General features: G+C 41.0%; 2 protein-coding genes and 1 long non-coding RNA gene across 10 annotated transcripts; 1 reads left to right on the top strand and 2 right to left on the bottom strand.

Moving 5' to 3' along the window:
- Nucleotides 1–37,134: 37,134 nt before the first annotated feature.
- LOC146544448 (uncharacterized) lies at nucleotides 37,135–58,934 on the bottom strand. Its single transcript, XR_014882777.1, has 4 exons — nucleotides 58,849–58,934; nucleotides 43,061–43,245; nucleotides 40,777–41,095; nucleotides 37,135–37,321 (listed from the first exon to the last, which is right to left on the bottom strand). It is a non-coding gene; the product is annotated as an uncharacterized LOC146544448 (long non-coding RNA).
- A 16,068-nt stretch (nucleotides 58,935–75,002) lies between these two features.
- PAQR3 (progestin and adipoQ receptor family member 3) lies at nucleotides 75,003–82,020 on the top strand. Of its 6 annotated transcripts, XR_014882928.1 has the most exons (8): nucleotides 75,003–75,319; nucleotides 75,388–75,550; nucleotides 76,866–77,021; nucleotides 77,649–77,846; nucleotides 78,606–78,684; nucleotides 79,150–79,240; nucleotides 79,551–79,695; nucleotides 80,145–82,020. XR_014882928.1 is itself a non-coding variant. In XM_010709738.4 (7 exons), exons 1-6 carry the CDS (start codon nucleotides 75,135–75,137, stop codon nucleotides 79,691–79,693), a joined length of 873 nt encoding a protein of 290 aa, XP_010708040.1. In that variant the 5' UTR covers nucleotides 75,003–75,134; the 3' UTR covers nucleotides 79,694–79,695; nucleotides 80,145–82,020. The 6 variants fall into 6 exon arrangements, 2 of the variants coding, with proteins under 2 accessions (XP_010708040.1, XP_003205602.2); XM_010709738.4 differs by lacking the exon at nucleotides 78,606–78,684 and having other exon boundaries at nucleotides 77,712–77,846; XM_003205554.5 differs by lacking the exon at nucleotides 78,606–78,684.
- A 625-nt stretch (nucleotides 82,021–82,645) lies between these two features.
- BMP2K (BMP2 inducible kinase) lies at nucleotides 82,646–139,727 on the bottom strand. Of its 3 annotated transcripts, XM_085222502.1 has the most exons (17): nucleotides 139,360–139,727; nucleotides 117,754–117,872; nucleotides 116,445–116,550; nucleotides 115,129–115,271; nucleotides 114,764–114,885; nucleotides 113,601–113,682; nucleotides 112,807–112,939; nucleotides 112,274–112,377; nucleotides 110,466–110,545; nucleotides 109,095–109,255; nucleotides 108,120–108,298; nucleotides 107,571–107,666; nucleotides 106,281–106,468; nucleotides 104,517–104,674; nucleotides 99,535–99,648; nucleotides 96,860–96,967; nucleotides 82,646–87,909 (listed from the first exon to the last, which is right to left on the bottom strand). In XM_085222502.1, exons 1-17 carry the CDS (start codon nucleotides 139,511–139,513, stop codon nucleotides 86,480–86,482), a joined length of 3,477 nt encoding a protein of 1,158 aa, XP_085078628.1. In that variant the 5' UTR covers nucleotides 139,514–139,727; the 3' UTR covers nucleotides 82,646–86,479. The 3 variants fall into 3 exon arrangements, with proteins under 3 accessions (XP_085078628.1, XP_085078629.1, XP_085078630.1); XM_085222503.1 differs by lacking the exon at nucleotides 96,860–96,967 and having other exon boundaries at nucleotides 139,360–139,725; XM_085222504.1 differs by lacking the exons at nucleotides 96,860–96,967; nucleotides 99,535–99,648 and having other exon boundaries at nucleotides 139,360–139,726.
- Between the last annotated feature and the right edge of the window lie 4,452 nt (nucleotides 139,728–144,179).

Here is a 144,179-nt window from a genome sequence, read left to right as displayed (position 1 = left end):
TTCCCATAGCGTGGTGTAGCTAACCAGCAGCACACACTGCTCCTTTCTCTCCCTCACCCCCATGCAAGTTTTCTGTTCAACAAGACTTGATTGCTACGTGCAGCCAAAACAGCTTCCAAAAAAGATTTCCGTGCAAACACAGCACAAACTGTAGCTCTGTTGTCCTTTCATTATTTATTTTTTAAAGAAACAAAGGAACACATTCAGACAGAAGAATTTTACTCTAAGAGACCTCCCTCACTAGTGCTACAGGCCAGCAACTAACTTACCAGCAGCTTGGCCTTGAGCAAGCTGCCCATCAGAACTCAAACAGTCCTTACCTCTCTCCTCATGAATTATCTGGTCCTGGACCTGGCTAGAGACAATTCACAGGGCCACAGGTGACCACTCTGAAAAAAAGAAACAGAGCTGGCATTGGGGTCATTTCAGGTTTTAAAAGGAGTCTGTCTTTCCTTTATAAAGATAACAGCTTTGTAAGGTAATGGCTTTAGGCTGTGCCATGGGATGTTCAGGTTGGATATTAGGAAAAAATTAGTCTTAGAAAAAGTGGTGATGCATTGCCACAGGCCAGAGAGGTGTGGGAGTCACTGTCCCTGAAGATGTTCAAGAACCAAGGAGATGTGGCACACAGGGACACAGTCAGCGAGCATGGTGAGGATGAGTTGGTGGTTAGACTAGACGATCTTAGAGGTCTTTTCCAACCTTCATGGTTCCATGGTAACAAATTCATGCCTGTTAATTATGCTATTCCTCAACCCAATATCAATGACATCTAGTTTCAGCCCAAGCAGAAAACATCACCTTCAGTTTCTGAGCTGGAAAAAATGCTACTGAGGTGTTCCTGTGAATTCTTAATTGTGGCTGTTTGGCAGCTTTTCTGCACGCTTTTCAACTTCGAGGTAACCTAAAAGAGACAAGCCCTGGTGCGCTCTCCAAGCAGAGACTGAAATCCATCCACTTCCCAGTACCTACCATTCTTTGTTCCCAGCTCTACAAAAATGCAGCCCAACTAATGGGAGCACAATATGCAAGATGCCAGAGCATCGCTGTGATTTACAGTATGTCTAATGAGCAAATCCAATGAAGAGGTTTGTTGTCTACCATAAAACCAGATGGATGTAAGCAGTGATTAGAAGCAATTAACTCCATGCAGCACTAAATAACTTTCCATTATTAACGTGGTGTTTTTTTCCCCATCCCATTAGAGGTACACAAGAAAATATATAATGTAAGGCAGGCTCCATAGGAACTTCATACATTCATATGCGCAGGTATGAGGATAAGAGGGAGTGGAAGAAAAAAAACCAGACAGAATGAGTTCATAATGAAGAAATATAAACATAACTGAAACAGCTGGGCCCTCCAAAAGCATCTCTGCCACATGTAACAGCCTTCATCTGAGACAAGCTTTTCTTTTACTCATCCTGATGTCACAACTGCCACCAACACTGCAGAAAGAAGCCACTGCTTGCAGTAACCTTTGACATATCACATAGTCATCACAAAGAGAGCTGGAAGGCCTTAAAATCAGTAGCGGAATAGTTGACTAGATCCAGTTAAATTAACACAAGGATATAGCCTTAGGCATTTGAGTTCTAAGTGCTACAAAAAAAAAAAAAAAAAGTCAGTTTATGAGAACACAGGTGCTTTCCAACTACAGTACAGCTTTCAGCCCTGTAATACCACAGTGTGATGGAAAACACAGCAATAATGGCAGGGCAGTAAAGTCCTAAGCTGCAGCAAATGAGAACGATCCCAAATGCAGCAGCTATGGAAACAGAAAACAAAGCAAGAAAATTTGCTTACCTTTGGAAAGCCTCAGGTAGGCAGAGACCTCCAGTAAGACACCCTTGCCTCCACTGCCAGACCTTAAATGATGTCTGGGAAGGGGTGGATCCTGGCTCCATCCCTTCCAGTCACTCTAGTGGATTGCACACACCTGAGCTCCCCTGGGTTGGCCCTGCCTTCCCACCAGGTGCTCAATCACTTGTTCAAGCTGTGACTCAGCATTTCCACTATAAGCCCTTATTTTAAGGTCTGCAATCTATGTGCATGCCAGCCTCTTTTTCACTATACATAGAAAAGCAGTGAGACCCCTTTCTGTGTGGCACTGCAGATGACATAAGTTTGTTTAAAAAGCAATTGGCCACTTACGTGGCAATTCAGGATAGCTAGAGCTATTAACAAGGACCATTACCCTCAACTAGGGAAGCCCCCACGTTGCAAGTGGCCACAACTGGGGTTAAATATACTTGAAGGACCAGTCACTATTTCCATTTCTTCCACTTTAACAAGGACATGAATTCTCACTGGACACATCTGTGCTCTTACTCCTGCTGCAATCAATTGCGCCATGCTGACTTGTGTAAGAAAACTAGAGAGGAAAGCAGTTAATCAGGTAGTGTTGCTAGTCAGTTTTGTTCCAGGGCTAGAATTCTTCTGCAAAAATTCAGCTTACAAGGTCATTACTTTTTTCCCCTCCCCCCAAAGTCATCATCATTGGAACTACTGACTGCATCAGCCCTGGGCTTCGGCAGAGATGAGGCTGACATCAATGACCACTATCAAACTGTTACTCAAGTCTCCTTACATGGATAAGCACTTCAGGGAATTATCTGCAAAAACTGCTGAAATGGCCTATAGAAAACACTGATACGTGTGGCTCAGGGCATTGGTCTCTAAACAGACTTTCTAAAAGCATTCTGCACCGATATATGCCTGTCTTCTGTTCAAGTCAGCAAACACTAACCCAACAGAAATACCTTCAGCTATGTGAACTGTGAGAAAATATCCCATCCCACATCAATCCCACATCCTGGGCTCGTTAGTCAGCATTTCCAATGGCGAGGACAAGAACTAAGAACCTTCTTCCTTTCCACTGCTTTGACATAAGAAGAGTTTTCAGAGACTGCAGCAGCTTCCTTATTGAGAACCTAAAGTCTGCTTGAACAGCACTACATAAAAATCAGACACTGTACAATATCCATGTTCCACTTGGATAGAACAAAACCTCTTCAAAAAGAGCTGCTCACAAAAAAAAAATTGGACAGTCATATGACTTGGACCTGATCATTAAGACTACACATGCAATGACATTCTCTACTCAGAGCACTATATCCAGCATTACCACCCCACCATACGCTTAGAGTTTCCTGCAAACGAAGGATGGTTTGATCAGACTGACACAAGAACACAAGAAGCAGTGAAGATAATAGCTCTATTTTTTGGATCATATTATAAGCCGCCCTATGAAAAAAACATTTTTGTTCCCTGCTTTCCTCATGAATAAAATTTACGTGTGCCACCACCTGCCTCCTCTACCTACACACTTCCCACTGGGAAACAGGAGACAGCAATAGGATCTTCAGACAAGAGCTCCATAAAGTCTTAGGTGACCTTAGATGTGCCTGTACCATCTCCTGACTTGCTCCCCTTCCTGACTGAGGGATTCTAATTGCTTCAGCCTCCCTTTCTACCCCAGACCTTCATCCACTTGTTTAACATTGTCTTAGTACAGCAAATAAAAGCTTCTCATGGAGGAATGCAGCTGACTAGGTAACAGCAGTAAACAGACAGTCTCATAAAGATGACTGATAGAGCTAATAGGAAGACTACCTGGAGTGCTCAGTCTTACAAGTGCTGCTCAGTACATGGATTTCTACACAACCCCAGGATTCTCTGCCTCTTCCCTTGAAAAATAAAGGCAAGGGGTGGGGGATGGCATGGAGCAAAAAGCTGGCGTGTGGCGGTTTGAAATGAGCAAGATGTTAACTAATTTTACTTTTAATCTTCCCTTTTGCTGCAAAGTGAGCCATTCAGGCATCACATCTTCTGCATTTTCCTTGCCTCTTTCAGAGAAGCATATTGGGGCAGAACTTGCCAGCTGTCTGCCTCCTTCGCCTTCTGCTACCATTATCCTGAGGTACCACCCCACCTTCTGGCCCACAGCTTTGGGGGGGGTGGAGGGGGGGGTGCAGAGAGGGGGGTAAGGAGGGAGGAAGAGAGGGAGGGAGGATGGAGAACACACGCTTATTCTTACAACACATCACAAGGGAGAAAAGAAAAATATATACAATAATGAACCTAGATAAAAACTCAGTTACAGCATAGAGAGAGATGAATTTTCCAAGTAGCCTTCATCCACATGCACACACCCACACACAGCAAGAGCCCTGTACTGTAGTTTTTACTATCACTTGCCTTACAACTTCATAAAATCTTTGCCATTAAGCACTCCATTCAGAAATAGAGAGCAGCCACCTCTTCTCCCCCTACCTAGACAATGCTTTCTGTTGCTAACACTCAGCCAAATCAGTTGAGTCAGGTTTGGAATGACTGCCATTTCACAGCTTGCGGGCTCCGCGTACGTACAGCATCCTGGAAATCAAAGCCCTAATGCCTCGTGCTGTCTGTGTGTAGGTGTAGCTGTTTGCAAAATATACAGCATATAGAATGGAAGTGTGGCAACAGCTCTACATTTACAGATGGATCTAAGTGATGTGGAGTGTGAGCGCATCGTGTACCAGTTCTCCCTATACTCATCTACAACAAATGATTAAAGAAAAGAGCAAGAACTAATCAAGTGATTTAGATCATTTCTATTTAACCTTCTTAATTATTCCTCTTTGTTTTGCAAGAGCTGTTTGGATTTTTGTGTGTGTGCACTCTTTGTTGTTTTTCTTTTTATTATTTTGACAAAATCATTGCAAGTGCCAAACTATTTTAACTCCTTAAGAACTATGAGGAAATTGCATTCATATCAACAGCACATTACACAGAGTCATGCTGATATGAAGAGGTATAGTTTTTTGTTGAACAGAAGTAGAACAAAACCAAACCACATTACCTGAAAGATGAGGTTGTTCACCACCAGATGCCTCAAGCACAGGTCCAAAGCTTACTAGTACAATTTGTGTACCTTCCCCTAGCTCCATTTGCTCATTTGTTTTCTGTTACCAATTACAAGTAGCAGCACGATACAGTAAGTGGAGGATTCTCCATTAATTTCATTAAAGATCAAGCAAAAACATAGCCTTTGTCTTTTGGTACCGCTAATCCTCATATAAACCCTTCTGCGACTATTCCTATCTAACTTAGGAAGCCTCATCCCATCCCAGCCAGCTTCTCCTGTGCGTTTTGCTCAGCTGGAGGCACCACGAGGTCATTAGGGGTCCATCCAAATTAACGAGCTACTCACACGTGTGAGTGCGCTGCATTGTTTAGCTAAGCGCTCTGCAAATTCATGAACTGGGCCATAGGTAGACCTGTCACAACTTGCCTCCTCAACGTAGTCGAAAATTTACCCAAAAATCCAGGAACGAGATCCAAGTTGAGCACAAGTGAAAAACAGACGTCTTCACAAATACAAAGTAAGGTACAGATAGATGTTCGTGTTAAACTCACGTCAAACCTAGGAAGCTCTTCACACCTTGGTGCAATTCCATTCCTTTTTGAAGAAGCGGAGGCTTAGATTTGCAGTTCTGAAGTTGTTTGCGATAAACAAGAAATAAGACACCTCTGTGATCATACCACAATCACCTAGCAGGTTCAAAACATTCTTTTCTACAAACAAATCCAAAAGAGCAGAATGTCTGACACCTCCCCTCAGGACAATGATTCTCTGGGGCTGACAAATCCCAGGAGAAAAACAAACAAACCAAGATCACTGAAGAAATATCCCCACTGTTTCTTTCAGTCCATAACAAAAACAACAAATCACCGGTCCTTAGCACAGGTTCCTAGAAGAAGCAGCTCAGCTTACTCAACAGGGTTTCACAACAAGCACTTCCAAACGCAGACTGTTAGTTCTATGACAAGCCAGTCTCATGATTTCTGATAATTTCCAGACAGTTCCCAGCACAATACTGATGCAGCTGTGCTTGCTCAGTACCACCTCAGCCAAAATACCACTCACGTTTCTGGGCCTGCGACCACTCCATAGCACTGAACAGCAAAGTGCTTTTATAGTCAAGAGAACAAAACTGCTCAAAATGAAGCCCAAATCGCTGTATGCAGTTTTCCTCAGGATGGTAAAGTAGTATTAATTTATTAGTCTACTAATATGGCTCTTACCTCTGGAGTGCTTACACTGAGCAACATATTCTGCCAATAAACTGTAAGCAACTATCAAGAAAAGCCACAGGCCACTGAAACCCCTTTAGACACAATAAATAAATAAATAAATAAATAAATAAATAAACAAAATACATTGCATCTCTTCACCAGACTTGTATAAGTCCTCTCCTACCAGAGAGACATACCCCTCATTCCACAGTCACGCCTTATGCGTGTCAGTGCTTTGAGCAGTGCATACATTCAAGACCAGCTGTTTTCAAGAATGGAGCACAGGAAGAAGAGCAGAATATCATCAAAACTCTCTGACGAACGCCTTGAGAGCTCACTGAGAATTGTAGCCACTGCCATCAAACAGGACTGAGGAGCTAGTTTCCCAGAAACAAGGATTGGTTTTCTGATTTATTGATCTCTTTTTCGTATGTTTTAATTTAAAAAAATAAAACATTAAAAATTAAAATAAGTTTTGTTACATATATATATTAAATGTATTACATATTTTATGAGGGCTGCTTTGAAAGTAATTCTTCCTATTTATGATGTTGACCCACAATAGCAGAGGCGGATGGTGGTGGTATGGCAATACAGGCTGAATCTTCCAACCAACATTCCGTTTCCTTTTGCTGCCATGTGACAGACGGCAGTAGAGGAGCAGTTTGACAAATTGGTGTGTGATGTGGAAGTGCATATGAAGCAAAGGTGCGTCACTGAATTCCTCCATGAGAAGAAAACGGCACCTACTGACATTATCAATGCTTACTGAACATTGATGAAGACCAAACAGTGGCTGTGTGCACAGGGAGACAGTGGGTTGTGTGTTTGAGAAGTGGATCCATTGGTGCAGATGCTTACAAGTGCAGCACACAGGCTCTTGTTCACTGGTGGTGAAAATGCAGAGCTAATGATGGTGATTACATTGAAAAATAGTGTTTTGTAGCTAAGAAGTTGCTCTGTCAAACAATGTTACTGTGCTCGCTGTACCTATTACAGTTTCCACGCAAATAAATAGGAAGCATTACTTCTGGAGCAGCCTACCTATTTTATAGCAGCCCAGGACAATTCCTCTTCACTCAGTGTGACCCAGGCAAGCCTAAAGGTTAGATACACATTCTGTACAGAATACACCTTTCCATCTTTGTTCATATATAGGAAGCTACATACATTCCAGTGGTGCTGAAGAAAAATCTAACATCTGAGACCTACAATGCTGCATCAGGTGAAGCCACTGGAGTCAGACATGCAGCTACAAGGAAGCCAGGTTTCACTGCCTGCTATGGCCACAGCTGGTCAGCTAGCAGTGAGAGCAGTGATGAAGAAATACAACTGCAGCACATGGATCAAGTGTGGCAGGAAAAGCAGCTTTCCCATTCCAAACAGGTTTAGAACAATGGTTCTGGGTTCATTTACAGCTTACAGCAGTGAGTGTTGAGAACTTCAGATGTGACAGTAATCTAAAATTAAAGATCTCCACAAGAAGCGTTAAAGGGTTCCACTGGACAAATACTTGAGAACACTAATTACTCTTCCACCTAACTGGCTCTTACCTTTTCCCTTTGCACTACTCCGATTTAGAGATCATCTCAGAAGAAAGGCAGGCAAATAGTGCAGAATGAATCAGCTGTTATTGAAATGAGAACTTTTCACAGGGTTTTTGCTTTGCTTTAAATAAATAACTGTCGGTTCCTTCTTGAATAGCTTGTCACATCCTCATGCTTTTAGATTTTTTTGAGCTACTCCATCACCTGGCTGACCAAACATGCACTGGCCTAAAGTCAAAGCCTTCCATGTCAATGGCACACAGAGCTATATACAACCAAATACAATCCTTCTGTTTGTGTCAAATGCCTTCCACTCTGAGATGATAAAGAGATGATATGCCACTGAAATCCATGAGGTGGCATCCACTTACACCAACAGATAGTTAGAATAGTTACTTGGGTACAATAAACATTTCAGGAGCTGCCGAACATGCTTTTCTTATTTCTTAAATATTTCAAGTATAAAACAGTCATGAGTGGCCTATTTGTTTATTTATTTATTTAGCACATTTTTCTCTACTGCAGCAACAATTAACACAACAGAACATCCCTCTTTCAGGTCTTCTTTTCTATGCCGTATCTCTGCACTTATTTTTCTGTTTTTTAAATTACTTTTTCCACAGGCCTCTGAGAACAGAAATTGTTCTAGTGCTTCAAATAAAAAAAAAAAAAAAATTATTCCTATGTGCTATTTAGCAAAGCAACCCAAGAGATGTTTCAGCCATATAGCCAAATTCTGAAAATAAGAACTGAAGTTTTAAAACTGGCCTGGCTGTGAGGAAAGCACTCTAAACCCTTTAGCACCGTTGATGATAAGGGGGAGTGACAACTGTTGGTGTTCCATTCCAGTTTGTCTGATGACTTACTTTCTGCTTAAAATCTTTTCAGTGCTTTTAGAATTAGGCTCCCACTGATGAGAATAGTTTGAGTCCTTGACTCACTGCAGAAAAAATAACTAAGTACCTGCACAGGATTTAGGAGACTGCCATATAGACTGTATTGTTTAAAAATAAATAAAGAAAGAAAGAATTGACTCTTATTTCTCAAAGCACAAAACAGAACTTATAGCTACCTTTGCCCAGCAATACCTGCTGCCTCCCAAAACTCAGTGGAGGCTCTCTTATAATTTCAATTTTGTTTGTTTCCATACCTGTCGGTATGGAAGCACACCAATATTGGGAGGACTTGTACAAATAAACAGAGAACACTGAGGCAGGATGCTTAATTTTCACATGGAAATCCCTAAGTTAGAATCATAGAAGCTTATCTAGGATAGCAACTGAATACTACTTGTCAGCATTCTGGAAGAGCAGCATCCTGGAAAACACAAAATCCCTAAGTTGAATACAATTCCTGAAAATAAGTTGAAAATGAGGGAAATATTCTCTTTCATGTTTGCAAATAGATTTGCAAAGCAGCTATCAATTTCAGGTGTTCAAATTTCTCCATTTTTCTACTTAGACAAATATTTAGGAAGCTTGATTTCTAGGCGCTCCGCATCATTTTAAATTAGTCCTTCTAAGGATGGAATCACAGTACTTGGTACTTCTGAAAAAGCTTGACCAAATGCCAAGAGTCCGTGTGAAGGAGCAATGCTCCAGAGAAAAATAACAATATTGTCAAGATTTTGAGTAGGTGTACCTACCTGGTTCACATGGTGCCAAAAAACATCTAGTGCAGATTGCATAACTATGGCACTTCATGCTGCAAGGGAATAAGCTGATCTTTTTCAAAGCCTACCTTCATATTCAGCCTGAAGCAAAACAACATGGGGAAACAGCCTGTGACATACCACAGTCCATGCTTCCACCTTTATTAATAAAAATTTGATCCATTTCACACCTGAAGAACTGCCTGACTGAACATTAAAAGTACGGTGATGAAACAGTGCAACCCCGACTTTTCTAAATGCTGGCATCTCTAGCTTTCTTATTTGTCTTCAACAAAATGAAGTGTTGCATGGCTCCCCTTTAATGTCTGTGCACTGAGTTATTAAATAAATGACTGTGTGCAATGGCAGTGGCCCATGACACGCAGCTATTTCATACTCACAATGCAAATTCAGCTGGATGGATGAAGCTGTCAAACCGCATCCTCGGTAGGATATTTGTTAGCCTCATTTTGCTGCTGTCATGGGCTATACACGTTATTCTGGCCTACTCTCATGCCACGCAGGAGTTCTGAAGGAAATGCTAGAAAAACAAACTCTAGAAAGCAGCACAAAATTCTCTTTTACCTCAATCTCCCTTTCAGAATAACAACAGAAGGAGAAGCTGTAGCTTTATAATAGTGTAGAACAAATGCCAGTATAGAAACACAAGCACGATTAAGAAGGACAAATGTCATGTGCTAGATTTTGAGGCCATATTTCATAATGCTTTTGTGATTCCATGATGGGGTTCTGAATCTCATCTTCTCTGCTGGATCACTGATATATACTGGTAGTAGATGTATTAGCATATGGAGGATTCAGGGGGTGAATAATTATCTTCTGACTTCAAGGATGGAAGATAAGTGAAGCCAAGAGAGGTTGATGTGACCAAGCACCTCCAGAATACTACCGCCTAATAGGCCCTAGCTCCAGCTTCTGGAAATGAAGAGAATAATGTGCTCTCCACGTCCAGGCTGATGTTGTGCTCTCCATCATCACTATTAATCATGACAGTGACTTCTGAGACAGGTACTTGGATACTGAGCTCTGCTGTAATGCAACTTCAGTTACAAGGAATGCCTGCAGAAGCTGACAGCTTTTGGAGAGGATAATAGTATAGACGGGATTGGAGTGTCCTACTAGAAAGAGAAACCAAAGTTAGTCATCGTGTTTCTCCCGGTAATTCAATCCTCACAAGATAACTGCTTTTAAGCATTCATTCTCCTGCAATCATACCCAGTAAGTAAAGCCCTAATGATCTACATTCAGACACACACAACCACACCACCATGTACTCACACACACACACACACAGATTATAAAAGCCAAAATAACTTTGGCACAACACAAAGAGGTGGCTGTCAACAAAAACAGATGGTCAAAGAATTGGGCAAACACTCAGAGTTCCAGAAATGAAGCTTTTGCTTTCATTCTAAATGCCACACTTTCTTAACCAGTTCCAGACAAGAGGATACATGAAGCCAGTCAAAAGCTAGCTTCCTGCCAGGCTTCTCTGTTTTCATGACAAAATTAAGAGTCCACAGATGGAATAACTCAAAGCTAATTTCTACACAGGTTGGTTTCCCCTCTCTCCCTCCTCCCCATGATTCCAAACAACAAGAATAACATATTGTAGGAAATTAAAGCAACAACTACAAGAGGAGAAAAAAAAGTAAAATTGGAGAATTAGGTCATTTTGTTGCTATGACTTCAGTATGAGGAGAGCTGTATTTAATTCAAGAATGTATTTTTCTCACCGTGTCCAAGAAACTTGTTCTTACAAAAAGCCTAACAAAATCAGCCTCCATTTACATGACTCTTTATATGGGTGGATAGTGATAGGACAAGGGGGAATGGTTTAAAACTAAGAGAGCGGAGGTTTAGGTTAGATATTAGGAGGAAGTTTTTCACAGCATGGTGATGCACTGAAGCAAGTTGCCCAAAGAGGTTGTGGATGCCCCATCCCTGGAGGCATTCAAGGCCAGGCTGGATGCGGCACTGGACAGCCTGGTCTGGTGGCTGGCAACCTTGCACATAGCAGGGGGTTGAAACTAGATGATAACTGTGGTCCTTTTCAACCCAGGCCATTCTATGATTCTATGATTCTAAGATTCTATGATTCTATGATTCTAAATACTTCTTAGTTTCTCCTATTAACTCAAAGTAAAAAATCTTTCTCTGGCTCTGGCCTGTGACCAAACTACCAACGGCTTCGGAAGGTCAAAACTTTCTTCCAGTGCTCTTTATCTCACTTTCTCCTATATTCCCATCTTTCCATTGACTCAAATGGAACCATCGGCAAAGCAGGTAAGGTAAAATGCTGTTGATCAGAATATGTCTAGCTTGCAGCATAGTAAATCGCAATTGAAGTACTTGACTGACAGTGCTGGACATCTCTCTGAAACTGCAGATGCAGTGAGCTAATGTTATAATTACTGAAGTTCGTAAAAGCAAAATGCAGTACAAAGAATTTTTGGTAGTTCAGAAAGTGTTCATTTTTAAATCTTAGAAATGTAATGTTTTAAAACACCCAAGAAGGTATGAAATTATTTTTCTCTCGCCTTCAAACTGGCATTCCCAAGTTCTCCGCTGAGAAGAAAGGCGTTTAAATACGTGGACTGCGTTAAAAGTTAGCCTCTCGAACAGTTGGGGTTTGTCAGCCATCATTGCCCTGCTGTGTTTTGATCAAAACAAAAAGAACTGGTTAAAAAAAACTGTTGTAGAACAAGATATAAACATGGCTTTGTTTGTTGAGACAGAATAAAAGAACTGTAAAGGAATGCAACAGAAAAGATTTTGAGCAGAAACTGTGCATCATTCAACAGTTTGGTATAGTTGGAGTTCTCTGAACATAACTTTAGTACAAAACCATCACCATTTGCAAAACCTCTGCTTGACTATTTTCAGATAGCTTAATAACATTACAGACCAGTTCCAGAAACTTAAAGGACACACAGCTGCCATTAATTTGGACAGAATAAATGTTATTTGAAACAGATTAATATTAATATTTAAGACAGCTGAAAAAATAAATCTACCCATAGACTGTCTTCCTTCCAGTTTTTTGTCAACATATAGTATACAGTGTAGTAGCATACATACATATAGTATACAGAAAGTAGCATTAGATTTCCACTTGCCTTTAAGGCACTATTGCCATGTTACAGTTCAAAACTACCACCCTATTACATAAGACTTTGTGCTTTGCAAGCCTAAGCAGAAACATAAAGATTGCAAATTTTTTTCCTTTTGTTGATTGTCAATTTGAGGTGGGGATATGAAGCTCCTCCTGGCTCCTGGCACTGAGATCAGAAGTCTGAGGGCAGAAGTCCTGATGTGACTGTTTCACCTGACATGAAATTAACTGCCAAGAAACTTCACTGTTACTCTCAACAAGAGACCCAGCAAGACTATGTCCAGATTCCCTCAACCTCAGACATTTCTTCCAAGTAAAGATCACCACTCCTCCCAGGGCACTTAACTGGCCTAATCTCTCTCCATCTATTGTTTTCCTGTTAGAACACACACATCTTCTGAATGGTCAGCTCCCAGGGCAGAACTGGCATTTGTCTTTCTAGTACATTATAGTAGATTTCTTATACATCATTTCCTCTGTTCATATCTGTAGGGTAAAACTGATTTTACTGCGTACATCAACTACAGAACCACATCAGGATTTTCTTTGCATAAAGCACCCATTATGTAACTGAGCAAAGTGCTCATTAGCTGTAGTGAGCACTGTAAATGGTGGAGGTTATCTTGCTGAAAGACTGACCTTTCTGAATATCATGCCTCCGAAATAAACGGAGCGATCTGCTGTGTTTGAAGTTCTGGTTAATTGGAACCTCTTTTTCCTACATTTTGTCAAATGCAGTAAATGTCACTGCAAATTTTAAGTGACATTAACTTGGCAGACACATTTAATTTCCCAATGGCATGCAACAAACTAAACCGCTGTTGTTTGCACTATGCTTGTTAGAGCTTATCTCAAAGGCCCTATAGGTAACGAGAATTTGAGGAGCATTCATTTACACATGAGCTCCTACCCTTTGACTTCAGCAGTAGTTCAATTTATCATGATGCATCATGGAATGTTTGCAAAATGAGCTGTGTGGAACCATGCAGATAAAAGCAGTAAGTTGGAAACTTAAAACCAGCGTCAGACTCTGCTCTGATCTGATTGCTTTAACTGACCAATGAGCCCAGGTGCAACCTAAGGACAGGTCAGGTCAAAGCCTTCCTATTGATGTGAAGCTGAGATGAACAGAAGCTGCTGTTTATCTCTTGGCTGCTCCCAAGCTCTCTGATTTGGATTCAAGTTCTCTCATTATATACAGATCTAACTCAGTTTTAAACACTGTCCTTTTCTTCCCAATGTAAATTTTAGACAGAACAGAGTTGAATGATCACCTACTGAATAGTAACTCCACGTCTTGACATGAAATAGGATTTTAACTCCCACCACATACCTCAATTTTTGGGCCTCTGGGAACACTAGAACATCAGACGTATTTTTCCCATTTTAAAAACCTCCTGTAGTAAAAAAAATTGTCTTTTTACTAAAATTTAATCTCCTTCTGTACACAGTACACTTAAGACAGTGATGTAAATGAAAGTAGTAATTTTAAATAGACCCAAAGGAAAATAAATCTCAGCAAAGATGATACCTTCATAACTAAGTATTTTGTACTTAATTACTTACTTATCACATTAGTATTTCCTCTCATTACATACAGTTGTTTACAGAAACAAACACATCCAAACACCAAAAAATAACTTTTGGAGTTATCCAATGGCTTACTAGTGTCATTAAGCCCTATGTATCTTCACAACTTAGAGATCTTTGGCTGAAAAAAAATACCTAACGTCAACAGTAAAAGACTGAACGTATTTTAAGTAAGCTTTACTGTGACCGCCTTTTCACAGTCTAAGGAGATGACAAAAAATATGACTGCACACGCATGATGAATGTCTTCTTTTCACTGTATTTAGAGCCTGTCACTTAAGACACTATTTTCCTTTCTTTTGGCTGCACGATACAAAATCACCTCAGTGCTATGTTACTGCTGTGACAGCACCATGGGGGTGGGGGACACTGTTTCACAAAGGCTAAACAGCAAAGGCCACTGTAGCAAAAAGAAAGAACACAGCTCCTTGACTCTTGACTATGCCTCAAATCTACTTCTGCTGACCACAAGAAAATCCTTTGGCCACCTATCATCTTGATCTTAGCACTTTGCAGCTAGTGCCATAAAGCCTGGGCTGTTATCAGCTGTGCATTCGGATTCCACCACTTCAGAAGCAGTCTTCCTGTGAATCAAAGCCACCAGAATTTTTCTTCACTGCCCCTGCTGTTGCCACACCTTCCTTCTCCAATACAAAGTCATCTGTATGTATCAATGCAGACAGCTTGTATAAGGACCCTCTGCCATCAAAACATCTGTCCCCTTAATATATGAAAAGAATTGAAATAGATACCTGGCAGAAAAGCCCTAATTTTTAGACAGTGATAGGATCCATCACAGCAAGTAAAGATTGTGACAAAATTTTAGTAAGACGATCACTTGCTCTGCATCATTCCCACCATTGTGTACTCACAGAGAACAATGAATTGCCCCTATTGTAGTGAGGATTCAGCTTTTACCCTAGAAAAATTAGAAATGTGTTTCCCCTTTGGTTGGTTATTCTGTCATTTGATTTCTTTAACTCTTCTGTTTATCCTCTTCTGTAGTGCCCCAGCTCCCCAGATTAGTGGAATCTCACACAGAACCACTGGTAGTAGATACAAGTGTAAGCTAAAGCAGATGCAATACAATAAGCAGAAGTGAGCTATTTCTTTTACTGCTGCATTTGTAGCTGCAAACAAAGCATACACTCAGCCATCTGAGTTTTAGTGTTCTTCCTGCTCCCAAACTTGTGCTGCCAAGCAGGGAAAGCACCCTCTCCTAACCAGAGGGTGCCTTAGTTCTCCTTAGCCTTGAAGCAGGAGTAGAGATCAATTCTATTTCCTGCAGCGCATTAGAAGCTCCAAGCAAATGCTAATTCTTCATGTACACTGCTCCCAGCACTGATGCATAGCTCTGCTGCAGTAAAGAGTCTTCTGAAATGACACGATCATATTCAGGAGGAGACTGTCCCCTCCTTCCTTCATGCTTTCATCAGTCCTAAAACTGTTTTTGACAGATCTCCTCCCCCTTTCTATTCACACTCCTTCCTCCACCTCCTCTTCCAGAGCAAGGCTGTGTGTTTTAGCATTCTATTCCTATAGGAGCTCCCTGGAGTTGAGCATCTTTATTACTCTAAGAAGATAAAAAGCAGAAAGCAAAGCAAAGGGAGAATGGGAAGGTACTTAAAAATCCTTTCTGCAAGGTCAGACACTAATACACTGTGAAGCCATTAACAAAAAAAAAAAAAAAATCTTAAATTTAACATGTCCCTTGAGCAAGATCATATACTCTGTCTCCTTTCCTCCATCTGTCCCTTCATCTCTGCCCTGATTCCTGATGGGACAGACCTACTGAGGCAGGTCTGACAAAGCCTTGTCAATCAGAAGTGCTACAGGATAATTTGGAAGGAATTCGAAGTACTTTTTAGTGATTCTCTGTGTTTCATTCATTCCATCTCAGTTTGGACCTGGATTCCATTTTCACAGTCATTCAAATGTGTGTCCAAGTTCAGTTCTAACAGCATTTTTACCTTGCAGAACAACACTGGTGCTTTAGCAGCAGCCTCTTGAGAATCCACTTCTGTCAATTGAAGAGCAGTTTGCATTTGTTGCATCTTTTCTTCCAGGAAATTCTTAAGTTCTAGGTGCTTGACAGCTGGCATTCTTCTTTCCAGGAAAAGAAGGATCCTGCCACATTACCACAAAGATGCTGCTCCCACTTCTGGACACCACTTCTCCTGCAGCGACCTTCAGCATCTGTGCACCATGAGTGATGATTTTCAACTCCCAATAGATGTCTATTGCCATACTCTTTCATCCCAGCTTAGCAACATGCACTGGAACTACTCTAATGTACACAGTGCCTTCAATTCATCTCCTTTACATACTTACGCTGCCCAGAAGCATGCACAGCTCACCCCTTCTACAGGCAGCCACCACCACCATTCCCAAAGTAAGCTTATCTTACCCACATTTTGCATTGTTGTTGGTTGTTTTTTTTTTCCAAGCCTATGTAATAGAAACCTACCATCACCTGGATCCTTAACATAAGGATGTCTCCTTTGCTTGACCAATAACCACAAAGATTCTCATTTTCACCTTGAAGTTTGCAACAGTCTCATGATCACAGTATATACTACCAGCAGCTCACTGCTATGGCAGGCTTATTTTCCAGTTTCTGAGCAATGGTCTTATGAACAAAATCCTGCTCATCTATGGCCCTAATGTTTACTCGGACACTGAAACTGTCTCTTCATTCTGCCTCAGGCCTTGATCAGGCCAACCCTAACCAGAAGGGAGAGCTCTCTAAAGTTCCTATTAGCCCAGTGCAGGCTTTCATAAGGCTAAATGAATTTTTCTCCAATGAGAGTTTTCCTTCCAGCTCTTTGAATAAGTATAGTGGCCAGAACAGTGAAAGTGACAGAAATGTTCAGTGTGCATCTTAGTTTCAGTCTGTGTAGCCAGGCAGAATAACCATGGCTGACTGAATATGTGAAGATGCATTCCATTATGTGAATAAGAGGAAACCCTGAATAGGCAGTCATAACTCTGCATCATGGTGTTTTTACTGCACTTAACCCCTGAAAAACTCTACGTTGAGTCTATAGAGGGCTGTGGCCACAGCTCATGGCTTCAAAGTGGTTTATCCGAGAAAAAGAAAGGGGAAGGGGAAGAAAATATTAACAGGATAGAACTGCACTGATTTCCACTGCAAGCGGTAGCAAGGAAAGGAAGAGAAAGGATAAATTGAGAGTAATGAAAATATCAGTGTGATTGTAGAAAGACCAAACAAAATGCTTGGTGAATGCTGAAATAATTACCACATTATCGTATAACTAACATTAAAGATATTTGGAGCTAGTATAAAGGGCAGTGGGAGAAGAGTTCACGTGAGTTTTCCAAGATGAGCAGACAAGGTGGTTGGTTTTTTTTTGCATTAGAAGAAATCACAGAAGTGCTTTTCTGTAAAGAGAAGGAGTAGATGCTTAGTATTCTTTATTGCTCTCAGAATTCCATTTACATATCCTAGTGTCACGACAGATGGATCATTTTACACTCCTTTCGAGCAAAGACAATTAGTACTATATACAGTATATACTATATACAGGATACCTAGCTGTCTCTTTTTAAAATAGCCATGATCTTAAATTCACAGTAGTAGCATCTTAAGCGTGCCAGAGGAATAATCCTTCCAGCCAGCATACCTGGAGACAAATGCACTGAACGCACTTGTTTCTAATACTTCCATTAACAACGTAATGATTGCATATATGTTTATATGGTGTATGATTGGAACACTGGTGTGACGTTAACAAACGTGAGGTAAAGTATCTGTAATCATCCTATTCCAAACACTGCTCTTCAGATGACAGAAGTGGATTCTCAAGAGACTGCTCCTAAAGCACCAGTGTTGTTCTGCAAGGTAAAAATGCTGTTAGAACTGAACTTTGACACACATTTGAATGATTGTGTTTCTACATAAACTTGGTCCAAACCTTTATTTTCCTCATCCTGACACTGCATGTTTCGTTGTTTCTACACTGCAGGCACATCTGCAGGTCTAAGTGCTGAGATCTCTAAAAGGTGCACAATTTATGTATTTTGTTTTCTTTCAACCATCTATAGATGAACGGTTAATATAAACACTCCACACCTTTAAAAATGGACTATAACATTTGGTTGCCTTTGGGCTGTCAGCTAGTATGGTTTTTTAAGTCATCTACTGCTGTATGTTAAACATAATTGAAAAAATTATTTTAGAGAGATTACAATGCTCCAGTGAGATTTCTTTCAGTTGACAAGCAGTATCTGCAACAGATTCCATTCTGCCCAAGAATTGGTGCTGTAGATACTGTCCTGTACACATCTGAAATGAATTTCCACAGCGGCAGACAATTTGACTTGTCTTTCTTTTCTCCAACAAAGGCTCCTCACAGAAGGAAGACTTCTATCCACAGTCAGCTCTTCAGTCTTTCCTACAGCTAGTTCACATATATAGAAAATATCCATCAGCTATTTCTTCCTCTGAGAGAACAGTCACCTCATGCTTTCCTGAAATTATCATGCAGATTGCTTACAGAGTGACTAATATGATTTTCCTTATTTAGAAGTCAACAGATGTTTAATATTGCATGTTCTGTTTAGCCTGATTTATGTCATGCTTGAGGTGTCAAAGCTGAGAGGCTGGCCACGGAAACAGCTGATGCTACTGAACCTTGCCCAGGACTGCTGCAGTTACATTGCTGGACACTGAACAGTCAGACCACAGGAAACTAGTGGCATTAACGACTACATTTCAGCTAAGAGCTTCAGGAGATCTTATGGGAACCAAGGAAACATGGTAGGACTGAAATCCCAAGCTTCATCTCACTTGTATGAAATACTATCTGGAGTAGCATCTAGCATGTGAAGATAAAACAGAAAAAAATAGTTAGGCAAAGTTTACTCAGTCTATTTCTATTGCATTAACTGGATAACATCACATCTCCCAGACAAAAGAACTGTTTCACTGCCCTTCATCAGTCTATTCCCCTGCTCAGATACTACTGTAACAGAAACCTAACTCAGACAAAAAGCCTGTCTGTACCATCTCAACCTTTCCTGGCACCTGGCACTTAGGAACAGTTTGTCATGTGCTTAGGATTAGCCAGTGGAGTCCCTTCTCTCACCACAACTGTGTTTTCATTTCCCCTGTCGTGTTTTCCAGGACAGCTTATGAACATGATGAGTCACACCAGAATGGGACCCAACTGCATTACAAACTCATAGACTGAATTCCTGGCATACTACTGGGTAAGGGCTCCTCTGTCTTCCTGTCCCTTAAAGAATAACAAAAATTATTTACGGTCTCTCTGGGCTATTTGGTTTAAGCCTCTCCAGCTCAAGTATGACACTTTCTGGGACACTATTATGTTTCTTACAGCTCTCTGACTAGCAATCACATCTGTACCTGACTGTCAGGGGACACTCTTGGCTGAGCCAGCCACCTTGGTCGATTGCTGAGAGCTCTGAAATTTCTCAATTGAAACATTTGAAAGTTAATGAACCCTTCTAATACAAAGCTCCCACAGCTCAAGAGTTCTTTTATGAGCCTGACAAATGGCAGATGCAATAGGAAAACCTCACTGCAGACAGGCCTCTCTGTAAAAAAGATTTCAAGGCAGAAAGTTGGATTCTCAGCCTCTACAGAGGAAACAGCAGCTAAGTACTTGCAGAGTTCTGTCATAGGACACTCAAGGCCACAACAAGTGACCATAGCAATATAGAATCATAAAGGTTGGAAAAGACCTCTAAGATCACCAAGTCCAACCCAACCTATCCATACCATGCCCACTGACCATGTCCCTCAGTGACACATCCCTGCGTTTCTTGAACACTTCCAGGGATGGTAACTTCACCACCTTCATTGCACTCTTGTGATCTAGAAAATCTGGGTACTGTATTCTCTCTGTAGTTCTATTCCCAATATACCTATAACTTTAAGAGCTGTTTGCTAAGAATTTTTACAGATATTTAATAGGACCTTCAGCAGAAGGCAGCACAATGGAAATCCAGAGTCTCACTCCAAACAGTGCAACTTGCTTCTGCATTCTGCTCTTTTTAATAAAACCACTGTTATGCAGTGCTGTGGTCCTTACTGAAATAACACCATTCTGTCCAAGGACAGCACTGCACTGAGCTCTATAGCAGGATCATTCAAGTGCAGAAGAGAGGGACCAGCCCTTTGTCTTTTGGATTGTGGTTTTTTTTTTTATTTTTTTCCCTTTCCAACTGCTAAGCCTGCAACTGGGGTTGGGAATGGGGAGAGGGGGAGGGGAAGAGAATCTGGTGAACAGCTGGGGCCCATCACTTTTCATTGCAGGTCTTGGAGAGATGTGGTTGACAGAGTGATGCACAGAGGCTGTCCCAGTTAATGACTTCACCATTCTCCATCATTATCCCCATCATTAGGAAATTAGGAGGACAGAAGGTATTTACTGTAAACCTGCCACCTCCCAAGGAGAGATAAATAGAAACTGATAAATGGGATCTTCTGGTGCTGTTCGTCTATTAACCTTCTGCTTCCCAGTTTAGGCATATGCATGCTATCCTGCCATTAATATCCAGTAATTGGCATAGCAGTGGGCAACACAATCTTACCTTTAGCACATGAACATCTCCTGCACTGCATGCAAGAGCAAAACTATACTGACAGCAAAGCTTTGCTGAGCAGGCTAGTGGAGAGATCCTTAGCAACTGCTGACACTGCAGCTCTGAAGTCAGAACTGCCACTCAGTCACACCTGGTGAGTTGTTAGCAAGAGGCTTAGGTATAGGACAGAATGGGAGAGAGGACCTTGTGTGCATGGCCTTCCTCCACAGAAGCAACAAAACAGCCAGAAGATGCATTCACACCTAGGACTGAGCTGCTGTCCATTTTGTCAGCCTACCTCTACCCATGGCTCAAAACACCTCCTGGGAAGAGTTCTACTTAGTCACAGTCTCTGAACACGAAGGAAAGAAGGACTTTCCTCATCAACTTGAAGTACTATGTTCTGGAAACTTAAAGCAGAATTTAAGAACTGACTTTGCTACTCAGAAAGTAGTAAACCCTTCAACTTGTTTGGCAGACACTGTTGGCAGAGCTGCCTCAATGAAGCTCTTTGCATACACTAGCTTGCTTTAGCTCTTTCCAAGATGCAAAGTCCTGTGTGGTCACTGACTAAACTGAAGCAAACCAGGGAAGCTGAAGCAAATTCTTGTTGAGGCAAGCCAGGATTTTTTCCTGATCCAGCCCCCTCGTCCCACGGTCTCAAAGAGAAAGCCTGCTTTCAAGTCAAATAAGTAATCTCTCAAATAGTTTCTAGTACCTACAATGTCACGATTTACCAAAACTTCACCTCAGTGCTACCTTCAGATTTGAGGGCTGGCTGGACCAGGTTCTCAGCACCCTGATCTAGATGTCCACGTTCATTGCAGGGGAGCTGGACTAGGTGACCTTTGAAAGTCCCCTCCAACTCAAATAGTTCTATGGTTCTATGATTCACATTAATTATTGCTTATACAACCTCTGGGCATTTTCCTTTCAATCATCATAGTAGTTGCTTTCAACTCACATGACTAAAACTCAGCAAGTAAGATAATAGCTGCATTTCTGATGAAGTTAAGCCACAAGTTTCCATCAACTCTGATGTACATTTTAAAAGACTCCCACATCATTGTGGGAATTATAAAGAATATCTAACCTTTTTCTCAAGTTCAGGAAAAGCGCAGGGCCTGTTCTTGTGTTCATTAAGCTAGCAACTAAGGCATCAGCTCTCTACTGGATGGATGGCTCCATTCTCCTTGAATGCAAGCATTTCTCTCTTCTAAGCTCTGGCAGGATCTGCAGCTGCAAACAACCATCCAGGTAACACTTTTTAGGGTTTTACAGTGACCAAGCCTTCTTACCTGAAAAAGGAAAAGCAGAACATTTGAAAATACTGAAATTCTGGGGCCTCAAAAAAGTTCAGTATCATGCTTCTTCAAGTTACTCAAAAGAGACGTTGCTAAATAGGAACTGAGGGCAGGAATTAAAATCACGTGGTTTCCTGAGTAAACTACCATGCAACATAAGGCCTGGTGAAATACAGATAAATCATTGCTTTAGGGAAGAAAATTCCACAGAAACAGCCTGTACACAAACGCACCTTATGTATCACCATTGCAGTGAAACTTCATTCAGAGTTCACATCTCCAAGCGTCAAGTCATATATAGGACCATTTTTTTGTTAACTTTGGTGTTGGAAAGCATTTGTTTTCCAGTAAATATCTTCAATGCAGCCAGGCATGACAATTAGTCTTGTTTCATCATCTTTCTCCTTTCATGTACAACAGAGTGAAGTTCTGTCTCCAATAGTAAAACCCACACTACTGCTTTACATTTTAAGATTTTGCACATGCATCAGCTTTAACAGCACTAGTAGAAAAGTGAAATTATTCCAATCTGAGCCCACTTCATGTGAGGCATCATTCAGCACAATATCCCAAACCCACTCTTCCAAAGCTAGCCTGAACTGCTTGCTCAGCTCTGCGATGATTCAGCCCATGGTTCAGCACCAGAAGCCCACGGCAGGCTGATGCCTTTCATTTGATACAGCCTCACTACTTTTTACCATGGCCCACCAATACAGAGCAAGCACCTGGCTGGTCTGCAGGTAGGATCTGTGCTGCTCCTTCTTGATGGCTGGACTTGATGATCTTAGTGGTCTTTTCTAACCTTAATGACTCTATGATTCTACACGCACCATCGTGCACACATTAATTCAGTGTGGGAGGCTAATAAAAACGTGACTGTGAAAGCGAGTTCTAACGGTAACACGAGTATTAATTTCCATCTGTCTGAGCAACTGCCAGTGTCCATCAATTACAGCAATAGCTAACTAACAGTTGCAGCTGCAAAATAAAAAAAAATAAAAATTAAAAAAAAAAAAAAGCAGAATTAACATTTCAAGTTACTGTCATTCACCTGAATATTTTACAGTTGTAATTAGCAAGCTGGAGAAGCTGTCAACAATCAACATCAGCCAATCTGTCTGCACCAGGAACTGGACTGCCTGCCAGAAATCATCTTCGACAGCTTTTTTTTTTCCTCTTGCTTCCCCCCATTAAAATTTTTACTTCAAATCTCCCTAATGCTCTCATCTTCTTCACCACCAGTCACTAGAATTGAATGTGTCAAAACAAAGAGAGACAGAGTGACTGACACTTACAGAGTCATAATTATTTCCATTCTTCCAACCTCAGCACAAAAATGTGCTACTGTCTTCTCTTTCCCCCAGCTCCATTTTTCCAAACAATGATCTGCCCCACCACAAAATTTGAAACTCATCTCACTCCAAAATGTTTCTCACTTGGAGATACAAGGGTGGAAATGAAAAGAAACATTCCTACTCTTGGACAAGAATATGGAAACTGTTTCTCATTCCTTAGCTTAAGACCTCACTGGACTCCAAAATCCCCACCTGCTCTGTTCACTTTGGACAGCAGATCCCAAGGCAGCACTCTCAGTGCTCTTCCTTTTTCTGTTGTAGTGTAACAAAGCATGGGTAGCTGTAAATGACTCGGGATAACTTGGTCTCACAGGAGCACTACCTCATATAATTAACTATTAATTGAAGTTGTTTTACATGGTTGAGCTCTTCTTACTTACTGGAGTAGTGCTGAGGTCATCTCCAACATCCTGACCAGAGATCCCAGCGTGCAGTGCAGTAGTGGATAGCATTTAAAACAAAACACTGCCTCAAAAGGAATGTTCAATCTGCACACATACTTCACCATCTGACCTCTATTTAATGGATTAATTAAAGTGCCAGTTGAGCAACCAGACAAGGGGTATGGACACAATAGATAAATAAGAATGCTCTCAGCAGCTTTTACATCCATGAACATAAAAAGCCGTGAGCGAGTGTTGGTTTCTTCAGGGACTACTACAGTAGGGATTTCATATATGTTTTCACGTCAAGATTCACAAACCTACAGAAGTTAATTTAGGATTTATGAACTGCAGAGAAACCACTTGAGCACTGAAAAATAACAATGAGAGAAAAGTCCTCATGAAAACTAAAGACCTGAAGGGCAAGCTTAGTTCTTTCACACAGATCTTCCCCTCTTATGCCAAAGCACAAAAGATAAGTGGCAATAAAGTGAAAAACTACTACAGCACAAAATAGAGGGACTTCAGGCCTCTTTGTATGATTAAAGACACTACACAACATCAGACAGAGCTAACCTACTTTGCACTAAGCACAAAATATAAATCACTCACACATGTTGACTTCACCCTCCTTACAGGAGCGTGGGCAAAAACTCATCAGGAGCCAGCAAGGCTTCTCTCCGTAATGAAGCAGAAACAATATACACAACATATGGGCTTGTGTTTTAAGGAAATAATGCTGATTAAAAAACACGTAGAACACACTCTCACCAAAATCAATCATGAAAGCACTTGGCTTTGTTGACCCTCATTCAGTTCACATGGGCTCACTCCTCAAGCTTGTCCAGATTCCTCTGGATGGCATCCCTTTCTTCTATCATACCAATTGCACTATTCAGGTTGCTGTTGTCCGCAAACTTGCTGAGAGTGCACTCAATCCCATCATCTATGCTGTTAATAAAGGTGTTGATCCCAAGACTGTGGGACACTGCTCAATACCAGCCTCCACCTGGACATAGAGTTGTTGACAACAACTTTCTAGCTGCTGCCACCTAACCAATTCCTTATCCACCAAATAGCTCAGCCTTCAAATCCATATCTCTTCCGTTTAGAGATAAGGATGTGGTGTGGATTAAATTAAAGGCCTTGCATACCTCCAGGTAGATGACATCTGTTGCCCTTCCTTTGTTCACCAAAGCCTTCACTCTGTCATAGAGGACTGCATTTCATGTAGCATCTGGCTCTCCCCACAGAAAGAGACTAAGGTGCCAGGGTTAGGACCAGGCTTAGCTAGGAGCCTCAGCCAAATGTGATTCAGGTGGGAGGGGAAAAGATGTAATGAGAGAAAATTGCAGTAACCATTTCCAAAACAAAATATGACCACAGCCCCTCAGCCCAGCCCGTATCTGCCGGATTTGTTTAGGGAGCTCTGGCACATGGGAGCAGAACACTATCAGGAGTTTGTGTGGCTCCAAAACTTTTCAGAGGAGCAGATGAAGGAGGTCAAAATGTGACTCGGCTGGCCAGGCTCTGCCGTGCAAGCCAAGCTGTCGGATTGACTGCAGGGCAGCTGAGCCATCTTGTCTTTCTGGCAGGCAGGAGGCATTTCCAGGTTTGATGGAAAATGCAGAGACAGACGTGTGTGAGTAGCAGAGGGCTGACTGGAGGAATCAAGGGGAAGGGATGGGTAAGGAAACACTGGGCACTGTACTGAGGGGTTAGGAAGAATGTCATAATTCCTTTAGAGGTTTCTAATTGACACCCTGTTTGAAAACTGATAGAAAGAGATGAGCAGCGGTGTTTTTAAGCATACTGATCCAGAGCCTACTCCCTGCAGTTCCCTACTTCTGTCAGCTATTGTCTCAGTTTTTTGGTATTTATCTCTACCATCAACTGTTTTCTCTGTGAAAAGCCTGAGTGACAAGATATAGGCTATCCATCACTGGCACGACAGTGTTGTACACTGTCACAGACAGAATACTGCTGCAAACCCACTGATGCAGCAGGTATGTGAATTCACCCCTTCTATCTAATGTGCATTCCATCCTGTTCAGGAATACGGTATTAATTTAGATTTTAAACAAGCACACTTGTGTGTGTCTGTTAGATTTTAAAAAAACACACTTGTGGAAATGCTATTCAGCGTTTAATGGACCATAGGGAAATTCATTCAAAATACTTAACAGCATCATTTAAACTTTATTAAAAAATTAACCACTATCTGATGGGAGGATGTTGTCTGTTAAATTCCTGTATGCTCTTTGTTCTTTATAGCAAATCCCAATGCAAGATGTTCCCAGATAAGTTAATTTTCAGGAGGATATTATTGTTTTTTCCCCCCTGAAAATTACCTAGGATTTTTCTAGAGTGACAGAAATAGGATCATGGATTCCATCTATTAAAACAGGAGGATTAGGATCCAGACCTGAGCAGTAATATAACATGATGCAGTTTCATCTCTGCAGTAAAAGCATTCAAATGCCTACAGTCTCATGTTTTCAAATTAGAGAAAACAATTATCAGGATGTCAGTTGTACATAGTGCAGTATTTAACATGAACAACAGCTTTGTTCCTCAACAACACTATTAAATAGATAGTCAGAGCAGTTTTTAGAAAATCATTAAAATTGTTTCTGTCCTGCAGTTCACTCAACTTAAACTGAATCACGTCGAAATACTACTCAGATGAGGAGGATCTTATAGAGCTAAGAACTTGTTTTATGACATTAAGATGATCAAAACCTAGGGTAGCACTGAACTGAGCAGCAGAACTGCTATTGCCTTTTCTGCGAGCAGTATTTGGTCCTAAGCATATCTAAAATTTTTTTCCATCGGCATGATGCTCATTGGACTAGACTCTTAGCTGAACTTTCTAAGTCCTCAGCACCTCCTCCTCTGTGGTCAAAAAAGAACCAGCATAACGTGCATCTCACACATTCTCGCATAGCTTGAATAAAAGCCATCTTCCTTGCTGAACTTACTTTAGGCTTCTCTGATGATGTATGTTCTTGTAAGACAAAAATCAGGGTGCAACAAAGTGGATTCACTGATGTACCTCTTCCACAAAAAAAAAACCTGAAACAGAAATACAGTACTGTCACTGAGGCATCCCTGCTCAGCATGTATTACTCCACAATAAACATCAGGAGCCTGTTTTCCTGGTGGTGTTCACCATTACATCTGTTAGAAAAAGAGACTGCTGTTTGTCATCAGTACAACAGTTGGAACGGCATCCAGGAAAGCCTCACTCTGCAAAACAACATTCAATTCCAAGCAGGAGATGTAAAATACAGACCAGCCTCATGGGCTGCTGCATCCTTCAGTCCTTCTGGTTGGCAGCTAGACACAAAGATGACCTTCACTGCTAAGGAGGAGTTCCTAACTCTATCCAGTGGGGCAGGAATTGTTTGGGTGGAAAAAATATATATTCAGTACAGAATTCTGGGGGAAATTGTAGGTCTTTCTTTTTAAACAAATGAGGTTTAACCAGACCCTTCATCTTGTTCTTCATCTGATTGCAAAAATCAGAGGGCATTGTGAAGAGGTCTGTATATAGCAGCATGCAGGCTCACTGTCACCATTCAGCAGTCCTTGCTTGCTCACATCAGTTTTTTCCTATGCTTGGCTCCAGTGCCTTTGGAGGAGCTCTGTGTTTATCTACAGGGAAATAATTATTCTCAGCACTAAGATCTCTTTCTCCCCAACTTGAACTTTACATCTAACTCTCATTTATTTGCAGTTCCTGTAGTCTTCGTACTTTACTTTCAAGAATAAGGACAAGAGCAAATGCAGACCAAACATTTCTAGAATACTTGGAAAAGGCAGTCGACTGTCAGGAAAGTGATCTGATTGCTTGGGAGTACAAGACAGCGCAAAGCTACAGAGGATGACAGAATCCATTGCTTTTTAGTAAATCATTATATTCCTAGACTAAAAACTAAGAAAAGGTAGTTCTAAAGCAAAAAAAGAAGTTCTCCAACAGGGTTTGACTAATGCAATATGAGACAACCAACTCTGGTTCTGTACAGATAAGAATAGCAGGTTGAGAGCTATTGCTTTCCTTAGAAGCATTTCCAAGAACCATTTTAAGGATATTCAGATTTTTCCACACCCAAGCAAAATATCAGGCATTTATCATCTTCTTCAGTGTAATTAAACTCTTAGCAGGCGAAGTGGACAAAAGAGCTATCTATAAGAGAGCAATCCTTGGGAAGAGGATCTGACTCATAGACACTCTTTCCTGCACAGCAGCTGGGGTTTAATTGCTTTATTGGAAAGTGAACATATAAACCAGAGAGAGATCAGATTTCTGATCAAGCATTCAAAATTAATGTAAGTAAGACAATAATAAATTTCACATGAAGGATAAACCAGTGCCAGTGCCAAGCCATTTAAAAGAAAAAAAGAAAAGTAGTGTGGAAACTGAACAAGAAAGCATGGCTAAACAACACTCTTCTGTCTTGAACATAGTTTCAAGCCATGTTGCTCATTTTAGTTCCTGACCTTCTAACAGAAGGTCTGTCCCTTGCTTTTACTGTTGAATATTATCTCTATAGGGAATAAAAAATTATGAAATTCAAGTGATGGAAAAAAATATTTATGACCCAGTAGGGTATTGCTTGAAAGTTTCCTGCCTGAATCATGAGATCTGTTTCTAGCATTCTTCACCAGGATTGTGGCAGATTGAGATGCATGCATGTCATTTAGAGCTTCCCAGATAGCAAGATAGAAAAGGGTTTGTGGATGTAACACAACTGGCCATCTAGTGGGAAAGAGGGAAAACGACTAGGTGAGTTGAGCATTTCTCCCCTCTTTTTAAATTCTCCATCACAGTCCACTTAGGTAGCTTGCCCAAGGTCACATTTTCTGCTCCTGACCAATTTCCCCCTCCAAGAGGAAAATACACAAATCCTCCCATCACTTTCAGTCCATCCTACCAGAAGTTAGAACACATACCCAAACCTCAATAGCTTCCTCCTAATATTAAAAAGGAAGACCACTGAAAACCAATCTTCCATTATTTTGACTTCTTTATCATCGCTGAAGGAGACAGAGGAGAGGGATGAGTTCAGCTACTATCAAATCATCCTGGAACATTTTACAATCCAGAGGGGGTAGGAAGGAAAGCAAATATGCACTGTTACTGCCAGCTGTGTTTATCAGTGCTAAGCTCCCCAGTAGAAAGGGTTAATGTGTCATCAAAGCTGCAGCTATTTGAGAAAAATTACTTTCCTTGCCTGACATTTGTGATGGCACCTCTGGTCTAAAATCATTTAAACGCTTCTCACAGAAATACTGGGGAACAGAGCCATAACAAATGTTATTTGAAAAATCAACGTTATCAGCAAACAGTGAAGTGCTGAAGGCCAGGGCTGTTTAGTACAAAGTCGTGTCAATGTTTCTTATGTTTCCCCTACAGTAACTGCAGACCTCAGCTGCACACTGATGCCAACAAAAGGTAATAACAGAATTTGTAATACTCACCTCCATTCATTTCCAGAATTTCTGTACCTGCCAGGCCAAGTCAGTGCGGATTGTAACAGTAGAAGGAGGCTATTGAGGCTTGGGTACATGTTCAAGCTCCTGTTCAGCTAGTCAGGTGGTAATTTATGGATAGAGGGGAATTTATTCCAGGGAAGTGCTCACATTAAAACATCTGTGAACTGATGCCCCAGTCTCCTATATTTATAATGCTTTGCATCAAGTTGGTACCCAAGGACATTATTCTGGCATGCCATCTCTTACAGAGAGTGGCACTGGGAAGCTTAAACACGCTTTCCATCAGGTTTGACAGGGAAAATGAGGGAAGTGCATTTAACAGCATTAAAAGGAATTGGTCAGACATAGAGACCACAGACTGAAAAGGGAACCTTAGGCATAGCATTCTCTGTCCTACCTACCATTGCAGTGATCTCCCACACAGTAAGGGCAATCCACTCACTTCCCCATCTGAGCTTCATCATCTGTTGCTGAAGCTGTTAGGAAGTGTTCCAAAAATGACAATAGTTTAGTCAAGATGACAGTAGTCACACAAAAAAATACCGTTTTCTTCACTATCTACCACTTTTTAAATTTTAAAAAAGAAAGAAAAGGAGGGAGAAGAAAGCAAATAAAATCATTTAAACATCAAGACGAAGCTCAAAGTTACTGTGATCCCGAACAAAAGTTATGCATTTTTTGGGAATCAGGGTCCACAGACCTGGCAATAACTCCTGGCATTCTCTAAACACCCTCTTTGTCTGTCAAAATGACTAAGGAGTTCCAAAACATCAGATGCCCAAAGGACAACGGTCCAGATAAGCAAGGTATTTGCATTCACTCTGACATCACATGTAACTAGCAGAAGAAAGTGTCATAGACAACAGTGATTTCAGGATAATTCATTAAGAATTTGCCTTTTTAAGTATACTTCAATCCCCATAGAATGGCAGATTTTTCCATGCTCAAGCATTTCTTTCCAGTGGGACAGTCACACTTTTCCACAGCTGTAAATTAATTCTTGCAGGGAAGAAGAGAGTGGCCTAGCAAAAGGAGGACTGTTTGGAATGATGAGCTCTCCTTGCTGTCTCACATTTATTTTCTGCAAAAAAAAAAAAAAAAAAAAAAAAAAAAAAAAATCTGATGTGGCAGCCTGTTTAAAACTTGTTTATTGGTAAGAAGTCGTAAGCTGCACACTGCTCATAATAGGCCAGGCATCCGATTAAAGGTTGAGTAAACTGAAATGTTGCACATGAATCTCTGAGACAGAAGCTTGATGAGGAGACAGAGCTTGTCTTAGAGAAACGTTGCTAGCTTCTCAGCATCGCAGGCAGCCAGCAGGCTGCACTACTGGTAAAAGGAAGATTAAATAACTCTGGCTGTATACATTCACAAATATTATTTTTCTGTACTGCAGGACAGGCATTTACTAGAAGGAAGCCCTTCTTTAAAAGGCACATTAAGAAATTATGCCAGCCTTGAAGAATTGATGTCAAAAGAGACAGAAGAAAGAGGAACATTTGAAAGCATCTGATAAACAAAGGGGAAGAAAGATCAGCTGTTTATTCCAGGGTGTTATACCACCTCAGTGGGAAATGAGATCTGAGTTCACACCTCCCAGGACCCAGCCCACTGACCTAACCCACAGGTTTTCCTTCCATCTTCTGTGCCTTTTGCTTTATGTGGGGAAAAACAAAGAGATATTAGGACTTTTCAATGTGTTGTTGCACTTGCTATTCCACATTCCTGTCAGACCTGATATTTCGAGAAACTAATATGTTGTTTTCATTATTTTTCAACCAGAGCTGTAATGCATTCCAAAGGTTCAAAGACAGGTAGCAATATGCCTTCCCTTCCTCCTCCTCCTCTCACCTTCCACTTCCAACTTCAGCATGAAACTAGTACAGAGAGCAGATAGAAAAGAAGAAGTGCATATCTCCTGTAGTGCCAGAAGTTTCCTCCTGCCATCCCCATAAAACTTCCTGGACAAGAGCTGCAGTCATGCTAGGCAGACCCACACAATTACTCAGCATTTGGGATGAAATGAACAAAATCAATTAATGCCCTCATTGTAATTGCTAGCTGGATACTTCCAAACTTTGTAAGAGTAAGAAGATGCTTAGGAAACAGTGGGGAGAGCCAAAATGAATGACAAAAATTCAAACTTTTCTGATGAGAAAGAAGCTCCACTGAAAAAAAAAAAAAAAGAAAAGAAAAAAAAAGAAGAAAATAGGATTAATTTCTCAAGAATGATTTTCTGATCCAGAGCTGTATAGAGAAAGAATGGGCAGATTTATCAGGGGCCAGAGTTGGATCCCAGCTCCATCTCAGGCCCAGGAGCTCTGCTGCACAGCATGAGATCCTACAGCTCACAGACATTCTGGGTTTGCTTAGGACAATTCCTTTCACAGCAGCTGGATTCAACACTGTAATACTGGAGTAATTATGGAATCAGCAAAGATCTTACTGGAGTTTGGACCTGTCATTACTGAAGCCTCTCTTACCCTTGCAAGAAGCCCAAGTAAGACAGTGATTCACACCGTATGTTTTGCACACAGCCTTCAGAAAAGTCGGTCTGAAATTTAAAAAGCCTTATAGCAAAAGAGTACAAAACAAAACACCCGGGGGGGGGGGGGGGGGGGAGGGGGAAAGAAAGAAAAAAAAAAAAAGAGCATTTAGAATTGCTGTGATTCCCAATCCCTTTTTCCTATTGTGTGTTAAATACACAACTGGGATTATTTTTTTTTTCTCCCTGGTTAGGACATTTCTCTCTCATACATTCTCACCCTCTCCCTGCCTTTTCATTTTACTCCCTAGCAAAATGTCAGAGGAAGGGAAAAGTGACAAGCTTGTAAGAAAATGAATACCTCATTCTGTTTGAATATTACATTAACCCCCAAGCTCCACTGCTCCATTTGTCAGCTTTTGCAGAGCTCTCCGTCTCGGCAGCACCCCTGACCCGGATGGGCTGATTAGCAGTGATCAATGTGCACATTTGCGGCGGAGCTCTTTGCACACTGCCAGACCCTCGGCCTTCAGTCGCTCATGCAGATAATAACGGCACTTCGAGGCACTTGCCCATAACTCCAAGCTTCATTAAACAGGGGGGATGTCACCGAAAGTCCCTTAAACTGTCTTTTCGCTTCTCTGCGAGGGAAAAAATTGACAGTGTTGAGGAATGGGATTTGGAATACAAGAAATATGATGACTTGGGTATTGCATGCAGCGGCTGCAGTTGGCCTGTGCCTGCGTGCAGAGTCTCATTACTTAGCAAGGGTGGGAGGAGAGCAGGCTGTGCATCGCCTGCACAGAAACATGCCTGAGGTCAGGAACGGCTTCAAAAGGAATGGTTTCCCAAGCCCTTCAGCCAGCTCTGCAGTGCCACAGGTGGGAAACACCACGGCTGCTGTTTGCTGAGCTGCTCCTGGGGGCTGCCAAGTGCCCCTAAAGGCACAGATTAGGATTCAGGTCTGCCACCACTCCCTTTCCCTCCCCTCTCTCCCCCCCCCAACTAGAAATCATCAGCGTGAGCTCTGAGAGGAATCAGAAAGATGTTGAGACACCCTGAGGCTTTGGCATGATTCAGTGCCTTTTAAATGGGGAAAAAATACACGTCGAAAAGTTTTATTTTAAAAAGAGAAGAAATTTGGACAGGTGCACAGTGCTGGCTACAGGACAAAAAATATCTATTTTCTCTCCCCATTTTAACATCTAACGCTGAAAGATGCAACCTGCAACCTGGATCTCAGCCCAGTGCTTTCCCCACAGGAACAGTACTGCTGACCCATGGATAAAGGAGAATATTGAAAACAGAGGTTAGCCCAACTAAAAAGGGAAACAATTTGAGATAGCAAATGGTTAAGTCCTTTGAAACATGTGAATATTATCACATCACTAATGGGTCAGCCAAGCCTTTTGTATTTGGACGCATCTGGATTTCAGTTTTCACTCAAAGTCTATCTTGAGTTTAAGATAAATATATGCATTGTTCTAGAGTAAAAGCATGACCTTCACCTAAAGAAAAGGTTCAAACAACATCTGCAAATATTTAGGGGTCCTTCCCAAACAAGGCACCAGGTAGGATGGCAAGGCACCATTGTGTTTTGTTTTTTTTTTTTTTTCTTTTGAATATCAAAAACATCTTTGGAAAAAAGGCATGTTCTTAAATGTAACATGTCAATTTCCTTTTCCAACCTTGCCATTCAAGAAATGGTGCCAGTTAAAAAATATATATATTTAGCTAGAAATAACCCTTAGACCAGAGAGTCTTTACACTCTTTGATGATGCATTGCAGATGTAAACTTTCAAAATAGCAAAGAAATGACAGATCTGAGGTAGACAAAAATATTCAGCTGCCAGTGGTGCCTTTTGTGTCATGTGCAGGAAGATTTTGTTGCATAGGGAACATAATCAGCAAGAGTTGCTTTTCAGCAGCACATTAGTTCAAGTGTGCTTTCCTGGGCCATTTTCTTTCTCACTGTAAAGGAACTTAGTAAATACACCACTTCCACAGAGGAACAACCTACGTAGTGAAGTGTCAAGGGAAAAATCAAGCCTTCCACTGCTCATTTCCCCTTCAGGAATGACATTTCAAATCATCACTACCACTACCACAAGAAACAATCATCATCATTTCCTAATTACGCTACACTTTTTCCTGACAATTCATTCACAGAGGCTTATGAGTTACTCTCATCTGCTCCACAACCAGCATCGTTCCCACAGTGCAGCATCTGAATCATCCCAGATGCTCACTCAGCACATGATCAGCTCGAGGCATCACTTTTCAACCGAGACTTTGGAAAGGTTCTATATTAATTTCCCATATTCTCCAAGATGATGTTCATCTGTATTTCAGCTGTGCATGGTTCTTGCCCTATGAAGGCATTCTCCGTGTGCCTGAACAGGCTCCCTCCAGTTCAGTAGACTTCAGAGCAGGCTGATGTAGTGTCAGCCCTGCTAAGAGGAGTTACACTTTCAGTGCAAACAGAAGCTGCTTCCTTTGGGAAACTCCTGACCCCAGTCAGAATTTCCCTTGCCTCCACACCACTGCCTGCAGAATGCGCTACTGTCTTCAAAACAAACACTCCAACCCTGCACTTCTCATTAGTCCCAAACTTTTGTCCCCTTATTCATGAGAAGGAGTACCTCAGCCATCAAGCAGTCAGTTCAGTGGCACCTCACAAAATAGGGCCTTATTTTATGTGTGTATTGCGTGCCTGGAACGAGAATTCTAGCTGAAACAAGGCACAGAGAGCAGCCGGATCAGGCCACAAAGACTTAAATGGAGGAACAAAACAAAGGCACATGACATCTGATCGTCACAAAAGGCTGCCCCTACAATCAACGATGTTTGGAAGAGCTTTCATTATGACTCTCCCTGCTTTATCCAAATCCAATCATTCCTCAAAAGTTCAGATGCTTTCTCTGTTTTCTGTCCTTTTCTCCCACTCTACAGTATTGACCCCAGGACAAGGAATGGGGCAATGAAGAGTCTGCTCTTGGCATCTGCAGCAATACCTGCCTCTGCCTGGCATAAAATCAGAGGAAATCACAAGTAGATGCTGACATTCACAGTCTCAAATAGCACTATTAGATCAAAAGCTCATTAAAACAGATGTTTTATGCAAGCTCGGCATTATTTAATTGACCCTGAGCCAACAAAACAGCCTTGCTATTCACCCAGTCTTGGTCTTCACACTGATAATTCTGTGTCCCCAGCAAACTTTGTAAAGGAACATATTACAGTTTGGCTATCTGAATCTTGCCCTCTGAATTATGAAAATGGGAATATGATCCACGTTGCCTCCAAGGCCATGGGCATTTACAGATAGAAGGGATGGAGGAGAAGAAAAAATAAAAAGAAATGTTAAAGAGAAAAGAATAAAAAAAAAAAAGCAATAAATATGACATGCTTGCCTTGCTTAAGGGAAGGCAGTCTGAACCCCAACACCTGCTGGATGTAATGGACTCTGAAGTGTTGTTTCGAAATTAATCAAGTCATTTAAAATCATAGCTGTAGTCTCCATTCACCACTCCTGTGCATAAACGCGCTGATCCCGATACTAATCCATGTCGGGTGACTTGAGCAATATATCACCATAATTGCCGTTTTAGGGCTGCAAATTGGAGCTAAAATAACCAGATGCAAAAGAGATGGTCATATCATACTCTCAAGATGGATCTTCAAAGTTCAAGGAGAGTTCAAGCATGGAAGAGGCAATAGAAAGGGGTCAAGTGTAAGGAGATTGTTCATGTTCGAGAGGAATTAACTTTACAAATATATTGTTTCTGAGGAGGTAATTGTACCATCTTACAGCTATTCATACCTCATTTAATCTTTGCATTCTTCTCGGCCATTAGAGTGATTGCCCCTCATTGAAATAAATTTGATTTTGACAAAATATTCTGTTTTAAAACTGCAACTAATTTCACTAAGGTTTTTCCTTTGAAATAATTCTCTTGGAAACCACATAGCCCAGCCATGAGATCTAGAAACCGCATCTCAGAAACCACGCACAAGGCAAAAGTTGTGATATTACATCACAGAGACAAATAGTCAGGCAGCTTACCATCATAAACAAACACGGAGTTGGGGGTTCATCAGAAAGAGTGTTATAAGTGCACAAAATAACACAGAGCATCTGTGGGCCTAGTCTAGAAGCTTCTGTCCAATGGATCTACCATGTTAATGACCTAAGAAATGCCTTCTAGGAATCAAGGTTACTATAAAGGAAATGTATGTGCTGTCAGGAAACAGCAGTAGCAATACACCACTGTGGTCCTGCAAAATGAAAACAAAAGGCATATTAATAAGCAAGAGCATGAGGAAGTTTTAAGCTGCTCATCAGCATGCTTAAGTAATTCCCTTATCTGATAGGCTTCTCTTTTGCAGAAGTCAGATGAGCTCATTAATTATGTGTTCCCCTTCCTTGCTTCAAATTGCGCCATTAAAGTACGATTTCAGCTTATTGTTGAGCTACCACCAGACCTCTGCATTACCGCTGGCATCTAATAAGTCATCTGCACAGCCGAGAGAGAGAAAACACACGTACCATTGTTTCCGCGAGGCTGGGTCGAAGGAGCCTCCACTGCAAAGCTGTGATTTAAACTTGCTCCCGCTACAACTCCAGCAGACAAAGGGACAGCTTTCAGCCGATGTAAATCAGCGCCGCACCATTGTACCTTGGAGAGCTATGCTAATTCATCCTGGCGAGGATCTGGTGACCTGAGCAGCTCCAAACAATGGCATTACAAAAGGCTAATGTGCTATGGGTTACTTGATAATTCCTACAGCGTAATTGGCCAACATGCAAACGTTTGAGACCACTGAAGTTTATAACTAATCGCAACCATTACCGAGACAACGTTACTTATGATTAACTGTGTGTAATAGGCCTGATTCTGATTACCTTTACACCTCATTTTAGTCAGTTTTTTGACAGACAGGTTGCGATGTTTGCCGCATGCCCAGCTCTGGCTTACAGAGTAAGTGAACCCTTACAACTACTTTATATGTATAGGATGAGAGGAAATGGCCTTAAGCTGCACCATAGAAGGTTCAGGTTGGATATTAGGAAACATCCCTTCTCAGAAGGAGCAGAGAGGTATTGGCACAGGCTGCCCAGGGAGGTGGTAGAGTCACTGTCACTAGATGTGCTCAAGAACCACAGAGATGTGGCACAAAAGGACATGGTTAGTGGGCATTGTGGGGATGGGTAAACAGTTGGACTACATGATCTCAGTGGTCTTTTCCAACCCTAATGATTCTATCATTCTATACTGAGAGCATGAAGAAAGTCAGGTCTCAACTGAACCCAGGTTTGAACCGTAGGGGGAGTGAGAAAAAAGCCTGAGATGAACTTGTTCTTTGATTTCCCTGCCTGCAGAACTCTAATCATCCACTTGGCAGGTCACCATACATCCCTGGAGCCTCAGGCTGCCTGGCACATTGTATTTATGTGGTTGGCTGGCAGGATGGGATCACCACAGCCTCACTTGCCAGGTTCAGCACTGGCATTGCCCACATTTTAAATACCTGCCAATTCGTACGTACCTGGTACGGAAGGGCCAGATTTCCTCAAAAAGCTTGCATTATATTTACAGTCATAAGTAGATGGCCTAAATTTCCAGTTTTCTCCCACAAGTCTGGCCACTGAGTCTTTCTGAGAAGTTTTGGAAGCTGTCTTCTTTTGGAAATCTCCTTTCAGGTGTGGGTGTTGGCAGGAAGATCATTCGAGTAGCTTGGGAACATCATACACAGAGAGAAAAGTCAGTGCGAGTGCAACCATTAGTCCCCCAAACATGGACACTCATAAATACACAAAACTGCATGAAAATAAAGTCTATGAAAAAATCTCCTAGTTGAACATGCTCCTTACATTTGATACAGTCAACTTAGAGCTCAGGATCTCTCTTGCAGAATGAACATCCATATCTTTATTTTCCTGAGAGCTCTAAAAACAGTCATCTGCAAAGTGTAATTTTTTTCCACCTTTCATAAATATCAGCAATAGTGCAGCCCTCTCTCCCCCTCTTTTTCTTATTCAGGATATCAGGCAGATAAGAGTTATCAGTAAAGGTCATCCTCAATTTCTGTACAGAAATGATCTGTCTCCGGTACGTAATAAACATTTATCCATGCCTTTATTAGCTATATTGGATCTGACAGTTCTGTTAAACCATTTTCTTTCATTTTGCTAGGTCATGACGGTTAATGCTGCTAAAAAATCTCATCACTGCTTTTGATCACTGTATTGTCTTCTCTGTATTATCAGGATTTTGTAAAGGTAAGCACTGGCTGGAATGACCTATTAAAGTTACAGCCCGTTGAGTTCCTGGCTTTTTTCTCACCACAATAAAAAAGCGAAGGAGTGAAAAGCATAAATTCTACTTTCAGGGTTATATTTAGTTGTTCAGTTGACATTTAGTAGAGCAGTCACTTTAAGCCCACTTTGCATTGATTTTGCTCCATTTTTTCACATCCTTGAGTATCCAAAATGGCATTGGAAGCCATACCATGGCAAATAAGCCCAACTAGAGGGACCAGGAGGTGACATTCCAGTTAACCCTCAGTTCACCAGCAGTGCTGTAGGCATCTTCTCAGGATTTTGAAACAATTCTTCAGGCTCTGACTGAAGATTGAGAAACATTTTACATGTATTCATTCATTTGCAGCAGCAGCAGCGTGCACTCCAGATCAAAACAATATTCACTAACTACTGAAAGATTTTCACAAATTTAGGCACCTATGTCACACTAGCTGCAATTCTCATCTCTTTCAATGTCAACAGTTCCACAGCTAGGAAAGACTTATTTTCAGCTTAGTATTAGTCAGCTAGATTTAAGTCCAGGATGCTTTTCTTCTCCGCCATCGCTCTCCATTGGTGTACACAGCAAGTTTATCCGTGTGGTGTGTGACAAAATTATACATTTTTCAGGCTTGCTGTTCTCCATCATTACTTGGAACAAATAAAATGAAGTGAAAAATAAAAAGACTTTTGAATGCCACATTTGGCCCCCCTTGCTATTCACCATAGGCCTGCATTGAGTTCAACAATCACTGTTTTCACACTGTTAGAGAATCCAGACACTGGTACTCTGGCCCACACTGTTACCAGACTTGCATTGTGTCTGCCACTGACTTCCCAAGTTCCTGAGGAGTTCTGCAGCCTTCTGTTAACACTTTTCTCTTTTCCTAGGTAGAGTTTTTTTCATGATGTCATTCTCCCTAGCCCACTTCAGTGATGGTAAACCCAGCACAAACTGAATTAAAGACAGAACTTGGCCCAGCATTCCCTTTCCAGGAGTTCCACAGAACTTGGGCCGTGTGACATTGGCCAAGCAATGAAAGTGAGCCAAAAGATCACTCCACACTGGAGTGAGGAGCTGGTATAACTCTCTTGGGGGTGGAGAAGCATATGTATGAAGTTGGTTTTAATTAAGACATCACAGCAGCTGTTTGCAGAGGTTGAGCTCTTAGAATCTTCCCAAGACACAGGTTGCTTGTGGAGATGCCTATATACTTAAGGTTAAAAAAAAAAAAATAAAGCGCTAATAATTCAGAGTACAAAACGATGTCATCCTATGACGACCCACATCCTTCTACAGAGACTTCTTCCACTAGTAGTTTGATGTCTGTTGTGATGAGCATTCACTAAGTACTTTCTGTTCCCATAGGTGATTTCCAACACTGGCCCAGAGAAAGCACTGATAAAGAATAACAGCTCAGAGAATATCCAAGACTATGCCCTTCTCACAGCTTGCATGCATTCACAGAACAAGAATCTGCAAAGGCAGAAATGGGAATTCAGCTGACTCCCAAATTACAAGGCATTTTTGATGCAACTTTATGAATTTCCATAGGAAGTTTAATTTAAATGTAACCTGATTATCCATGCTGTAAGGATCTGGGAATTGGCTCAGCTGGTGCTGAGCAAGGGTCCTTTCAGCTCACTGTAGTGACAGCCACAGCATCTGGAAACAACAGGCTGCAGAAGGCACATGTGATGGTATGTGCTGGAAACCCGTGCCCAGCAGGCAACATTCCTTAACCCCAGAGAGTTGTGAACAGCTCAAACCCAGATTAAGAAACTGCAACTGACTGTAGAACTGGACGATATTGAGATATTGAAGTCAGATATAGCAACTTTCCTGAAGCTACACTGATTGCCTATGGCTAAAAAACTATTCCTGTCCGAAGCCCTGTTTTCAGTTACTGAAAGGAGCTGGAGGTCAGTGGTATAAAGGGCGTGGTCTCTCTTCTTATAAGCAATCTGTTGCTTTTGGATTTTTACAAGCATCCCTGTATTCAGCAGCAACAAGTCATGTTCTTCTGTTCCTCTCCCAGCTGTAGCTTCACTGACTTCCAAAGGAAGACAGGGAGGGAGAAATGGAGCTGCACACAAGAAGAAGAAAAATGTTTTTCCTAGACTCCAGGACAGCAGACGTATCAAAAGACAAATCTTTCTCCATATGCTCTCGGTCCCCCCGTGTCCTGCATGCCTGTGCTCACTGAGCTCTGTGTGATATATACCTGCAGCACGAGAAGAGCTCCCAGTTTTGTGCCAAAAACAAACGGAGACCTTGTATACATACAGGCTTGTCTGCTGCCAGGGCTCTGGTAAACTCTACTGAAATGCAGGAATTGCCACCCTGTCTTTGTGTGTGCCAAAAATCCCACCACATTCAACAAAGGAAGATCAAGGGTGTTAACCTCGATGCCTCAGCTAACTTAACCCAAACCTTGCCCCCAGTACCCACTTTGCAGAACGACGCCTCCTCCTTGTCTCTAAATGGCCACCCAGCATAAGCATCTCCCCATAATAATTCATGAACAGGCTTCCAATGGCGCGGGTTTGGAAGCAAAGGTTGGCTCAGACACGATTATCCTTTTCACCAGCCTAAGTTGGAAGCACAGACAAAAGGCACGCAGACCAATAGCTGCACTCTGACCTTGATGCTTCAGACCACCAGGCTGTTAAACAAGAGGCAGGACCCCTGTGGTCATGGGAATCTCCAGCATGTGTTTAAAAGTGTAACACTGTATTTATTAGAAAACTTTCCTCAACCAATTTTTAACATTTTTCAGGTGTACGACTGCTGGATTTTACACACTCAGTGTACATGCATACAGACACACAAGTAGAGGTGAGAAATAGAGAGAATGCGTCCTAACGGCTTTTAAGTGACCACTTACCAGCAGCTATTGTCTGTGATATTTCTGGTATTGCCCCTGCTCCTTAGTTGCTGCTGAGCTTCCTCATGCAATAAACAGATAAATCCAAGTCTTTTTGAAGACAACAGTTCGTACCCAGGACTGTGTTTCCTGAGAATCATTTATTCCTCTGCTGTAAAAAATTCGTCTCAAGCAGCCTGCTCTGCCAGGCTCAGCTCTCTCTCTGTATAGCTTTTCTTCTACACAGCTCAAAGTGGATATGGAACAAATCGGTTTTGAAAGGCATCTTCCAGGAAGGCTTGGGACAACCAACGTCTGACTTCTGTGTGAGCTAGCAAATCTGTGCAAAGAAGGGAGAACAGCCATTAAAATCACACAATTGTCCAATTTGTGAAGTAATTTGTCTTTAAAATACAACATTCAACACCTCCTGTTATATACTGAGAAATTTTAGGTGCTCAGAACAAACACAATCTAAAAAATAAAAATCATACCCACTTAATGCAGCTGGTAGTTAATTATTACAATATGTGACACTTCAAATATACTGAGGCGATGACATTTAGCTGATTTGTCTTCGCTATCTTTTGCTAAGCAGGCTGGCAAAAGAAGAAAAACGATTGATCTACTAACAAGTTTAACACAACCTTGAAATAAATTACATTCAGAAGCTAGAAGCCTGACTCTGTTTAATAGTTAAATCATTTATTCCTAGGCGTAAAAAAAAAAAAAAAAAAAAAAAAATTAAAAAATCCTGCCCTCAAGTCATTATCAGCATGATCCGCTATTTGAAGTCTTGCAAAATGTTCAAGGAACGGCCCTGGTGATTTGGCCAAAAGGAAACAATGCACTTAGCAGCTCTATGCAGGCCCAACAAAATGGAGACTCCCAGTATGAGAATATTAAATTATTATGGTTTTTGTGACAGGGGGCACAATTGTTAGTGGCTCCCTTCCTCTGATGGCCAAGTTACGTTCTTCCCTGCCGTGAGCATTCATTGTCACACCTAATATTTGCATGCTTTGATAATAATAAGATTGTCAAGATAATAGCAGGGAAGTTTCAGTAGAAACTCAGTTTTCAAAAGCCAGCTGTGCACGGCCCAGGTTGCTTTTTCTAAGAAGATGCCTTCAAAAAGCAAAATTAAGCCTCGCTCATAAGAAAAACAAAATTATTCCCCTCCAAAAAGAAGAAGAAGAAAGGGAAAGGGGTAATTGGATGAGACAGGGATGGAAACAACTTCCTGAAGAAACTATTTTTTACGTGAGTTATAACTTCTTTTTTGTTCTCTGCAGCATTTTGGTCAGTGCAAGCAAATAACTTTGCAAATAGAAAAACAGGTTTTAAATCAGAGAGTAATTACCTTAGTGAGCTTTATCGATTGCACAGATCAAGCTGAAAGAATCTGGGGCTTTTCTCTCTCATCCACCTTTTTGCATGACATAACCATTCAACAGCTTAAATGAGTGGCATACAAAGTGATTTTTTGAAAGAATGGCAGTATTGTTGAAATCCACAAAATATGTATTTCTTATGGTTAAAACAAACTTGCTCCTTTGTCCACACAAAATGATGTCTTAAAACAGGAAAAGAAAAATGTTCCCTCTCCCCTTTTGCTCTGTATCACTACTCCAGACAGCATCATCCTGAGTTATCAAGGCTTCCTTGCTAAGCCAAGAGAGAGGGAAAGAAAAGATCAGAGTCAAAACCAGCCTTCCACAAAGATACTGAGCAATGAAAACCACTGTCAAACGATGACAGCCAACAACTTCTCATTAGCTCTGCCAGGTTGAACAGGTCTGTATAATTATTTAGTAAAATTAATTAATAAAGCACACTTCACACAGTCCAAAATAGAGATGATTAAATCATACTCCATTTCAGGTCATTTTGGACTAGCAGAGATCTGTGCTCTAACTCACTGTAGGAAGGAGAGACAAAGTCCAACTGTTGGGCCTGCCACAGAGATTTGTTCACTGAACCCCCTTGGGTTCTCTTTCAATTGTGCAATAGAAAGCAGACTTTACAGAGTAAGTGTCCACAGTCTGCTCTATTCTTGGCAGTTATTTCAACCTTCAAGCAATGATGACTTACTCAGGAGGTGCTGCAGATCAAAACCTTTGATCACAAATATTACATTTTCTGGCCATTGTAGGCTGTCAAAGGATCAGAAGCAGCTAGAATGCATGCACAGAAACCTACTTGTCTTTCACACAGGGAGGTGTCTTTTCCTGTAGAGTTATTTAGACAGCAGGAGTGAACTAAGCATAAATTACCAAGAGGTCAAATACCTTCACTGACTCACATTTGCTCACATTCGCAGTGCAATGTAGCCTGAGCAGGAACAATCACAAGAGATGCAGCAGAGAACAAGGGCAGAAGTGTACAGGGTGCCCCAGCTGGATCCTCAGCCTTAGGTAAGAGCCACTGGAAAGACACTTCCTAGAAGGTTCACCTCTGTGGCCAGGAAGCTGCCAAGGGAGTAGCAATCTGTAAAAGCAATAGATGACAAGAACAGAGGTGTTAGCTAACTTGATACTCCTACGATAAACGAGTACTGAAATAAGAATGGAAAGCTATCTCTTTTTTTTCTGCCAGTGTTGCCTTCTTCAGGAAGATTTGAAGAGCAGATCACACTGCCATAACTCATCATTTTCCAACACTGACTGATCCTGACAATGGTAACCCAGCACCATCTCCCTTGTTAATCAATGACAGATAAAATATTTTTCAAGTACTATCTAAAAATAATTCTACCAGAGATTAGACAGATGTATATTTATGCACACATTTGGTCTACTACCCAGCATCTCTATTCCAAAAAGTGCTAATCCCACACAGTCACTTGGCTGAATGCTCACCTGGTTCTGTCCCCGTTACTTCCATGAATTTGCCAGCAAGCCAACTTTGGTGTGTGATAAAGCTGTTTCTTTGCTTCATCACATACTCATTCACCAATTTGCAGCTAAAGAAATCAGATGTAGAGCCAAAGAATACATATTTGCAGTAACAACTGCGCTACTGCATGAATTCATCTTTAACAAAACCAAGCTGAGGTACAGCTGAAAGTGCTTAGGTTAGGAAGGTTATGCTAAATGAATACGTCACATATATTTATAAAGGCACACACACAGAGAAACATGTTTACGTGCTGCAAAAAAATCTAAGTGTTCCAGCTTAGAAAGCTTCCTGTCAATGGGCAGCTAAATTCCAATGGCACATACTGATGATAGAAAGAACTTTGTGGCCTGAAATTATGATCTGTATCACACTTTTTTCCCATTGCTTGGGTTCTATGGAGTTCCATAAATGTAAGAGACTGCAGAAAAGTAGGTCTTTCACTGCATTAAAATTTGTATTTTAAACAGTGAAACTCATCAAAATTGAGCTTGTATATATTACATAAACAGGATGAGTTGATATACTGTTTTCTTTGCAGATGAGGAAACATTCAATGTATACTCATTACCGTGGTACAGGTTCTTGGGAAAAAAAAAGGAATGGGAAGTATCTTCAGTGGTGTCAGCTGGGATTCTTAGCCTCCTCCAACAGAGTAAGGAAAAGGGACATAAATGACAAGTATTGGATGAAAGAATCAGCTGAAGTCAAGATAGGGGAAACAGCTTGAGCTCCCTGACAACTTTATTCTTCCATCTCCCTTGACAGGCCTGTGCTCCAGCTTAGAAATCTTGATGTGACACCGAACTGTCCTTTAGGACCCAGAAAGTTGACGTCATCATGCCTTTCAGGAAGAAATCTGTTATTAGAGAATGAAGACGAAATCAAAAGGGTAGAAAGCAAGGAATGAACACTAATTTTTAGTCAAAAACATGAGAATCTCTTATAGAGCATCTGCGAATTAGAGTTTTGCTGTGATTTTTTTCCCAGACAAGCAAGACAGCAAATATTTTGATGAGAGCTGCTCAGTCCGAGGGATGATGTTATGACTTCCCTGCAACACAAGTTTATCCTAAAGCAACCTGATCCATTCCTCTGAGAGGGGCAGCATGGGATAGAGAAGGAAAAGGGTGGTGGGGGAACTAGTGGGGGGGGGGGGGGTGGAAGAAAAAAAAAAAGCTTTTCTTTACACTTGTGCTGTTCTGAATGTGGACCATCTGTGCCCCCAGCTGGAGTGCTGGAGATGGTCTGGCACTTGAACCACACCATATTTACAGATCTAAACACAAATGGCTACTGCCTGATTGTTTCATGATTCATTAGTCAGACAAGCTCTCCTCTCCCGCCAGCACAGCTGTTACAGAGTAAACCTTTGTCACTTAATAGGCCTGATTATTACTTTCCATCAAAGGTATTGATCTGTGTCATCTCTACTTAAGGGAAAAGGGGAAAAGCAAAAAGGAGACCAAAATGTGTCAGGAAAACAAGAAAGGGGGGGAAAAAATGAAAAACAATGACATTTCTATGGTTATTAGAGGCACTGGTCAATACGTTTAATCTCTCCTGGCTGTACTGTATTCATGTATTCATTTAGCACAGTGACAAGGTTACTCATGGAGATGAGGCGTCGCACATGATGTGGCATTCCTTGCACTGCACCAGACTGCTGCAGTCACACAATATGGCCATGCATATAATTGGTCGGCAAAAGACACAATGTGAATTAACAAATAGCATTTAAAAAAATAGAAATCAATTAAGTCACACAAGCAGCAGAAGGTAAGAACACAGGTTCGTCTGTAAGTGGCATGAGACGAGATAAAGAGATGGAGAGCGAGATTTTAGAGAACTGCCCAGGGTTAAGTCCTCATCCATGGAAGTTGATGGCACCATCCCAGTTTGCACCCTTTTTAAGCTGGCCCTTTTTATTCAGCAAATGAGTGCAGGACAGGATGTGCTCTGTTACATAATTGTGATGCAGAGTGTATTTACCACAGCTTGAGAGCTCGTGTTGCTCTAGGAGCCGCCTGACAAGCTGCTACTGCACCAATTGCAGCGTTATTGCAAATTCACTCACTCCATTCATGGGATGAGATCTGCAACATCCAAATTGAGAATTTTATCGCCACTCGGACTCCCATATTGTTATCAGCAGTGTTCTTGCCTGGTGGTGCCTGGTACCCACCGTTCCAGTGACAGTGATGATGGACATGGTACTGTGGATCTAGTTCCCTCATTCTGTTTTCTGTGTGTTTAAGGCATTAACTCCAAATTCTGAAGCCAAATCCCAAAATCCTCTTTCAGAATAAACAGCAGCAAAGATCACTGAGGAGCACGGGAGAGAAAAGGCACCACAGCAAAGACCACTTTGGCATGAGCCCATAGCAGCATAATAGTGTCACTACTCAGGCTCCTGAAATCAAAGAGAAATAAAAGCCACACATGCATGTTCATGGCCAAAAAGGACATTTAGAACTAGTGTGAGTGCTTTAAGTGCCATGTTCAGCCTGATCTGGGGGCAGTCTGGGGAATGAGCCCAAGAGGACTGCCATTAGATATCCCAGAAGACATTATTTCTGGGTGACGTTCACTCCCCTTCTTCAGAGTCTCAGTAGCTTTAGTAGAGGGCAAAGAACAACCTTCCAGCTCTTCGAGATTCTCATGTTTTCTCCCAGCCCACTGAGATCTCATTTCTACCCACTCACTCCTACATCCCACTGCATAATGCATTTTTGCTGGATGGAAAAAAAAAAAAAAAAAAAAAAAAAAAGGAAGACTGAGGCACGTGACACCAAGAAAGAGTTGTGGCACACACAATCCATTGGAAAGTGTTGCTTGGCAATACTGTGTGTGCTCAGCTCCCCGCCAAGGGACCAGCATTGTCCCTGTGCCAGGAAATCAGCCATTCAGCTAACAGTCAGTGCAGTAAAGAAGAGGACGCAGAAGACGGAGAAGCAGAAGGGAGCCGTCAAACTCAAAGACACATGCTTGCTCTCTTCTCCTCATGCACTACAACAAATAGCAAGGGGGTGTGGGTGAGGAGTGAGGAACCAGAGAGATGCTCTCACTTATAGCTTTGCCCACATCTCAAGGAAGGGAACTGCTTAGTCAGTGGCAAAGGAGGAGCCAAAAATGACATAGCACAATTATATCTTTGCATTTAGGTTATGAGAAGCAACCTTCTCATTTGTGAGTTGTTTTGGAATGGAAAAGGGTGACATTTTGTCACTGAATCATTTAGAAGTAGACTGAATAAAGCAGGCGGGCACAGGCAGCTCAGAATAATCCTGCAGTAGGCAGGTCGTTGCCATTGTCAGTATCTTGTTTTCTTCCTTTGGAGATAATGTTTGATTCTGGTGACAGGACTACAGCAAGCAGCCAGCAAGGGAAAGAGAAGAGGAAAAAAAAAAAAAAAAGAAAAGAAAAACAAACTTCAGCAGCTACAAAATAAACCTAAACTTTCTAAAAACTTTCTTCTCTTCCCTGGTGAGCTGATGAGAGTAAAGTTTTATTATTGGAAATACCCTTGTAACTACCAGAAATGCTGCCAATCTGTTGTGTTACTCTTTCAAAGAAGGTGCTGCTGAGACTTGCCAACATTACTCTTCTTCCTATTCTCACTAGTGCAAATCAGGAGTAATAACAGTTACATCAGACATCACATGGGTGGATAGTGATAGGACAAGGGGGAATGGTTTTAAACTGAGACAGAGGAGGTTTAGGTTAGATATTAGGAGGAAGTTTTTCCCCCAGAGGGTGGTGACACATTGGAACAGGTTGCCCGGGGAGGTTGTAGATGCCCCATCCCTGGAGGCATTCAAGGCCAGGCTGGATGCGGCACTGGACAGCCTGGTCTGGTGGCTGGCAACCTTGCACATAGCATGGGGTTGAAACTAGATGATAACTGTGGTCCTTTTCAACCCAGGCCATTCTATGATTCTATGATCACACCTGCTGCCTATTTAGTCCAGTAAGACCCTGAATAGATCGCATTAACATCTCCAATAGTAATCTCTCTTCAACTTCACAGTGAAATTCAGACAGAAAACTTTCTCCTTTAGTATGTAACAGAATTGTCTCTAACACCTAAAGTTGCATAACCTGCTTGAGTCAACAGGCACTTAAGATGTGTGTGGATTTCCTACCTGTTTCGAGCACCATGTTCCTCCTTTCTCCTGGTGTTTACAATAAAATCATTTGACAGACATGGATGACAAGATCTACCTACATGATTGAAGCGTGGTTTTGAGTTTTTCTGAAAGATGCTCAGTTGCATTATTTTTCTCTGTCATTTCTCTGTTGATGAGCTCAGAACAAAGCTGAATTGATACCTATACAAAACAAAGGCTTAACAAATCAGAGCCAATAGTGTCAACTGATGGAACTTGGCTGAGTCCCAAGGACCTACCTGGCCTGAGTATTGCCTCATAGGAAGAACTTCCTTTCAGAAATAGAACAATCCTCACAGTGTCACTGAACACCTGTGAGCTATTCTCAACATTCCTCAGGCCACAGATGCTCTCAAGCAATTGGACGGATTGCTCCAAAACCCCTTATGACCACTGATGAGGGGGTAAAGAAGAAACGAGGCATTCTCATTTCATCCCCCCACCTTGCAAGGGGCAGAGGAAAGGCAAAAGTACAACAACACTCAACCTAGCCCATCCCCAGGCCTTCATCTATATACTCTGCAGCTGGTGTAAATTGCATCAGACCTGTGTCAGGTTCCTTCTGCAAGCCCTGTGAAGTACTGCACCTTGCAGCTGAACTGTGTCCTCAGCTGAAGACATCTTCTCTGGAAAGGGAGGGGGGAAAAGGAAAAAAGAAAAAAAAAAAAAAAAAAAAAAAGGAAAGCTTCAGGTCAAACGATTGATTACAGTTTTGAATTACAGGGGGCTATTGATTTTTCATTAAACACCATGTACTGCTGTAAAGCGGAAAAAAAGTAATTCATTGATCAGAGCTGTGGGCCATGTTCACTTATTGGCTTCCTGCCACATCCCATTATTCCCAGTTCTAAATGTATATTGAAGTCAGTTCATCCTAATCATTGCCTCCTGTCACCAGAAATGTCTCTCAGTAACTATTAGTTTAATCACCCCTTTCTTACAATGGTAATGAGTGATAATATCCAGCATTATGGCAGATTCATGAATATTATTCACTGTGTTACAGCATTGCATTTCACAATCCTACAGTTAAGGGTCTGTCAGCACTTCCATTACAAAGCCCCCAGGCCTGGGACTTTATCAATCACTCCTAAAAATTTGCTCCTGGCAGGAATAAGGAGCTGAGGGTGTCTAGTTTTGGAGAGAATGTTGTTGGAACTGCTCTCTACAAAATCTTTCTGGCCACAGTTTAGCTGCATTAAATGAGTGCTGGAAAGGGGAGAAAAAAAGAGGGAGAAGCAAGACGAGCTTTGCCAGCTCAAGCTGCTTTTTTCAATTGATTAAAATGCCATCGTTTCACAAACAGAATGATCTTGCTGTTACATTGGACAGAGACTCAGGAGATAGACATTCTCTTCCCAGAGCTGACACATGTGAACAATACTACCATAGTACTGTGCTGATCATGACACTTTAAATCCCAGAACGTCTTCTTTGAAACCTTTTGACTTTTGCAGTATGTTTTCCTGTATGCTGGCTGTTTGCTTCTGTGTTTGACATTCTCCATTTTGAGAAAGCTATATTCTATAGAGCCAAATGTTGAAATACTCAGATTTTATGTAGTATCTGCTTGGGTAAAATCTTGTTCCATGGATGATGGAGGTGAAGTTTTAGTAATGAGTTTGTGTTTGATTCTAGCATTCAGCCTAGAGATCTGGAGGAAGCTGGTCACATTTCACATTCACACTTATACCTATTGGAAAAGCTTTTGATTTCCAGTAACCAGTCATAAGGATGTTACTGGAACTATATGCCCTGAAGCTGAGAGAGGACCTGACTATTCATTTCAAAACTCTGAGGTGATTGAGGTTTACTGAGTTGACAAGTTGTTTCTACACTACTCTCAATCAAGGAAAGGAAAGGCAGATAACACAGGATCCAAAACCTGCGTTAATACAAGAGAAAGCAGTTACTGACTCCCAATTGCTTGCACCAGCAGAGTCTGAAATATATTATATACTGCCTACACTTAAAAAACAAAACAAAACAAAACAAAAGCACGTTGCAACTTGAAACAACTCAAAGAGAAATAAAACAACAGGAACATCAAATGATTCACACTCTTATCTTACTCGGGGACTTTTTTTGTCTGACATGTATGTAGCTTAGCATGGCACTGACTATTTGAAATCACTCTTATGGAAAGCAAGAATGAACTTATCACATTCTACAGGGAGTCCCAGATACGTACAGAACAAATCACATACGCAGAGTAATAAATGTATTTACTTCAGCATATAAAGCATTCAGAAAAGAACAGATCGCTATAGGAGAAAACATGGAAACAAAGCAGATGAGCACCAAACTTAAGCTTAGCTCTAACACTAGTTATCTGGAATTAATATGCGATAGATACTCTTCAGTATCCACAAACTGATTGCAGTACTGATAGGGACTTCTATCTACCACAATGCAGGTATGTCCTAAACCACTCTTCCATCACCATTTCACTACCAGTATTCACCATTTGTGTGAGAAGAATTCACTCCAATTAGTATTCAGTGTTACATCTACTGCCAGTAAGAGATGGTCAAAGACAAAGGGAAGAGGGATGGTCAGGGCAAAGTGCCAAGAATAGGAGAGAGCCAACTTGCCCACTCAAAGAGGTGGGACCACTCTCAAAGAAAACATTTCTGTGAAACACCTGGGGGAGTTCTCCTTTTCAGCATGGGTCTTTGGACCCTCCAAGCATGCTGGAAGGGGAGCTCAAGATACAGGCAGAAAGCAGCCTTCATTTACTCATCCATGCTTTCTTGCAAGTGTCTTTTGCAATGTGTTCCAATACATTGCCTCTCCCTGAAGTCAACCTCCTGCCGAACCTCTTCACAGTTTGCTGCAAAGGAGAAGATGAAGCCTGCTAATTCCTGCTTTTGAGTCCAGAGCCTGTATTTGAGAGGTCAAGTGGGGCTGCAAGTGACCATCTGGACAGAAAAGGAGCAGCAAATTCCAGCCACAAACTTGCTTTTGTGCACTGGTTCTCTGTGGCTGCGGTGATAGAAAGGAGGATCCTATGCACAATGCAGTAAAGGTGGTGGTGGATTCAGGTCTCTGAAAATGAATTCTATTGAGGCAAAGGGCTAATGGTAGGTTATGATGTGTGGGAAAGAGTTAGTGGAAGGCTGCAGGGCTGGCAGCAATCAAGCTGAAGGCATCAGGTGAAGCCCAGGGGGATGCTCAGCACTTAGAGGATGCTGTCAGAATAAATAAAGCTTTTCCTTACCAGACACAGGCACAAAAGAGCAGCTTATCCATGTCAGGTAGTTATATGGCTCCTATTATCCAGTAAGCACTTTGCAATCTTCACTGTGTTTATCCTCATAGAAACCACAATTGTAGCAGAAGATGAAGCCACTGGAGAACGACTCCAGCATTTGTCTGCTTGCATTTTGAGTATGGCAGTGAAAATTGTACTGGTGAAGCCAAAGAGTGCAAGACCTAGGTTGTCAAAGACACTCTATCCTTTATATCCCATAAGAAATCACCAAGAAGTCATTCAGCAAACACCTCTAAGGATCTTCCTTAAGTGACTAATCCAAATTCAGAGTCTGCTGAAGAGCAGAGTACTTATTTGCCATGTCCTGAAGGAAATACTCAATTCACTTCTACTGGAAGAAGCACATCTTCTGCAGGCAAGAGCACTTGCTTGAGCACAATTTTATTCTCTATCTTTCAGAAGCAGAGATGTTCTCCTGGCATCCCAAATTTGCATGGCATTCACTTAACCTTACAAAAAGTTAGGGAGAGATCAAAGCTGTTGTTTTGGCTACCTGCACATTTCTTTTCTTCCAGAAAATGTTGTGCCTGCAACAGCCAGGTCATTTAGAATGAATTGGTTGATGCTATTAAATTTACACCCTAGGAATGAAGCCCTTACTGGCAAGACCTGTTTTGTGTCTAATGTCTATACCTTGTGCCAAATAAAGAGTGCTCATTTCACATCATTTTCAAAGGACAGAAATCCTCTGCAGAGTTGCAGCAAACAACCCTTCTCCCATGCCAGTTTGTACTACAAATATCTTGGGGGTAATAAAGCCTTCATTTCATGCTTCAACACACCTGATCTAAAGATGGGATACAGCAGTGTATTCAATGAGAGCTCAGATTCAGCTACAGCTCCCACCTAACTTCACTATGAATGCATCCATGTTTTATTTGCATTTTTAACTTTCAGAAACACCTCCCATGGGAAACAGGAAACAAAAGTCATTCAGACTTTGTACCTCCACTTCTCCAGTAACTTTTTTGTATGTTGATACACTGTACTCAAATTCAAAAGAGCGCTGCTACTCTCAGACAGCAAAGCTCCTGCAAGCAGTTTGAGAACAAGTAGCAGTTGGCAGAGAGAGAACTCCAACATCAACAGCAATTTACACCAAATCTTCAGAGCTGACCTCTTCCTCTTCATGCTAGCTATTTCTTGCACAGTACCTCATAATCAGTCCATGTGATCACTCTATCAGGGTCTGGGATGATGCAGAGCACCATGAAATATGTGTGTGCTTGTCAGAAGCATAGCCTAAACACTTACAGTGCTGTAAATAAGAAGTCAACAGCTGCTGTACTTTACAGTTCAAGGTAAGAAAGAATAGCTGATGTAAATTGTACCAGCGTGCTATCAACATAAAACAACAGGGCACAACAGATTACTGTAGGCCCCAAGCACTCCACATTTGTCTTGACACCAATGTAAGTTTGACACCCATCAGTTCCCATGATAAAATACAGCTTGCAAAGGGAATTGTTTCAGCCCCGCATCAGAGACTGCATGTGTACAACAGGGCGGGAGGAGAATACTCTCCATTCAGGCAGCACTAGGGGATTCAAGCAGCAAAGCATAGGGCAAGCATGTTATCCACAACAACATGCCTGTTGAGTCAAGTTCCAGTCTAGTTGGATGCTTATGCTGGCACATAACTTCAAGCACTGAGTTGAAGAGAGCTTGCAATCTTTAAGTTATGTACATAATTACACTGCATGTATATACCAAGGCATGCTAAAACAAGACTAGCAGACACTATCTCCACCACTCCATTTGAAACAGACTAAATGATACTGCTTGCCTGAGCCAGCTTTTGGCCCAGTCTTTACTGTATCTATTTACCACCTCTACTGAATCACAAACATCAGCTCCTCAGTCCCAATAGAAAGGCTGCTTACTTGGTGCTGAATATTATAAAATGGCTTGAGTTGAGAAAGACCTTGAGGATCAGCAAGTTCCAACTCTTCTGTCACAGGTAGGATTACCAATCAGTAGATCAAGTTCTGGATGAGATTGCCCAGAGCCCCATCCACCCTGGTTCTACTGAGCACCAGTAGGTATGAGTAGATTATGAGTTATTTTAAAGCCAGAAAACATCCACACCCCTCAAAGAAGATCTAATAGTGACAATTCACATGAAAACCTGTCTGTGGAAAGGAGCAATAAGCCATAGTCAATAGCCATTCTCCAGTTCCAAGCCTTTCCTGCCCTTGGCATTCCTTGGAAAGGAGAATAAAAGTAAGTCAGTTCCTAACAAAAGCCCTAACTTGCTTTCAATACTTCAGCCTGACATAAACCCCTTCTTACAAAAGCTACTTCTGAAAAACCTCGAAAGTTCTCACTTCCATCCTGCTGTGATAAAATCCTTCTGCTCAGGTGTAACTCAAGATACCTATGTGATGCACTTGAGGTCTCTGGTTGTACTTAGACACTGAGGAAAGGACATTCCCAAGAAACAAGGGCAGGAGACACACATATATGCAACCTCCTTCCAACACACATTTAGGTAGAGCACTTGCCTGTGTCTAGGAGCCAGGAAGAACTTCCAGCAGCCTGCATTCAGCTGAACCTAAAAAGTCAGCACGCTCTCATCAGGTTAATGCTTCACGGCTGAGCATGTTGTGAATCCCAGCTGATATCAAGAATTCAGGGCACATGTTGGCAGAGCACATTGTTACAGGCCAACCCTCAAGCACGTAAGCCGCTGCGTAAAAGCCTGGCACACATCTAAGCAGCTGGCTCCCAAGTGCAGAAAAACATGATGGGATTATGGTCTTCTCCATATTCACTCTGTGATGACACCATCTATTTTAGATACCACTGGAAAGGAAATTGGTTTCTGCAGATAAATCCAGTTGCCTTACTCAGACTCAAGTTTTCAGAAACAAAGCAACATTCAATGAATGGAGTAGAAGCAGAGCACAACCAGCATTTGCTATTGTTAATGTTACTGTCAACCATTATGAAACACAAGAAAGTAACAAGTGCAGGTTTAGTCAGTTTGGATAATTCTGCAGGAAATACTACCAATAGAAACTAATACATATGCAAGCAATAGCAAGCTGCCTGGGAAACAGTGTTTTGCCTTCAGTGTGAAATAAAATGTAACACTTAAATTGCCTTTGGCCTAGCATAAGTGTATTATTTTACATACATACACTCCTGAAAGGCTGTTCTTGAATATCTACTCAGTTTTATCCTCTGCTCTTCAAACTTGTAGCACAGGAGGTTGATGCGGGGGTGGGAGGGGGGTCTGAATTCAGAGCCATATTTTTTGTCTGTTGGAAACAGTCCAGATTTTTCCCTAAGTCACTGGGAGCAGTTTGTCCACATAGAAGCATCTCCCAGCCCCAGCCGTCTCTTACGATTTCTGAGCAACATGCAGAGTTTCTCTGTTTAACCATCCTGCATAGTGCTGCTGTCTGTGTATTGTACCAGACCTGATCACTCACCCACTGCTGGTGTAAACTCGCTTTGTCTGTCCTTCCACAGCCCTCTCCTCCTCTTGTAGGAGGGCGGTACTGCTCCCCATTGTGTGACCATGCTGCATATGCTTGTCAAACACAAATGTCCCAGAGAAGGGGAGAGGGCGAGGGCCCACAGTGGCATTGCAATGCCAACGGCACAATGTCCCCAGATGAGGGTGGTCGGCAGTACAAGTGGCTATCAGAAAGTCAGAGCAAAATTCAAGAGGCTGAGCACTTCCAATTATGATTGAAATCTGCCATTTAGTTCATCATGTTTATTTAGGCATTAAAAGCAATTTTCCAAGCACATGTCTGTCACATTTAGACACAATGGGCTAGCTTGTAATTAGGAAGTATATGACCTCACTGGCTTTAATTGGGAGAAGCCCACATCCAATCCATTTACCAGATGATAGAAGGCAACTGGCATTGGAAGGGAAGTTTGGCGTCAGCTGTAGGACACATACAATACCTGCTATAATTGCTCCCAATTCATCATCACCCCTTCTACCATCAGGACTTTCTCAATAGGTTGTTCATGAATTTGTCTGTGTACCAGTGCAGGAGAACAAGAGACAAATACTGCATCATGGAGAATGATGTTTATCAGATGCCAAAGAGAAAAATAAATAAATACCAGAAATGGTAAATTCTGCTTTGGCAAGGGAGCAGGGCAGGCATGGGGCCAAAGCCAGGTCCAGCCTAATGGCTATAAGTCTGCTAACTTTACATCTGCCTGTGTTAGGTCACAGTGTAGTCCACACTAGACACCGGGGCACACTGTAGCTTAAGTATACAAGAAAGAAGATATTTAGGGCTGAAGCATCCTAGCAGGAGGCTGTCGTAAGGAGAAGTCTATTTGTGGTAGGAATGTGCAATAAAGAAACTCCAAATTCATCTATCTGTATGTTATTGTATAGGAAGTACGTTTCTGTCCTAGTTAAGAGCTGACAGACATATCTCTCTGCCTCCATTGTATTTCCAGTGATTTCCATAATGCTATACAGATGCTCTTTATTACCGGAAGGGCTCTATAGCTACGACCCGCCCCATACACCAGTCCTCAGAGATAAATAAAGCTGTTGGCAGTAGTCTCAAATGCAAACCATCATCCTCCAAAGGGAACTGTGTTCAGGCTCAAAGGAGTCTTGAAAAAGGATTTTTTTCTAAATAGGGAGGAGAGAGGGGAAAAGCTGTTGCATATAAAAACTCTTGTATAGCACTCTGAGAAGTTCATCTGTTAAATGCCACTGCAAATGGCACTGTGTCTCCAGAGTGAGCAAGTCCTACGTGAGACATCCAAGCAGTGCTGCAGCAGACAGACATGTTACTGCAGTCTCCATCCCATGGGGAGGAGAACTGACTTTTAAAAAAATCAAAGAAAACCACATTATAGAAGAACACCTACTTCCTGAAAGCAATCCTTTTCTATCATTCTGTTTCTTTTGGATATTTTTGTCCATTATCACAGTGCAGACTTTTTATTGTATTTATTTGTGTGTGTGTGCGTGATTGTTATTGCACTTAAAAAAAAATCATCAGAACATGCAGATCTGCTACATCAAGATGAGGATGAGTTCAAGGAATGTGTAAAAGAAATACTGGAGAGAAGAGAAGCTCACATGCATTTCACCAGCAAGAATCTCCACTCACGAAACACATCCTCAAAGATAAATGTTATGGGTTGACCTGTCAGCTCCATTTGTGCTTTGGACAATACAAGGATTTCCTCATCTCTACGAACAGTTCAGTTAATGCACTTATTTGTCTTGGATATACTACTTCACCTTGAGACACAAAGCAGCTCTCCTCCCCACACCACATGCAGTCCTCCTCCAGCTAACAATATCATACCATTAGGAGATAAGAAGGAAAGTTGAAAATTAAAGATTTCCATGCCTCAGGAAAATGTGTCAGTCTGCCCAACAGCACTGTACTGTAGGACAGCTTGGTCCTGGGGACGTGGGAATCTCATACACTGGTCATCTTTGCTGCAGACTCTGGATGTTGAGGGTGTAAAAGCCATTCAAAACAAGGTGGCTGGAAGCAGGGTGTGCCTGTGTACAAGTTTTCTCTCTATATGTTGTCTTCTACTCAGATATGCCATCTTGGCCAAGAATTCTTTTGGGTAAATCATCATAGCTTTACTGATCAGACATACACTAGATTTACTTCATGGAAGGAAATCTCTGCAGTGGCAGCCAGACGTCTTTAGGTCAGGTGCAGTGTGTTTAGTGTAGTTCTCCTGGTACTTCATTTGGTTGCTCTGCACACTTTTGGTAACCCTTCAGCAGAACAGCAAGACCCAGCATTTAGCAGAGGTTTTATGATGTAGAGCAGAATTCTGACAAAGATACTTCTGTGTCTGCTCAGGTAGGCATAAAAAGTGCTGACATATGAACAGTTAGCACTGCTTCCTCGAAAACGTATCTGCTGCTGCACTGGAAGCTGCTGGTGGTGAAGTGAGCACAGTGAAAAAGATTCAGAGGAAGCTGGGATGAAAATGCTTTGTCATTAGCTGGAGCACAGTGTGGCAGTGGATTAGCTGATAGAGAGAAATCTCTAGCTTCTAATGGAAGCATTCTGCACAAAAATGACCATGCTCTGAGCAAACTTCCACCTGTTTCTTGGTCTTCTGTGGCTGACAGCTTTTACTGGGGCAAAAGAGAGAATGTGAGCAAAAATGAGACAAGTATCCAGGCATGAGGAAATGCACCAGGCAGAAAGAGATCCAGGCCAAAGACAGGTCTGCCACATAAGTAATCTGACCTGTTCTTAGCATTGTTCACTGGCTCCAATATCGAAGTAGTGCCTCCTTGAGAGGTAGCCAAAGCCTGTCCTGATGCAGCAAGGTCTCTTGCTTCCTTCTCTTTACATTTCCCTCCTTCATTTGTCTTTTAAAATAACCTACTTCTCCACACCATTTCCATTTCATTTCTGTCTGCTTCAGCTTTTTCCTGGTATTGTAGCTCCCTGTGTCCATCCTGTCATGTCCCAGCCACAACTGGGGTCTCCCTGGAGAATCTGCCACCAAGCTGGACACTGCATCGTGCTGATCTGTGCTCCGGGCATAGCTGGAGGACAGCCCCCAGCCTCCAGCCACAGCTTTAGGGAGGCAGAGCTGGGCCAGTGGGTGTGAGATGGTGGCGGATGGGCCATGCTGCACACAAGTGTGTGACCACAGCTTGGGGTCTCAGCAGTGCCAGGAGGGGGTGTTTGTGGCACGAGACATAGTGCTCAGCATTGCACACGGCGAAAAGTGGAAGAGTACATCATTTCTTTAAGCTCATCTTGCATTCAGCCAGCTGCATATAAATTTCCCTCTATCTCATCAAGCTCTCACTGTTTGGCCTCCTCTGACTGATATTGGCTCATCATACTTAATCTAGGGTGAAATTTCCTCGTCTGAGCTAAATTACTCGCAGCCATCAAGGGAAACGATATTTATTTTTCGTGGGGCTAATGACCTGTCCCCCGGACCCACCCACTGATGGTTATTTACTAGGGCCCAGATGCTTGGGCTCAAAATGAGTGCTAATGTCAGCGGGGGCCATTTCTCATTCAGGTCTCTGATTGAATTGGAGCGATCCCATTGACATTGACTCTGTGACTTTTAAGGCCATTACCCTCAGCAAGAGATGAACCTCTCATCATTGCTCCAACGCTGACAGCTGATTAGCGACAAATTACAAGGAGGAAGAACCTAAGACTTTGTTGGGTGAGGGTGGGGGGGAAGGGGAGGAGAGACTGGGAGGAGGCAAGGGGAAAGCACGGAGTCGGGGAAGATAGAATAAGTAGCGGAGGAGCAGGAAGGGTGGGAGGGAAGAGCTCTGCTGAGACCCTGCTGCAGCAAGTTGGCACTGGCAATGCTCCACAAGCTTTCGCTGGCTGCTCCATGAAAGCAAAAAAGCTGTTGCTGTGGATTAAGTGCTTCAGGGGTCACATACAGCTCTGCAACTGGTTCTCACTGTGACTCCTCTGCCTCCGTTTCCTTACCTGGAGGCTGGGCAGACAGCACTGACTGACGACAAACCAGAAGGCATCTCTCTGCAGCTCACAACCACTGACTGATGCATAAACCTTCATCCAGCTGAGGTTAAAGCTGCCTGACCACTCTGCTGCACACTACCCTTGCATTTTCAGGGTTTTCAGTTAGTGGGCAGTAAACAACCCACATGCATAACAAAACACGCTGTCATCGTGGTATATTTGGTCAAACACAACAGGACCAAGATTTCTCCTTTCACTGCTACTGCAGTACCTAAGGATAAAGTTTTGAACAATTCTGGGCTGCACTCACCATTTTGTTTCTAGACAAATGCAGTCACTTCTGCAGTGAACCACGGCAGCCAGCCAGTAGCATGCACCAGCTTTCTGTATTCAGTCCTGCAAGGGAGAGAAGAGTGGGTGTTATTTAAAAGCGACTGGAGGAAAAATCTGTGCCTTAAAAATGCTGCATACTGTGGATATGGTTCTTCTTATCTGGATGATTTGTGAGGCAGACTTGCTCCCCTAAGTAAAAGGGAATATTTTTAGTGACACAATTAATATAAATGGAGCCATGCTGAAAGGCATTACAAGGAGGCTTGTTGCTCTGCAGCCCTGCATAAGCAGGCTCGGAGACGCGTTACAGCTCACAAAACACCAGGCACACTGAAAAGAACAAGTGGCGTGAAATACAAACGAAGAAAATGCTGGCGAGGCTGATCTGCCATGGCCACAACTGCGCTCTCTGAATTGCAAACTGGCTTTGGACACTTGGGCAAACAAATGCAGTGTGCCTAAGTACAGTCACGGCTTGCTGTGTGAGCAGCTGAGCTGTGATTTCTGTTACCTGAGATCTGAAAATCCAAATGGAGTTTCAACAGCAGCCATGGGTGTCTGAGTCTCACACCCCACATCAGCACCAAAGATATACTGAGGTATGGATGTGCACCTTCTTGCCAGCATAGGTCTGTGCCTCGTGGGGAGTTCCCATACTATGGCTCAGGTTTTAAAAGATCCTGGAAGCAAAAGATCCTGCGAATCAACATCTAAGTAATCACTGAGTTTTTTTTTCTCATATTGGGAACATGTACATCAAAGGTTGTTCCTTCCTTCCTCTAACCCAATTTCCGTTTACCTACGGTGGCCCATCAGTGTGAAGAGAACAAACGTAATCCCTTCACCACTAGTCAAAATTGTTATGATAGAAAGTATAACTAAAACCACCATTTCCCAATGTTGCACTCTTCCCATCTCCCAAGGCAGGGCAACGTGTGCTTGGGATAACCTGCACAGAAATCAAAACTTTCTGTGAAAAGCAGATTAACTTTGATGAGGATTTTTTTTTGTTTGTTTGCTTGCTTGCTTGCTTCATCTTTCCTTTTCCTTTCTTTTTAAATGAAGGCAAAACAAGCTACCTAACCTTCAATAAAGTCACAAGGTTCAACCTGTTTTGTGGAGAGGAATGTTGACATCCTCCAATTAAATCAACCTTTTTGCAAGAGTAGGAGAGAAAAGTATCTTTTCCCTTGAGAATTAAATTACCCAACAATGCAGTCTTGTCAGGGTTTTGTTCTCTTTCAGAACAGAAAAGAAATCTAAGTCACCGAAGAAGACTCAGTTGTTACTTGACAAAACAAAACCATCCGTTCGCAGATAGACCAAACTATCTATTCACTAATTGTAGCATCACAACATGTCATAACCAAGCTATATGTCAGAGCATACAGATACTGTAAAAGATATTGCAGTGTACCATAAAAAGGAAATAAAGAAATAAAAAGGGAAGGAAAAAAAAAAAAAAAGAAGAGAGATTTCTTACAATACAGTCCACAAAACCAAAACAAGACTTGCTAGTCTTTGGATGTGGGAGCTGATGGGCAGAAGTAGCTCTGATTTCCGGCTGCTGAGCAGCAATGGGGAAGAAAAGTCCATAAGCGCCCACGTGAGCCGCACAGTTGCTGGGGTGGGCCTGCATGGCTGTGCATCCAAACAGGCTAATGTTCCCTTTACCAGCCTGATTGGTCAATTTGGATGACATATTTTGGGCATCTCTGCTCACTCAGTGACTGCAACTTGTACACCGTCCACAGATTCCCATCTGCATCTACAGATGGTCCACTTTTTTTTTTTTTTTTTTTTTTCCTTCCTTTCTTCATTGTGTGTAACAGCTCTTCGAGGTTGCAGAAAAGAGACAGAGATGCGATTTTACTATGCCTTGCTACAGCAGCCAGGTAGACATTAAATTCAGCTGAAGTAAAGAAAGCCCCAATTCCAAATCTTCAATAGTATTTATTCTGTGCTAGAAAAAAGATATTTCTCCAGTTCCAGCTCACACACGAAACACAACGGCAGCTGAAGACTGGCATATGTTTGCTGTGGAACAAAAAGAACAAAAAATCCTTCTGAATTTTTAATTCAATAACCTTCATTTTCATTTTAGTGTTTAATGTACTTTATTCCACACTTTGTAAAACGTTCTCTTTTTCTGTGTCTTATGACGAATGATATGATCTATGCAAAACTGGGAATGCTTTACAGATCCCAAATGATCTGATGAAATGCCACCGGGAAATCAAGCTTCAGTTTCATCTATGCTGCAAAATATCTACCTGTCTTTTCGCATTTCCCCAATCCTAACAGTTTATTTTCTTTTTCACTATCAATTCTGAGACACAAAAGATACAGAAAAACAATTCACCAGTTCTGGTCTCCTTAAGCTATAGTGAAACTCTATCAAAAACATCAGAGACAAATCAAAGAGAGGAGATTAAGGATGTCTTCTCTCCATATGCATATACTCACACATGCACAACTTCTTCTGAACCAAGGAGTTAATTTACTTCTATGGTAGTATTTAATGTTGAGTAGTTATGCTGCCAGCCAAACTGTCCTCAAGACTGCAGGCTTCTGCCTAGAAATGTCTTATTGCCAGATGACATTGTCATTCGTAGAATCATGGAATTATTTATGTTGGAAAAGACCTTCAAGATCACCAAGTCCAATCATCAACCTGACCAGTGTTTTCAACTATCTTACATGGCGCTAGTACAAATACATCTTTTCCTTCACCATTCCTTAGAATGAATCCTGCACTTGGAGAGGGCCACCTTGAGTACCCTCATTGAGATTCAATTTACATCCATTCAATCCTAAAAAACATCTCGCGATATTTTGCCATCTGGGCCCAAAACTATTACTGCATTTTTAAAATGCGGACCATTTTGTTTTTAATCACACATTTCTATTTTGAGTTGGGTGCACTGTAATCCATGGAGTTCTGTAATTTTCCACTTCATTTATTCTGGATTTAATGAGCTGGTAATAATGTATATTTCTAGCAGACTGCCTGAAACACAGAGCAGAAAGTCACAAAACCAAAGAACTTAGGGAGGGAAAATTCCTGCCTGAACTTTTGTGGAAATAAAATAAACCAACACAAAGATACTCAAGATACAAGATAGATCTGCTAGGCAGCAAAGAATGAAAGCTGTGGATAAAAGCTGATTTGATTTCTTCTCACTACTATTTGCTGTTGAAATCATCACATTGTATCTCAATACAGTATCAGCTACAACCACGATTTTCAACAGCAGAGGGAAAACCTTTTCTTCTTCAAAGCCTTCAGCCAAATTCTCATTGAAATCAACCTAGGAAAAGTCAGATGATGAGTGTCAAAGTCAGCTCCTATCTTCACTTGGGAAGCAAGGCAAAAGGATCAATTTGATTGTCAAGGCTTCTGTGCAACCAGCAGCTCTCAGTGAGATCTAAAAATTAGGTCTCTTTATTAGATTTCAAAGTACGTGGCACTACTTTATACCTTCATGTATATGAGTTTCCTGAGTTAAGTACGCACTTACGTCTGGTGCGTGCTCTTCTGCTCCCTCCAGGCGCATGCAATTGACGCTATCGTGTCATTATACTGTTAAAAACTTCTTTGGTTTTCATCTTGTTCAACTTCAAAACTTGATCAGAAAAGTTGCATCTTCTTGTGTAGCATTGTTCAAAATTCATTCACTCTCAGCTATTTGTCAGCTATTTGTCAGTCTCACTGAGCGCTAGAAAAGAGGGAGCATTCACAACAGCTGTGTTAGAGAGCCACACTCACTGCTAGCAAGCACAACCCAAAACTGTGCTCTTCAGCAGGGCTGCTACAGAGAGGATCCAGCCCATTTGGTTCTGTATCATCTGGGTTTCAAGAGAAAACTTGGCAGGAAATCTTGTCTGCGTCTTTAACAGTGAAACTGCTCTTAAAGATGATGTACAAAATATCTGTGTAAATGCTACATTCACTGTCCTGCTCTGCAAACAGCCAGCACAAGCTGATTAGCCAAAGACGTTTTCCTCTGTAATTAGATTCATTCCTCAGTTTATTAAAAAACAAAAACAAACAACAACAAAAAAAAACAATTGCCCACCAAAACAAACTACCACACACACTTAAGGAAAATCATCATGCGGTGTATTTCCAATGCTCCACACAGAGCTCTATGAATAATGTGGCTGTGCTAATTGGTACCCATTAGGACACAGAATCAGAATCCCACTGCCCCAAACAGGCCGCCTTTTCCCGATAATTATAATGCTAGGATGCAACCCGCCAACAATTCTGGGACTAATCACAGAGAATACTGCATATAGTGTAACATCGTATTACTCAAAAAGGTAATGAAATTCCAGGAAACATCAGATGCAGGAGGTACATGAAGATAATTTTGTTTTTATAACCAATTTCAGGCAGATAAATACTAGAATCCTTTCCAATTTTCCCCCCATGAAACTAAAGTGTCACTGAGATTTACAGCCCCCTCAAGTTCTCTTTTCAGAGGAACATTCATTTACATAAACAGATAATCCCAGATAAAAATTTCCATTAGACAAAGGTGAAATGGATCAATTTTCTCTGCCAAGACAAATCTTAAATCTTGAACAGATAGGGTCATTATTACACCAGGCCCATTTCAGAAATAATGTATTAAAAAAAAATCATCCGATAGCAGCCATTTCCAGCTTTCCAATTATCTTTAAGAAAAGCTTATTCTGTGGACAATAAAGCACATTACTGCACAATATGATACAGTCCATAAAGATCACAATGTTTTATGAAAGGTTAAAGAAAGCTCAGCACATTTAGGGGAATGTCATAACCCACAAAGTCTTTCAAGACTTAACTGGATCCACGCACAGGCTGTGCAGTGCTGTGCTGCAGTTTGCTGTGCCAAGGCAGGAATGGCTCCTGCTGCAGGGACACACAACTTCATCAGGCCTCCAGTGATGGGGTTTGTGAGGGGTGACAGGAGCAAGGAGGAAGTGCCAGAAATCACTGCCTAATAGATGCGGCTGTCAAAGCAAAAACAAGCAGCGACATACCCGACTTGTGTTTTCATCTGAAAGAAATCAGATTTATTTGCCATTTAACTACCTGTTCTTTGCAAACATCACGTGCGGAGTGGAGACAGCGGTTACACGAGGCTGAGGGAAGCCTGGCTGGCAGCAAGAAATGGGATTGTCTCACGAGAGAGCTTGCAGAATTCTTTGTGCCAGGAAGAACTGAACCCAGCCCCACAGTGTGCTCACAATTAAGATGATGAAGATGCACAGATCCCCGTGAGAGCTTCAGAGAGCACAGTGCTTGAGGACTGTGGGTTTTCTGTCACTAATGGTCAAGTACAAGATACTGGAAAAGAGAGGAGAGGGTATGCATGCTAAAAGTTCATGTGCATTTTACTGATCTAAAAAGAATAACCTGATGTCTATAAAACTATACAATTATACTGTTCAATGTAGCTATAGATCCACTTCATTTATTAGTTACAGTTCAGAGAGTATGCAAGAAAATAAAAGCCAAATCAGAACTTTGCCTCTGTCAACTTGCTTTCTCATATAAGGACTCTGTGATTTAGTGACCAGTAAGCCTTTATAAGAGGTATGCCATATTTGAGAGGGACAAAATGTTGAATTTGGTGGCTGGTTCTGAACTGGGGAGAACAGATCTCGGATACTTGAGTTACTGAACATCACATGGAAGTCATTATAGAGTAGGTTCTTAGGCTGCACAAACAGGGGTCACCGGATTATCATTCATCCCTAGATTTGGTTCCACACATTTCTAAGTAAAACAAGGCAACTGCTGTTACCCAGAATGCAAATCAAAACAGAACTACAGGCTTCTTCTGCAATACAACTATGGAAAACCAAGCTGAGGTCTAATTTGCCTCACTGGGCAACGTTTCACCTGAATTTGGATTGACTGATGATTCAGGAATTATGTAGAAAGAAAATAGTTTTCATTTTTTAATTTGCCTGGTTATGTGATTAAAGCTGTCCAGCACAAAAGTTAGCGGAAGTTGAAGAAGCAGACACCTGTGGCTGTGTATTTAGGTTGGATGTCAGGGGGAACTTCTTTACTATGAGAGTGGTGAGATGCTGGAACAGGCTGTGCAGAGAGGCTGTGGATGCCCCGTCCCTGGAGATGTTCAAGGTCAGGTTGGATGAGGCCCTGGGCAGCCTAGTCTAGTATTAAATGTGGAGGTTGGCAGCCCTGCCTGTGGTGGAGGGGGGCAGGTAGAGCTTCATAATCCTTGATGTCCCTTCCAACCCGGGCCATTCTATGATTCAATGATTCTATGTGGCTCACTAGAAGACAGTAAAAGCCCATCTTCATATCTTGAGAAAATAGTTTGATATATAAGATGAGGAAATCTCCCAAGCAGAGCTGTACTTTCTGTAACTGTTATCTGAAACTTTTTTAGTGCACTGAAATAGTTACACTTACAATAGCTAGAGTATCAGTCATAACATCTAATGATGTGGAGATTGTTGCCTTATAAAATTCACAGCTGGGTAGCTACATGGCTCAAGGCTAAAACCTATGTTAAAATCCAGTGTTTTAGGAGGGAGAGTGTTTATTAAAACATTTTGCCCATTAAAAATAGATGACACATCATCGGTCATTCCATGTGATGCAGTGCCAAACCTTTTTCAGGCAGCTCGCCTGGGAAGACTGCTGAAAATCTGGCAAGTCTGTCTGAAAAGTCCACATCCTAATAATTTACTAGTCCATCAAAAACAACAACAACAAAAAAAAAAAAAAAAAAAAACAAAAAAACAAACAGAAACACAAGAAAAGCATTCCAGCAGCCTGTGAGAAGCTCACCAATCCCTCTCACGTGGCATGCCCAGAAACTTGCACTCATACAACCACAGTTGGTCTCTTCCCACTGACAGCCAGAGGACTGACATTCAAAAAGGGAATCAAGTTTGATCTGTTCATGTCAGAAGTTGCATTGAGGTAATGAAGCTCCCTTGGGGGGCGGGGAGGCAGTTAATGTAATGGAGGGGGAAATACTGATAAATATTCTCTCAGCAATACTGTGGGCATTTGGCATCTGCTTCCAAGAACTTATACATTGCCTTAACCTGAAGAACACAAGGATAATACCATGTGGCTAAACAAGGTTGAAAACCATTGTTTCTTCTGCTATTTAGTCCTCTGCATTGTATAAAACCAGACTTCAGTACTCCATAGGAAGGATCTCAGCATTCACAAGTGAACTCTATCTTCAAAACCAGCACTCCTAGTGAAGCGCTGAAGTCAGTGGGACCACTAGGGGAGGATCCATCACTGATTTTAGGGACAGAGCTTAGCACCTCAATAGTTAAGGTGTCTGCAACTATTATTAGAGAAAATTATCCCACAAACTCTGACATAAAAATCAAGAAGACCCAGATACAGAGAGATGAATGTGTAGTAGAAGTCATAGAATCCTTGGAGTTGGAAGGGAACTTTAAAGATCATCTAGTCCAGCTCCCTTGCAATGAACAGGGACATTTTCTCTCAGGGTATTTGTTGCTAATCTTCCAACTCCCTGCCGTGCCAGCTGGAAGCAGCACATCTCCATGTGCTGATAAATATCACAGCTGTTTAGTTTGGACATTCCCTGTTGGAGTAGCACACTCATCTATCTGGGAAGCAACTAAGAGGACTCGCACTCTGAACCATTGACACAGCTCCTGGGTACGGAAGAGTAGCTCAGGACCGTGGGACTGAATGAATGCAGATTAGACTGCAAAAATCCAAGGAGGACAGTACGTACTCAGATCAAAGAGGTGTTGTGTTGGATCTTTTTCATGCCACACGCAGCCGCATTTCTAACTCTTCCATTTCTGCTCTTCCTTCTCAGCACACTGTAGGGAGGACCAAGCACAGAATAGATAGAACAAACTCAGGAGTTGTACAGTGGCTTTCCTGCAGCAGTGGTATTCTCAGGAAAGTTCACATAGATATGTCCTAAGGACCCAAGAAATTACATCCCACTCAACAGGCCTTTGGTCTTAAAGAATATCACCTGAGCATATGCTTTAGACTAAAAATTCAGCAAAAAAGAACAGAATGCTTTATACTTTAAACAAAAATGTAATCATTGCCAATATCCAGGAAAATAACCCTGACCTCACTGCACATGCCCTTGCATGGATGGTGTTATTCATATTCCTACTGTACGCACGTTCCCAAAACGTCAGCCTTCCCTAATGACACTGAAATGATTGAAAATTGAAGTGTAGTTCTGGGCAGGAAAGTGACTCTATTTTAAAAAGAGAGAGACAGAGAGAGACTGTGCCCAATGCCCATAGCTGTTCCTAGTTGTCTTCCAAGTTCTATATATTAACTAAGCTTATGTACCAAAGCCATTTTTTTAACTACTGTCAGCACTGCAGAGCCGATACAGCAGCAATAGAGCAAGCTGTTCAGCCTCATGCCTCATCAACATTTCTCACACTCCGTATCAAAGCACGAACATTAGCAAATTCAGCTGCCCTTCAAACTTCCAGCTCCAGTCAGGAGAAAGCATCTGTGGCTGTTCAGCTCCTTGCGAGGCTGACTGGGGGGGGTGAAAAAGATGCTCACTTGCCAGAAATGCCCATAACATCCAACCCGGTGTTCTCTGTGATTCATGGCTGTAGGACAAGTGAACGAGCTGTGGAGCTCTACTCACTTTCTATCACTCCATAATATTCATGCTTCACTCCAATTACCACTCAAAATCCCCCCCCAGCAGCACAGAGCAGAGGGTGAGCTGTAAGCTTTCATAACTCACTCCTATCACTCAGCATGTCTATGAGAATCAAAAGATGTTGGAAAGGGAAGAGGCATATTTCAAATGTTTGCAAGATCACTTCCTAATGACACAGCAGAAGCTAACAAAACAGTGGCTTTAATGATATGTCTGTTGTGCAGCAGAAAGCTTTCTATCTCCCAGTCACTCAGAGAAAGGCAGGGAGACCGTCAGAAGGCATCCATCAGTTCTGCAGACTGTAGGAAAAGATGAGAGGGAATAAAGATGAAATTTGGGTGAGAGTAGAAGAATTTAAACTCATTATGGCAGAAGTGTAACAGAATTCCAAACGCTGGTCAAATTCAAGCATTCTGCAACCACTTCTGGGATGGGTTGTATAACAGACAAGACAGAGGAAAGCAGGGAACTAATCTCTTTCTCTGCAGAGAGCTTTTAGTCCAAGTAATTGCTGAAAAGATGCACTCAAGAGCTTCCAGCTTCACATGGAAATGGGACTGGGCATCTACTTGCCTAACAAGCAGACAAACAAAACACACTCAGAAATAAATATTAACAACAATTTAAATATTTTGCTACTTTACACAGTCCTTCTTTTTCCATTGACCTATCAAATTTCCTGATAAGTTATCTCCTCTCTATATATTTGCACGAAAAGCTCTTAACTTAAACTAGCCAGGCAGAAAATGAGCATGAGAAGGAGAACATTAATTGCATATCTTCTGGAGATTCCTATTTTAGTCATCAAGGTAACTGAAGAAAAAATAAAATAGCATAAGACCAGCTAGTCAACAATAGCAAAACACTGTCCTGGCAGGTAGGCAACGATACACACAAGTCAGTCAGCAAAATGGGAAATTAATTTCCTTCCCATTTCCCAAATTATTCTGTCCAAAACACTTTTGGTGGCAGGGCAAAACTTTCTTTTTTTTACTTCTCAAATTCTCAGACTATACAACCACCACTTAGCAGAGATCTTGGCATTTAGCAGCACAAGCAGGAAAAAATCATGATTTCCATACTCTCGGTATGTTTTTGGATTGGCAGTTCTGGAAAAAGCAAGACAGAACAATTTAGCTTTTGTGGCTCTGGAGTGACTCACTTCCTTTTGCAGGACAGTATTTCATTTCACCTTGAATTCCTGATAAAGGTTGACCTGCACTGCCCTCAACATTCAGCCATAAAACTGCTGTAAAAAAAAAAAACAAAAACCTACCACCCATTGCAACAAAGGGCAGCAAAACTTGTAAATACTGATGCCTCATTACTCACAGCTGTTCAAGACCAAAAGCTGCAACCATGTTTCCTTCGACCAACTACAGGAACTGTTTGACCACGGCTACCAGCCTACCTGCCAAGATTGACTGACTGATATAGATTCAAAACTCCCTCCCAGAGTAAGCTGGAGAAGCTGCATTCTGGCATATTCCATACCACAGAAACAGAACAAAATGAATAAGCCCTTGTAGACAGACCAAAGCCATTTCTATTCTTGACTGGGAACTAAAAATTGCTCCATCTAAAAGAAGTAGAGTGAGATGATCCCAAATGTGAAGTATCCAGGCCTTACTGAGGATTAAAATGACACTTCACGGATCAAACTAAGAGCACATGAAAAGTTTGGAGCGGATTTTGATAAGGTCAAATAGCTTTACACATACAAATCCTTAACAGAACTGAATGAGAACAAGCCTCCTGTCACATCTACAACACTCAACTACTTCCAGAAGTCATTAGGCAACAGTAAAGATTTACAAGTTTTGGAACAAGCACCTTATTCCCACTGACACCAAGAAAGCATCTTGAGTGCCTGCACAGCTCAAAACATCATCAAAAATCAAGTCTGTCTCCCCTTTCATGGTCTCATGAGAAGCCAGGGTAGAGTTGGACTAGAGGACTTCCAAGTGTCCCCTCCAGCTCAGACAATTCTATAAAGCACAACTGTGTCAAACACAGTTGGAGGACTACCTGACAGAAAAGCCACTCTGCCTTGTAACTGTGTCTTAGTAACATGGTTCCCCTCCTCATATCAAAATTATATGAAGGCTTTGGCCACGTGAGGTGAGACTGAGGCTTTCACGGCAATGACTCCATTGTTACTTTACTTGAGTCAGAAACCCACACAGTTGCCCAGGAGTGAAATTACCACATTGACCGAAGTTCTCAAGTTCTGGAGTTTCATCCTTGTAAATAACTCAGCTAAATTCATGACAGATTGAAAGAAAACCTCCGTAGTCAAAATATTTCATCTGTAAATGCCTTCTGTCATGGCATAAATTCCAGCTGCAACAAGACTTTATAGGCAAGTAGGAGTTAGAAAGACCTTTAAACCTGAAAAAAAAAACAAAAACAACAGCAATACAAAACCCAAAAACCTATGCCTCTAAAATTCAGGACTCCACAGAAAGGAGTTCTTTCCTCACTACCAATCTACCAGTTTCATTAAGAACAAGTTATTGCACCAGGTAATAAACAATCCGCATTATTCAGAAACTTTCCACACCGTCTTCCTTTCCATTAAAATCTCCTCATTCTCTAAAATAAATACATAAATGAATTCCTTTGTTGTCCCCTTGCCTTCAGAGTCTACACAGGAAAAAAAAAAAAAAAAGCCATTTGTCAATTAATTCCAGTCCTTTAGACTTGGGACTCCATTATGCTGCACAATTGTTCATATGTGCCTGCTTAACATGGATGGAAAAGATGCTGCTACATTGGAGGGAAATAACGGTAGGCTGGGCAGAAAAGGTGCCTTCTTCCATTGTGTGCACAACGCATTTTTGCTGACTGCAAGCTCTCACACGGCAGGAAAAAGCCCAAATGCCATTCTTGCTCTTGCTATTGGCAGCTGTTCTCTTATCACCAAAGAGAATTTATCGCACCACTGACAGATGCTGAGATTCAGAAGCTGGAACTGAAAGCCAAAGGGATTGAATCAGAAAACAGAAATGCCAAAAAAAAAAAAAAAAAAAAAAAAAAAAAAAAGGAAGAGCCCTACCAAAGCAAGTCACTTCACTGCACACATTGCACATGCATCTCTCCACAGGGAGAGGAAAAGAGAGCCTGAGCCCCCACGACAGATGTCAGGCGTTCTGTTTCGGGCAGCGCTGGAAGCTGCTCCAGTTCTGTGCTGAGGAGAGTGGTATAGAGGACCACAGAGAACTTCTCTGCTCAAACCCTGCAGACAGAGTGCAAAGAAGAAAGATGCATCTCCATAGAGGAAGGCCTGGAAAGCAAGCTTTCTCAGCAGGGATAACTGTAGTTATCATGCTTACAAAGGTACTTCCATTCCTAATGCTCTCTCCTGAAGGCAGTACGTGGATTAGGGTTACCTGAGTATTTATTTTTTCCCCCACTCTTTTTAAAGACTTCACAAAGCTGTAAACCTTATTTTCCCATGTTTAGCTATACCACATACCAACAAGAAATAGTTAATTTGACAGATGCTTTGGCTACTTCCAAGAAGAGATATGGGAGGATATATCTGGTTTAGATAACAAGAGGCTTTAAATAACTTTATCTCCCAATGTAGCAGTCGGTAAATGCATTCTGCCCATGGCCATTTGCAAGCCTTCTTTGCATGTACATTCAGAACTAAAAGTGCTCTATGCACACAGATAAACGTATGAAGGCTATGCTCATAAACCAGTGCCTATATTTTATTCACAGGCTTTGCACTGAAATGCACGCTCATACACAGACTTTGGGACGAGACGTACCTCTTTCCACCCCCAGGGAAAACGTGAATGTATTTATACACAGGCAGATAAGAAGGCAGCTATGCAGTGACACAGCAGTGACAAAGTCTCCGGGCTGCAAGTGTTATGCAAAGAAAGATACTCGATACCTTCCGCCAGCACTCCCAAATGCATTTCCTCAGCTAAGGTCAGACTAATGACGGATCTCATTCGCAGGCACTGAACTGTCTGCTCCGAAGAGCTCAGAGCAAGACGGGCTCTCCCACGGGAGCAGATTCCAACAGTGGGAAAAGCAGCCTCAGGCCGCCTCCCACTTGTTCGCTCTCAACAAATTTACAAAGAGACAGGTCCCCGCAACTCACACTTGGGAGATATCGTGCTGAGTATTTAAGAATGGAATCCAAGAGCAAGTCACACTTTCTGTCCTGTTCTAGTACTGATCTTACGCTAACAGGAGTCTGCAGGATGAGAACCCAAGTCACAGTACCGCTTATTTGTTCATTAGGAAGTCAATGAAGAGGCAGTTAATTGAGCTGGCGAGTGCAGCAAACGTCGTCCCACCAGGATGGAATGCAGATGTTCGACTGAAAGCACAGTGCCAGAGTGACACCTGCAGGAGGAGCCACGAAGCACCTCTCAGAGCGGTCCCCGAGTTTTCCGGAGTTACTTGCACCCAACACCTGACTCATTCTGCACTGCTCTCTTCAGAGAAAAGGACGGGGAAAATGACTTGGAAGCAAAGTCCAACACAAGATTTCCACAAACTCTTCTGACAAAATTGTAATCGTCAAATCACATGATCGTTTGAGTTGGAAGGGGCCCTTAAAGGACACCTAGCCCAACTCCCCTGCAATGAACGGGGATACTCACAGCTAGGTGGGCTGTTCAGAGCCCCTCTGGCCTGACCCTGAATGTCTCCAGGGATGGGGCTTCCATCATCTCTCTGGGCAACCTTTGCCAGTGTCTCATCACCCTCACTGTAAAAAATTTTTTCTTTACATCCAATCTAAACCTCCTCTTTTAGCTTGAAACTATTTCCCCTTGTTCTGTCACAACAGACCCTCCTTATAGAGTCTGTCCTCTTCTTTCCTAGTGACCCCTTTAGATACTGACAGGCCGCTCACAGGTCACCCCAGAGCCTTCTCTTCTCCAGGTGGAACAGCCTCAGCAGCACAGAAAGGAGTAAAACATAAAAAGATGCTGCTGGTGCTACAGAGCTAATGCTAGTTAATTAATTCAAATAAGCTTGCTTGCTATGCCTGTATTTTCCTGAAACTGGAAGCTAAACTCAGGCTAAGGGTTTATTTTATTCATCTTAATTGGACATTATCTGGTTATACAGAAGATCATAAAAGAATTGAACTCAGCAGGGAGCTGTTTGGGTTAACTAGAAACAGCTTACCTCATTTGTGACTTCCTCAGTTTTCTCTTTAGAAGCTTACACAGGTGATCTGAGTTTCAGCAGAGAAGCATGGAACTTCCCATGCACGTTTATTGTTACTCGCAATTAAGCTTATCTGCCAGTAGAATTAGGGCCATAGCATATGAATGAGGGCAAGCTAGGTGTTTACCCAAAAAGGTCAATTTAGGTCAAAGCTATCTTGCCCAGATGGCTAATTTCAATCTCTTACGCATATAACACAATTGTTCAATAAGCTCAAAATAAATAGTCTAAGTAATGAATTTAAAGCTGCCCTGATTGTTTCTCAATATTTCTTATTAATTGAACCTGTAACATTTCTTCTATCAAAGCTTCAAAGCTTAAACATAACAGCCAATTAAAGCTACTTTAAAAAAAAAAGAAAGAAAGAAAGGAAGAAAGAAAGAAAAAGAAAGTGCTGTCAGCTCCGATTCCTTCAGACTGAACTCTCTGAGGCACTCGGGATCTAACTTAAATTGCAGACGGCTTGGAAACAGTTTTTTTTTTTCTTGTTGTTTTTCTTCCCCCCTCCCCTTCTTTCTCCCTCAGGTATAATGTTCTCCATGAACTAATTATCCAAAGGACAATTAAAACTAAATTACACTTTTAACCTGCTAGCAACTTTCTAAGCTGCATTTGGCCTGACAAAAGTGAGTACGCTGAGTTCACCACTCAAGTGAACAATGAATCTCCTTTATCAGCAGGAGCTGGGGAGGATGCTGCCTGCTTTCCCTGCTCAGTCCCACATCAGCAGCCGCTTCTCAGCATCATCAAGGTTCTCTCACCCAAAGTAATGTGGCAGCTACATCCTTATTCTTTTAAATGCATGTGTGTGCATAAATATCGTCTCCTTTATTCTCTAGGCATTCAAAAGAGAAGAAGGAGGGGGATACTCATTAGTAAAAAGATCATCAGCGTCTAGAGGTCATTCTCATTAGCAGGGTCCCACTAGTTTAAATATTTCAGCTTCTAAGTGCATATGTTGACCAAACAGGGCACTTTCCTATTTTTAGCACAGCTGATGTAGGTCAGATGGAAATGGAACAGTTCTTCCAGCACAGAACAGAAACATCTAGCGCTGGATGGATTACTTCCCTTCCAACCAAGCTGAAAATAACTCCTTTGTGGTTTCCTAAGATTTTGTTTCCAGGAAACCGTGTTTGGATTCTCTTGTCCCTCTGTGACCCCATCACATGTGAGACTCACCAAGCTATCTCCTGAGTGCTGGCGAGCCCGGCTCCTAGCACTGTGTCTCTGCAAGGTGTTGTATTACACCATACTTCCCTGGTACCCAATGTGACTACGAAGGGATATCCTGTGCTCCATCCTGCACATAGTTCTCTGTACTATCTTGGTTGCTCTCCTCCAGCCAAAACTATGCCTACGGATCTTCTTTCAGAATATACTTCTCTGTACGATTATTAATTTAACTAATAGCAAGCCAGAGAAAAACCCAAAAGAGAGAAGCCATATGGAAAGGAAGACAAGCTAAAGAGGAATGAGCTTCTTAATTTGTGTGACCAAACAGTGAGATGTGGAGCTTGAGGGGTTACGTATCACAATGGTTGTATTGCTAATTCTAGGATGAAACACCTGGCCCTTATCATCGCTCTCGGGTTTCAAATACCCATCATCCTGCATCATTTACTTACCGCAGGGAGCTCTCTGTCATGGGAAGCATTCCATTCCCACCATAGAATCCTGGTGAAGCACTTCTATGTTTTGTTTAAATAAGATTCTTGTGGACGCCCCATCCCTGGAGGTGTTCAAGGGCAGGTTGGATGGGGCCCTGGGCAGCCTGGTCTAGTATTAACTGGGGAGGTTGGTGGCCCTGCCTGTGGCAGGGGGGTTGGAGATTCATGATCCTTGATGTCCCTTCCATTCTCCTGGCCATTCTGTGAGATGGGAGACATTCATAGATCACAGAAGGGAGGGGTAGATGATGAGCAAGGATCCCCATTCAGGACTCTTCAGCCTCAGAAACAGAGCCAGGCATGGGGAGAAGTACCCAGCTGATGCCGCATGATGAACTAAGCAGAGTTCTCTGTTGCACGGAGCCAGCACAATTCCAGCAAGCCAAGGCCTCTCATCACTTTAAAACTTCGTACTACCTGTTTTTGGCACGTTTTGCATACAGGTCTGCCACGTTCCGATCCTCCTGAAAGGAATGGCTCAGTTTAGAAGGGAGATACCTCTATTTGAAGCGTGACCGCCTGACGCTGACCGACGCCGGCCAGCAGGCGGCAGCTCCGCGCACCTCAGGGCGCTCCGCCTTGCGCTGACGTCATCTCTCCGCGCCAGCCACCCGTCGCAAAGCGCCGCAACGTGCTGTGCGCGAGCCGGCCCGGCCGGGCTTTGCGCGGTGCCGTGACGGGGTCGGAGGGCCGCGAGCCGATGCGGGGCGGGCAGGATGCAGCAGAAGCTGCTGCGCAGCGCGCACTACATCGAGCTGGGCGGCTACCAGTACTGGCCCGTGCTGCTGCCGCGCGGCATCCGTCTGTACACCTACGAGCAGATCCCCGTCTTCCTGAGGGACAACCCCTACATCACCGACGGCTACCGCGCCTACCTGCCCTCGCGCCTCTGCCTCCGCAGGTACGGCCGTCCCCGGGGCCGGGTCGGGACCTCGGAGCCCCGCTCAGCCCCGCCGTGTCTCCCCGCAGCCTCTTTATCCTCTCCAACGAGAGCGTCAACATCTGGAGCCACCTGCTGGGCTTCCTGCTCTTCTTCACGCTGGGAATCCGCGACCTGACCGTCGTGCTGCCCGCCGCTCGCGCCTCCCGCGAGGACTTCGTCATCTGCGCCGTCTGCCTCTTCTGCTTCCAGGTGGGGCACCGCGCTGTGCGCCGTGCGGCGGGTGGGCTCGGAGGCTGAGCTGGTTTTGAACCGTTTCTTATAAGAACAAAGCATGGCCGGCATAAAAGAGGCTGCAGAACGCCGGCTGGGCGGGCCGAGGCTTTGTGTTCTGGTTTCTGCTGGGCATTATGTCCAACGCTGTGCCCGCAGATGGCGTTGGTGTGATCAGCAACTCGAGCACAAAAACCAGCTGTGGATTGATGGGGTGAGGCCAGTTGCATGAGTTTTAACAAGGTGAGGTGCTGGGATAGTTCAGTGTGAGAAGAGGAGGCTCAGGGGAGACCTCACTGCAGCTGCCTGAAAGGAGGTTGTTGTAATGAGGTGGGGGATCGGCCTCTTCTACATAACAGCAATAGCACAGGATGTAATGGCCTCAAGTTGCACCAGGGGAGGTTCGGGTTGGATATTGGGAAACCTTTCTTCTCAGAAGGAGTGGTGAGGCATTGGCACAGGCTGCCCAGGGAGGTGGTGGAGTCACCATCCCTGGAGGTGTTCAAGATATGTGGAGCTGTGATACTGAGCGACAAGGGCTTGTGGTAAGGTGGGATAAGGCCAATGGCTGAACTAGATGACCTTAGAGATCTTTTCCAACCTGAATGATTCTTTGATGTTATTATGCAGCTGGACCTGGGGTTCTTGTGCATTTTGCACAGCTGTCAGAGTTCAAGAAGCACCTGAACAATGCTCTCAGATATAGGGTTTGGACTTTCGATGGTTCTGTGTGGACCCAGGAGTTGGATGTAATGATGCTTATGGATCCCCTTCAACTCCAGATATTCTATGATTCTGTTTCTCAGGAGGAAAAAAAATTGACGCCAGCCAAGAAGCCAAGTCAGTATACTGCATGTTAGAGGTCAATCACTTCTGTGTTCCCTCAGCAAAGCTGCAGAGTGCTTGTACTCGAGGTGGATTTGGGCTTTGGTTTCTGCTTGTTGTAGCTGGACCATACTGAATTCATCTTGGTCATACTTGGGCAGGTCAGGCCCTGCTCCTGTATGCACTGGCATCGCTTTTGGCCTCATGCTCTAGGTCTCAGTACCCTCATTTCCTTAGCTGCAGCCTGTGGTTTTCAAGTCTTGCAAAGTTTTGTGTTTCATCTGCAAAAGAGGTTATGCTAGTTTCCACTGATTATGAGCAGAAATCATAATTGTCTACACCAAGTAGTTCTGTAAAACATGTAACATGTTACTTTTGGACTCTTAAGCTTCAGAGTTGAAGCTTAATCCCCATTAATCCCCGTCTGTTACTGAGAAATTAATGTGTCCTTGTTTTGATATTTGTGTAGGTCTGTATGCTTTGCTCAGTAGGATATCATCTCTTCTGTTGTCATCGCTCAGAGAAGACCAGCCGACGATGGATGGCATTAGATTACGCAGGAATTTCCATTGGTATCCTAGGCTGCTATGTATCAGGCGTGTTTTATGCATTTTATTGTAGTAAAGTAAGTCTGTATCACTTACTTTTGTGGTCCCATTACCATGGTTTCCATGTATTAGGAAAGGGCTTTGTCACAGTGTCCAGGTGGCACATTTGTCAGGGGACGGTGATAGGAACAGGTTCTGACACATGCAGAACTTTGCTTGCAGAAGTAAAAGATTAAGAGATTCCTTTTAAGCTGTCAATTGCATGAGCCTCAAGACAATATTTAAATCATTATAAAGTCAGTGTAAATTTTATAGGTCCTGCCTTTGTCAAATGCATGAGGCCCATAATGGGATGTTCCTCCATCACAGCATTTATACGGGGCAGAAACAAGCTTAATTTGCTTTGGAGTTCTAAACTTTTGTAACTTCTCTGCTCCCTGTAGAAGAAAGTAGTTAAAGTAGTCCTCTTCAACAGAGCTATATTTAATATATGTTTTGGTGAAGTGTGTGAAATAAATGTGAAGTAAGAGCATCTTCCCCCCTCACTGGGTTACTAAGAACACACTGATTCAAGCACTGGCACTTGCGGTCACACAAGTGACGAGAACGTTTTAAATCATTGTGTTTAGTAACATAGATTTTCTACCCAGAGTTTACTTCAGATGAGCAAACATACAAACTTAATTGTGTTTCTTTTTTCTCAGTACTGGCGTCAGGTGTACTTAATCACTGTGCTGGCAATGATCTTGGCAGTATTTTTTGTTCAGATTCATCCCAATTACCTCACGCAGCAGTGGCGCAGGCTGCGCTCCATCATCTTTTGCTCAGTGTCTGGATATGGCATTATTCCTACTATCCACTGGGTTTCACTCAACGGTGGCATTGGTGCAGCTATTGTTCAGGTAAAAGACAATAATACGGAAATAAGATTTATTTTTGCTTTGCACGTAGCATCTTCTCTCGGTCTCATTTTGGAAATGAGGGAGAAGTAGACCTAGTGAAGATTTCTTAAAGCACAGAATTCCTTTGGATGTTACAGCCCAAACGCTCAGATTTATGGAAAGCCAATCAACAGGTTGAGTAGATGAAATCTGTTTCAGTGATTTAAAGCTGCGCTGTGAGAAGACCCACCTGGATGCAAACATGACCACGACGGTGTGCTTGCCTGAGGGGCAGAGCAGTCTGTGCAGGTCGGACGCACCCTTGCACAGCTCAGGGCAAGGAGCAGGAGCAGAGAGCTGAGTCAGCAGGCGAGTGGGAAGCAGTCAGTCAGGATGCACAGGTTGCAGAGGTGAGGTGAACCAGGAGACATGGGTGGGAAGTTCTTCCTCTTCTGTGCCCTGGGTTGGTGGCAAAATCAGCATTTGCCTACACAGCCTTCTGTCTCTCATGCATAACTGGTTCAATATCACTGTTAAGTTACCAAACTAATTTCCCTCTCTTGCTTTACCACTATGGTAAAGGTTACTCAGCTCTGAAAAACAGGAAGTACAGCACTGTTAAAAAAGGTGAATGTGCCCCATGGTTTAAAATGTTCCCCCAGGAATCACAGCCATTAGTCAGGGCTCTGATAGCACTGAAAAAAAACAACCTTTGCTTTCATAGCAAGTACTGCCTGTGAAAGTTCTTAAGATTGGCACTTCAGGAGGATTGTCTTCTAGGATGCTGATTTAGCCTGGTCCAGAGCTACTGCTGAATTTGGAAGAGCAGCATTGATAATAAATGCAGTCTTCAGACAAGGTACTGAAACGTTCACTCTGTAAAAGTCAAATAAGCAAGCAATCATTGCTACCCCTGCTTTTTCCAATTAGTCAATTAGTTTGTCCTGATAGAGCAGAATGGTAGATGTGATACTCATTTTGCTTCCACACTTCAGAGAAAATGCTCTGCTTCCAGCAATAAAACACTCCGTTACTGAAAACAAAACAGAAAAAACTAGTCATGTGAATGGGTTGCTTTCCAGCAGCTAGTTTGGTTACTTACAGTCTAGTCTGTAGTATTCCTGTGGCCTTCCATTCAGATTTTTTCCAAATTTTGGCATTTGTTTCTCAATTAGATTCTGTTCTATTCAGTAGATAATATGAGCAGCAAAATAATACTCCATTTTGTCACACCTTTTGTTTTTTTAAAATGTATTTTGAAATTATTATTTTAAAATATTTTTTACCTTACAGCAGAGTAAGAAAGCTTCCTTTTCTTTTGCAGGAGTTTGCTCCACGTGTGGTTGTCATGTATTTCATTGCTGCAGTAGCATTTCTCTTCTATATTTCCAAAGTTCCAGAAAGGTACTTTCCAGGTATGAAATCGTTGTGTTTTTCTGCAGTTGAGCTTCCTGCAGTGTCACAGTCTTTGCTATGAGCCCTGAATTTATGATGAGAGTACAGTTGATTATGTTCTACTTAACGTGCATTGATACCAAAGAATTCACACTTGGTGTGCACTTCAGTCAAAAGAAGTCAGATGACTTTTGTTGTTCTTCATTAAAGAATTTAACTGTCTCCCAGCCAGCTGAATGTGTGACTGAGCTTGGGAATAGACTGCTTGCTACCTGCCTTACATGAGTTAATGCAAATTTAACAACTGCTTCCCCTTTTTGTTCCCCACAGGACAGCTCAACTACCTCGGCTCTAGTCACCAAATATGGCACATCCTTGCAGTAGTGATGTTGTACTGGTGGCACCAGTCTGCAGTGTACATCATGCAGTACCGACACAGCAAGCCCTGTCCTGAGCATAGTGTGGACTTGTGAAGGTATAGCCTTTGTGCTTGTGGGAACATGAGATTTTAACAAGTAGAGAGTTAAGTAGTCTTGTTTTCAACATGTCACAAAGTTCCATTAGTTGCTTTAATTTAATTAGCTCCCCAGAGAAAATGCTTACTAGTGTAATGTTTCCTTGTGAATAAGCAAGCAGCTACTTTGATAGCAGGCAGGCTGCTGCTGCTGCTGCGATGTATGAGGCTGCAGTGCCTTCAAGCAGAGTTTTAGAGCAGGCTGGACAAATCTCTGCCAGATCCCTAGCAGCTCTGTTTGACAACAGTTGCAAGCACTTACCAACATTTGTTTATATGTAGTTTTTTCTTAAGGTTTTTGCAGGTTTTTTTTTAGTCTAATATACATTGGATTTTGGGCAGTTAAGTAAGAGTTAATATTTCCTATGCATAATAACTGACTTTTTTTTTTTTCCTCAATTGTCTTTCAGAGGCACTGCAATGAAACTTCTGACTACGGGAGTCTGAACCTTACAAATATGCAGAACTATGAAAGTAAGCCCTAAGGCAGTTCCTTCCCAACTTCTGGACTGTTACCCTACTCACTGAGATGATACATTAACAGGAATGCTGGAGAAAAAAGGAGCATTGCCTAGATCTCAGTACAACATCTGAAGATCTCTTGAACACCTCCACGGTCAGTGACTCCACCACCTCCCTTGGCAGCCCATTCCAGCACCTGACCACTGTCTCAGAGAAGTATTTCCTAACGTCCAACTTGAATCTCCCCTGGCACAACTTGAGGCCATTCTCTCTGAGACCTGAAATTCATTTCCTTCTTGTCATTTTCTGCTCTGCAATCAAGTACAAAGCAGGTCTTTCTTAGAGTGGAACAACAAAAAGGTGGGCTGTAGAACTAAGCATTTGGAGCACTGCATCATTCTCCTGCTTTGTAAATACAAACAACAGAATTGCATACCACTGCTTAAGCTAGCAGACCCATACGCCATGACTACAGGTTTTGTTTCAGCACAGAACAAAAAGACACGCTCCCAGTAGGAGTGTGCCTTTAGAACTGTGATTAACTGAGTGGCTGGTCTTGGCTCTAAATTGCATTGGTACACGGGGCTGCATCCTTCAGAATCATCGTCTAAGTGATGTGTGTACACTTCAACATCAGGACAGTAATGTGTAATGTCAAATTCAGTGGAGTATTGTACTTTTCTAGTTGTTTCTGGGAGGTGGATGTTATCTACCATATATATCTTGATTTCAAATTTTAAGTTGTTTCCTCAAGCATAGGTGGTGCCATTACTTCAGCAAGTCTCTCTGCAGCACTCTGGTGCTTCTGAATAGCGTTCTGAAATATTTCAGGAGTAGTCTTACACTTGCTGTTACCCTGGAATTAGTAGAAGTGCTAAGGATTTATTTTTTTTTAAGTTACATGTTCTTTTAGCAGGTGTAAATAACAAGCCCGGAGTAATAAGATTGCTATGAATTCAAGCCACTGAACTTTGGCCTTTTAATGACTCATACTGTACTTCTAGCACTTCATTAGTCGAAGTGATTTATTGCCACTTGCTTTCTGCACTAAAAAGACAACCTTGGGTTTTTATAGTCTGCAGTTAAACCACGTCTTGGTTTAATGTCAACACTAAAGAGACACGAGCTATGCAGGTTGTTAGGTACCTGGTGCTCAGCATGAAGCTCAGTGGGTGCCAGCCTGGAGGCTGGCAGGGTGCTGTTTGGTCCCACCGAAGTTGCCTCTGTCCTGGGCAAAACATTCCCAGCTCCCCTCAGCCTTCTACACAGGGAACGTGCCAAGGGAATAGTGATAGACATTTACTGACAAGTATTTACCTTGTACCAGGGATGGAGGAGACAGGACCTTTCCTCTTCTACTGGTAGGCTGAAGAGCAATGCTGTCACTTAAGCTCAGTGAGGATTTGGTGTTTTTTTCTTCCCAGCTCCAGAAACAGTTATTAGAAAGAACTTAAATGCATTTGAAGTTCAAATCCCAGCCTTCTGAGCCTTCCAGTATGAACACTGATTTCTTTTTTTCTTTTTAAACTTGACAGTAAAGCAAATTTAAAGTGCGCTAGTGACTACTGCTAAAATCTGACAAAGACCTGCAATTGTTAAAGCTTGTTTTCAGTGTTATATGAACAATAACATTTGAAGACTCTGTGACTCATTTTACAGTTTGCTAATTTTTTTTTTTTTTTTCCAAACTAACTACTGTAGCAGTTTTCACTGGATAAGAAAAGATTAAGTTGTACATTTTTATTATCCTGACAAAATTTATTAAGCTGCATGATGGCCTTTTCTGTAAATACTGAACCTGTAAATAAATTTTGGTTCATTGGATGTTTACTTGTAACATTTTTATCTAAGTACTGTTGGATGACATGTGAATCGCTGCACACAATGTTTGAAATGGCTGACGAGCAGAAGACAGAACATCCAGAATGAGCTACAATTTAGTACCTGTATTCTGTTGCAGCTCCTAATCTTTCTACAGTGTTGGTTTTCTTCAGCTGAGATAAGAATAAAACCAGTAGAAGCAGTCACCAAAAAATTGCTCTGGCTAATAGTTGGCAGAATGAGTCAAATCAAATGAAAAATATGTCTGTAAGATTAAGTGCAGAACTAAGTCTGGAGTTAGCAATGAAAATTAAAATTCTGGCCCCTGAAAAGGGATAAAGCTTCAGTTAGCAGCTACGAATCTGAGTGTGTCCTTTCGAAACCATTCTTGGTTTTGAAAGCAGGAAGGCTTAAAGGAGTAATACTGAACCGAAGGACATACTTAATATATTATCAACAAGTTGAACCAAGATGGCAATAGTGGGCTGCTAATATAACCATCATTAAAAAACATCAACAGGAACCTACAGCCACAAAAAGCAACGAGGAGAAGCAACACTGCTTGTAGAATAACTTACAGCCTAAATGAGAGTACTTAATAATGCCATGTTTAAGGACATCTGCGAAGTCACTGTTATCATGTTTATTTATTTAACAACTGCAATATTTATGACATACATCAGTTTCACAAAACTCTGTTTAGTGGTACACAAAAAAGCTTTAGAAACTTGAAGTCTAACAAGAAATGGAAGTGTAGTTCAGGAAAGTGCACTTAAAAGCTGAATGCCAGCAATTTTAAAATAGATTTTATGCTCTTTAATATTAGGTGATGCTTTACTCACAAACTCAGCTATACACACCACTTCCTCAATTTTTCTTTGAAAAGAAGCGCTGTAGAAAAGTAACTCAGCAGCCACCCCTTGCATGTTTTTCTCTTGCAGGTTTCCCTTATTCACTCTTCCTAGTTTCATCAGAATGATTGTGGCTGCAATGTTACTAAAAACACAGTGCGATGTGTGCGAGCATGTGTATATTTTATATATATTTCTCATATATAAAAATACACTATATAGTATAAAAAACTCCAGATAAACTCTTATTCTCACAGTAGCAAATATACCAACTTATTTTCACAGTACTTAGTTTTATTAACTGGGACAACCAGAATGATTAAAAATTATTTCTTTGAAAGTTGGTTTTCGCAGGTCCCACATGACACAAGTCAGCAAAAGCAATTCCGCACGTCTCACGGCTTCTTTCTTTCAGCGACCATAACCATAAAGGGCTTCTTAGTACCTTTGACAAAAACTGCCCAAAGCAGCTGGTTCTGACAGGTCTATGGTTCAGTCATTCAGCAGACTGAAAGAAGTGTTAAAAATCAGTTGCTATTTCCTGGTGGAAGGGAAGTGTGAATTCCTTACCTTGTGTTCATCGTCTTCTTGGTACAAGTCTAAGTGCACATGGTCTTTCTTTTCAGGTAAGGTCACAGTACACTCCATGAATGACAGACAGAGATATCTACATGCTGAATAAAGGCAAAAGGATACTATATTCCCCAACAGTACCACACTTTGCCACGGCTGAACCATAGTTGAAGCTTAAACCCAGGCTGCAAACTGAATAGACCACATAAAGTCGACGCAGTGAGGCACATTCATCTCAGATGAGAGAAAAAAGTCATTTTAACTCAAGAAACATAAAACTGCATGTATGCAAAAAAGTTGTTTCATAAGCGTAGTACAAAGATCAAGGCTTATTAAGGCCACAAGAAAGCAAGTATCATTGGCTGTAACTCAGAGGCAGCCGGAGGCACAATGCCAGTTTCAGAGTAACTTGGGTTTAAGGTTTGCTTTAATCTCCCCTATCAGTTATTGTATGCAATCCAACTTCAGCTTTCCTGTACTGTAATAAAACTATGTGTGAGCCCTCTGTCAAAAAAATAAAGTAGTAAAAAATCCACCACACAAAGAAATTCTGCTGCGCTCTTCAATCTGAAACTTCAAGGTCATCAGACAAATCAAATACGATTCTTTCTTCTTGTAATTTACCTTAATTGAAGCCCACACTAAGCACCTAACAGCCATGCCAACCCTCAAGCTGTTCCTCCAGGAGGGAAAGCAGTAATTGCATGGTGCCAATGAGGACTGGCCGTATTTAAGACTGCGGGTCAATTGCTTGTTGCTTTATTCTTGTTTTGTTTCTTGTTTTGTTTCCACCCATCTGCCCCGATAATATTCTGTTCCAACAGTTGTCTTAAGGCAGGAAAAGTGACAGTTCAGAAGGAAACTGCAGGAAGGCAGCTAATAAGCACGCACATAGAAACAAAATCGCAGTTAACCTGAGTATCAGAAAATGCTACAGACTTGGCGTGCGCTTCTTACAGCCTTTGGCACAAAAAAAAAAAACAACAACAACAAACTGGTGAGAACAGTAGTAATAAAGCCTAAGAAACTCCTGTGCAAATAGAGTTGAAACACTTCTACTCGCATACTCCTAAAAGCTTAACTTCTAAGCTTGAAAAAGTCATTCTTAAACAAGCAGAGCTGTAGTTTCTCTTTCACCTTGTCAGAGAAAAAAAAAAGGGAAGGTAATTGAAGTGTACAGACATATGAACCAGATTCAAAATCCAGGACCAGGGAGGCAGCATTTTATCAAAACCAGCTCTGAAAGGAGAAAAAGAATTTGTCTTTAACATGCCATTTTCAACAAATATTTCAAGGGATCTACCTCCTACCCTCACCAATTTCAAAACAACTTAATAAACAGCAGGAGAATTTGAAGAAAAAATGCACATATTTCACTTCACATCCTGTGAGGAGAGGAGGGCAGGGGGAATCAGCCATGAATTCTTACGGTCTCTTTTTATAAACATGGAATGCTCTGACATTCAGTGGAGCAGGACGTAAAGCTAAGACAAGCAGAGGAGCTGCCTCCTTCCACTTTCTCAGGATTGCCATGGAAACAAAGCAAAGTGGACCACTCTGATGTACGCTCACTCTGCAGCCAGCGTACATGCTCGGCTCGAGTCGTGAAGCAGTGGAGTCACAAAGCACATGGTGTCACCATCGGCACATGGTAACCGCATCTCTCCAACGAGCCTGTTCGCATTGCCTTCCCATCACTACTGGCACTGCAAGCTCCAAGCTTTTAGCCATGTCTTGTGCACCCGATGTCTTAGAGGTACTGTGTGGCAGGACAGCAATCCTGCTGGTAAGGCGTTGCGGTGTGAAATGCAACTTACTGCTGCAGCACAGAACAGCATTCTGCAGACTACTTGCTGCTACTGCTTCTGAAACAAAGCTGGGTCCAGAGAAGTTTCTCCAAAGCTCAGTGCATTTAGCAAAACTTTCTTAAAAAACAAAAAACAAAACACACATACAGAAACAGGTCCATCAGAAGTTGAAAATGTTAGGTTACAATCATTTCATGAAATTATCGTTTTATAAACAACATGAGTTTTGACACAACACACATTTTCTTTGTGGTAGAAATCCAAGAGGAAAAGAAAATGCATCTTCAGACACAAACCCCAACTTGTAATCAGATAAAACTGATGGTGCGTTTCAGTCAACTGTAGAAGTCATCTGAAATATTCCACCCATGCCAGATGTCCTTCTCACCAGCCTCTCCCCCAGTGTGCTGAGTAGTCTTCAAAGTGCTGCAAACACTGGCTACATCCCTGCTGGTTTACTCCTCTACATTCAGATTCCATTTCACAAACTGTTATATTCTCTGCTTCTTTAGTTTTAACTCTACACTTCCAGTTTGCTATTTTACATTAATGGCACTTACTGTAAAAAATAAAATTGAACATTTAGGCACACAAAAAAAATAATCTGCCTTTCAGCTCTGCAGCTGCATAGATGTCCACCAGGTGCAAAGCCACAGCCATGCTTTGAAATTCTGGGTCGCAGCTCCTTGATGACCTGGCTTCATTATTTTATGATTAACAAAGGTAGTTTTCATCTAGGAAGTGAAGTCTTGACTATTCCCAGCATATAAGTCTGGATATTAGTATGTTTAGGTTCTTAGATCTAGTGCAACTGAGACAAAGAAGAACCACAGTTCCTTCAGCCTACCTGTAAGTTTGGAAAACTTTTTCATGTGATCTCTGCCTGTTCCCCTTCCCTCCATTTCAGCACATTGCCAAGTGCTGAAAAGATGATGCAAAAAACGCAGGATGACATGTTCCAGGCCCAAAAGTCAGCGACAGACACCAATTCACATCCCATTTCTCTTTATGTTCTGGGAGCCATCTTTCATAACAAAAGTTTTCAATTTTTCCACAAAAGAAAATTAAAATCGCTATCTTTCTGCATTCCATCGTGCAAGCCGGCCATGCTTTCTTTAACTTGAATAAACTGTACAGCCCAGCACCCTGTCAAGGAGATAAATTACTCTGCTCATTGAACTCACTACTAAGCAACTCAGAGAGGTGGAAGGAGGGACCCACTGGAAGCATTTACTGTTTCGAAGGAAATGGAGCTGCTCCAAAGGGATCCAACTCTAGTGCCTGTTGCTGCTGACTCTGTGCACTCTGTACAACCAGTTCTGTGAAGGGGACCGCACCAAAATCATCTGTTTTCAGCCCATCACCAGCATGCACCGGTCCAAGCAAGGAGCTCTGCCGAGGCCTGCTAGCCACTACCACTGCACCATGATCCCCACGGCTGTCACCAAACCCCTGATGCTGAGGATGCCGCATCAGTTCTGGTGGGTGGAAGGGTTTGGCTCCAAAGGGATCCAGCAGACTCTCATCTGTCTGCAAAGGGTTGGTTCGGTCTTTGCTGTCTGTCAGTGAAACACTGATGTTCTCTTTGGAGTCAGAGATGGTCAGGAACTCGTTGCTGCTCTGCGAGTCCCTGCGGCCTGCTTTCTTGTGCCTGCGGGCTCTCTCGGGAGTGCGGTAGTTGGGTTTCAAAGTCTTCTTTGTGGTTGTTGGGGTGCCATGGTGACGCTTCCCATTGTTCTTTGGGACCTCCTGCTTCATGCGCCTCTGGCGGGATGAAAGCTTCTGCAGGTTGCGCTGTTGCTTCACCTTCTGCTGCTGCTGACTCCCTGTGATCTCTTCAAAAGGAACCAGCCCAAACAGGTCCTCTTTACTCCCACTCATCTTGGGGAGAGGAGAGGGCTGAAATGGGGTGCAACCAAAAACGTCAACACTCCGTGGCGAGGTGGGTGAGAGTTGTGTTTTGGTTCCCACTACCTGGTCATCTTGCTGAGACACCTTTTTGCTGAACGGAGCTTTGGTGAAAACATCGAAGTCATCCTGCTCTTGGCTCAGGCTGGGAAATGCAGTTTGAGAAGAGACATCTTGGTTGCCCTTCTCCCTTGGCTGAGGCTGAAGAGAAAAAAAGGGCACTGCCCCAAACACATCAAATTCTTGGCCAGGGCTCACTTTGACAACCGTAGTTGGAGCCTCAGGTGTTTGCATTAAGCTGGGTTCTTTAACTTCTCTGCTACCCATAACATTTCTGAATCTACTGCTTGGGAGCCCTTCCACAAATTTTTGTTTGGTACGATCAGATTCAGAATCAGAACTTTGCTTCTCCTCCTCCTCTTCTTCTAACTCTTCCTCAGAGTCCATGAGCAGAGGGCGGTGGCCTAAATTCTCTGGTTCCGTATCATTGTCATCATTGAAGTCTCCATTCTCACCTTGCAAGACCTCCTCATCCTCTTGTTCTTCTTCCTCCTCGCTACTCTTGGGAGAGGGAGGATCTGATTCAAAATCACTCTCTGACTCATCACAACCTTTTGTCACTTGTCCTTCTGCAGTCTTCCTTCCTGGACGGGGATCTTTAAAAGCATGACTCAGTCTTCCAGCTTTGTTTGGGGTCCCTAAGTTGTTTCCTTGACTGCTGGCTGAGTTCTCCACTTGTTTTCCAGGGGAATCTGCAAGTTCAAAGAAAAAAGAAAAGAAAAACAATTTTAATACACTCCTAAAATCAGCACTTATTCGCAATAGCCAATTGTGATCAAGGACAATAAAAGCAAGTCTATATTCCATAAATACAGAGGGAAAACAACTAAAGACCAGATCTTAGTTGTCAAATGCTAATAAAAGGGATTAGTAGTCAGAACTTCTAGCTTAACTCCTCAAGCACAGAACCTTTCCAAATCCAATACTAATATCTGCACCAGCCAGCCACTCCTCTCCAGGGAAAGATGAGTTGCCTTCTGTAGAGGTTCTCCAAAGCCAACACCTCGTACCAAGCAGTCAGATACCTGGGACATCACTGACACACTCAGTACAGCTTCACATGGGGAATAAGTGCATGAAACTGTCATGTTTTTTTATGTCACAAGTTCTCAGCTTTTCCTTTCTCAAGCATTCATTGCTCTAGACAATCCTACTTAATGTCTCCATGATGATTAGTTCCCTTTAAGGCCTATGAATAACAGCAGCTGGGTGAGAATAACCTTGTACACATCCTAACTGTAGGGAAGATTGCATGAGGTCATCATCTCTGTCCTGCCCTCAGGGTACCCGCTCCCTCCTGGAGCCTACCAACATCTACAAGGGAAGTATGGATTTTGTTGGTGTTTCTCCTCACTCGGTATTATGTTTCAAGGCATCCAAAGGGAAATGGACAAGACAATGGTATCCCTGGGAAAACAGCAAGGCAATCAGTGAAAATAACAGTATGGAAACAAAGAAGAAGGGACAAATGTGTTTCCAATGTGTCTAAATTTCAAGTACTTCTCCACTAAATCACTAATAAAAAGCATAACTTGGACTCTTCACAGAGAATTGAAATAGATGACCATGGCCATTGGTACATCTGAAGTACCCCCAAGTACCTGCCCTCTGTGTCAGCTGTGACAGCCTCTCCCAACAGAGCTCGTGTTGTGAGAGTAACATGGGGGGCTTTTATAGTGTTGTGGGGTTTTTTGTTTGGTTGGTTTTTTTAGGCAATACTTGTTTGGTGTTTCAAATATATGCTTTGAGCACATATTTCTGTAGTGGTACTGAAGCTCCACATTCAGACCCTTCTAATTTCTAGTGCAGCAATTTAAGCAAAAAAAAAATAATCAAGTTGACATAAGTTTCAAATAATTGTTTTTTTCCTGTTTATTTGCAATTAGGATGCATCCGCTTAGTCTCTGCAGGGGAATGAAAGCTCATTCATTCTGTTCTGACATCTTTATTCCTGATATTTACTAACAACTCGAGCTAAGAGGACTCTTTTGTGGAATGGTTGACTTGAGAATATTGGGAGCTGCAAAAACTTTGTCAGCACAAGCAGAGGTTTTTATGAGCAGAAGTGACTTTCAGAAGCCTATTTGAAGAGAACCAGAAAGAAAAGGAAAGCAGCTTCAGCTGGGGAAAGCATATTTACTCCTGAGATGTCCTCCTCTCTATGACCCAGATCACACAGCAGTCATATAAAGTTAAAAAGAATCACAGAGTGGCCCGGGTTGGAAGGAATCTCAAGCATCATGAATCTCCAACTCCCCCCGCCGCAGGCAGGGCCACCAACCTCCACATTTCATAGTAGGCAAGGCTGACCACAGCCCCAACCTACTTAGACTTGAACACCTCGAGGGATGGGGCATCCAAAACATCTTGGGGCTATATATACATATACAGCTGAACATGTAACACCAACAAAAGCAATTCAGCTCTCTGCACACACACAGTACCAAAACTTAAGAGCAACAGGGCTGTCTTACAGGAGCTCCAGACTGAGTATTACATGGATACCAATCTTTAGAACGGGATCAGAACAATGGCAAAACCAAATTCCCACTAAGTCACTGCAGCTATGCAGCTTTTATATCTGCTTTCAATTAAGGAAAGATGAACACAGTGAAATACTGCCTGCATTACATCATCTCTCTCTTCCCCATTTCACTTGCCTTCATGCTTATATTGCACTCGCGTTCAGGCTTTGGAATTTGTAGGGGCTTACTTTTCAGTGTACAAATCTCTCAATGTCATGGAACAAAAGTCACACAGTGCAGGATGTTGGTTTGGCATCTGAGAGCAGACATAGTGCATACAATTCCACTTCTAAGCTTGCAGAACAGCAAAAACATTGTTCTTGTTCCTTCATAAGTTAGTATTTCACAAGGCCATCAAAATGTTTCTGAGATCACCAGTGTAAGATAGGGAAGAACAGTTCTGTTTTACTGACATCAGTTCTCTGAAGAAAGCTGAATGCATAACTGCTGAAGAGCAGACATGCTGCAATCTGTGAGATGCATGCCCTACTGCAACGGGAAGTCAGGACAGCTCAGAAGAACAGCAATTATGTGCTGAAGACAGGAAATCTACTACACAGACAGAACTGCTTACATAAACACATCATAAATACATAATCTGACAACCACGTAAATGGAAAATACTATCCACAGTATTCCTCCTAGAGTGCTTTACAGAAATTTAAAACCCTCCGTTTTAATAACAAGAAAAGACATCTATCCTACTCCAAGATATTTTGTTGCTGTATTCTGTTACCATACAGTAGGAAAAATATGGAGTTTTCAGATTATCACATTCAGAGTTTTATTATTTTATTCTGAGAGGCATCGTTTAGTGGGCATGGTGGTGATGAGTTGATGATGATCTTGGTGATCTTTTCCAACCTTAATGATTCTATGACTAAAAACAGGGCTTTCAATATTAATGCCCTGTGAACACTCCAGCAAGATCTTACCCTCTTCAAGACCTCAGCTCCTAGTCAAGTGTAGAAATGACAGCATTTTAAACTTGGAGGCAACATGCTTGGTTGAGAGGTTGCTCTTGTCAAATCAACTAGGGATAAAGTATAACACCTTCCACATGCTTATGAATGGATTAAACTGCTTCTTAATGCAGACAGATGGAAGAAAAGCTAGCAGACAAATGAGTGTGGGTTGGCAGAAGCAGCACACAAGGAGCACCTTGCTCAGCTGGGCTATTTTATTACACACCTCTTCTTAAAAGATCTCCACCTCATCTGTCACAGTCTATTGTAAAGAATTACACATCTGAACTACACATACACTTCTCAAAAGAGATCCCAGGCCTCTCTTTCCATATATGTTGTTATCAAAGCACAACAACCATACTAAGGAGCTCCAGAAACTTCAATTTTGGAATATTTCCAGTCATGACAGTTGTGCTACTAGCAGCAGTTAACATCCTCCAGTAGAAAAGATGAGCCTTCATGTCTTGCTCCCTCAAGAACAGCAGTAGGAATTCTTAAGTACAATCTCATTACCCAGGAAAATCTCTTCTGTTTTAAGGGTAGAATAAGATCTCTTGTCCATTCAATTCATAATGCATCAGGTACTTGTTTCCTTAGCACTTTCAGGTTTGGTCCAAAATACTATTATATCTTAAAAAGCTACAAGCAACTCAGAGTCTATTTAACTCTCTAAGACAGGAAAGTCTTCTGCTCCATGAACACATTTAGCTTTTTTTTTTTTCCTCAAATTGGCTGATGATCTAAACACATACTATTGCATCTGCAGGAGCAAATTCCAACATCAAAAGAAGTGAACTCACCATAAACTGCACGGTTGGGCCAATAATGACTGTGTAGCCATATACAGCTCAGTTCTACATGACTATAAACATCAGCATACCCCACTAAGCACTCTAAACAAGTAAGATACATGCACCATGAACAAAGGACACCACAAGCACTCAGTATAAAATTCCTAAATCTCTAGCAACTGACAGTCCTAGGAACAGAGTATGTTTCTCATTAAAGCAATTATTAACAAGCTCCATTTACAATACTGCACCAGTTGCACTTTCCATTTATTTCTGCAATTATTTTTAACAAAGTTACAATCAATTCAGTGTGATCTAAGGACTGAAAAAGCTGGGGAATGAATGCATACATTCCTTCTTCCTAAAAAAAGGAAAAAACCAAAACCACAATCAAGATCTGGATCTCCTGTTCTTCTAAAACAAAAAGCATTTTCATTTCAGGCTGTATCTTCTTCCACAAAGAAATAATCATACCACTTTCAGCAGAGAGCCAAGCCATTCTCTCTTTCTATGCTTAGATTTCAACTGGAATGTTAAGTTTTAGAAGACAAAGTTCTTTATTTTTTTTCCCTTCTCCACTTTTTTTTTTTTTTTTTTTTTTTTTTTTCACTCTCTGGTTTCTATATTTATCAGCCATTTTGCTAGTTTGTATTTATACCCAAACTTCCAACAGGAGTTCTGTGGCAATGTGTTTTATGTATAGATCTAAAACCAAGATGATCAAAATGACTGAAAACATCAGGTGATTAGGGCTTTGAGCTGCTTCTTGTTTGCTTCTGGTGTCAGATTGCTTCTTATCTACTATAATTTTAAATACTACATATTTGCTTTACCACTAAATTAGAAACTGGATTTGGCTGCTTGCTTTAGATTTCCCTAAGGTATAGTCTTCACGTTGCATTATAAACCCCCATATCTTCCAAATCCTGCTGTTCGCAGTATTTACTGAAACACTGATGTTAACATAAATGTAATTAGATTTAAAAGGAGGGGGGAAAAAAATATACATATTTCTAGGTTAGACTGTGGCAACACACACAACAAAAATAACCCACAACCTTTTTAGCGTTCGAGTGTAAACTCACATGGATATTGACAGTATTTCTACTTCCATTCAATTTCCATGTTCTGAAGACGTGAAAGGCTAAGCAAACTAGAATATATCTTAACCAAAGGATTTAAATATTATTTGTTAATTGCTGCCACAGTGCAAAGGACACCAGCAAGAAAAAGGGGACCATATCAACAGCTCACATACAGTGCACAAGTAACTGAAGCCACACAATGAAGATGTCTCTCAGCAGACCTCTGCAGGCAGGACAGGACAGACACCAAGCAGGCCCTGACAAAGCACAGTCAGACACTGAGATCAGCCTCCCAAGCCATATTTCCATGCATTGGTATCAGCATACAATCCACTCTAATACATCAGAGGTACACCTCCAGCTGATAATCTTATTGAAAACATGCCGCAGGTGACTTTGGAAATCAATCACCTGAAGTCTACAGGCAATATAGTTGCTAGGGAATCCAGATCAGCATCCTGAACTTTCTTCTGGAATCTAACTGCAATCTCCAGAACAACATGATTAAAATTTCAGGACATATACAACTCTACACGCACAATCCCAACAAGAAAGCAAGCAATCACATCAAATGACATTCCTGGCCACACCTCGTTCTCCCAAGTACTTTTTGAGAAAGTGCTATTCATTTCAAGTATTTAGAGAGTAGTGACCTGACTGTCCCTCCCCCCCATTTTTGTTTTTTTCCAGAAATAACGAATGCCTTGCTTTGTTCTTCAGTTTGTGCCAAGGTGTTATAAACAATCAGAGACATCTGCTCCAAGCAGACTTGAGTTTAATATTACTTTTACATACTTTCCAGGCTGACACAGCCTGAATTCATGGAAGAAACTGGTTCTGCATGTGCTTTTTCATATGCAATATCTCCAGTTTACTCCCAATGACAGAGTAATGGAGAAAATCAAAGCAGACCTGTGTCAAAACCAAAGAGAAGGAACAAAAATCTCTTCCACGCAGCCGCTGGCTTTAAACCTACGACAGTAATGTCTTTTAGTGTTTCAATTCACATCTTTCACTTCTAAAGAAGTTAATAAACTGAATACCAAAAGCATTACAAATAGAAACTTAATGCCCCAAAAGGGAAAAATTTCTCAGTTAATGACAATTTAATGCTCTGGTCAAATAGATTTCAAAATTGAAGCATTCCATCATGTTGATTTCATGCAATCTTCTCAAACTAAACTGCTGCGTAGACTGTTCAGATAAACGTTTATTAAAAAGCTGAAAAATGTGGAGTAACATCTGTTTGTAATGTACTGTTCAGATTAGCACACTTCTAATCAGGTTTGCATCTTGTAGGAGACAATTGTTCTTCACTCAAATGCGAGCCAGGTGGAACATCTTTAATCATATAAGAAGATCCCAATCTTCAAGGAAATTTTCTGTTCTGATGTTCTTTTTCTAGACATCCGATTATAAGAGGATGAATTCCTCCTAACAACGTCAGTAATTGCATGCCTTCTGCTAGTTCATCATTGGAGGGTATTGCGGGGGTGACCAAAGGGTAGGGCATAAGGGCTTTCAGCTTTCTTGGAATTGGTAACATACTGCCGCCATCATTTCAGAGCAATTTGCCACATGTCAGCCCAAGGATTACCAGCACACTGCAACTAAATCTGCACTATTTCTTTGACAACAGCCAGAGCAGCAGCTGCTGAATATTGTAATGGATTTGCACTGCTTACCACCTTTATTTTCAAGAGAAAAAAAGAACAAATCACTTCTGCCTAGCATCTATTGCTTAGAAATTCCTTCCAATATTTGCAGTCTGAATGTTGAAGTATGTAAAGAAAAAAAAGCAACCAGGGTTGCTCTAAGATCTGATTTAAAAAAAAAAAAGCTACAAAGCATTAAAGCACACCACTGGCACAGCTGCACATGCCATTTGTTCTTGTGAAGCGTGAATAATTTCAAGTTACTTTAGAAGTCCTGTTGAGAAAAGTCTAAAGATGACACATGGAAATACCCTGAACCTGCAGTCAGCAAATAGTACCAACGCCTGAAAGCCATAACCAAGGAAAGTTTGTATAGTAAAAATCAGTATTTTAATCAAACACAAAAACTGATATGAACTGATTTGAACTGTCAGATTAACCAGATCTGGAGGACTGTACAACAACCCTACTAACTGCTCAGGTTTGGGTTTCTTTCAACACACAATTCGGGAGTATCTCTTGCCAGTTTCAGCCTCTGCATATCCTTCCCAAACATGCGTACACATACCTGATTGCACTTATTTTGTTGCACTTGTAGCATCTTATGTTAAGCTGTTAAGTCAAAAAAGATAATACAGGATCTTTGGATTCTTCGCAAGTATGTTCTATCAGATAATAGAATTATTTAGTCATGCTGTGCTTTCAAATAACATGTAAATCTCCAAAACAAGAAAAATTCTCTATCCTGCTGCAGCCCACACATTAACAGTTATGAACCCAAGACTCAAGTCACACAACAGCAACAAAAGCAGGAACAGACCATAATTCTACTCCAAAGCTTGTTAATGCAATAGAACACTTCAATAGGAAGTCTTACTGTTTATTAACATCAAATTTTCCTTCTGCTCTTAATTTTAAGTAATCTGTATTAATAACATCAATATTTCATTTCATCACAGTTCAAGAAGTCAAGTCAATAGTCAGATCTGGCTGAGCAGTGATAATATACTCCTTGTTTGCAATGCAGACACATACAATAAGGAAATTAAGACAAAGTCAGTCTCACACCCCATCTGAGTTTTAGCTAGGACAGTTGAATATGGCAATGAAGAATCATAGAGTATCCTGAGTTGGAAGGGAACCTTAAGGATCATTGAGTCCAACTTCTGTCTCCACATAGGATCACTCAAAACAGCTCCTCCCAATTTAGTACTATTAGTGAACTTGCTCAAAAATCCTTCTAGTTCTACATCCAACTAATTTATGAAAACATTAGAGAGAACCGGCCCTAAAACAGAGCCCTAGGGAGTTTGATGTAACCCTATTTACTATAACCCTTTGAGCCTGACCTATCAGCCAATTGCTCATCCATCAATTATGTTTTTGTCTAGTTACATGATAGACATTTTGTCCATTTTGTACTGTGAGAAACAGTATCAAAAGTTTTTTGGATTTCAGTAAAGATAACATCAACTGGCTTCCCATGATCAACTAGATGGGTGACCTTGTCATAAGAGGAGATTAAATCAGTTAAACGGGACCTTCACATGATTAATATGTACTGGCTGTGGCCAATGACAGCATAGCCTTTCAGGTCTTTTTCAGTAACTCCTAGCATAATTTTCTCCATAAGTTTACCAGGCACTAAAGCAAGACAGACAGGTCTGTAATTATCAGGGTCTTCTTTCTTATCCTTCTTGAAAACTAGACCAACGTTTGCTAGCTTCCAGTCAACTGAGATCTCTCCAGATTCCCAAGACACGTGAAAAAATAATTTAGAGAAGTCTTGTGATAACATCAACCAACTTTCTGAGCACCCTGAAATGAATTCTACCAGGTCCCACGGACTCCTGTGCACACAAGTGGAACAGCAAATCTTGCACAAGTTTAGGGTTGTCTGGGAGTTGATCATCATTGCAGTCACAGTCCTGTAAGTCAGGGCACCTGAGACCCTAAGGCCCATCATCACTATTGAAGACAGAGGCAAAGAATGCACTAAAAATCTCTGCTTTATTTATGCCCATATTTGTAAGATAATCACTCTCATCAAGTAATAAACCATGTTCTCTCTGATCCTCCTTTTATTGTTAACATATTTAGGAAAACTTTTTATTGTCCCCCACAGTACTGGTCAGCTTCAACTCTAGCTGAGCTTTGGCTGCACAAATATTCTCTCTACAAAAGAGAAGAACATCCCTGTAGTCTTCCCATGTCACTTGATCTTGCTTCCAGCAGCCATACGTTTTCTTTTTCACCTAAGCTCTGGAATAAGATCCTTGTTCAGCCAAGCCAGGCTTCTACCTCACTTGCTTGACTTCTGACATTTTGGAATTGTCTTACAGCAATCCTGGCATGCTGCCCCTAGGCTCATACCTAGCAAGCCTGATTTCACCCCTTTTACCCTTCAAATCTAGTTTAAAGCCCTCTCAACAAGCCCTGTCAACACATGGGCTAGGATTCTTTCCCTTCTTTAAGACAGGTGGACCAAATCTGTAACCAGCAGGCATTGTGCTGGATAAACCACTCCAGGGTCAAAGAAAACAAAATTCTTCTGATGGCACCAGCCTCTTACACCATGTGTTGATCAGATGGGTTTCCTTATTCCTCCCAGTACTTACCTCTGCTACTCAAGGGATGGAGGAAAACACCACACGTCCTGGTTTCAGCTGAAGCAGAGTTGATTTTTTTTTTTCCTTCAGTGTCTGGTAGGTTGCTATGTTTTGGCTCTGAGAGAAAAATAATGTTGATGACACACCAGTGTTTCTAGCTGCTGCTGAACAGTGCTGTATAGAGCCAAGGACATTTCAATTTTTCATCTTCTCATACTGTTCTGTCAGCGAGGGGCTGAGGGGCACAAGTTGCTGGGAGGGGACAGAACCAGGACAGCTCTGAGCTGAACAGACCAAAGGGATATTTCATGCCATAACATCCTGTGAAAAAAACCCTATAAAACGGAGGGGAGTTAGTTGGGGGGTGGGAGAGGCTGCCTGTACTTGGGACTGGCTAGGCATCAGTCAGCGGGTGGTGAGCAATTAAATGTGCATCACTTGTTTTGTAAATACATGTTACATTCTTAACATAATTATTATTGTTCTATTCTTTCTTTTCTGTCTTAGTAAATACTTTTTACCTCAATTTGAAAGTTCTACTTTGTTGGGGGTTTCCTTTGGTTTTTGTTTCATCCCCCACCCCCAATTCTCTCCCTCGTCCCACAGGGACAGGGATAGAGCAAATGACTGTGTAGAGCTTGGCAGCTGCCACAACACACCCGAATACTGGAATTGTTGGAAACATTAACCATGTTATGCTTTTTATTCAGACACCTTCACACTTATTCCTTGAATAAGGTATACATGGTCTAAAAGCTTTTATAATCATAGGAAACAAGCCAGAAAAATAACATTGCACAGCAATGGTAAGAACAAGAGGAAATCCAAATATTAAGGTCTTTTTTTTTTTTTTTCCCCAGAAAGCCCTCAACTAGAAATAAAATACATCTGTCAGCATTGTTCTCCCTTTCTTGGCTGGCTTAAAATGTGCTTTAAAGACTTTTCCAAGAACAATTCAGTGGGGAAAAACAATTTAGATTCTTGAAGATATTTTCAGGTGTAAGCATTTATCAGATCAGATTCATCAGTTAAATGTAACTCACTGTTAACACTGAATTCAAACATCTTCCTTGAAATCAAGCAAATACATACCCTAGATTAAATTCCAATTTTAAGTAGGTAAAAAACAGCTACTGAACAAGTTTTGGGGGCTTCTTTGTCCTTTTTTTTTTTTTGTAAAAAATGCAATGAAGTGTCAGTTTTGATCCATGACCAAAGCTTTGTACAGTTTTAAAGATTAACTATGGCAAACTGACGTAATATAGCAGAGCCATTCAGTGAAGTCTAACCTATAATGTAATGATCTTAAAAGCAGAAATGAGAAAATAAATTTCAAAGGTCAAGATACGGAAACAAATAAGTGATTCTTACACACATAGTTATAAAAATGCAGAAGAATAAGCTTCTGACAGTTACCACTTCAGATTAAAGGTAACTACTGTTTACTTCGCATGGGAACTTAGGCTCACCTATAACATTTCTTCCATGAAAACTAAAGAGTAAATGTTTCCAAACTGGCAACTGTTGGGATAGCGAATACTTATTCACTTCAGAATTGCCTTCACATTGCATTGGACTACTAAATTACAAGAACAGAACTACAGAAAACAGCCTTACCTTTAACCAAGCAAGCAGAATCAAAAGACAGACTAAGAATAGAGTAACAGATCTAAGGGAATTAATTCCAGTCTTTTTCACAAGAACAAAGGACATAGATATAGAAACATGGTTTTACAATCAACTGTCTTCTAGAATATAAGAAGTGCTACCCTGTTGTCTCTTCACTGTGTATAGCACCAGAGCACTTGTGAGTATTAATACCTAGCAAGCCATCTTTAGGAATTCAAAATGGAAGCAAAAGTAAACATAGATGTTAACTTCGGTTGACTCTAAAGCAATTTATTTTAAGGCACTTCAAGCTTTTGAACTGAGATAAGAACAGTTAACAGAAGGCATATTAAAGCACAATTTTCCCCAAACAAACACTGGTAGAGATGTGTGTAAGATCCATAAGCAACTGATATTTTTACCATCAATTCTCATAGGTTTTTACATTGCCTCAGGTTGTCAGAATTATAAATAAAGTGCTGATCAGGAAAACATTAAGTTGCAAAATAACAGATTCATATTCATAGTCAGTGGTCACAGATGTTATTTTTACGTCTCTCTAAGGTAAAATAAAAAATAGTCAAAGCTAAAATACAAATTCTTCCAAATTTAGATATGACAAAATATTTAATTTGTTTTGAATCAATTTGCTCCAAAAAACTATACAATTCAATACACCAGGAATACAGATTTTTAACTTGGCTGAAGAACTGAACTAAAGAAACAGCGTAAGTTAGAAGAAGACTGGAAGGTGGATGTGAAATCTGTCCTTAGTCAGTTATCTCCTTTCAGCAGAAGCATTTCTAGTTGTACGCCAGTGATTCACACTGCATTGGTCCAATATATTTGCATTGTCAAGACTACACTCTGCACACTGTCCAAGTACCAGGAATTGGACGGAGAGATATTTTTATTTGGAGGTAATAGACAAAAAAAAACATCATGAGGCAGCCAAGACTTTTATCTATGGTCATTTCACTGGACACGCATACTCAACGTATATATACACACACAAATATATATGTATACATGTATGTACACACATACGAGGTAGCAATGTTACAGATGTCACTTGCCTGGGTGAGAAATGAAAGGAACAGAACCAAATGGATCTTCGGGAGGACTTTTCTGTGGAGCAGAATGTAGCTCCACATTCTTATCTGAAGTTGTTCTCCTGTCCACCAGCCTGTCTGTAAAAAATAAAATGAAACAGAACAAAAAATAAAATAAAATAAAAATGGCAGGTCTTACTCCAATGTAATGATATCTACTCTTTGGGATGAGTGAGCTACATAGTGTTGATTATTTTCCTGTATGTTTTAAAGATACAGTTCATACTTCTTGAGCATTCTGGAATACTGATGTGCACAGATCCCTTCTTAATACCTCTGTCTAAGCAAAAACAGCACGTATTTCCTAATGGAATGCTTTATAGAAAGGTCTTAAAAGCAGCCTATGTGCTCTATAACAGAAATTACAGCTAGTCATCTGTACTTGAGGTTTTTAAACCAGAACCACTGTGCTAATCTAAAAAGCAAAATCAATCATTTAATCCAAGTTTTGAGTAGCCTTTGCCACAAAGAAAAAGTTAACAGTCACAGCAGAATTGCTGGGAATACTTTCTATTAAAGATATAAATTGTAATAATTTGAAACAAAGAGTGTCACTATACAGAGAAATACAGTATTTGTTTTATATGGTTTTCAACTCTGGGGTACTCATTTTTCATTTTACTAAAAGTTTCAGCTTAAGGTTTTTAACAATGCAAAAATTAGAAGCACTAAGAATGGGAAATGGTTTTTCTGCCTAAGCTCTTGTCTTACAGCAAGGTCACATTGAGCTCCAGACTGCCCAGCCCAGCCACCACACTGCAGCTCTGCAGGAGGGCCCAGGAAGACTCATTATCACCTCCCAACACCACAGGGAGGAGGTTTGCCATCCTCAGCTACTGTCCCATAGTCTCAGCACAAGGTGCAGCATCTTGGTCTTCCCTCTTTCACAGCAGACAGCTGTTCTTCCAAACAATCTGTAGCAGGTCCTCCTTGTCAACTTGCAGCTTTTGAAATGCAGCTGAACTGTGCTTAAGTAGCATATCAAGTTCCTTGCACGTGTGCTATTCAGCCCTTCCATACAGGACACAAGAGGCTTTCTTGAGATAATCACCAGGGCTAGGACAGCAAGCTTATCTACTTCAGACAGATGCATATTAACTCTGTGTACAAAGTACATGAGTTCTGAAGTTATATGCCAGTTTTCCACAGACAAGCATCCTCTTCACATAAAAGCACCCACGGTTTCAGCTATTTTATTCTTATCTACACTTACATGCTCAAAGAAATAAGAAGCAGGAACTGTTGCATCACAGGCAATCTCTACTTTAAATTTAAAGCCAACTGAGGAACTTCTGGTGGGGAGATAAAGTAGTGATGCACTCACGTAGAATAAAAATACAAGTTAAGATGCGTAGAAGACTAGCTTGAATAGCTTCTGGGTGTACCCAATCTTCAACTTGCACCTTTAGAAAAGCAGGCTTCTATTATTCCTAGTTTCTGCCTTAGAGGAGAATGAGCTAAGTGCTGAACCAATCTGCAGGCAATCAAAACCTAGAAGGACTTTTAAGCATGCAATAACTTCAACTGCTAATGCTGCCTCATAGGACTACAGAAATCTCAACTCTCAGATGATAGTATCTTCCTACTTGAGCAACACAAGGGAAAACAAAATGGATCGAAATGCTAAACATGCAAGAAGAAATAGGAAAAGATCATTAGGGTTTCATCACCTCCATGGAACCTAGACATATACATTGCTGAATAAGTTTCTATGGGAAATGAAGTTTAAAAAGTGTCAATTCAAAGCTAAAGCTACTGAAAAAGAAGTCATTTTGTCCATCCACAAGTGTGCTTTGCTCATTTTGTATTAAGATTCATTTCCTTTTATCAAACAGTGTTTTGGAGACAAAAGCCAGCCATGCTTTCTCCAATTCCAACCAAGCAGAAGCAAAGGGACTGCCCATTTTGGCATTACTGTACTTCACATGCAGCATCCTCAAAGCAGTGACCCAAGACTCATTTCTCAGTGAATGCAATGAATCCAAGCGCAGCTGAGACTGCTGATACAACAGACACCTATCAGGTACTAAATGGCACAGATGACCTTTCATACCAAGTCAGTCATCTAAGCCCATGAACAAGAGGTATAGCTGTGCATAACTTTTTACAACAACGATCATCTTTTACTTTGGAAATCTTCCTGAAGTCTAAACAAAGCATTCTGTTCTAAGAGCTAGCCCTCTTTTCCATGGATAAAGGTAATTGTCACAGCAATACCCATCAGTAAGCACACGAAGACATTATACTACTATATACAAGAAATAACCAAGTTAGCTTAACAAAAATTCGTCATATCATGATACTCTAACAAGGGCCATGCACATTTAATTATTCATGCATTAGTGTCAGAAGCAATAGATTTTAAAATATTTTCAAATAATGGGTAACATGTCAGCTCAACAACACAAAGAAGCTTTTGGAAGCAGAAAAAAAAGGATGAGCATGTTGAATGCCATACTCAGCACTATGTAACATAGCAAGAAGACAGACTTGTGTAACACTGTACAGGAGTTCTACAGCACAGGACAGCCACTGGGTTCAGTCACAATACAATTTCTTTAACAAACCCGAATCTTCAATTCTCCTTCTTCCAGAGGGTAAAATGATTCATGGTAAACTCAAGAATTGAAGAAAAAGCACTTGGCAGTAAAACAGCAACTTTCTCTCATAAGAGAGAACCTACATATGAAGAGAACCAAGCATTGATCCTTGAGATATATCAGAGGAAACTGCAGAAAGCATTAGAGAGGGAAAGACAGCCATTATCTTTAATTGTAATCAAACCTCCCGGCTTCTCATTACTCCACGTAAATTTGAGCAAGTACAAGTAGGCAAAATTAAATATTTCTGTTCTAGATGCAGAAGAGGCAGTCACATTGCAACACAACTATTAAGATCTTCCTGTAACAGCAAACAAGTGAAAGGTCCTTGAAATCTCTGCTGTACATATCCATACGTACACAAACACACAGATTGACCAGACCTCTTAACTGAAATCAAGCCCAAGAAAAGCTGTAATCACATCTCTCATCTGATGCATAAACAAGCCTGCCACCTAGTGCACTGCTGCTCAGGTCAGTAATATTCACTGTATTGTGGTCAGTATCTAATTCAACGTTTTGGCACATAGAAATTGGGCCGAATTGTTATGCACTCACTGCAGTGACCAGTTGTGGCTGTTTGGCAAGCAGCAACAGTCAGGGCTTCCATACAACGTTATCACCATCTCAGTAACCCTCTGCTTGGTGTTTGCTTGCTTTTGTGTCAAGTTTGCTTAGTGCAATCTTAACACAATGTCAGAAGTCTTAAAAATGAAGTATACAGAATAAAATACAAATAACATAGGTGCCAAAGACCATTAGGGAACTTCTTCATTAAGCGCCCTTACAAGACCTACAAGGAAAAGGAAAAATCTCACTTTTAAAACCATAACTCAAGTAACATTTTATTGTTATAGAATGTTCCATTAAAATTTGGAAGAAAAGATCACACTGTGCAAAACAGAACCATGAAGTTTGGTTATTTTACTTTCTTATCTAGCACCTTTTATTTCCCTAGCTTGCTAAAAAAGCAGTCTTTTCAGCTATGCCAGGCAAGAGCACTTCTTGTGAAATATCTTCCAGCTTACTCATAAAGCCACTTCAAGGATATCCTTGGTTAATACATTCTTCTCTACTCGAATCTGTTTATAAGACATGGCTTTACCAAACCAAATTCATGGAATTTGACACAACTACAGTCAGCAATCCAGCAGGCAGATCAGATTCTAGAAATGAGTAACATCATGCTTTTTGATTCAAGTTCATCTGCTCCAGATTGAAGACTGTGTCATTTCAAAAGTTTTCAAAGGCTTCCATTGGAAAGAGCAAGCCTGAGATATTCAATTCTAGTACCAGGAAAAATTCCAACTTTGAAACTTAGATTTGCAAAGAACGTTCACTCTTCAGCCAGTACAATACCCATTCTGCCCAAATGCTAGCAAAGAAGAGTCATTTTATTGTGGAATAAGTATAAGCTATATTTGCATCTCCAAAATAGAAGTCTTATGAAATCAGCACAGGGTAGAAGTGAAAACCATCAGCTACCACCAGAGACTGACAAAAGTGATGCCAAATGACATTCCTCAAGGATGAACAGGTCACGTGCATTTCTTGACCAGCTATAATTAACCATCCAGAAATCCGTGAAGAAAAAGATATCTGAAAACATCATTTGTTTCCCCCCCAATTACTTCAAATTCAGCTTTACTGTGTTTTTAAATTGCAGTAAACTTACTGAGAGTCAGTCAAGTACACATACACTATATATATTTTTTTTGACACTGCCACATCTTGTAAGTCTTGTAAATGACAGAGCTAGCTTTCAGGAAAAGCGTCTAACAAACGTGTGTTAAGCAATTAAAAAAGTAATTCCAAGTAAAAACCATCGAGATAACTGACTTCAAGAGAAAAAAAGTTTATTCAACTAACGCCATATCAGAACAATAAAGCAGCCCTTACATGTAGCCACTCATCAAAAAGGACATTACAAAACATTAACATAATGTAATAGATCATTTTTCTTTCAGGCATTTTCAAAGGACGTATCAGACCCACAAAATCTTCTGTTCTGGTGTGCAAGAAAAAAGCTGAAGAGGAATGAAGCAAGCAGCCAAATACCTCTGCTAGTCAGAGCTTTTTAACAATCAAGGTGACATAAGCAGGATTTAAAAGCCAAGATAGAGCCATTTCTACAGTACTTCAGCCAGTAGCTATCAGTTTTAGACAGTCGTATCTTATTGCACACATTTTCAGAAAGGGAAAGGAAAGGAGACAGGCCCAACTCTGCCCTCAAATGCTCAGAAAGAATTCTGTACACAGACTGTATGGCCCCTCAGTAAAACAGGTGATGGTACTGCTGAGACCTTATTTACTGTGAAGCAAAATAAGCCTTCAAGTGTCCCTTACTTGATCTTAGCAGGTCAAATTCTCTGTCCAGCAGCTCCTCCTCTGTCAACTTGGAAAAATTGTCCTCTCCAAATGGGTTCCAGCCTGACATATCAGGTGGGTTATTGATGCTCTGTTTTGGGTAACTGGTAATTGCCTCAGAATCAATAATGCCTGACCTGTAAAGTCAGTCCACAGAAAGAAAATAAAAAGGAACATTAAAGGATTGTCTATCAGGATAAAAATTGATAGTATGCTTTGTTATGTCAAAATATTGCATACAGGTAACACATATGTATTAACAGCTTAACCAAAACATATCTGAAAACTAAAGATAAAATGAATCGCTAAGAACGTGTGGATTGATTGCATTATTTCTGTATGGAACCCTTGTACATTTTAGTTGTTGATTAATTATAGCCAAAGCACAGAAAACTTCGTCAAGATGCAAGATGAAAAACTGTATTTCACAGTGTTCATTTCTATACTTACACAGCAGTCTTTTTTTTTAAAGAAAAAAAAAACTAGCAAGTGTATTCAGAGTTTAATCTTCTCTTTGCTAAGATGCTAGAAAACCTCCGATCAGATGAATTTTCCCTTTTAAGCAAATTCTGCCAAGTTAGCTTTATCACTTCTCTCTCCTTACAAGGATCATCCTTAAGCACTGCCAATTGTTGCTCTTTGGTCACTGACTTATAGCTAAGCAGCTGGGTACAGATCTTTAGTCATGCATACACAAGATGATCATTTACTTTCCAAACTGTAATTATTTCTTTAAAAAATTATTCGTAATAACATCCAATAACAGGCTAGATCAGAAAACAGGTGTTAAATCTCAGATATGGACACAAACATGCTATGTATTATGCTACCTAATTGGTTCCATGAAGCCAAATCTGTCATAGTGATATTCTGTATCAATAAAGCCAGTAGAGGGAAAAATATTTTGCTTTTCACTCTTTCATCATACTGTAAAGTGACTATGAATGACAGCAGCACCTGAAATGTGCAAGTCTGAAAAAATGCTGCACCATAGACTACAGGGTTGGAAGAAGTACAAAGAGCTTCTCTTTCAAATGTAGCAATAGCAGTATTTATGAGCTTATGTAGCTAACACTAACTTAGGTCAGACATCAGTGAAACTATCAGTGAAACTATAAGACAATTTTTTTTGGCCTTCTTTTGAATGTTGCTTTGCTCTCATTCCACATATTATTTACGCTGAGGATACATGAAAAGGTCATTTTTCACCACTTTATTAAGAAATGGTAAATGCATGGGCTTCTGCAATCACTGAAATTAAGATACATTCCACTACAGAATACAAGTCAGACTATTGGTAACAGATGGAAGAGTTATAATTCTGATTAATTTGGTAGAAGTCCTAAAGCCCATCTTAAAACTGTATCCTACAAACTGGATTAAAGAACAAAAAATGGTAAAAATTACTGTCTTTTGAGTGTCATACTCATTACTTCATTAAGTATGTGCTGCTGACCACTCAAAGCAAGGTGGTTAGCAGTCTGTTTCTTGGAAGAAGTCCATGAACAAGAAAAAAAACACAAGTTCTTTAAGAAGTTTGATTAGGCTCATCTATTGAAGAGTTGCAACCTGCTCTCCTCCCTCAGGCCACTTAAAATATCCATTACCACTAACTACTTAATAGTTTTAGCAATACTTTATGATTGAAGCAATTAACTTCCTAGGAAAGGATTTGGTAGTGCCTTACAGTTATCAACAGAAAGCAGATAGTAACCCTTGGTACATCTGTGTCAGAATACTTGCCTGTTTGCAGCATAGGGAGAATCTGCCGCTGTTCCAGCATGTACTGGAAGTGATGCAGAGTAGGAGATTAAGGCTGGCGAGAAGTCTTGTAGAGAAGGGACATATTCAGGAGATTGCACCTGTTGTGACCGTTGCTGTTGCTGAACAAGCATCTGCTGCTGTATAAGAGCCTGCTGATATTGCTGCACCTAAATAAGAAGTCAGCACATTATTAACATTCAGATGGGTAAACTTGAAGCTCTTATGCTAAGTAACAACACTGGCCTCACAGACATTCATTAAAAACAGCCATATACCAGAAAAGATTGGTAGCTTAACCAAAAGAGAGAAAGTCTCTCCAACTTCTGAACACCTCCTGCCACACAGTTTTCTTGTTTTATCTGTAACTATTATATATGTGTAAATTTCCATTGCTGTAGCAGCATCACAAAGGGCATGCAAGAATATTTATATTCTTCTGAAACCACTAATAACTAAATGTTGAAAGACTTCTCCGTTTTAAGCGAGAACCAAAGAGCCAAAATGCTCTTCAGTGCAGTTTTAAAACCTTAAAAATAAAGTAACTAGAACAATAGAGCTTAATAACCAGCAACTGACAAAATTTAATTTTCTATCATGCATTCCAGTGTGAAACTATACACAGCAAGGATTTCTCTGGGCTAGTTAGGTTTGTAAACACTGTGTATAACCTTGGTTGAATTACTTCCTTGTGACAATCAACCTGGATTCTCCCTTTTTCTTTCTTTCTGAAGTACTGAAGTGGTCTAAGGGTGCCAACTGAATTTTGTTGGTTTAATACTACTAGAAGACTCCGAAATTCTGCATGATTTCCTCAGCAAATGCTGCAGAATACAGCTACATACATACACAACAGTGAATGTGCCTGTGAAAGTAGTTACTGGCTACTTGTACTTAGATGTTTTAACTAATTAGACGACCTGGGCTTGAAGTAGAAGTTTGACGCCACTGTGGTTTTATCGCTTTGCAGAATAACTTACATTAGCTGCAGTGGTCATTATTGGAAACTTTAAGCATTAAGTATGTTTCCAATTAGTACTTTACTGATCAAAGTTTAGACTATATCACATTTAATACTAACGTAACAGATAAGCTTTCTCAACAGAGCTTGGATGAAATAATTTTTTTTCCTCTCAAGCGAATACAATTTGAGATTTTTACCAAGTCTGTAGCTCATTATAACTACTCACAAACTTGTGTTGCTGCAACTTCACATCTTACAATCATAGGACATATTTGAAGACTATCAGCGACATTCCATTGTTGACGTACCATAGCAGGATACTGAGATTGGGAAGGTTGCTGCTGGTACACAGACTGCATCAACAGTTGCTGCTGGATCACCTGCTGGTGCATTGCTTGTTGATACTGTATTCGAAAAGAAGAAAATAGAAATCTTGAAATCATGATTCCCCAATTTAGCATACACAAATATTTAGACTCAGAGGATCTACCTACACCAGCTCCTACAAGCATACTACTGTCAGCTAGATCATTCCAAATGTTTCTCTGGAGCATGCTTACACAGACAAAACCTTTATTTGAGCCACGAAGTGCTGACTCAAAGCAAGCAGAAATTCTGGGTTAAGAAACAAAAGCAGGAAAGCACAAAGAAAACAACTTCCCTATGTAAGTATTGCAATGCCTAGGCAAGAGACAAATGTGCAAAGCTAAAAAGAAGGGGCAAGAGCTACAATCCCTCTCCCTCTCTCCTACCATAGAGAAACTAGGTCATATTGTTTAACTAGCAAATGATTCGAAATACTAACATACACAACATACAGCTCTTTAAGAGATGTATTTTAAATATGTGACTTGTACCTGCTGAATGTAAGCCTCCTGAATTGTAGGTTGTTTTTGCTGGTGATGTAAGTGGTGTAACTGCTGTAGTCTCCAGTCCCCCTGCTGCAGCTGCTGGAGAACCCTGTTCTGCTGCGGATGGTGCTGATTGGTCCCTTGAGACAGCAACATTTCTTGACCATTTCCAGGTCTTGGGGTTCCTGTAATATTAAGACAATACTACTTGCATGCCAATTTCTAAACTTCAACTGTTCATTTGCTCTGGCAGCTGGCATTTAGCATTTCAAGGCAAAACAGTTTATAGTCCCGTTCCAAGTCTGACATCTTGCAAGCTAAGTTTACTGTATATTTCACCTTCTGTGAAGACAGCTGCAGGCTTATCAATCCATAGTGTCTACTTACAAGACATGAGAAGCTTCCTTTGCTCTCAATACAGAGGAAGCTGGTTTCAAGAATTCTGCTTTACTAGCAATTCACTTTTATCTTCAGTGTCCCAAACGCTTGTCTATTCTGACTCAAAAGTGGGACATAACGTTTTTGTCTATATACTTATTAAAATAGTGTGACAAATTCATCCTTCAGTGAAAAAATGCTGCTAAATGCTTTTGGATTTTGCATACTTGGAAGCCAAGTAAATAAAATATCCAAACACAAGTCTCTTGCAGCACATGTTTAAGTACTGATTAGTGCCTCTGAAAGCATTCTTAAGAACTACTGTCTTACATGTGTAATTCCTCAGATTGCTGAGTTTTGCCATTCGGCTGTTTTTGCAGCTTTTAATTAAGCAGTTACTAGCATAAATCAATGTGTCTTGCATGGCTACTACTTGCACAATTAGAGTCCCAGAAGGGATAAAGATTTGGGTCTTTTTTTAAACAAAGTAGCATCTACTTAGTTTTAAGTTTCAAAGGTTATCCTTAAAAGATTAAGGAGGAAAAGAAACTTGGAATAATTGTTTCATGTGCTTCATTCAAACCTCAGACACTGGTACGTTACCTTTTTGCCCACGATTACCAAATACACCAGGAACTTGTACTTTGACTGGTGTTGCTGAACTCTGGATCGTCAGAACACTTGAAGCAGCAGTGCTTGAATTGGCCTTTGGTCTTTGTCGTGGTGCAATTGAGGTTTCTGTTGGTCCAGTAGGATCTGTTATTCTGAAACAATATTTCCATAGATGAGACTTCATTAAAAGTAACTGCTGTGTATTCAAATCGTCATCTCTTTACAGTTCGCTTGCATCTTAAACATACACTGTTTACTTCTGAGCTCAATTTAAATATCTCAAGAGTTGTTTCCTACGATTCTTCTCACCACAGTCAAAAGAGATATGACTGCTGCAAAAGACTTCAGAAGGAGCTGTGCAACAGCCTTGTTCTACATGAGAATAAAGCACTAGATTAAATTTCTGTGCAAGCTTTCCTTAGTTCACAGTAGTGAATAAAAATTACCTGGAAAACTCAAAGCAGCAATTGTGCAACTAGAGATATAGTTGTTTCTCATACACACCCAGACTAAGGTATTTCTTCATCTTATGAGTTAATTCATTTCTGCTTTCATAAGAGATTTAACGTCTAGCAGTTCTACCACTCATAAAATAAATATTTGTGTCTTTCTGTAGTACGTTAGCACTGTACCACTTTTCTCCAGGATAAGGAGGATATTCAAAAAGGGACTTTGAAGCTTTAATCCCACTGTGTCCAGTCACAGTATTGGCATCTTAAAAATTGTCTAACTGCTTAAAAACACAAATTCACCGGCTAAGCTCCAGTACCTAACACTTCATACTAGTTCTTAGCAAATTATATTTAAATGTTTTCTGCCTTAACCTCTGCATCTTACGTAGTCAGAAAAAATTAATTAGGAAAATTCATGGCTCTTTCCCAGCAGTGCCTAGCAGGTGGAGTTGAAAACATTATTCCATTAATACTCTATGCCTTCCCTCAACTGTATGTCATCAACCAACAGTAGAGCCAACAAAACCAATCACTATCTTAAAACAGCATAGATATATCTGTACAGCTTAAACGCAGCTTAGATGAGCCCAAATGTTTACTTCTATTTGCAGTAGGCTAATAAAGTTGCAGCTGAGCTGATCATTATGGCTAAAAATCTTAGTAATTAAGCCACATATTGGTAGATTCAGGTCTATCACAATTTTTAGTAACAAGGAATATTAGGATTTCAGTTTTTCCTCAGTGGACTCAAAGCAATTGAAAAAAAATTGAACTCAGAGACTTGAAGCACTTAGAAATGTAGTTTATCTACTCTAATGAACTATTTGGGAAGTTTTTTTTTAATGAAAGAAAGTTTCAGACAAATGTGCAGTTTAATAATACTAAAAAAGAAGCCACATCATCTACTCACCTTGCTTTTATTTGGCTTTTTCTAGCAGCTGCCTCACTAGCTGTCATAGGCTCAGGAAGAGTTGAAGGGACAGGAGAATTCTTGGGAAAAATAAATGTGAAGAAATTAAAAGCACAAACTCCTGAAAAGATCATTACAAATCAAAAAGGAATAACTGAGTTCAAATCCTTAACGCTGCAAGGCTTCATGCAGAACCTGGTCACGGGGCTGTAGATTGAAAGTGTTTTTACTGAACACTATTTCTATTTTCTGTTACTTATTACAGAAGTACAAAATGAAAGCACTGCTGGCCTGACTCACTACTATGTCAGCTACTTCAGTTAATTCATGCACTACCAACAATGAGGTAACGCACTTTCTTCATACGCTTTTTGTTAACTATAAAGAATAAAGATTCATTTCATCTTGAAGTTTAAGGATTAAAACTAAGCTAAAAAACAGAATGAAATTGTTTTTTAGTCAATTCAGTTCTTCCAATCCAATGCAAAATCCACAAAACAACGCAGCATCCAAGCTCCTTTAACTAATCTCTTAACTAACCTCTCAATTTAATTTCTGAATTAATTGTTCTTCACCTAAGCTGCATTTAATCAAGGAAAATGGCAATTATGGGGGAGAGAGAGAGGTAAAAGATGATCTCATGTAAGCATAAACTTTACACACACTAAAGAAAGCAAATCTAATCCTGATCAGAAACATTTATAACATAAGGTTATCAGTTTTTTCTTCCTTTATCCTTAGGAAAAGGAATCCAATAAGCAGATATAGCCAAGTCACTTGAACAAGTTGATAATACTCTTACAGCCTGCAACCTAGTAAATTCTCAATGGTATGTCAAGATACTTATCGTGCACATATTTTAATATAACAGAGAGAAATCATAACTATTGCACCACCTAACAACACATTTTGAAATAGAAAAAATACAAAACCCTTCAAAACACTTGAAATTTAGCCTTTGCCTACAAAATTTTTTCTTCTTTTCCTTAGCATGCTTAGCATGCTAACTTATGACAAGTTTTCCAAAAATAACATTCACTCTTTAATGAGCACCTTCTTCTATGGGACCAAGGATCAACAATAACGTATTTCAAAGGAATCTTGGTAAATTCACTCAACTACCTCTGAAAGCACAGTTTACTTTAGATGACATTTGTTTCAAAATTAATTTTGCCATTGACTTTTTCTAATGCCCTAATGCCTATCTTGGGAATCCCTCTGTAACACTGAACATTATTGACGTATCCTGGAATTCCTAGCAGCTTGGTCAATGAACTAGGTCATCTTTGAGGAAAGGTTGAGAACTTCAAAGAGAGTTCAGCCTTTCATGCAAAGCAAAGGCACAAAAGTCAGCAAACTAACTTACTATTTCAATTTACTTTCAGTTCATTGCAGTCCTTTCCAGCATATTGCTATAATTGACAAAGATGATTTAAAAGAAAAAAAGGGTTTATCTAGAAAACACTCTTGACACTTCACACTAGTAAGGTAAAACTTTCTACACGTTAAGTTCTACTGTGTACTTGGTATTAATTGTATCAGATGTAAAAGACATGTATGGATTAGAAGCACAAGTCAGGTATTGACTTGTAGTTTATGCAGTTTATGAAGTTATGCCCCCATAATGCAAGTGTTTTATTTAGACAGTAAACAGAATCAACATGAAATGTATTTTGCTCCACATTCTAAATTTTGGAACAAGGCTTAAGAAACTGAAAACTTCCTTCTCAGCTGATCTGACTGACTTTTATCAATGCTACCTATGAAAACCCCTGAAAGCACTGTAAGAAAAATGAAAGACTACTTACATTAATATTGGACACTGGACAATCCTTTTTGGCAAGTTTAAAGGCAAAGTAAGATACCTGAAAAATATCAGGTCTCTGTTCTTGATCTGGTTCAAGCATATATCCTGCAAAAATTGATAAGATCAAATTGTCATTGTTTGACAGCAGAAAGCCTACTGATGCAGTGTGCTAGCAACAAGAACGCATTCATTCAATGTTGGTAACTTTACCAGCAAGGCTTACTCCAAAAAGAATGATTACATTCTTTTTTTAATGCTTTTTGTCAAGTCAAATGGTTTCCAGAGTCAAATATGATTGACAAGGATGCATGCTGTTTTTATATTTTGAGTATCAGCTGCAGAAAGGATAGATAACAGAAGTACTAACTTCAAATAAACAACAAAACACATGAATAGTATTAGAATTCTCTAGAGTTATGCAAGATCCAAGCCAGTATGCACCATCTATCCAAGTCACTCATCTACATCAACAGCATTGTTTGTGTTTCATTTTATTTACAAGACCAGAGAATTGCTGTGCTGCCCAATACTTACTTATCAAACAGTGTATACTGTGAGTGTATCGGGAATTGTCTGGAATAGTGAAACTTCCATCGCAAATAGCAACTTGACTTTCTCCAAAGGGAAGTGAAAAGAAACAAAGCTTATACAGCAAACAGCCAAGTGCCTGTAAAAACAAATACAGGCCCCATAAAAGGATGAGAGCAAGCCATTTACACAATAAAGAAGCACCAACAAGAAACTAATTGCATCCTAGCTACAGCTGATGCTTACAGTGTTATGTAGCAGCTGCATTATGAACCAGGGTTGATGTGACAAGCTGATATACAAGCAGCTCTAAAAAGGCCTTCTTTCCCACTGACTTGTGTGTTAGACAACAAGCTACCAAATCTAGAGCCTAACCTAAGGGCTACATCACATTCTGGCATCGCTCAGGGATACCACTAGTGTTTTTGCTGAATTTAGTCTTCATTTACTTCACTGTAATGGCTCTTTAAGCACACTGTCTAACAACAACAGATTTCCTTGTTGTACTGTGAGCAAATTTCTATGAGAAATCGTTGGTGACATCCAGGCAGCAATTTGAGCCAACAAAATGGGAAGAGTCTACTTTATCTCTCCCTTAACAGGCTCATCACATATTGTATTCAATTTATTTACATGAGACTTAACTACCACAGATACCATTATTGTACTCTGCACTATGTACTTGCATTGTATATTTCCACTTTAAATAATTAGTTTTTCAGTTTGTCTACATTACTTCTAGCTAGCTTCTTCATCTCTTAATTAGTTCCATATTTCACGGTACCTGATTTTTTGCTTACCCAGATATCTGCCTTGGTAGTAATTGATTTCCCTCCATAAAGATTGACCATTTCAGGAGCTCTGTATGATAGTGTTGTATACCTAAATGCACATAATTGCAAGAGAACAGATGAAAAGCATGCCTCAGAAACAAAAAAGCCTTCTCTAGCATGTGCCACACACATACCATTCACAGAAACAGGTGTCTAGTACACACCAGAAATTGTCTTATGCAAGTAATTTACTGTGTTTACAAAATCACAGAAGGCTTGGAATAGTAACATAATATTTACTGTTATGGATGACAATTTAAAGTCAGATAAAACGTGCTCTTCACATTAGCTCCCCTGTACATGTGCTTCAGTAACAAAGAGTTGCTCTGCTGTAACACTGCAGTAAGCAGTCATCGCAAAGATTCTGAGCCCTTAAAGTGTCGCCTTCATCTTACATTGAAACATGCAGTACAGAGCACGGTCATCACACATAATATCCCCATCACATGGGATATTATATGATTCTATGCTTTTAAAAAAAAAATAAAGTTTGACAAAATCATTGCAAAACCAGCAAAGTACTCTGTAGAGACAGAAGAACACATACATGTATCACTTGGTCACTTGAGAACAAGTAATCCATGTTTATTTCTCTGCAGTAGATGGCCTGAAGTGAACCAAACCAAACATGTTCTCAGGAGTGTGTTTGCAATAAAGTTAAAACAATTTTCTGACCAGTCTTAGGAGGAAGGATGCAGATAGCATTCCATAATTAAGACTGTATGTAAGTTCATTAGAATGCTAGCACCTCTTTTCTCCCTCAGACTTTTACAGTTAGCCGTATTAACACAGAAGTTACAATTTTAACTCCTAAAATGGCCAGCAGCCAGGCATACATTTATCACCCATTTCATTTCAAAGTCACAAGCTTTCTTTAAGTTTTATTCTATGTGAGTCTGTTTTGCAAAAATAGCATGTAAATAAATAGAAAAAGCAACATTAATAGACAGTAAAAAAAATGGAACTATATTCACATCAACTTCAATTTCTTCATCTTGAACAGTTATATTAAAATCCTTATCAGTGAGGTAATCATACACTCCTCAGAGGTCTTCATCTAATACATCATAACACTCAGCTGTCTCACAGCACAACCACTGGTTATTGAGGCCACTTAAATGTGAACTTACTTCTTAATTTCTTCTTCAACCACATTAACACCATCTTTTTGAGGATTAAGGAATTTGTTTGTCGCACTGCCAAAATCACAAAGAACATAATTTCCACTGTCATTTAGCAATATATTCTCCACCTGTTAACACAAACAGCCATGTTAGATTAAAATAATGGCACTGATTTCCAGTTTAACTGTTACTATGCATTCTTGCCCTCACACGCAAATAAGGAAGTTACCAGAAAAGCAACCAATAAACACAGCATTACAAGTGCTTCTCTAACTACAAGTCAGCCTTAGTGAAATAGCTCCTGCACTTCTAATCATTTTCGAGTGCACCACTGACTTTTACCCAGGTGTTCCTGGGTATCAGGCTCATACCTTTAAATCTCGGTGAACTATAGGAGTTTTGCACTGATGCAGCCGAGCAACAGCTTCGCAGGTATCACAAAATATTCTCATTACTTCTGACTCCGTAAAGCCAGTCTGCAGGCGCTGATTCATCTGATTCACAACTTGCCCAGCTGAAGAAGCAGCGAAGAATTTTATTTCACCTTCTAATAATTCTCATTACGTATAGAAGTATAAATTTTTCTCACGCACAAATAGCCCACAACATGCAATTCAGCTTTCTCGTGTCACCAATTTCAAAAGAAAAAAACAACAATCCAAGCTGTTTCAAACTTTCACGGGTATGATCCTAGGCAGAAAGGTTACTGTCTCAAAAACATCGCCAAATGAAACTCTTCTATCAAATTGTTGCAGGCAGGAAGAATCATCCATCACACAAAGATGCTCCCCTAGAAGTGCCTCTTGCATTTAGATCCACAGCCAGAGTGCTGTCAGCCAACAGAATTCAAAGTAACTCATAATCTAGACATTTCTTTGTCTTTCTGAGAGACTAAGAAAAAAAAAAAAAAAGGGGCATAATCCACTCTTAGAGACCTTACATAACCCTTTCACAGCTTCCTTTTTAAGACCAGGAAGCATTATTTCCTTATTTCTTGAAGTAATTTCACAAGGTAATACTTGTATCTTCCTATCATAATGCTCATTTAACGCTAACAGATCTATGGGTCTTGGAGAGTGCTCCTCCTAAACACAGAAGCTTTCAACAAGAAAACACCATCCACTTTATTCAGGTAGGTATGTGTGGTGGGGAGTGAGGGAAGTCAATAACAATATGGTTTCACAAATTGTTTGAAACAGCTACAGTATGAAACAGGACACACAACTATTACTTTCATGCCGGGAATCATAAATACTAATTATATTACGCTCACTTAAAACAAGTCACCCATCAGGTTAAAATTAAAGAATCTTTGCAATAACGATCAAAAACAAAAAATAGGAGAGGCAGAGAAGCTGCCAAAAGTATTTTGATAGGAAAGGTTGGAAAACATTAGCTACATGTTTAATCAAACAGTAGAGCAGAACTACTTCAATTTCTACTTGAAGTAATTTCCCTACTTCTAATTATACTTAACTAAGGTACATGAAATCGACTTTTGCATTTTCTCAGGCTTCAGCAACTCAGTGTCTAACTACCAACACAAGCTAAAAGGAATGGATTCCAGCTTTGAGATACACAGGCTATCTTTTCGAATTAAAAGGGACTCTACCAGGTAAAAATCCCAGGTGATCAAAACATACATTTCTCTTCCATTTCCTCTGAAACCAGAAGAGCCATCTCTTACCTCGACAATACTCCATGAGAATGAGGACCTCCCAAACGTTATCACTTACACAGTTAACAGCACAATCCAAATAGCTCACAATGTTCTTGTGCCCAGATAACTCTTTCTGAAAAAGAAAATATACATTACATTTTAGCATAGGAAGATTTTAACAAATAAGTACAGGTGGTTTTCATTAGGACCACTTATGACTTCAAAGTGAGCCCTGGTCCCATATGCACTAAACTTTACAGAATACTCAAAACTGAATGTAAGTTCATCACTGACTGCAAAGTCAGAGACTGCCATATACCAAATTCAATGCATCTACAATTCAATCAAGAACATTTATTGTATTTGTTCAACAGTGCAAACATCCTCACTGCTGCATTCAGAAACTTTATTATGTAGTAGTAACTACAGTCTTGATACATAGGGGAGAGAGAGGGAAGAATCATGCTACTCATGTAGCATGAGTAATTTTAAGGGAAATTCCCAATCTCAATACTAAAAAAGAAATACCTATGCTGAAGAATACTGTCTCGATAATAACAAAAAAACCCCACAACCATACACAGCTAGAAGCAAGTCACAACATTTACACCCTGAACTACTATCAAGTTAAAAACACACAAGCAATCAAAGATGTCCCTAAGAAAAAAACACAACAACAAAATCCACACCAACTTTTAAGAGCCATTTTGCAAGTTGCAATTAAGCAAATTCATATTTCACATCTGACAATACCAGTGTTGTTGTCTGCAGTGCTATTTCCACCCATTTATAGTTAACATAAAAGAACTTCTTATGTTAGATGATTAAAGAGGTGCTTCTATGATTATAACATGTTTAAACTAGAAGCATATTGAAATGGAGATAAATTACCTTCACAGTACTCGCTAGAAGGCAATATAACTGATTTTCTCGTGCCCTGACATCATAAACCCAAGCACATCCGATAAAGCCTTCTGCTTTCTCAATTTCCTAGTCAGCAGCTCAGAAACAATAGAACCTATGATTATGTCATTGAGTTCAAAGTTCTGAGCTACACCCATATCTGTTACTCCATACTGGATAGCAACTGCAAGAATATGCTTCTGCCTAGCAGAGGTAACACTGCTTGTGTAAGAACAGGCAGTATAATTCAGTTAACAGAACTGTAGCCAACAGAGGGCTCTAGAATTTGTTATCACAAAAGAAATGGGAAAGACCATGACTACTGCACAAAAAAGTGATAAGATGGTCAAGAAGGGATTGTCATTAAAAGACATTTGATATACGTGTACTGTAACCAAACACATTCTCTCGTTACAATTAATTCATTTCTTACCATAATAGTAATTTCTCTCTTGCATACGTTGAGGTCTGGGACATTATTAACATACATTCGTTTGAGTGCACAACGTATCCCACCATGGGTACGTACCAGAAACACAGTTGAGAAGCCACCTGGAAAAAAAAAAAAAACAGTTACAAGTCAATGAAACTATCTGAGTTATTCTCTTTTTCTAAGACAATGAAAAAGGAAGCGCGTGCCAGTCATGGAGTGAGGAGTTAAAAACACGGACAAAATTACTAAGGTTTGACATCTGAGTCCATTTCTCCTACATTAAGCATTCTTGACAAAAGCGTAAGGATCTTGGAATTATGCTACGGCATTAAATAAAAATATCTGAAAGGCACTTCCATATTCAAATAAATGCAAAAGCCTAGTATGAACTCTACGCATTCAGGTATCAAACCCACGATGTTTTCAGTCACCCAAAAACCTGAATAAAGCAAAGATATCCTCCCTATCTTCACAGTTTCTAAATGCTCCAGAACCTGAAGTTTAGTATTCATTTCTTACACCTACATTTTAAAGTAGAAAGAATAAACTAGTAAAATGTAAAATAAGTAACTGAGTATCTTTCATGACATTTACATCACACAACATCTCAGCATAGACTGAAGATGAGAACACTCACTCCGAAATCACTTGGCTACAAGCAAAGTAGGGTTTTTTTAATTATTATTTTATTTAAATACTTGTTAAATGTGCAGATAAGAATTAAATGTGTTCCCCCAACCAGTACAATCAGGAGCCATCTTCTCAGTTCAACCACATGAACCACAAGACATACACTTAAGCCCACCTCCAAGCTTCTTATTATCACTTTTCTTCTCCCTCTTCACTGGTAGAAACATGCAAACAGTAATTACTCACTGAAGCTGAGTGATACAGTCTACACAGAAAACACTCCCAAATGTTCAGGCAGCAAGCCAAGGGGAAAAAAACATTTAAAACTCATACTCTTATCTGTTTTCAGTTCATCTGAACTACTGGTCAAGGCCTCCAGCAGACTGCATTCACATCACTTGGAGGTTCACAAAGAGCTTTCCCACAGCTTAAAGAACTCTGCCCCAGGGCAGTCCATGCTTTCCTTATTTAACTGCTGTCTGATGGTAAGCCAACAATTGCCATAAGAACTTAACTCGTACAAAAACTAAGCTATACAATCAGGACAGAAATATGTGAAGTAAAGGATTAACTACTCTGATAATCAGGTAGCCCACTGGAACGCATGAAGCACTTCAAGTTTCACGACATCATCTGCAACCAGCATTTATCAAGCATAACGTGCCTCATCTGATACTGGTGCACTTGAACTGATGTGCACATTAGAATTTACAGTTGAAGGAAGATGTGTTAGGATGCTTTCTTTAGGAAAAAATACCTGAAAATTAATTGCTCATTTAGCTAGCAGGGATATTATGCCATCAAAAGAGAGTCGGTGCCAGTTTCAATACAGCAACCTAAATTCTACAAACTTGCTACACTTCAGCTAGAGCTGATTTACACAGGGTACTCTCAGAACACTGGCAGGTGCCCTTGAGTTACTCCAGTTCTAAAGCCAGACCTTGGTGGGGATGAAGCAATTCCACAGGGAATGCCATCAGCTTTGAGGATTAAATAATGTGGCATGCATACTGTGGATACTGGAAGATTTTAGCAGCATCCTCTCAAAAAAGACTCCTACATAAAGCACAGATACTTGAGCAACAATATGAAAAATACCCAGGTAAAGCAGAACATTCTAAATGTTGGAAGACAATCACTTCATGTCTTTTTAACCAGCTTTATCGCCTTTTGAAATCGATTTTGTAGTCTTAACACACTGTGTCTAGCAGCGGGACAAGGCCAAAATGCTGAATTTCAAATTTCTTTGGCACCTGTTTTCATGCAATCAAATCAGTAACAATTGGGTAAAAAGAGTAGTGAAAAAGTCTCACAAGGGTTCTTCTTGCCATTAGGTGGCAATATTAACTAACACTTAAACTCTGAAGCAGCCACGAAAACAGTACTATTCCCCATTCTCCAAAGGAGTAATGTGTGACCTTGAAAGGTTTTCCATTAGTAAATGCTATCTCCACTATAAAATGCCACTGGGCTCCTTGATAAACAGATCAACCCTGAACAAAGCCTGACTAGGCCTATAAATATTTATAGGATATTTGTCATCAACATTCTAGCAACCTTTACCAAACACAACCCTGAAGCATTAAGCTTTCAATCTTTTCAATAGTTTCTTGTTAAACTTGCCACTGAAAGCATCAAAAGAAGAAAACAACAGTGCTATAAAAACCTCAAATAAACTCTCATTAAACTACGTTATTTGGAGGAGAAGCCAGACAGGCACCCTTGTCAAAAGTTGTATGGAAACAACCAAAAATGATGAGCAGTTGCTTTGCCCCAAGGCCCACAAATGGAGACTGAGCAGAGCTACATTTCCACGTGTAGGTCAGCACAGCAGCTGGCATTTCACCAGCATTTTTAGAAGCTGGAAAAAGAAGGTACTATCTAATGTCAGTGAAGATAGAAAATGAATTCAATTTCTCATAACACAACATACCAAAAAAAAAACAAAAAACAAATCACAAAACTACATTCAGTTGTTTACCTGCTGTAAGACACAGTCAAGTCCCAAGCCCCCCATGGATTCCTCCCATTCTCCTCACAGATGAGATGAAGTACCACCATGTGCCATGACTGGTCCCAAGGAACCAGTTGACTAGCACAAATTCTTCACCAACTAGGCAACCAGCAACAATTTGGATGTCTCTGAGGTCTTTGCATCAAAAGGAGACAATTTTGAGTATTTTGATTTTTTCAAGAACAGCAAAGTTTCCAGTAAAATATTTCCAAAAGTTTCCATTTAAATATTGACCAAAATGACACAATGAGCAAGTACAACAACCTAGCAAATTGAGTATGTGCGCAAACCATCTCCAAGTTTGGTAATACAGTTATACACACATCACCACCCTTAGCCTTAACAGTATTTTACTGTGGCAAGCCATTTGGTTTACTTGTCCATAAATCATTTCAGATAGCATTATCTACTTCTGGTGATCTTACTAAGAAACTTATCAACAAAATTTGAAACCAACTAAAAAATAATAATAATTCTCAGCTACATTTTCTTGTTGAGAGTTTCTCCCTTTTCTTCCATGCATATTTTAAGTTTCATTGGTCTCAATTTTCTACTTATGTTTCACCTTGTCACATTCTTGATACTCCAACAAGGAAATTGTAGCTGTCAGAATCAAAGTATCTTCCTTTGCTTGCTTTGATATAGTAAGGTTGAAGAATCTTTCACAATTATTATAATCCTTCAGATTGCTAACAGTTCCAAAAAGACAAACTAAAAGAATACCAAGAAAAATATTCCAAACAAATCTTTGTTCATTTTAGATATACAGACAACAAGACTGAAAAAAAAAAATATTTTTTTCTTACTATTCTGTTAAAACATAACCGACCACCAAGCTTTATACCTGCAGCTGGTTCACTATCAGATGACATACTTCAAATCTCAGACAATTGGAACAGAAGATGACCAGCAGAAGGAATGTATATACTTTGTAATGAGCTTACGCCTCACACCCAACACCTGCGAATGTTGAGCCAGGAATGGGAGAACCAGACACAGTTCCAGAGCCAGCTTTCTAGTTCGGATATAAAGTTGTTCCTAATGAAGTTGAAAGAACTAAAGGATGGTTCATTTCTATTTTGAAGCAAGTTCAGCTCTCAGCCTTGCATGACTCTGGCCTACAAGATGGCTACGTGCCCTTCTATCTACAAGGCTGGATCAACAGACTGAAGTGCAAGTGATTTTCCCATGACCCATCCCCAAACACATGTAAGCTCTTTTCTCCCTCTGTAGCAAAACGGCAAACCAGCCACAGGTCAATATGCTTAAAAAATACCCACACAGGTTTTTTCTGAATTTTAGATAGTTTAACATACAACACAAAAGTAATTTAATAGTTCAGGTGCATTCATTTGTGTTGTGAATTAACAACTTCTGCCTTAAGCACTACTTTCACCATCTCACCCAATCACTTTGTCTACACATACGCTCGCTAACTCAGGAACCCCTGGTCACCTAGATGTCACCAGTACCTGACCAGCAGCCAGAGATGCCCTCTTTCCAAACTTACGCACTTTCTAGTACTGCATAGCCTTCTCAGCACTGTAATTTGGAAGCCATATGTACAAGAAAGAATCATTTCAGGACCTATGAACCTGCTCAAAATATGGGATAAGAGCAGCCCCCCTCCCAGGGGCAGTATGAATGCCCTGCAGGTAGGCTCTAAGCAAGAAACTTCCCTGCAAGCCCATAACAAACAGCAGCAGTAAGGACTCACTAAATGCACTGAGTGCATGCTGTGTTAGCAAAAAACATCCTTCACTGGAAAAAACTACAACTAAAACCAACAACAACCCTGACCTCTATAACCTCCTGAGCTGCAGCAAACACAGCAAAGCCAGCCTCCAAGAAAAAAAAAAAACAAAAAGAACAAAACAGGACACAAAACACAAAGAAAACATAACTGCTTCTCCACAAAAAAACATGACATCATGAGAAGCCAGCTCTCACTGCCCACATGCACATCTCACTGCACATATAAGCAGTGGGAAGGGTCCTTTTTCAGTATGCATTAAACAGCATCTAGACATGTTATTTTACCAAAAACTGAAGAAACCCTATCTTGCCATAAATGAACCAATATCAAGTCTTTCCTTGCTGCTCAGTTTTGATTACATCTTCTCACAGTGTGAAAGAGAAGCACAGCACATTCCAGGAGTTCAGAGAGTACTTCTGTGATCCTGACACACAAAGGCCTCTTCTCCATCCTGCTGAATTTCTGCTCTCCCTGTGCTCTGTGGCAATGTGCATTCACTGGCATCCTATTGGGATAACTACAGTATCAACAGCCTGTCAGTATTAGGAACTGCTTTGTTTCTGCAGTGAGGGAAGTCCTTCCTCTGCAGCATCACTCCCTTTGGATAGTCAGTATAGATGTAGTTGTGCAGGCACTCTTGCGGGAGTAGCAGACTGAAAGCAAACAAAACAGTATTTCTGTTCATGTAGAGAACACTATTTAGTTCTTTAAAATAATAAAATTACCACCTGTTTGTGGCTGAAACACTTAAAACAGTTCAGAGCTTGAACTTCGGATTTTTTTCTTTTAGATTCCAAACACTGTGTGATGTTGAGAAACTGCATGCTAACAGAAATCTACCACAAAGCTTTCAGGCCTTATGAAGAATTTTTGCTACAGCACACTTTTTATCACAACCTCCACAGGAGCAGGAAGCCACTGACTGTAATTCCTCAGTAATCTCTGCATGAGGGAACAATGGGACATACTATCACACAAGTTTTCTGTTTTCCATTGACAGAAGCATCCTGCAATGGCTGGGATATACCTCACACTGCACGTGGTCCTTGAGGAGAAAAGATCAGAGGTCATCCAGCTTTCATTGTCCTGGTCCATCTTACTGAGCTACTTCTGCCCTGAGCCCAGCTGCCACACACTGACCTCAAGGGTTGCACGCTCATTTGCTGGGGAGCACTGTAAAGCACCCTTCCTGGTGAATAAGGAATCACAGAATGGCCAGGGTTGGATGGGACCTCAAGGATCATGAATCTCCAACCCCCTTGCCACATGCAGGGTCACCAACCTCCCCATTTAATAGTAGACCAGGCTGCCCAGAGCTCCATCCAACCTGGCCTTGAACACCTCCAGGGACGGGGCATCCACAACCTCTCCGGGCAGCCTGTTCCAAAGCATTAGATGACAGCATTTTTATCTATAAGTTTAAACATACATTTATATACAAGTACACATATATGTGTGCTTATGTATATACTTGTGTGTGCATATATTCCTAGTAAAATACATTCCACAAGTCTCAGCACAAGGCTTTGAGACATAGCTCCAACTGGGAGAGAAGTTGACAGAGGTCATCTGCAAGCCCAAGACCTCAGCATTCCTATAACCAAGAGCAAAAGTAGACTCCACACCCTTAAAATAATCTTCTACACACATTTTGAGTTCAGCATTTCTTCAGTGCAAGCAGACAACGCATTCAAAAGGACCCACTATAGCTGCTTTCTGCCCTGCCCACACGAATTCCCACTGTGTAACACCCTCTGAACGCCATGGGTAGTTCAGACCAAAAGCACTCCTTTCTCCAAACCACCATCTGTTTTTAAAGCAGCAGCACAAAAATAGCAGGCACGAATTACATACTGAGCTGCATGGGGGAACCCCACAGGACATTACCATACCCTGGTCACAGCAGATCTGCCACGAGTACCCCAATACGGTAATGGCACTGATACCTCTACCTATGAGCAGGTGTTCTAAGATGTAATTTTTCCCAGCACCAACTGCAGTCCAGCATTAAAATAACAAACCAGACACACACACAGGTGCTAAACCATAATAAAAGAAACTGGTGTTCTTCCTGGAAAAAGAGAAACAGATATGTAACAAAGTCATGTGCCACATGCACAAAGAACTTCACTTTTTACCCATCTGAAACAAAGAGCAGAACTGATAGCGTGCAGTCATAACACAAAACCCACGCATCCAGTGACTCTAAGAGGTGCTTTTCTCCCCAATCATCAAGCAGCAACAAATCCTTGTCTTCTGTGAAGTTCTCACACTCAGATTTCACCACGCCATTTCCACCCTCTCTTCAGAGCAAGTAGCAAAGGCTTGCTGCCATGTAGAAAAAGTAATTCTGAACAAACCAAAGTGCTACACAATAACGACAAACTGCTCAGAAATAACAGAACCAACCCCTTGCAGCACAACAGGAAGCAGGTAAGAAGGTAGAAGGGTGGAATGCAGAGGAACATTAAAAACAGGAGTCCCAAATTGGAATCTTTCTTCTTTTAAATCCAAAGTATTCCTAAAGCCAGACAATTTCTTCCCACGAGAGAAATTACAGCTTCATCAAAAAAAGCCCTGATAGGAGTGTTCAGCCACCACCTCTGCTAACGCTGCCTTCACTCCTGGCTTGGAAGACTGAGTTAGTCTCAAGATGGACTACTGCAACTGTCTGTTAATCTTTGAAAACCCTCTACTCTGCAAAACCTCCTCTCCCTCTTCCATCAGGCACCCTTCTGTCAAGGAAAAATCCTTTAAGCAAAATGACTCAGAGGCAAGCATGTGTTTGTGTGTGAGCAAGCAGCTATTAATTGGCCTGCTAATAGGCAGCCTCCACAGAGCTCAGTGGATGTCATTTTTCTTGCTACAGCTGGCAGTGACTGCTTTGTGAGAGCTTCCCATACACAAAGACTTTCTCCAGATATTTACTCTGCCAACCCAGCATTACAAGTCTTCCAGTTTAATGAGGCGATACAGACTTGAGAATATTTTTTTCTATATGGAGCAAACCTGCTCCAGTTAGCTGCACTCCCGCAGCTCTCTGCTGGCTCGTCAACTACATCGCTACAGACAACTTCCAAATTTCAGCGTAACGTCAAAGTTCTAGATTTTAGCACATTTCATCTGACAGCTGACCGAGATACTTTTAGCTTTGATCTAACCTACAGCAAAGGAACAAAGCTCAGCGTTCTGCATTAAAGATGATCATACTGCTCTACCGCAATGCTTCTCAGAGCATCTAGGTGACTTGCCAGCCACCGCCAATTCCTTTAATGAGGGCATGGATTTTGTGCTGACTTCTGACTGCCTCTGCTACTTTTCCATGGAAACAAAGAAAAGAAGAAAAAACAGTTTCCTAATGCAGACGATTTTGTAAACTATTTTAATTGAGTGCAGCTCCCAGAAGAGAAGCGCTTGCATTTTCTGTGATATGCTGTCAAGCTTGAGGAAGATGAAACTACATGAAATAGCTCACTAAACTTAAGTTCAGAAAAACATTAAAAAAATAAAATTAACGTAAGTACTTGGTATTTCACACAACACCTTGTTCACCCAAGACAAAACACTGTCTTAGGGTAAAAGTCTGTCTCTTTCATTAAAAGACAAAATTAAAAGGAAAGCCTCTCCACATCTCAATACTGTCTGAGAACCCAGCTGTCTGAGAATTAGTCACAACCACTCTCTTGCTTTATAATACTATTTTATCACCTCCTCTTCCTATTCACTGAAAGGAAAACCTAATGTGTTTAGACTGCATTTAACAGATCCTAGTATTTAAGTCAACTAACACTTGTTCCCTTAGTAAGGATGAGAACATGACTTGTAGACCACCAACAGTGCAGTTAATTGATTGTGAAGATCAGAACACTTCAAACTTATTTTCAGCTACAGATTCTGAAATCACACTGACAGTACTCAATGGGACCATTATCTATACTAACAGAAACTGAAAGCAGGAAATAATAGGGTAAGAACTGGCAACAAGTCACAATCCATTGAGCTTCATTCATTGCAAAAGTCAGCTCTTAAAGCTCTAGAGCTACACCATCATGCGGACACTTGAAACATCATTTTAATCAAAAGCTAACATGAGCTAGATACAACAAAGGACAGAGTACTGAAGGGGTTCATTCTTCTTTTTCTCTCTATCTCATTGCAAAAGATCAAGAGCTTTCCTCTCACAGAAATAATCCATGTTTTTAAGGTTTCAAGAGACTAATCCAGCCCGTTCCCAGCACTGCTGGGGAATGGAAAAATCTTCAACATAGAGTAAGTGTAGGTGGTTTTGTGTATAAAGACCGTACAACAGTTGGTTCAGTCTTCACAGAACCTCCTTCCAGCCAGGGAACAATGCTATTTTCAAGTGATGCAAAGATCTTCAGGTCATTTTTACTTCTGAGATGTACAGTAATCCAATCACTCTGTTTTCTCTCCTCAAAGTCTTTCCTGCTTCACGCATGGACTTTTTGTATATGCCAGGATACTCAAATAAGCATGTTTTCCCTTTACACAGCAGGTTAGCATTTTTAAAGCTAGTATACACAAACCTAGCATGTTCTATCAAGTACTGTTGCTGAATTTCTCATTCACAGTGCATTGCATTACTCACAATTGCTTCCTTTAGTAGCTGTTCACTTTTAGAATCTCCCTAGCTGATGTAAAACAGCTCTGGAGTAAAAACCATACAAGTTCAAGCAACATCACCACCATTTCTGAAGCCAAGAAACACTTGTTACCAGTGACAACTGTTTGCAAGAGCAAAAGGAAATTTCTTTCCAAGAGACAAAAAACCTCACATCAATGCTTCCCTTTCCAAACAGTAAGCTTAAAGCACAAATACAAACTCACACAACAGAACCCTATTAAACAACCCGAGCTGTGTTTCATTTGTTCAAGGTCAAGACTGTTGACTAAACATTTCTATACACGATTATGCCAACTGTGTAACCTAAGACAGAAGAATTAATTTAATTCCCTTTCACGGCGCCACTGAACCTCGTGACTCTCAAACCTTACTAGGCTAGATGTATCCTGTTACTCAAGATGCGAGTGAGGTGATGCTTTCAGGCAGGATGTGCTTCCTGTTCAACTTTTCACAACAAAGCTGCTGAAAATCTCCAAGACATTGATAAAAAAAAAAAACTTACAGCCTACATCTGGTAGCATGAGAAACATTACTTTGAACAGCACTCATCTCTCCTACAAATGGAAAAGCCTTTTCTTCATCTCTCCTGACCACTGCATTTCTTCACTGATTTTCTTTTCAATTTGTTTTCAATTCCAAAATAGTAAACAAGCAGATGAATAAAGTACAGATACCAAATGGTTAAATTAGTGGATACAGATGCATTGAACATACAGTGCACAGCCATCACAACTGTTCTGGAACCAAACTTCACTTTCATACTGAATGGTTAACATACAGAAAGCCCCTCTTCCATTTGCTCTGTAGTTTGTCTTCCATTTTCCTTGAAATCACTGTTTTAACTCTGATATAAATGTGTAAGCAGAAGAATCCAAAACAGACTAAGTCAGCCAATGGATCCATTACCATGCAGTTGAATAATACACCCACTGAATACCACAAGTTTACACAAATGACACAGAAACAAGGCAGAGCATAAAGTTCCCAGCTTCAGAAAAAGTCACTTTATGGTATTTTGGAGAAGTACCACCTTTTGCTGCATCAGAAACCAAAGAGTCACCAGGTCATGGAGAAAGTAAGCAACTCACAGCACTAGAAGCACTTCTGACCAGGGCAGGTATCACATGAAGATTCTCTTGTTTACAGTGTTTTTTTGCCTTTTTTTTTTATGGCATCATAATCACAGCAAGCCAGCACAATGAAATTCAAACCTCTTCATTGCTGGATGAGCCTACATTGAGTCTTGCACCATTTTTACATCTCAGTGTAACAGCCAGTGAGCTCATTGATCATTTTTCATACGTAAGCACGATCAGATTGGACTAGCTCAATGAAATTGTTTAATATTTAGATATTTAAATATGAATACTTAAAGCTATCAGTATGAGGATTCCTCGTTCTCTCTTCTACAGATGTCTACAAATGCCAGTGCGCATTTCAACTCTCAGCAGCAGATACAGAAATATCTGCACCATGAAGGAGAGGAGACCAATAAATAGCAACACATCTGAGTTGCTCCTTGCTAACACCAGTAAATGGGACTCCGATGTCTTTTAAGTAATGGTTTTCCTTGGCACCTTAAAGCTCTATCTGGTACATGCTGTATTCTCGAGAACACCCTCATAGGCACACCAAACACCTTTATTATTAAGACCATTACCTCAATTCTCTTACCTTATGCTTGGGATTCATTAGCCAGCAACACTTTCAGACCTCCAGCTGTGACACGTGATAATTTAGAAAGAAGGGCTGAAACTTTCAAGTAGTGTGAGCAGCTAGAACATTTTAAACTATCTAAACAGCAATGGCAACAGAAGTCTAACTATCACAGTTAGAATTATCAAAGGCATTTAATGTTCCTCATCTATCTACTGTGTTTCAAGAGAAAAGCATTCAATAGCAGTAACTCCAAACAAGACAGTTATTCATGGAGCAATCTGGAAGCATGTAGATTTTGGGTTAGTCCCTAAAAATGAGAATGCTATGACCAACCTACTGCCTAGACCCAAACATATCCTTCAACAGAAATCTCCTTTTACAGATGCAGCTATGTAATCCAGAGTCAGTTTAATAACACAGCAAGCCAAAACAATGAAGTAAAACTGTCTGTCTGATGAAGATAATTAAATGGCATATCTCAAGAAAGCACAAGGCTGGCAAGTAATACTTTGAATTCAAATGGAGATTTGAAGAACTTGACCAAATTAGATGCAGCACGCAGCGTTTTGTTTTGATGAGCGTTTGCATGGTTACACTGTTTATACAATTGCCTTAACAATAAAAAAATTCTGTCTTCAGAGTCTTAAGGGACCTCTGGATCTCTCATTCAGAGAATAATAAATGATCTCTCTGATGTTTCACGAATTCTTATGAAGCCAAGAAACTCTACGTAAGCAATAACTGATCTAAGCTGAAGGTGAAGGTTTCACTACTGACCAACCTACTGAGCTCAATGTAGACCACAGGACTGTGAAGGATGCAATCACTACTTTAATTATTCTCTTTTTTTTAAAAAGAAAGTTTGTTTTCCTACATTTTATGCACAGAACTGACCCAATGTCTAGCACAAATCTCATGACAAATTTCATTTAAGCTTCCCGTTTTTTGTTACACAAAACACACACCACACTCAAGTCAGACCCTTCTATACCTGTTAGGTAACTAAGTGCCTTATATTCTTTAACAACCTATTTGTTCTGCATCCTGGAAATCAAAACCAAAGCCAAAACACTAAAAGAAATCATTATCTCTGTTTACATCACTGCAATCCAAACAAGTACTTGGCTCTTACTTCTTAAACAGCTCAGGCCAAGTCTATGCACATTTAGCAGCTCTATCAGCTCCTAAGTTGCTTGTCCACAGCTTGTTTTTCCAAAGAAGCGCTGCTTTAATTACACAAGTCCCTTAGCAATTAATCAAAACCTAAAAGCGTGGTTTAGCAACAGACTTTTAAGTAACAGCCCATGCAGTTTTTCATCCTACAGGAACTGCAAAGATGTAAGAACATGTCATATTAATCACTGATTTTTTAGAGTTATTCTTTTACACGGAGAGCAGCAAAATGCTGCAAGAACAACAATTCACTACACAAAATGCACGTATGGAAATCACAGTCTAAACAAGTAAAAAACTGAGAGCAGAAGTAGTCAGTACAATAATTAAGCCAAGCATCACACCAGTCCTGTATAAGTATGTATCTCTTCAAGACTTGTGCATGAAAGCTTCCAGGCAGTACAGAAACAAATCTACTGAAGTAATGTCCAAGTTTATAAGGAAGATGAACACGTACATTATTTTTAATAAAACCTCCTGAAGTCCTAGCGTATGAGAATTCCCCTCATGGTTTTGTTTGTGGCACTGAAGGTATATTACCAGTATACTATAGCAGCAATGAGGAAGAAACCATCTTAGAGACAGGAAGTTCTTAACTCAGCCCTTATCTCTTGTTCAGACTTGTGTGACTGTGGGCAAACCCCCTCACCTTTCTTTGTTCCTCCACCTACAGGATAATGATTTTCCCTAAGGGGACGTGATGTTCTTCTTGAGGTGTCAGAGTTGGTACTGATCAGAAGAACAAGACAAAGAAAGACAGAACAGTTTGCTCTCATGTGATCCTACATAATCATTTATTCAGTATTTTTTACTTATTGCAACAGGAGTGGCAAGGCAAATATGACATTATTAAGCTTTACAGGGAGAACACAAAGTTAACCAGCTTTCAGTTCCTCAACATAGCCTTGGTATTTTGTAACATCTGTGTTGATGTTGCTCTGGAACAAAGCAGCAGTACCTGCAAAATGTCATTTGCTATTCAAAACAGAAGAAATATTTCCCACATCATTAAAACAAATCCCTAGGATCCCACCTATTTCCTTTTATTCCCATTTGTAACTTGCACTTTTCAGAGCATTCTCCTTCAACTTGCTTCTAGTTTGAGAGCTAGGTTCTCAAGCACATCTAAGATGTCCCACTGCTACTACTGCAAACTAACCAACCTGGACAACCATGAGCAGGGAAAGCATAAATCAGATGAGAGGAAGGGAAAGGTTCCTATCTTCATAACCAACAGAAAAACTCTCAAGAAACCAAAATCCATTCTCAAGACTACCAGAAAAATGGGAAAAGAGGAATTTATCTTCCTTCCTTGTAAGGAGCTAGACAGTGAGGAGAAGAAAAAAAAAAAAAAAGACAGAACCTGCACCATGCTGGAGAGGAAAATACAGGACAATGACACCTCCACTGCAGCAGAAAGTCAACAGGGGATGACATCAGCTGTGGCAGTGAAGTGTCACTGCGATCTGGAAACCAGACTCAGACTTTCAGCTTAAGGTATTAGAAGTAGGCAAGCATACTTCAAACATTTCAGGAAGCAGCTGTTCATCTGGGATATTAACAGCTTCTAAGCTAAACCTATAAAAACACTTGAAGAGAGATTTTCCAAAACAGATGTCAGCAAACCCGGCAATTTCTTAGGAAAAAGACAACATCCTAAGCAATCAACGAGGTGACTGGCTGCATCTACGTTGCTAATTAACCCCAAATGCAAAATAAAATGTTTACTAGAACCACTTGTAATCTGACACACTTACAACTGCACACTTTGGCAGGCACAGAGCATTCATAGTGTCAGTTAACACAGCACTGCTGACAGCTGCAACTCTTTTGACTTACGGTAACCTACTTATCTCGAGTATTACGGAGGCAGAAAATAGCTACAATAAAATCAATATGGCCCAAGGTTAAGAAACGAACAGTTTCAAGAATGAAGACTTAAAAACAATGCTTTAAAACCACAGACAAGAAATACAACCTAGACGATTACACAAAATATTTTCCCTCTCGACCTACACTGCAATTTATTTAGCTAAAAGCGAGATGCTCACCTGACACTGTGTACACACATCTACAGCTAAAATAAAAACACACCTACAGCTAGGAAGATACCCAAGTCCATACAGTTAACATCTGCCTTTGTTAAAGCATGCTCATGTTGCTCCCAGACACAGGACAGGGAGATTAATTAAGCAGCTGGAGAGGGACACAGTCTCTGGTCTTTACTTCTCCACACACAGGAAAGCTGTATAAGGACTTCCATAGGGGTAACATACTAGTTAATGACTTACAAGTCTGAAAACCCAAACAAATAGGCATGTCCTCTTCAGAGTCACTAGTTTCTACTCAACACCCACCTAAAAGTTAATTCTGCCTTCATCAGCTAATAAAGTTTTGCTTTTCTATGTCAGCATGTAAAATACTGACATTTAGACAAGAAGCCTTCAGATGAAAAACGCACACTCAAAATAAGTCCACATTTTCTCTTTCAAAGAGCAACCAAAGCTTTTAACAGATAAAACTAACGTAGCCCTTATTATTTCATGCTGCTTTACCACTCAAGTCTATCCAGAGTTTTACATTAAAAAAAAAACCAAAAACCTGCACACATACACCCCCATTACAATCACTGTAACACTAGCATGTTTTATCAAAACACATACACAAGGAAAAGAAAACAAATAGATGGCACACTCATTTGTCTGATCCTCCTGCCAACATCTGGCAAAAGAAAGATGGCTTCAGACTGCACTGTATTAACGTGATACCGCTCCAATCAAGTTGCTTTGCTGTATGACAATCGCACTCTTGGCCACCCTCCCAACAACTTAGCTCAGAACTATCAGATTCCAAAGTACTTGCTCAGTGTTTAACTACTTCTGGGCCCCCAGAAGTTAAACCGATAATTTCCTTGAAAAAGGAACAACTATTTGCAGTCCAAAGAGGCACAGCACAACACGTTCAGGTACAGTTAAGTGCAGGAATGAATGTTCTTAGGGGAGGCAAAGACCAACGTGACAATAAGAAGTGTATTGGACCAAGTGCCTAAGAGCTGAACCAGCACTGGGCTGTACAAAACATTGTCAAATTACATGGTCCTTAACTTCCATTTACATGAAGCAGCTGTAGAGAGTGGGTGAGCAACAGTGAAGTACTAATGTTGTACATAAGCTATTTGGTACTGTGAGAATGGTACTTCTTGAATACACCAAGGTAGGTAGTGCACTAGGTAGCATGCAAGCTTCCTGTGTACACAGCACTGCAAATCAGGTTAACAGCACTTAGTGCACTGTATTACAAGAAACAGTATTTTCACTTCATGTAAGACAAGGACCACGTGCTAATATCCAAACTCACTCCTAGTTTGGGCTCCCTTATTACACAGAATACGGCTACACCCTGTAAAAGGCAGAACGACAATCTACTTGCAGTTTATCTGCCTGCATTAGGCTTGAAAACACTGAAGATAAATCGCAAGCATTAAAGCATAACCTCCCTATTTTCATCACTTACGGATCAAAACTTTTTTCAGCACCTCACCCCCTGCCATTCTGAAAACACATTTGAAATAAGGCAGCATGCTTACTTTTGGGGCTGTCATAGAATCACCAAGGTTGGAAAAGAAAAGTCCAGTTGTCCACCTACCACCAATATTTCCCACTAAACCATGTCTTTCAGTACAACATCTAAAGCCTGGGTGAGGAGCTGCAAGATATGGTTTAGTAGCTTGCAGTAGCAGTGGTAATGAGAAGATGGTTGGACTAGATGATCTTATAGGCTGTTTCCAACCTTGTGATTCTATGATTCTAAACGTTTCTTGAACACCTCCAGGCTTGGCAACTCCACCACCTCCTTGGACAGCTGTTCTACTCCCTGACCATTCTTTTGGAGAAGTACTTTCTAACACCCAGTCTCAATCTCCCTGGTGCAACTTGAGGCCATTCCCTCTTGTCCTATCTGTAGTTATGCGAGCGAAGAGGCTAACCCCCACCTCACCACAACCTCCTTTCAGGCAGTTGTAGAATGCAAGAAGGCCTCCCTGAGCCTCCACTTCTCCAGACTAAACAAACCCAGCTCCCTCAGCTGCTCCCTATGAGATTTGTGCTCCAGACCCCTCAGCAGCTTCATTGCCCTTCTTCGGACAAGCTCCAGGGCCTCCATGTCTTTCTTGTAGAGAGGCTCCCAAAATTGAACAGAGTACTTGAGGTGTGGCCTCATCAGTGCTGAATACAGTGGGACAATCACTTCCCTGCTCCTACTGGCAACACTATTTCTGACACAAACCAGGATGCCATTGACCTTCTTGGCCACCCGCGCACACAGCTGGCTCACGTTCAGCTGAGCACCAATCAATACCCCCAGGTCTGTTTCCTCTACACAGTCTTCCAGCCACTTTGCCCTAATCCTGCAAAACTGTTGTGACCGAAGTGCAGGACTCAGCACTTGGCCTTGTTGAACCTCATCCCATTGGCTTCAGCCCAGTGAGTCAGCCTGTCCAGATCCCTCTACAGGGCCTCACTACCCCCAGGCAGATCAACACTTCCTGCCAACATGGTGAAATCCGCAAACTTACTAAGGGTGCACTCAATGCCTTCATTCAGCTCATCAATAAAGATATTGAAGAGGACAGGCCCCAGCACCAACCCCTGGGGAACACCACTTGTGACTGGTGTTATAGCTGCACGCGGCTTTTCTATGCATTCAGTCAAAATCAAAGTCAGAAAGTCCTCATGCTGCTTTCTTCTTTCCGTGTACCTCCCGGACTTAAACAAGCTGTATCTGCTAGCCAAATATTAGCAAAGCAAAGCTGTGTTTGAGACAGAATGAGAAAAAGGCACAACCTTTAAGATCATGCGTAAGCACAGATTCAGTAATGTTATACCCTGAGAACTCGACATGACCAATCCCAACTCAAAGTCCATAAGTAATATTTCCAGACAACCTTCCAGCTTCTGATCTATCCAAGCAACTGACCTGGATTCCTACTGAAAACTAAATAGCAGTTACTGCAAAAAACAGCAATGCTACATAAACACTAAACCAATGAAGAATCCCAGTAATTAAAAGTTTCAGCTTGCTGCATAAGAGATCACCATGCCACAGAGTCATGGCAGAAGTGACAGTGCACCAACTACATTCATCACATTGGAGATTAAGCTGCATCTTGCACACTGCAGAATCAGGACCTCTAAGTTAAGTGTGTTGGTACCCCACACGCATTTAATCACTTCAAGTACTCAAGTTAACAGATCCATTACAAGGGCACTTCTCCCTGCAGAGCAAACAAAGTCAAACTTTCACACGAGAGAAAGCAGTGAACGATGTACACAGGCACACTTAAGAATCTGCAGCAGCTTCCTCAATTGCAAATCTCCCACATATCTAACCGTAAAGAACTAAAAGTGGGGGTATGAAAGCTTCAGTGAAATGGGACTTGGAAAAACAGAAAGGCAAGAGAAACTTCTGCATGTCAGGAAGTTGAACTAGTAGTTTAAGTGTGATTGCTAATATACCTAAGACAGAGAAACTTTCAAGATGATCCTAATTTTGAGAAGATATTTGAACAGCTCAGTGCATCTCCTTCCTGGAGATGACACAATGCAGACTTGACCACAGTTGTGATGACAATTACATCTTAAGGTTCCCCTTCCTCCTCAGACAATTAATTGGAGAAATAAAAAAAATTTCCAACAAGATACATTTGTCATTATAAAAAGAAAATGAAACAAGACCCAACAGCATGACAACTTACAAAAGCAAAGCACACGACCTCAAACAGCAGGATGTGTACTCCTCACTAAAGCAGCTTTAGGACTCAGTTTGGACAGTACAAATAGAAAGACCAACTAAATAATGCATATCATCAAGTACGTGCATGCTCAGTTGAAGCAGAACAATCCAGCTTGCATGCTCATTGCTTCAAGAGTTTGCCAGTACTGACTCCAGGAAGTTGGAGCATAAGGAGAATTATACAAGAAAGGATGAGTTTCCAATTTTACAGAGGGAAACTTCAACTTTTCATTTGTCCTCTATGCTCATAGAAACTAATGATTTAACCATCGTATTAAAAAATGAAGCAAACATTGTGTGTAATACAAACACTTATTAACTTAAAAGCAATAACAATTTCAGATGCTTTTTTCCCCCCGGGTCCTTTGGTCCTAGATATGAAGTCATTCACAGAAAAGCAGCACTGAAAACTTCTGGAAACCAGTTTCTCTGAAGCAAGTCATAAATATTCCACCTCCACAAGCTTTCTAGTGGGATGGTCAGAGGGGAAAAAAAGGTATTCAAGCCTCATGACAGGAGACTCTTGCTCCCTGCAAAAACCATCAGCAGACTCCTTTGCCAGAACCATGGTTTTTGGTAACAGTCACCCCCTTCTTGCACCCTATTTGAAGTACACAAACACATTCTTCATCTCTAACCAGGGTCACAGGCATACAGCACCTACTGGATGATCCTGAGAAATCCACTTCACAGCAGCTTACCCACAGCCAGATTAGCATTCCCACTTCGTGATCATAATGACTTATTGTTGTTTCTAGAACACCATTTCTTACAATTTATGGTTCTTCGCTGAAGATTGCTCCAGGCCCACCAGTACCAGCCCACTATAGAAGTTTACAACCACTTAGCAGCAGTGCTATTCTTTTTTCACAAAATAAGAGTATTTTCCAGATACATGTTCCAACCCTTAAACTGCATTGAAAAAGTATGAACTCCAGATGACCTAAGCTGCACCAATCCTTTCCATTCTTTCAGCAGGGTCCCAGCTCACTGGCTTGAAGGGCTTCTGCTTAAAGAACAAGGACAGGCATGGATTCCTGCATCATTTGTGTAGCAGCTCCAAAGAAACAAACACTTTGTAGCCTAAAAGAAGGGGCTACCATCTGACATGAAGTTAACCCATTTTGCTGTTGAACTACATAAATACAGCTTAATTAGGAAATCACAGAGTGGCCAGATACAACACTTACTGTCCCAGGCAATAGCAGAACTACCAGCCTGAAGGAGTCACTGAAACGGTGGTACTTGAAATGCCAGTTCAAGGAATGCAAGGTACTGAATGACAGATTATTAGCTGTACCACAGAAAAAGAAAAACCAAAGACACAAAACCAAAACCAAGCCAAAAAGGAAAACAAAAAAAACCTACACAGCAGCTTTACTTTTTAAAGATGATCACCTATACCTCATGACAGCACTGATCAATTCTAAATAGGAAATACAATGGAAGCAGTACAGTGAGCATCCTTCTGTGCTTTCAAACTAAGCCGGTTCGAGACTACTGCACATCATCTCTCCCTCCTTCCTCCTAATTTTTTTTTTTTTTCAACACCCTAAAGTGCCTCTTCCTGCTTTGTCTGCACTCAGTGAAAACACACCAACACGCTAACTTTGCACACAATGTTTACTATGCCCATCTTTGCCTGCTAAATCTAAAGGCACAGACAGTCTCAAATCTGGAAAAAGCTTTATTTCCTCTGTTTAATACACAATTCCAAGACCTCCCAAATAATCAGGGCAATAATAGAACTGAATTCTAATTTCAAAACAGCTTTCAGTGCCTATCCTTACAAGTCTCCAGGAAGATAAGTTTCACTGTTTTCCTTAAATATATTTCTGAATCGTAAGTCAAGGCAAAAAATGAAGCAGTATCACATCCTATTGCAAAGCCACAACCTTCTAACTCCTTCTTATATAAATCAGAAATATTATGCCAAGTTGCTTGGTTTTACTTTCCTTTTCACTGTTCACAATATTTACTGTTTTGCATTTGACATTTGAGATTGATTTGAAATGACGTTTCATAGTTTCCACATTCAGTCTGCTGCAGCTGCTGCTACAAAGCCTTTTTCAGTACTGGAGCTACCCCGTAACTAACTTTAGTGTTGCCAGCACATCACCCAATCCTTCAAAAAGACAGACTTCTCCATATTTGCATCAGATTTAATTTCCCAAAGTTCTGCTTCATTGCATGCACTCTTGTGCAACAAAAAGATCCAAGCAGCAGGCCTTCGCTCTGCCTGCATCACTCGCTCTGCATAGCTCCACTGTCCCTCTCTGCTTCTGCCTCATACTTTGCAACAATGAGCAGCTCACTTCCTCCATCAAAACTTAACCCAAATTGACTGTTTTTCCTTATCTCTGAATAACATACCTCAAAAACAAACTCCATCTTACAACATACTGAGCCCAGGGTTACTGATGTTAAGAAGTATTCAGAAAAGAGATAAGTTTAACACAAAAGAAACAAGATACTACTGAACACAGCTCTTGAACCTTTGTTCCTACTTCACTATGTAAACTTGCTGTGCTTTAGATAGCACTATATAAATGACTTGTGCAAGAGAACTACATCGTAATGCAACATGGCTTTGCCTTTAAAACACCGTAATAAAACAATGCTGTCAAAGACTACAGAAGTGTTTTGTGAGCAACACCTGTACCAACAAAGGAAACACAGCAAAGGGTAAAATTAGTACAGCCTATGACATTAGAACAACGAATGTAGTTACGACTTGAGCCCTTTGGCATCACTTGTGCTACTTGTTCTAGTCACAGGAAGCTTTCATCACTTAGAAAGTCAGGTCTTGGCTTTCCAATTCAGAAGCAAAATAAGGAAGGTGTGGGGGTCAACACTTGGAATCCAACAGACATATCATGCCATTAATCCTGACAGCTAGTAAAAGAACCTCTCCATACCACAGAATGTTGCTATGCATCTGTATTGAAACAGATTTGTTAAGTTGGTTACAGTCATTAATGTACTAACAATGCTTCTTGTTACACGATCTAAAGCTCTACCATAAATCCCTTAAACTCACTCATAAATTGTATTTCACCAGCACTGAATAGCTAGACCTACCTGACAAGCCCAAGCAGCTCAGCAGAATTGGGTTTCCAGAGAATAAAACCAGTAACATTCAGAGGGATCAGAGAAAAAAAAGCAGTTATTCTTGCCCCAAAGCAGAGGAGATTATTAATCAGAATTTATAGTAAGTATTAATATTGGACCTTAATATTACCAATACATCACCCGCCAACAATTACTATTAACTGCAACCTCACCGCAGGAAAACACGACTGTCAGGAAGTCACTCCTGGGTAAAAGGAAACTTTTCATTCATGAACTGCTGCAGTGTGTCAGGAAGAGCAGGGCTGAACAGAAAGCTCACAGTGAGCGTCCCGTCAGCCCCCAGCACACACTTCTGTCCCAACAGCTCACCAACAGAGCACTGTTCCTCTAGGCTTCTTCACCACGACCTTACCCATGCAATTACAACAGCCACCTGTGTTTTTCTTCTGTTCTGAAGTCCATTCGGGTTGAATACATCAGGCTTTGAAGACCTTCAACAGATCGACACTACCCTGACCCCTACCAGCTCTTATCACCCGCCTCGAAGGGGCCACACGAAAGCCGTTCAACTCCTGTTACTTCTGCCCCCAAAAGAAGGAAGCACGTTTGCACAACTCTCAACTGCTTCAACTGCAAGCTACGGAAAGATCTGCCCCAAGAAAACTTTCAAGAAGACACTGAACCGAACAAAGCTGCGTGCAACCCTTCAGCTGCGCGCGTTGGGTTCCCGTGCAAAGCGAGGAGCATTTCCACCGCCTTGCAGCAGTACCGCGGGACGGCAGGGCCCGCAGCGGGGCCCACCGCAGCTTTCCGGGCACCCACATGCCCCCCAGCCCGGCCCGTCCTCGGCCCCAGCCCCAGCGTTACCCTCCGCCAGCAGCTCCTCGGCGGTGACCTGGTGCCGCCCGACGGCGAACACCCGGCCCAAGGCGGCCGCGCCGCCCGCTCCTCCGGCGCCGCCGCCCGCTCCGCCGCCGCCGCCGCTCCCCTCGGCCTTGGGCATGCGGGAGAACTTCTTCATGGCGAGCGGGGCCCCGAGGCGGCCAGAGATGGGGAGCTGCCCGCTTCACATGCCTCCACTCCTCGGCCGCTCCCCGCCGCCTCTGCCCGCCGCGGGGAGGAGGAGAAGGAGGAGGGAAGGGAGGAAGGGGGCGGCGCGCCCAAGCCGGGGGAGCCGAGCAAGCACTGCCCCGCACAGCGCCGCGAGGGGAGGGAGCGCCTCGCGGGGAGGGAGCGGAGGGCGCTGCGGCGCATCGCGCAGGCGCAAGACCGCCTCTCGCAGGCGGGCGCGCGGCCGGAAGTGACGTTTTCAGCCTCGGGAGGCGCGTGGGGGGCGCTCACGTGTGTCGTGCGGGCGGTTGTCTGTCCGTCCTCCCAGCGCCTCGTTGAGGGCTGCGCTGTGCACCCCGTAGGAGGAATAACTGTAAAAAAAAAAAAAAAAAAAAAGGGGGGCGACGAGAGTAAATTTCCAGCAATGGGTATCCACGAGTGTCCAAAGCAGCGAGTAGCACTTAACGGGCTAAAAAAGTGTGGTAAAAATATGGATGTGGAGAAGAAAACATCAGCTGTGGATTTCTCTCTGTGAAAGTTAGCGTCGCAGGACATCTGCTCCGTAGACACTGAGGGAGCAAAACTGGGGTTTCCCCAACATAAGTGGAGTTTTGAGAAAAGTTTTTATAGAAAAACAGCTTCTGGCCCATAGGAAGCACAGCCACCATCAGCGGTGTTTGTCACAGTTCCCTAAAAACAGCATTGGGGAAGTACCCATTTCCCAATAGCTTGATTCAAATTTCAGATTCAAGTTCAGACTAAAACCAGATGTCAATCTGACATGGTTTTCATACTGAAAGTGTCTCTGCTCCTCCCAAAATAGTCACACAAGTCATTGCAAGAAACGTTTGTCATACATTACAAAAGACCTTTAAGATCCCCAAGTGCAACCACGAACCCGTCCCCACCATGCTCACTGACTACATCCCTCAGTGCCACATCTCTACAGTTCTTGAACTACCCGAGGGACGGTGACTCTACAACCTTCCTGGGCAGCCTCTGCCACTTGCATCACTGCTCTTTCTAAAGAGATGAAATTGTTCCTAATATCCAACCTGAACTTCCCCGCCATCGCCTCTCATCCTACCGCTATTACCTGGGAGAAGAGGCTGGCTCCCACATTACCACAACCTCATTTTTATCCCCAAAGAGGGATAAAGTCTTCCCCTCTCAGGGATCAAATTTGGTTTAATCATATGGCTGTACTCCAACTTAATATCAAATGACAGTATTTCTCTGTTGAAGTGACAACATCATACTTTGAAAGCATGGACATACCTATTCCCACTATAGTCCCTTTCTTCAGTTGTTCCCATCCTCTTTGTAATTGGAGATCATTTTTTCAGCAGCACACAGAGAATCTAATCCACAGTTTTCCTTAGAAGATAAAGGTACTTCGATTGCAGATGAAAGGAACAGAGTACTGAGGAGAATGGCACATCCTCACAGTGATGTGTGCCTGGGCTCCTTAGAAATAAACTTGTAATTGTCTTTGGAAAAAGAAGCAAAGCTGACTTGAAAGTACATAAGTTTAGTGACAGCAATGAATGCAACTTTGCTTATCCTCAACCAAGAGTGAAATATTCTCTAACCATTGCTCTGAGAGGGTTGAATTGGGTTTTTGTTTGGCTCATTACTTTTATTGATGTTGGAGGCTTCTATCCCCATACACCTTACTTGGTGCTTTTTAAGGTAAGAGATTTAATTATTGCCAGAGTTATTTAAAGGCTGGACAAATGAACATTCTTGTTATACAGGGATTAACACTGCTAATCTCTGTCTTTGCACATGAGAAGATGTAGAGGTCAACTGCTTCGGCATAGCCAGCAGATGCGTGCATCACTACTGCTCGCAGAGCTGCAGTGATGGATATGGCAAGTCACTGCAAAATGAAGGACATTGCCAGTAACTCCAAAGAGCCGCAGCACAGCTAAGTTATGAAGCTCCACAGTTGTTTAATTGGAAACTTGGCACCCAAATGGTTTATTTCTATGAGAAGTCAGCTTGTTGTGATGTTTTATGCCAAGAAATATGGTTGCTTTGATAGGTTATTTAAAAAAAAATGGGCCCGATCCTCCAAATAGCTAAATAAGTGATAATCTGAACACAGAACTAAGCCACTGACTCTGACTTAATTCTTTGTCTGAGCAGAACTGCATTTTGCTATTTCTAGAAACTATTTTGATTTCAAGAAAAGGAGAGTTGGGTGAAGCAGTGCATTGGCACAGTCTGCCTGGGAAGATGGTGGAGTCACTGTCCATGAAGATGTTCAAGTACCATGGTTAGTGGACATGGTGGGGTTGGACTTGGTGATCTTAGAGGTCTTTTGTAACCTTAATGATTCTGTGATTAAGTCCTTCACTCAGAGTATGAAGCACAAAGTAAACTCCGTTATCTCTTACTGAAATGAAACCACCTATTTTCTTTCAGGCAGAGAAAAGATGCTTCAGTCTTCCACAGTTGCAGCGCAGTAAAATCAATATACATACTGCAACATCTGCTCAACACAGGGACAGTACAACAAGGACTTTGCACTAATACCAAAAGTAAAGAAACTGAAAACGTTTTAAGTGATTGAATGTGTACACGAGTAGAGTTAAGTTCTGGGTAGATGTGATATAATGGGTGGTCTGAAGAAATAGCCAGGGGCAACTAACAGAAAATCAGGAAGTCAGAAGAGATCCACTACAGAGGGAGAGATATAGGGGAGGGATGTTAGTAAAGAGACTGGGTCAAAGCCATGAAGTCAGTTATCATGGTTTGTTTGTAAGGTTTGGGTTTTTTCTTTTTTTTCTTTTTTTCCTTCTTCTTTTTTTTTTTTTTTTCTCGTCCTAAGTAATGGTTATGTTTTAAACCTTCAACTCTATGATCAGAGTAGATAGTCAGCTTTCATTACTGAAAAAAAATCAACACCCAACAATGAATAAAGGTCATTTTTGGTTTTATGACTATGAAATCAATGGTGAGCTTTCACTACATGAAAACAGAAGAGAAAAAGTCCCAGTGGCATGCTGTGTACATTTGTTTCCATCTCTATTTCGATAGATTTTAGATATTGCTTCTACTTTTTTTTTTTTCTTCTTTTTCTTGCTTGGGGTCTGTAATGTCCCCAATATTTTCTTTCTTTTTCTTTTTTTTTTTTATAATAGCATAATGGTAGATCTATAACAGAACATAAGCAGTTCCATATTCCATTTACTCAGCACCTTGAACACCTTGCATCTTGAATCTTCTCTCACAGTTAGGTTCAAAAAAGCAAACTTGAGGTTTTTGTTGGTGTTGTTTGTGGTTTTGTTTAGTACAACCACATTCTCAGAGTCACGATAGTGTGTCATGGTTTGTCTCATTGGCTTTATTTCAGAATGCTGCTGCACTTCAATTAAAAAAATAATAAAACTAAGATAATTAGTTACTCCATTGTAAAACACTTTGAAGATTTATGGATGAAGGCACTAAGTGGGAACAACTTGAAAATGAAACATCAGATATTCCATATGCACTCATCTCAAGCTTGGTGTTTCAGGAGTGACGATTTAATCCTCTTCAAACTGCTGAGCAGTTCAAATGCCTTTTATCATGATTACTATTTCTCATGCATTTCTCTTCTTATATCTTCCACTTTTAACTCTTTCTCCCATGCAGTATATAAATTGGTTTTGAATGAATCCCTTAAGAATCAAACAGTTTCCTGTAAAAATGTCAAATGTCCCTGACAGCAGTTAAGGAGAAGGATGAATGGAAAACTTTCTTGGTGTAAATACTGGTTGCAAATCACTTGCTGTTTCCAGACAAAATCTTTACATGCTGATTACTCATGCTTAGTATTAGAAAGTAAAGCAAAAATATAGTTTTCTACAAATCTATTCTTATTAAAACTCTTAAATATCATTTATTTATTCTTCACTTGTATTGAAAACATAGACCTGTGCCTTTGTCACATAGGTGCTCAACTGTTAAGCATTTATTGCGTAATTAGGTTTCTGGGTGGTTTTTTTTTGGCCTTGAGTACGTGAGGGTTATTCTCTTTTGTAATATTTTAGTCCATCTGAACAAAGCACTGCTGAAGGGGTTTTCCTGATAAGCACTTAGGTCTTTCCCTCCCCACTTTTCTCTTCAGTGTTGCATATTTGTCCCATGGAAGCCATCAGAACCGTCATTTAATACAGCAGAAATTATACAACTGTCCTATCTTAATACTATTCCTTAGTTTTGTACTGGTGACCTTGATGAAGTTTGCTTTAGAGAAAGGCACTAAAACCAGACAAAATGGTTTAAATGAGCTAAGAGTCAGGAAAACTGTAGGAGACAACTGGTTTGGCTTTGGATTTCTGTTTGTTTTTTCTAGGATCAAATCATATCGCTCCACTGAATCAGCAGTAGTACTGAGAGGCTTTTTTTTGTTGTTTTTTTCCTTAATGCAATGACAAAAATCACTTGCTGCAGTAGGAAAACACACATAACCTCTGGAGCAAGTACATGGCTGAAGATCTGAACAGCATTCCAGGCCGTTCACAAACCCAGGGCAATGAGAGGCAAATTAGCATCCTTTTCGGTTTCTACAATTTGTTCCAATCAGAAAGTAAACAGAAAGGAATTGTGGAAAAGAAACCACTGGTTTCTGACAATAGAACAGAAAC

The sequence above is a fragment of the Meleagris gallopavo genome, chromosome 4 (assembly GCF_905368555.1).
Source record: "Meleagris gallopavo chromosome 4, MGAL_WU_HG_1.1, whole genome shotgun sequence".
Classification (NCBI taxonomy): domain Eukaryota; kingdom Metazoa; phylum Chordata; class Aves; order Galliformes; family Phasianidae; genus Meleagris; species Meleagris gallopavo.
This window is presented reverse-complemented; position numbering and strand designations above follow the sequence as displayed.

Coding starts and splice junctions, on each gene's coding strand:
- BMP2K (XM_085222502.1), bottom strand. CDS start 139,513: ATGAAGAAGTTCTCCCGCATGCCCAAGGCCGAGGGGAGCGGCGGCGGC. Junction 116,551..117,753: donor AGAGAGAAATTACTATTATG/GTAAGAAATGAA, acceptor TTTCTTTTTCAG/AAAGAGTTATCTGGGCACAA. Junction 112,940..113,600: donor CTACCAAGGCAGATATCTGG/GTAAGCAAAAAA, acceptor TTGTTTTTACAG/GCACTTGGCTGTTTGCTGTA.
- PAQR3 (XM_003205554.5), top strand. CDS start 75,135: ATGCAGCAGAAGCTGCTGCGCAGCGCGCACTACATCGAGCTGGGCGGC. Junction 75,551..76,865: donor TCTGCCTCTTCTGCTTCCAG/GTGGGGCACCGC, acceptor ATATTTGTGTAG/GTCTGTATGCTTTGCTCAGT. Junction 79,241..79,550: donor TCCAGAAAGGTACTTTCCAG/GTATGAAATCGT, acceptor TGTTCCCCACAG/GACAGCTCAACTACCTCGGC.